The sequence below is a fragment of the Chroicocephalus ridibundus genome, chromosome 17 (genome assembly GCF_963924245.1).
Source record: "Chroicocephalus ridibundus chromosome 17, bChrRid1.1, whole genome shotgun sequence".
NCBI classification, from domain to species: Eukaryota; Metazoa; Chordata; class Aves; order Charadriiformes; family Laridae; genus Chroicocephalus; species Chroicocephalus ridibundus.
Window position 1 is genome coordinate 6191876 of NC_086300.1, and position 130250 is coordinate 6322125.

Genomic DNA, 130250 nt, shown 5'->3' on the forward strand with positions numbered 1-130250 from the left:
CTCAAAAAACCACTTCAGTTCGATGGATGGGGTCTCAAACACTTGGGCCATTGATGGTCATGAGCAGGGATGGGTTGCACCAAGCAGATGATGGCCAGGAAACAAACCCTGTGTTCCAGGATCTGCAACTCCAGCATTTTATTGCTGGAAATATCCAGGTGAAATGGGGTTTTGCTCCCCACGGCCACGACCTGGCTTCCCAGGTTGCAACACGCACTACGCGAACCCACTTCTGACCCACCAAGACCCCAAACCCCTTCACTGGGGCTCCCCGTCTTCGCCTTCATGGCCACTTACACCACTATAAGTTGCCTTATCCTTCTGGTGGGACCATCTTTCTCACACCACGTCTCTGCTAATGATCTTACAGGTGTACTGCTGTCTGCAGAGAGCCATTAGCAAACCGCCCTAATAACAGCACAGATGCCACATGCCACCTGGGGCTAGCTACCAAAAAAAAATAAATAAAAAAAAAAAACACCAAACCAACCCAGCAGCAGCCAAAGCAGGCAGGGCACACTCCAAAGACAGGCAAGTTTTTGCAAGTAGGAGGCTATGACCAGGATTGTGTTTAATCCCCAAAATTGGGCCAAAAGCATGCAGCACTCTGGGGAAAACTGTTCTTTGCCAGGCTAGGGGGAAAAGTCAGAAAAAGAATTTATAGAATGGTTTGGGTTGGAAGGGACCTTAAAGACCAGGTAGTTCCACCCCTTGCCCTGGGCAGGGACACCTCCCACCAGCCCAGGTTGCTCCAAGCCCCGTCCAACCTGGCCTTGAACCCCTCCAGGGATGGGGCAGCCACAGCTTCTCTGGGCAACCTGGGCCAGGGGCTCACCACCCTCGCAGCAAAGAATTTCTACCTCAGATCTCATCCAAATCTCCCCTCTTCCAGTTTAAAACCATCCCTCCTCATCCTATCACTACATACCCATGTAGAAAGTCCCTCCCCATCTTTCCTGTAGGCCCCCTTCAGATACTGGAAGGGGCTCCAAGGTCCTCTCGGAGCCTTCTCTTCTCCAGGGCTCCCGCAGAGAAACAGCTCCCAGGGGGTTTGGAGGCTCAGGCCCGGGACTACCTTCCTCTGCCTGCCCGAACGGTAGAAGCAACCGCTCCTTCCCTACTCCCATCACCAAAACCCCTCTCCCCATCAAAAATCCCACCCTTTCCCCAAGACACTGCTCCAGTTCCCCCTCAGTTCCCCATGGGGACCCTGGTCCGTTCATTGAGGCCACCTCCATCCCCCACCCAAGCAGTGACGGTCACCCGCCCATCACCCTCTCCCTACGCAACCGTCTTCCCTTAACACCCCACTTTCCCTCTAAGCCTCATCTACGCCGCGCCTGCGTTTATGGATTTATTGCCTTTTTCCACCTCCTGCTTGCCAACTTCAGCCCAAACTTTAAGCCCGTCCAAATTTAAGCAGTGCTGTGCCTCTCGTTATCATTAGCCGCAGTGTTTCTTTGCTTTATAGCGACACAAATAAAGCCTCTTATCTCATTTGCAGCTACGCTCGTACCCTGATGCAGAGCCAGCCCTGCCTGCAGCACACACCCCCCCCTCCCCGCCTTGGATTAATCTTCATCTGTCTATTGACAAATATACATATTTCATTTGCTCTGTATCACTCTCCCATCTGTTGTTTGATGACAACCTGCGGGTTAAGTAGTCGGAGCTCTGTGCCTGTAGGCACAAGCAGATGCGCCTCCACGCAAGCAAGGAACAGCAGGACACCGTGCAAGCGCCCCTCGGTCCGCGTCCTTCACGCTCAGAAACCCCCCCCCTCCCTTGAGGAATTCCTCTGGGAGAGCATCACGGCTGTTTTTCCCTGGTGGGACACCATATCTGAGCTACAAATCCGCATTAAATAGCTCCTCGGAACCTTGCTAAGAGCTTGGAGTAGCACCTAAGCCTCTTGGGAAACGCTTCCTCCTGAGAAAGCCCACCAGCCGTGGACGGCTGCAGGACGGTGTCCGCTGCTGGGACGGTGTCATGTTCTTGCACCTTATCATCTTTTAGGAGAACCAGGAAAGTTCAGGTAGAAGGTTTTTTTTACTTCTTAAGTGTTTTTTGCTTTCCTAACCCATTCCCCCCCCCAAAAAAAATCAAGATCTTCTCTAGAAGCCCAGTTTTTCCAGGGGGAAAAAAAAAAAAACAAACCCCAAAACAAAAAGATCATCAGGATCTCCACACAGCCCTGACCCCAAGCTCTTGTTGGTGTTCTCTACTGCAAGTGCCAAATAAACCAAATCTTGCCTCAGCCAGATGATATGCTGGACGTCATCTTGCCTAACCTGCTGTTGCCACGGCCGATAATCGATAGCCGCGTAAAACATCAGCCTTTTTGAGAAAGGTCTTACCATCCCCTTGTGCTAGAAAAACCTGAGCTTTCGGGTCTATTTTTCATCATCTGCTGCACGGCTAACAAATATTGGATTTTCATAAAGTCAGAATCCTGCAACAAACGACTGTCCTAAAGTCCAAGGTTTGTCCTCAAAGGCCTAGAAACAAAACGCGTCGGTGAGCTGGCCTCGCTGGAGACATCTGCGTTATTCAGAAAGCCTTGGGGGGGGGGGGGGAGTTATGGAGGTGCTACAGCTGAATCCACGATACCGGGTGAATTTGCCGCTCTTCAATCTCTATATAAAGAGAAGCGCCTGGATTTACACTTCCAGTTATGAGAAGTCATCTTAAAAAACCAGCTTCTGGCGTTTTAGTAGTCTGGGGCTTTTCAATCTTCCGGCAAAACATCAAATAGATACTTTCTAGGGGGGGAAAAGAAAAAAAAAAAAATATATATATATTTAATGGAAAATTGGGGCTTTTCATTAAGAAATATTTCGGGGAAGTTCTGCCTGCTTTAACCGGCAGTCGCTTAACCTGAGTTCCGACCGAAGCCACGCGCCCAGGCAAGTTCTTGCTTTTGAGAAGACTCACTGCCAGACTCGGACCTGTAATACCACACCACCACACACCTCCTTGCTGCCTCCTCCACAAAGCAGGTTATTCCAACCCTTAAGGGAAAGCGCTCCAAAAAGCGCTCCTAAAAGGAAAAAAAAAAAAAAAAAACCACCACAAAAAGAAGCGCTCCTTTCATAATATTTTCATCCCTCTATTTGTCTCCTTTTTATTCGCACGGTAGGAAAAAAGCAAAAAAAAAATAGAGAGCTGAGTTGTATTATTTGTTTTTATCAAACAAGACATCCAGCCTATGCATTCGTATCGCTGCTTTTTTCATCAAGCTAACACGAAGAGCTCGCAAACCTGCTGGCAGCCCGCCTTGGGTTCAGTCAGGAGAAATTTGTTGGAGACAAAGGGAAGATTAACATGACAAAGGCAGGTAAATTTTCTTTGAAAAATCATAGGCTGAGCGAGAAGCGCGGGGAACGGAGAGACTCACGCAGAGTCCCCGAACAGAAAATCTCTAACAGAACTGGGCTGGTTTTTAACAATCTATCTGCTCCATTTTGTCTTTTTTTTTTTTTTTTTTTTTAAATGAGAAAGAAGAAAAAAAAGAGGCGTCTGTTTTATTTAAAGATCCTACAACACAGGGCAAGCAACATTTGCGCCCTCCACTGCTAATCCCGTGCCCAGGCCCTCAAAGTGCTTCGAGACCCAAAGTTACGCTTCCAACACATGCTACGAAGCAAATTATTCCAGAAAATTCAGCAGCTCCCTGCCTTACTCCTCGGTGTACGCTCTGCTTGAGGCTCTTGTGTGTTTTCAGTGCGGAGGAATAAAAGCGAGGAGCAAAGGGCGGTCTACGTTCACGGGATGAAGCCGAACCCTGGGAAATGTTTTACCTTGCTTTCATCCACCGGTTCAGCTCTTAATATCAGGCTTCCCTCGCAATCAATCTCACCTAACGGAGCCGCTGAAGCCGGAGGTACAGAGCGCCGGGGAACTTATTGGGAGCTGTAACATTAACTGACTACGGGAGAAACCAGCTCAGCTGGAGATAAATCCCCCGCCAGCCCGGAGGAAGGGTCTGCCTGGCAACCCGTGAGGGATGAGCCCCGGGGGCGTGGGAAAAGGACGGTGCGACGATCACGCTGCTCTTCGCGGGGCCAGGCACAAGCCCAAGGGGTACAACCAACCTTCTGGGGAAGGGAGGAAAGACCTGGCGAAACAACGGAAGAATCCGAGGATGGTTCCCTAGGTTTTACTTGTGATGGAGGAGAACAGCAAGGGGTAGAAACAGAAAAAGAGTTTGTAAAGATTTAAAAGACAGCCAGACCTATGAATACAGGTTTTACAAGACGCTTTATCGAAGACCAGAATGCCTTGAGATGGAAGCAGTAAAAAAAACTTCACACAACCTTCAAGTGGTTTCTTGGGGAGAGGATTATGGTGCCAGGAAAAAGTAATACGTCTACGCCAAGTGCTAAAAATCCCAGAAAGATAAATAAAAACCTCAGAGGAAGACCCAGGGATAGCTGATGAGCTGAAAAGAAGCAGAGTTTTGGTTCATCCATGCCCTGCTGTGAATTCTGACACTGGGCCCTTGCAGTTGCCTGTGCCCTGGAGAGGAAACCCATGGCAGATTTTGGGGCGCTCCTGGACACCCCCCCCCCCCAGCACACTTCGTCATCCAGGCACCTGCCTCCAGCGCTGGCATGGGACATCTTCCTCCACCAGGCAGGGGTTGAGCCCATGGGGCTCTTCTCCGGAGGGTATTTCAGGGGGGTCAGGAGATGTGCTCCCTTTCCTCTGCTGCTGCTCTACTTCGCAAAAAGCACTTACACATCCACCTGAAGAGAGAGCAGTCCTTGCCCTGGCTCCCCGAGGAGCATTCTCACCCCTGCACTACAAACACCCACCCAATTTCTGCCCCCCCTTGCCCACATTGAGCCAAGGAATCCCAGAATGGTAGGGCTGGCAGGGCCCTCTGGAGATCATCCCCTCCAACCCCCGGCCAGAGCAGGGTCACCCAGAGCAGGTGGCACAGGAACGCAGCCAGGCGGGGTTGGAATGTCTCCAGAGACGGAGACTCCCCCACCTCTCTGGGCAGCCTGTGCCAGGGCTCTGCCACCCTCACAGCAAAGAAGTTCCTCCTCCTGTTGAGATGGAACTTCCCAGGGGCAAGTTTGTGCCCGTTACCCCTTGTCCCGTCCCCGGGCACCACTGAGAAGAGCCTGGCCCCGTCCTCCTGACACCCCCCCTTTCAGTATTTATCAGCGTTGATAAGATCCCCCCTCAGCCGTCTTTTTTCCAGACTGAAGAGACCCAAATCCCTCAGCCTTTCAAGGAGAGACACTTAAAAAAAGCTCCACCCAACAAAAGCCCAAGGACCACCCCCACCAAGTGGAGACCACCCAGCCCAAGGCTTATAAACCCTTTGGGGAGTGACCAAAAAGGATGGGGCTCATTAGAAACACATGGGATTGACCAGTGCTGGTCCTTCCACAGCCAGAGGGCATCTCCCTGCTCAAGGCCACGTAGCCCAAAGGCAGTGGGAAAGTTTCAGGTGAACCCTGAACCACGGCTGCGGTTGGACCCAGAACCTCCTGCAGGACCTTGCGCCTCCTGGCTCCCAAACAGCAACCGAGAAGTTTCTCTTCTGCCCAAAATAATTAATTCCTTTCAGCACGGGGAAAATAAACAAATGCATCCTCATTCGGATTCAACCAGGGGGTCTCCCCAGATATTTTAGTTAGGAAAGCAATTGTTCTTGCAGAACAACGTAATTGTTTACGGCTTCCCGCCCCACCAGGCCGGCAAAGGGGAACCGCAGAGCCAAAGGAGCAAGGGAGGGGGGGTGACAGAAATAAAAGGGTGGCAGCAGACAGCATCAAGTCAGCAGGTGCCCGGCTTTCAGACAAGTATTCGGAAGCTCTCATAACGCTGGGCATTGCGAGGAAAAGCCGATAGTGCTTATATTAAGAGCAGGAAAGGTTTCTTGGAGTGGCATGGGAGAGCTGTTTCGCAATTTGGGAATGGCTTTATGAAAGCTGGAGAGATGGTGTAACCAAAATGCACCCTGACGGCTTGGACGTGGTCTGTCTGGTACCACTGAACCTCGGGTAGAGACACAAACTGCCAGGGGCCGATGAGCAGCATGCAGAAAAGCGGTGGGAGGATGGGCAGGAATACCAAGGAGCAAGGGAAGTGGGGCCACAAGAGCTTGCGGCCACACGAAGAAGTGAAAAAATCAGTTTTATCCATTCACCCAAGACAGGTTTCCTCTTGGAGCCATTCAGCCTTGTCCTCTTGGAAATCCAGCCTCGTCAACAATGCAGCCACAGCTGGATGGGACATCGTCCCTGGAAAGCAGGCAGAGGAGCTGGGCTCCTCCGTGTGCTCAAGAAGCTTAAACCCTCGCTGAATTCACAGGGGAGAGATGGGCACCCTCTGGGGGAACAGGACTTTGCTCCCCGAGGAGCACAGAAAGGGAGACCAGGTCTCCCTTCAAGGCACCAGAAGGTCCAAGGGACTAGAAGGTCCAAGATTTTGGTTTCATCTTCAATGAGACAAGTCAGCTCCACCAAGAATTGGGATGTACAAACACATTTCAGGGAACAGACGGGAGAAAAACCTGGTGAACGGAGTGTAAGACACCCTTCAAGCTACCTGAGAGCCTGGAGAGACGAGCAAAGGGAGAACGGAGAAGCAGGATAAAAACAGTTCACAGATTTATCCCGTTATGGATATGGAGAGTCACTGGGCACTGATATGGCAATGCAGGGATTGCTGTCTGTCCCCAAGAACCGGAGGAGCAATGTAGATATATCACGGTCTATGAAAGCAGTCTCCAGAGTAAGGGAAGGATTGGGTTTTTTAGAGTTTTTCTATTTAATTATCAGCGTTTCACTTGTGCTCTGAAGTCCTCTGGGAAGTGCAGGAGGGACCCAGCTCCCTGCACAGGGTATTTTCTTGGCGCTAAATACGGGAGAAAGGAGCATGGGGCAGAGCAAGCCACCGCTGCCGGAGGAAGGGTATAAAATGTGCTGCCTCCTCTTCAGTTACTAAAGCAACGGCTTTTTGATACCGATCTCCATCACCAGAAAGCCACGCGCGCGGTAGGAGAAGACAAAGTCTTTCGCAGATAAATAGGCAGAAGTCACCTGACGCATGCTCCGGCAGAGACACTGGGGGCTGCTTCAGACTCACGGTGTAATATTTAAGCTCGATTCGGGCATTTTTCATGTCTGTCCCAACCCTTTGTTGCTCCACCACAACAGCAAAACTACTGGACCCTTTTTTGAGAGTAACAACTTACACCCTCCACCCCGCGGGAGGAGGAGGATCCTGCGACACTGCTGTGGGTACAGCACCATCAGACCACCCCAGCAGCCACCTCCCACCCTCCCAGGCCCGCTCTGTGCGTCACCAGCCTCCGGTTTTACTCCCAAAGCATGCTCCCAGGTGGAAAACGGCTCGTATATCCCCGCAGACACCGCTCACCCACGTCCTGAGACCGCGCGTGAGACCCTCGCCCCATGGGAGGATGCTCAGCCTCGCAGACTCCTTTTCCTTCCTGCTTTTTGGGGGATTTTAGGGGCGAGCAGAAGAAGAAGCAGCTCCGTTCATCTCCGCAGGTACCCCAGGGAAGAGAAGCGCTGCTGACCGGCTGCATTGATGCTGGGTATCAACTGGTCGCCAGCCAGCTTCGTTTACTCCTCTATCCAGTGATTTATCAAGTGACCAGGGGACGGTTCAGATGAAGCGAATGGATTTCATTAGCACGGTGCTAACAATTTGGCACTTTAATAGAAAGAAAGGAGTACAGGAAAATACAAGCGGTGAGTTCCCCATGAAGCTCGCGTCCCACCCGCTCACAGGGCCGACAGTGAAAGTCCGACGCCACTATGGAAGTCTGCGTCAGAAAGCGCTCATTGTTGAGAGAGCTGTTAGCACAGGAAAAGCCTTGAAATTTTGGTTAATTCCCTTGTTTGCATGAGCTTATGGTTCTCAGGAAGCCCTCAAGGATGTAATCATGAGAAGACAGCTGAGGTGGGGTGACCCTGGCTTACACCAGGTGTCCACCAAAGCCGGTCTATCGCTCCCCTCCTCAGCTGGACAGGGGAGAGAAAACATAGTGAAAGGCTCGTGGGTCAAGATAAGGATAAGAGATGCCTTGTTAGCTCAGCGCGATGGGATTTAGAAAGGCAGAATGAGGAAAAGAGATGACGGACTACACCTTGTTCTCTGTCTCCACACGCTCCTGCACTTGGTCTGTCCTTGTGGCCACTGAGACACCTCCAAGAAGCCACCAGGGTCCTAAAGCTTTCCTTGGCCAACTTAGCTTGGCATGAGCTCAGCCCCCAAATCAGCGCCGCAGGGACCAAAAGGCAGGTTTGACGAACCTCACCCACTGCATGCAGGGCTGGCCAACGTAGGGAAAGTAGAAAGAAAGGGGTGCACACGTGTGGGTGCACGCCGTGAAGGAGAAATATTTCTTCGGAGCGCTTCACCCAGTGCAAGCATCTTTAAATTGCAGCCCGGCTGACTGCGGCTGCCCAGCTCTCAGCAGCCTGACGCCCTCGCACCATTAAGGCAACCCTCCCTCCCCTGCCGTAAGGATGCTGGCGGCAGGTCCCCGCTCTCTCTTTATCTCCAGCAGCAGAGACAGGAGAGGGCACAACCCTGCCCTGCTCCCGGCAGGCTGTGACCGGTGTTTTGGCTGTCCTTTCCTGCAGGGCGCTGGTCCCCGCCGGTGAGGTTAGGACACTCATGAGGAGGAGATCAGCCGGTTCCCGTGTACCAATAAACCCTCCCTAGCATCCCCATCACTGCCATCCTGACCTTCGCAGCAGGGGTGGAAGAATAACACGGATGTGCTCAACCTCCCCCTCTCCCCGCTGTCTTCACCGTGGTGAGGAGCTCGTTAGCTTTAAAAGGACTTGGCCAAGGAAGTGCGAAGGACGGGAGAGACCCTGGGAAATGTTTTCCCAACTGATTGTAATAAACATAGAGAAATAAATGCTCAAACCTCTCCCCAGCTTGTGGGCTGGATCCCTTCTGGCTATGAAAGCTGAGGTGGTCCGTGCCTGGTTCAGCACAGGTGCGTGAAGGCCTGTTTCATTGTTTTTCTCCCTTTAACTCCCACCAATTAACAATAATTGCTAGAGCTAATGATGATTACCTCTAGAGTGAAGCCTGCTGAGTCCTGGTACTCTCCAAGCCCTTCTCTCATGAGCCAAGACCACAGGCTCCTCCCAGCCTCAGCTCACATGTTGTCCCCTGCTCTTTCCCAGAGCTGGACCAGCTTTTCCTCCTCTCCTTCTGCTCTGCCTGCCCCAACCAGCCCCAAAACTTCCATACCCTGTTACCCCACAAGTGGTTTATAGAAAGCACAGGCAGCACCATCAGCAGGAAACCCAGGGGCAGATGCATCACCCCCAGCGTGCTGCTTGGTACCCCGAGGGGAATTTGGCACCTCTCCACCCCCGTAGTGATAAATTCACCACAACGGGTGGGTTTGATCCTCTGGAAAGCCCGTTCGATAAGGCTTTTGGGAAATCCAGAGCAATAGCAAAGTCTTGGCTGTTATTGCTCGTTGTGTTCCCTCTTGAAGAGCCAACTAATGGCCACCTCTAGGGACCCGGTCACCGTAAGAGACTGTCTGTGTCCATGGATGGGTTTTAGCCATGGATTGCACCTCAGCACAGAGACGAGAGGAAAAGGAAGAGAAGACCAAGTCCAGGCTCTTAAAGTGCTGCAACAGGGAGCAGGTAAACCCAGGTTGTCCCATGGCAACATTGGAAGGGCAGCAATGGTCCTGCAGATGTGCAGTTTGAGGACAAGCCTTGCTCCTATAGCAATTTAGTGCTGGCTTAGTAGGAGTAGCTTTGTGTCTTAGTAGATACAAAGTTTAATTGTTTTCTGTTGTCTTCCAAAAGAAGTTGTTACTTTTCTGTTGTCTTCCAAAAGAAGTTGTTACTTTTCTGTTGTCTTCCAAAAGAAGTTGTTACTTTTCTGTTATGACCTAGCTACCAGCCCTCTGTGCTAAAGGTCTGTTCGTTTTTTTATTGTTTTCTCATCCCAGCGTGTATCTTCACATCCTCATGTGAGGCACAGATTCCTCGGAAGAGCTGACTCGGGTCACAGATTAGTTTCATTATTATTAATTTTATGAAATAGGGTTTATCGTGGATGGAAACTCAAACAGTCACGAGGGAGTTTTCATGCAATTAACTGGTTTTGCTGAGAAATTAATCAGTTTTGCTGCATAAACTGACTCCTGAGGTTAAACTTCTCCAGCTGGATCTATACAAATCTGCCTGGACTTATGAGACCCCCTTTGGAGGCCTTCAGGGGATTAGCGATGCATTTTAATTTATATAATGCCTTTTGAGCCTAGTTGGTAGCCCAAAGCAGGAGGAGTTAGTGGCCCACGGAGCTACTCTGAAGGCACCCTACACCCAGGGGATGCTCCTCCAGGCACAGAGGCATCTGCGATGGTGCCTAGAGCTTTCCTTCCTGCCACCACTGTGATTCTCTGTGGGGATGGTGTTTCCTCAATGGGAGTATCCGACTCCAGCTGTGGCCAGCTGTGATGTTCTGGCTGATGCTACTCAAGACGCGGAGGTTATGGTCTTCACCCGCCCCCCGATCAGTTGGTAGATCCAAAAGCTACTAGATAACATAATAAAATTTCCTTCTCACATCCCTGGGGACAGAAACATCCATCCCTGAAGGACATGCATGAAACCATCAGAAGACAGAGCTGTGATCCCATCTCTGGGATTCCATCTCTACAAAGCCAGGCTGTGACCGACCCACAAAATCTTTGTGTGTGAAACAGTGACGTCCAGCTGCCCAGCTATATGTCTCTTGTTTTGTTATTTATTTTTTTATTTTTTGGATTAACTTCATCTAGATATCCAGCAAAGTTGCAGTAATCGTGATGAATATCAGGGAAATTCAGTAAAGAAACACTCCATAAATCAAGACAATTTAAAAAACATCAGCATTCAAAGCATATATAACCCTGATTTCATACCATGTTACATTTTTTTGGTTGGTTGTTTGCATGCACCCTGAAGACAACAGCTATGCACCGAAGACATTAATTTTCGTTATAAAGCTCCAGGCAGTGAATCAATTTTACCTGGGTTACGTTCAGCTACAAAATAGGAGCCGCAGAGCAAAATCTAATGGCTGCACGGGCAGGTGGCACGGATCTACCCAGCTCTCTGGCATCACATCGCAAAGCCCCTCACACCATAAATGCTTTTCTCCCCTCAAAGGTGCAGGTATCTCAGGACCTGCTTTATACCCTTTTCTTCTGCTGCTTTCAGCTGCTTTGAGGCTTAAACCTCTGTTTTGCAAAGAGTTTTTTCCTTCTTTGGTTGCCGGTGTAAATCCAGCTGTGCACGGCCAGATTGCTTCTTCCAGGAGAGCGCAAGGGATGTTGGTGGCTTTGGCTGGAGCGTGTTGAGCTGGGAAGAGCCTGTGCCTTTTGCGTCTGTTTGGCCTGTCCCTTAACCCAGAGTTCAACCCTCTGAGCAGCAGAGGACTAACAACACCCAAAGGTAAATCAGAAATAAGCCAATTCCCGTATCCTAAGACATAAAAGGCACGAGCAGAGGTGAAATGAAGTTGTTTAGGCATGACCATGTTTTAAGATAGAATCATAGAATGGTAGGGTTGGAAGGGCCCTCTGGAGATCATCCCCTCCAACCCCCGGCCAGAGCAGGGTCACCCAGAGCAGGTGGCACAGGAACGCGGCCAGGCGGGGTTGGAATGTCTCCAGAGACGGAGACTCCCCCACCTCTCTGGGCAGCCTGTGCCAGGGCTCTGCCACCCTCACAGCAAAGAAGTTCCTCCTCCTGTTGAGATGGAACTTCCCAGGGGCAAGTTTGTGCCCGTTACCCCTTGTCCTGTCCCCGGGCACCACTGAGAAGAGCCTGGCCCCATCCTCCTGACACCCCCCCTTTCAGTATTTATCAGCGTTGATAAGATCCCCCCTCAGCTGTCTTTTTTCCAGGCTGAAGAGACCCAAATCCCTCAGCCTTTCTCCATCAGAGAGGGGTTCCAGTCCCCTCAGCATCTCGGTGGCCCTTTGCTGTCCCCTCTCCAGCAGTTCCCTGTCCTTCTTGACCCGGGGAGCCCAGCACTGGCCCCAGTGCTCCAGCTGTAGTCTCCCCAGGGCAGAGCAGAGGGGGAGGATGAACCTCCCTCCACCTGCCGGCAGGACAAAAGATGGACAAAATCGTCATAACAATGGACAAACAGAAGGTATTCTGGAGAAGAAATGGAGGGGAAAACCTATATGAGGTTGCACTTAAAGCTTGCGATTTTGCCCCATTTCCAGGACACCCAATACTTTCTTGAGATCCTGGTGATGACAGGAGGAGAGCAATGACCCGTTCCAGAAAGTCCCACAGTAGGAATTTTATTTAACTGTGCCACTAGGGAGAGGAAACCCCATGGAATGTCGGGCCTGGCACTGGAGCTGAATTTGCCCTTCCCATGGGGCTGCTGGTTCACAGCTTTGACCCGGTCCCAGGAAACAAGGCTGGCTCTTTGCAACCCCGCTTCCCAGGATCTCGTCATTTCTTGGCGACATCAGCACTCATTTTTACTATAGGCGGGTTCCTAGCTTTCCTGGAGTCAGAGAGAAAAAAAACACCCTGAAAGAACATCCAAAGGCTTAGATCTAATGAAGGAATGGCAGGAACCTGACATCCCCATTTGAAAATCTCATGCTTTTCAAGTACGTGTCCTGACCCAGGGGTCTGAGCTCCCGATCTCCGCGTGGCCGTGGACTCGGTGACCAGGGGAGTGGAGCAGCCCCAAGAGAGAAAGGATGGAGCTGGTCCTGCAGCCCGTGATGGATGGGGGCTACTCTCATTCCCAAGCACCAGCGCTATTCCCCTCTCTCGGCACAGGATGGGGAAAAAAAAAATAAAAATTAATGTCTGCATTTCTGTTCCTGGGAATTAAACATTTTCTCAAAAGGCGCTCAGCCCATGGCCTCAGTAATACAGCGTAAACACACAAATCCCGGGAAAAGCCTCCCCGTGCAGCACGCAAAGCTTTCATTCCCTCTTCAACCCAGCTGCTTTTTTAAGGAGAGCGCTGCCAAAGCGCAGGTGTCTATTGAACCCAGGGAACCGCCGCTCCGGGTGATCAAACGCGTCTCCTGGCCAGGAACAAAGCAAATCCCAGCAAACAGGACAAGTGCAGATGGCAGCTTCCTGATGGAGCTGAGAAGCCCACGATAAAGCAGCGAGGGCACAGCAAGGAGCATTGAACAAGCCCCCCCCACACCCCGGATGGTTCCCAGATATGCAGCATCTTGGGGTAGCTGCTGATCTAAGGAAGGGATGTTGCTGTCACCACACTCCTGGTGAACGTTCCTCTTCCCAAAGCACAGTCCGACTGCAGGGAAACAGCGTTTTCCATTTTTACCTGATCCAGGCCACGCAAAGCGACGATAGCTTTTGCAAGACTTTTGCCGGCATGGAAACGCCCCAGAAAGCACGGTGCCGCTGGTGCAGATTTGGTGGCTTGTCCCCATCTGCTGCTCCCTTGGCAGTCCCACCTGGGCGTACAACACCAAAGCAAGGGCAGGGGTGCTCCGACGCAGGTAGGAAGAGGCGAGGGAGTCGGGCGGGAGATGGGAGAGCCCAAAGTATACCATCTAATTGAGAAGGACCCCCTCTGATATCACCCCAACCTGCCTACGCAACCCCACCACCGTGAGCCCTCCCAGTGTCCCGTTTTCCGCTTCGCTCCAACATAAGGGACATGAGATGAGCTTGAGGCAGTGGAAAACCAACATAGAAAGCTGACGATTTATTCTGTCAATGTTCAAACCGATTACTGGAGAGAAAGGAGACCAAAAAAAAAAAACCAAAAACAACCAAAAAACCAGAGCTGGGATTATGGTTTTAATAAGGGCGGGCGCTTTTTGCGGTATCTCTTATTCTCTTTGTAACAGTTGTGCTGGTGGAGCTCTCGTGGAGTCATAGTGACATTAGCGTTACAGCGTCATCCCCCGCAGCAGCACCAGCAGTCCCAGTGGCTGTATTAAGTGAAAATCTCCCTTCCTGACGGTGGGGCTCGGCCACGTGCTGATCCCCGACTGCCGCAAGCTGCCCATGCAGGGGGTGAGGGGAAAAACGAGCCTGCTGCCAAGAAGGTACTGCATCCTTATAAATATCTTATTATTTTATAATATCTTATTAACGCTCTCTCCAGAGCTGGGCTCAACATCAGCAAACATATAGAGATTGACCCATCATGGAAAGGAGACAAAAGTGGTGCTTGTTTTCACTGTCTCTGGGAACTGCTTTCACTGCCCCAGTAATCTTTGAGCTAACACTCTCCCAGGGTAGGACTCAACATCAGCAAACATCTAGCGATTGCTCCCACACGGAAAGTGCCGGGAGGGAAAAGAAGGGCTTCTTCCCGCTGTCTCCAGAACTGTTTTCACTGCCCCAGTAACCTGAGTGCTAACACTCTGCGCAGCGCTAAGCTCAAAACCAGCATCCTTAGTAATTATCTTAACCGGGGTCTTCCCCTGCTTGCAGCTGATAGCGCTCGAGGAAGAGAAACTCCAGAGAGCTGCGGCGGGTGCTGGAGCTGCCAAGCATTGCACCCATCGCTGCAAAACTCCACCCAGCTGCGATACAGCCCTGGCACTATTCCCCTCTCGGGACCCATGTTCAGGCTCTGCAATTCTAGGGTAAATTAGGGTGGCAGGTGATGGAGCTGCTGGGACGGCTCTGCCTTCCACCAGCTCTGCCCCACTCCAGAATCACCCCGCCCAGCATCCCTTCTGCCCCACACCCACTAGTACACCACACTGGGGGCTTGTGACACACTGGTGGGTCGAAGGAGAAGCTCCCACCACAGGGGACAGCCCAGCTCACCCAGGCATCTCAGCACCAGGACAAACAGGCAGCTGTCAGTGGGCTGCAATCACAGAATCACAGAATGGTTCAGGTTGGAATGGATCTTAAAGGCCATCTAGTTCCACCCCCCTGCCCTGGGCAGGGACACCTCCCACCAGCCCACGTTGCTCCAAGCCCCGTCCAACCTGGCCTTGAACCCCTCCAGGGATGGGGCAGCCACAGCTTCTCTGGGCAACCTGGGCCAGGGGCTCACCACCCTCACAGCAAAGAATTTCCTCCTCAGATCTCATCTCAATCTCCCCTCTTTCAGTTTAAAACCCTTCCCCCTCGTCCCATGGCTCCCCTCCCTGCTCCAGAGTCCCTCCCCAGCTTTCCTGGAGCCCCTTTAGGGACTGGAAGGGGCTCCAAGGTCTCCCCGGAGCCTTCTCTTCCCCAGGCTGAACCCCCCCAGCTCTCTCAGCCTGTCCCCACAGCAGAGGGGCTCCAGCCCTCCCAGCATCTCCGGGGCCTCCTCTGGCCCCGCTCCAACAGCTCCGTGTCCTCCTTGTGCTGAGGGCTCCAGAGCTGGACACAGTGCTCCAGGAGCAGAGGGGCAGAATCCCCCCCTCGCCCTGCTGCCCACGCTTCTTTTGATGCAGCCCAGTCTGCGGGGGGTTTCTGGGCTGCAAGTTCGCGTTGCCTGCTCATGTTGAGCTTCTCATCCACCAGCACCCCCAAACCCTTCTCCTCAGGGCTGCTCCCCAGCCATTCTCCGCCCAACCTGGATTTGTGCCTGGGATTGCCATGACCCAAGTGCAGGACCTTGCACCCATCCCCTCCCATCAGCCTGGTCCTGCAGTGATCCCATTCTTTCCATGACAATAGTCGGCTCCCTGCCAGCTTATAAGATGTTTTCTAGCGATTCGCACTTGGCTGAGTTGAACGCTTTACTAAGAATCAAGATATATGAATGTCTACCACCTTCGCTTCATCCCCTAATTTAGCAATTCTATCAAAAATGTAATTAAGTTTGTCTAGCATGATTTGTTCTTAATAAACCTGAGCCGCTCGCAGTTCTGCTATCCTCTTGGTGTTTATAGCTATTAATATTTGCCCAGCAAATTTGCTGGGATTTAAAATGAGATTCATATGAACTTGTATATATTATCTAATTAATAAACAATACTGATACGGGAGTAGAAGCAAATGACCAGTGCCCAGCGCTCAGACTTTGCTGGCTAATTAATTCTGCCACTGCTCCACTGAGCGGAGATCAGCTCCCCAGCGCAGCCACGCGGATGCGGGCAGGGAGGCTCCGGCGTGGTCCCCAAGCCAAGAAGGTATGAAGAGTCCGAGGACTTCAGAGCTGCTTTGGTGCCTCCGATCCAAGTCCCCACGTCCCCTTGGGGTCCGTGGCAGCAGACATAGCCTGGGGAAGAGGAGAAAAGAGTGGATGTCCCAGCAACCTTCCTCCTGTCAGTGGTTTGGGGACTTCCCGAGCCACGGGCTACCTCCACACCATCACATCTGGTAGCCCCATCCGCCTCCTTTGAGACGGCACCTCTTGTCGAGACCACGTGCATTGCCTGCCCTGCCCTTCTCACCCCTTGTGTCTTCCCTGTGAAGATAGTTAAGCGCTGCAATGAAATTATTTCAGATCCTCTGTTTTTTTGAGACACCAAAGAGCCTTCACCCCAGGCACTTTTAGGAAGTGCCCCATGGAAGCTGGTTTCCCACGGATGTGCGTCTGGTTTCTGTCCCATATCCCACATGGGGACGTGATCCCATCCCCTGGGCTCCTGGGTCTTCTCCTGCACCATTGCATGCCCGTGACATCGGGTCCCTCCATCCGCTATCGTGCAAAAAAAAGTCTCCTTGAGCATCTTTGGAGCTGCAGCAGCCAACAGAAGGTCACTGGCTCCTTTAGAGACATATTTCTGGGGAATTCAAACACATTGATGGCTAAAAGGCTCTTTTCTATACAAATCATTAGCTCAATAATACATTAAAATAAATGTCAGTCTTAGGTCACTGCATATTGTGAGCGGAGATGAAACAAGCCATTTGCCCCCATCACCTCTGCGTGACTCTTATCACAACCTTTAAATACATCCAGAGAAGAGCTTAAAAAAAAGGTAGGGACGGCTGGAAAATTTAAATCAAACAGCTTTTTTGTTGTTGTTGTTGTTGATGGAAAGTTGGCATTGCAGCAGGATGAAAACATGCGCAGAAAACAAAGAGAAAAAAAAATTCCAACAACAAATTACAGGAGAAGGTTGGGGTTTCTCAGAAGGTCTTTCATTTTCTTTTCCTCTTAAAAGTCCACATTTTCTGCAGACACCCTCCACGTCCAGCCTGGTGCCTGCTGGAGGCTTTGGACATGCCCAGCCTGGGATGGGGAAGGGGGTGCTGAGACCAAGCCAAGAGGCAGTGGGTGACCCCAGTCGTAGCTGAGCAAGGGACAAAGTCCAGAGCCAAGGTTCAAGGACAAGAGGCAGGAACGGGATTACTCCTCTGCACCGAAAAACCAAGAGCGTCCATCTCTGTGAGCTTCTCCTTGAACAGAACAGGATTCACACGTTTTGATGATCTGCCCCCAAAACCCCCACAGAGCCGGTCCGCAGCCCCCCCCTTCCCCATCACCTGGAGCCGGTGACAGAGGACTCTGCTCCCTGCTCTCCTCCTGGCAGCCGCTTTGTGCCATTCCCCACTCCGATGCATTTAAAGGTGCATTTATAGCACAAAGTAGATGTTTACAATTTATAATGGTGTTCCAATTATGGGCTGGGAAAGCGCCTGGAATTGAGCCTGTCTCCGTTATTTATAGGCAGCGTAATCCTAACCCAATAGATACCTCTCACGAAGAAAGCTAACATTTTTCACCGGAGCACTGAAAGCCATACTTCATGCTAATAGAGTCTGTTATCGGAGGGAAATAAGCCTGCACAGGCAGCTCACCGGCTACCCAGAGAAGAGCACCTCAAAGCACAGGGATCCAGAGGTCTCGATCGAAAAGCAACCGGCTGCTAAAAACAGAGATCTGCTTTTGGGGTACACCCAAGAAAGCACAAGATGGGACTGGGAGGAAGAGCAGGGATGTCCACCTCCCACTGGGTGCAGGGATGAAGATGGAGGAGAACGGGGCAAGATCCCCACCTTTCCCATGCTAAAGGTATCCCTCTTCTTCCCTTGTGCCCTATGGGGCTCTGTTGGGAGCATCTGCGTTCGGAGAGTGTTTCAGGCCTCCGTGACACCCCAGTTTTATCCAGAGCTTGCCGCCTGTTTCTCCAAGAGGAGCTAGCCCTCCTGCAGCAGGGACAAGGGATGTTCAGACCAGTTGGACTAAGACACAGTGCCAGGTGGTTCCTGGGACACTTAGGACATCTGAAACGTGAGATACCGCCCGGTTGCCTGTTCCTGGCAGAAGGTCAATGCTCCTCACCTCAACGGGAGGACTTGCCTGCTGGACGGTGACACCAGGTCTCCCAACGCTTCTTTGCAGACTGGCAGGAGAGGAGCTCCAAAGCCAGCAGGTCTCAGACACGTTTTGGGGGGAGCAAACGTTGTCTTGGTCTGTGTCTGTCCATGGCAGATTCCTCTAAGCATCCTTGTCCAGGGTGCACAGGCTGAAGGGCCTCTAGTACGGTGAATAATGTATATATAAAATATGGTTTTGGCTCATTAAGGTCCACTAGGAGCTAGATTCTTGAATAAATCCTCTCCACTCTCCTCAAATATCTCCCCCCACTCTTCCCCCAAGGATGCTTGCTGGGCTGTGAGAAGAGCAGTGATAGTGGGGCAGTCATCTTCATCTCAATCTTGATGACCTTGATTTTGCATGACAAGCCGCATACTTAATTAATTAAAGAAAAAAACCCTCCGTTCCTTCTAAAAGGCCATTATTTTAATTTTGACAGGTAATTACAAGAGAAGAAATGATAAATCTTCCTGAACACTGTTTGTCTTTAGCAGAGGCATTAATTATGGATGTTTTAAAGCTGAGGCTGGATGTAGCTGAAGACATGTCAACGGATGAAGAAGTGCTCGAGACCACCTTGAGCTTCCCGATGGGTAGCCCCACCACTGCATTTCTGCCCACGCCGTAGGAAGGATGATGCTCTTCTGAAGCTCCATAGTGGGAGCGAGAGATTGAAACAGCTAAATGCAATTCACTGGAGAAACTCATAACGGCATGACACACTTGGCCTCTGGAACTCATTGCCATCATACATCATCTGGCAGCGTTTAAAAAAGGATCACCATTTTATGCAGATAATAAGAAAATCCGGAGTTATATCAGAGAAAAAAAATAAAAAGAGAACCAAGATATTCTGTGAACAGTGGAAATAAGAGAGCCTGATTTCTCATGCATTAGGGTGCTCACTCCCTTAAACGCGCATCCCTCAGTAGTATCAGATCCTCCCCGTGTCCTCCAGAGGAAAAGGAGACCACCATCTTGCTGGCTGGTGAACCATCACCATCTAATGGCCAAGTGCTCCCTGCCTTCCTCTTGGACAAGGCATTAATTTGGGCTGCTCACACCTGCTACAGCTCTAAAAGGTGACTAATTTTGGTAGGTGACAAACCCAAGTCATCAAAGCACCAGAGCTGGCCAGAAAAGTGCTTTCACTCAGACCTCGCGTGGAAATAGCAGCTTTGATGAGCCCAGGTTGGCCTTGTGTCTGGTCACGAACCAAACCAGCCGCTAACACGCAGGTAACGTGGAGGGGTCCAATTAAACAGTCGTTAGCCTTTTCTGAGGCACGAAAGCCATTCGCATCCCCCAGCCCAGGAGCTCTACAGGCAGCCGCTGTGTTGCTGGTGGGCAGGAGGTGGTGTGGTGGGGCTGGGAGAGGACGCCAAGGCTCTTGGTTACACCAGAAACACAGATGGCTCAGAAAGCATCCTCCCCTACCGCTGCCCCTTCCCGGCAACATATTAAATCGGTCGAGAGCAAATTCCCTCTCCTTGGTTTCTATTTCAGCTTTGCAATTATCACCCGGGCGGAAAACGGGCTCATCCCCTCCACGTGTTGCTCCGAGGAGCATCCCTGTGCCGGGACTCCCCGGGCCAGAGGAAAGTCCATGCTTTGCTCCCTCATCCTGCATCCCAGCCCGGCGAGGAGGTGCAGCGGGACGGAGCAGCAGCTGGTGGGATGCTGGGGACAGCCCCACGGAGAAGGGGTCCAGCCGAGCGGTTGCCAAGGAGATGATGCTCTCCCGTCCCGCTCTCACTCCTGACCTTTCGGCTTTAAATGATTTCCCGCCTGGCCATACGAATGAGGGAAGGCATTTAGTACATCTGTAAGTGTCATTAGCAGGGTAATCTGCACACGCTGTAGTTGTAACTGTCATTAAGAGGGCGATTTTCAAAGACCAGCAATAAGTCATTTCGATTTGATGGGATATTAAAACCAGCGCCCGTCCGCAGAGGGGAGCTGAGAGACGGGTCAGACCCCTCGATGGTGGCTACCTCCTGTTTTTTCCAACCTGCTCCTAAAATCCAGATTAAACAGAAGGATTTAGGTGGTGTCCAGCTGCCCAAGCTGGCAACCGCTCCGGTAATTAGTCAGCGCTAGATTAAAGCATGCGGCGGGGCCCTGAGTGCTCCGGGGGAGCGTTGGCATAGGGATAAAGGACCCAGCAGCATCCCATTTCCATCGACTTACTGAGAGGGGCTCGGCCGGGGGGATTTGGGGGGGCACACACAGGCAGGAGCCCGGGGCACGCTGCCACAGCGCATCTACACCAGCGTTCGCTCCAGCCGCACTTCAGGAGAGGATTTATCTCATCCTGGAAAAAAGCTGTGTTCAGCTGAGAGAAAAGTCAGCTTTTGCCGGCCGACAACACATTTGGGTACAGACCCAGGCAAATCGGGGCTGAGGGAAGGGGCAATGTGGCACCGTAACCTGGTGCTCACACCCCTTCGAGACCCTCCCCCTGGCCTGTAATCACGGCCCCTCTGCAGACTCACGTATCCCATTATTTCACAGGGTTCTTCCCCCGTTAGGAGCGATGGATTCTCTTTTTTCCTGGAAAGCTGAGCTCCCCATCACCCCACAGGAGCGGCTGCTGCCTTCCGCCCCCGCCCCAGCCTCCCTGCCCCTCCATGTGCCCCGCGGCGGGGCAGGTTTCCACGCTTTTCTTTCCAGGCTTTCCTTGCCAAAGGGCAGAGACAGCATTAAGACATCACGGGAGGTCCCAGAAGGCTGGGCCGGAGCCAGGCTCCCGCATTAAACACAAACCCTGTCCATGAATAACCTACGAGGTACGAAAGGCTCCGTAGCCCAGCTGTCAGGCATACGCGGCTCTTTCGCATTTGACTTCGCCCAAAGGAAAATCCCAAATTCGCTGCAAACCGCCGCGAAGGTTTTACACACGCCTAAAATGAGCCCATCCTCATATACCTAAAGATGTCCCTGTGGGGAGGCGTCCTGCCCTCGCAGATATTATCACACCAACAGACGCGCTGCCAAGGGGAGCGCGCCAAGGGGACGCTTGTACTAAGCCATAATCACGCTGGAGTCGCTTTATTGTCCTTCGAGCAGCCTCGGACAGAAGCAAAGAATAAATCCAAATTATTAAACTCCTTAATCACTTCTTGTCACCAAGCACGGAGAGAAGGGATGAGGTTGTAAGCACCATCAGTGGTGGAGCCAGATAAGAAAGCCTGCTATGGGGCTAAGCAAGGGTGAAGATGAGGAACCACCAATGGTCACCTCTGCCCTGGACATTTGTCCACCACCTGGGTGACCACACCAAGCTTTTGAGGCTTTGAGGGGCTTTTTGGTCCCCACCTCACTCGAGCTTTTCATCCTAGTGCTTCCCTCCACTGTATCGTGGGCACAACAGTGCTCCTCTCCTCCGCAGGGACGTTACAAGGATAAGCGCGCTGAAGACGGTGAGGCGGTGAGACACATTACTATGGTAACAGGAGTGCCACGTACCTGAGACAGACCTAGAGGAGAAGGCCTCAATAAAAAGAGCAGAGATGTGTAGAAGAACAGGAGATTATTCCAACCCTTGCCAGCTGGGAGCAGGCACCAGGCCATTACCCAAGCTGATGAGTGAGGACACTCCAGAACGGACCATGGAATCATAGACCCATAGAACCATAGAATGTGTTGGGTTGGAAGGGACCCCTAAAGGCCACCTAGTCCAACCCCCTGCAGTGAGCAGGGACGTCTTCAACTAGATCAGGTCGCTCAGAGCCTCATCCAGCCTGGCCTTGAATGTCTCCACGGATGGGGCCTCCACCTCCTCTCTGGGCAACCTGGGCCAGTGTCTCACCACCCTCAGTGGAAAGAACTTCTTCCTAATGGCTGACCTAAACCTGCCCTACTCCAGTTTAAGACCATAGATAAAGCAGATGAGATGGGGGAGGCAGATCAGCTCTGCTGGGAGTGTCCTCCCTGCTCAGGAGGGACAGATGGACACGGGACCACCCGCAGCACCCCCAGTGTGACTTCACTGGGTGGGAAACCAGCAGTAAAGCCAACAAGTTGGCCGACACTTAAGGAGATGATGTCCCCAAGCTCATCTACTGCAGAGCACTTTAAACTAGCCTGGCTACTGCGTCCACGGCAGGGAAGAAGAATTAGGCAACCGTGTGGTGAGGGAAGGATGGTTTGAGGCCCACGGGTACCCCGGAGGGTCTGGGGAAGATAAGGCTTGTCCCTGGCATAGGGACAACTGCAGACGCATGCTATGGCTTTGAAGTCTCCTGTTCCCCACCTTACCCCTCATTCCTCCTGCCAGAGATTCACAGGCCCATCCGATGTTCGGTCATTGAGACCGACCTTCTCAGCACCACCGGCCACTTCATCCCCCCCAGTGCCCCAGTACCTCATGTGGGAACGAAGCATCCCTCAAACCATCCGGTCTCCATGAAACCCCACCGCTTCCTCAAAGCTTCGCTCACGTGGTTAATCACACTGCCTGCTTGAAGCACCAGCCTCATTTCTCGTCCAACTCCCTCCCAGCTTCCCTCCGGTACCCTCATTCCACTGCGTGTTTTGCTCTTCCAGAGATGCTCACACCGGAATAAAACCACCTCACAGTCGTCTTTTTGAGGAGCTGAATAGCACAAACTCTTTTTTCCCCCCATCAGACGCTTTCCCCTGTTTGCCCATTGCTAAAAAAAATAACGTAAAAGGATCTATCCTGCATCCCTCCCAAAGGGTGATGCTTAATAAGTTGGGTTTATTCTCCTCACCTGCACAAAAATTGCCCACACGGGTGTTTTGGGGCTTGCAAAAGGGACATTTTTATCATTTAGTCGTTGAGGGTTTTCAAATCCCTTAATTATATGCAATTCTTAGCGGTTTGAAGAAGCCAAACAGCATCGGCAGCTTCTGTAACAATCGACACAAAAGCATCTTCCAAGCGTCTCTTTTATGTGGTTTTGCCCAAAATCATGGCAGAGAGATAAAGTTCTGTAATTTAGTCCCACTAATATAGTCAGGCAGCAATTGATGTTTTTTATGAGGGTGAATATGTCTGTGGGATGTACTAATGTTTATAGGCTGGTAAATTTGATTTATACGGAATAGTCGCCGTTGCTAGTGGTAAAGGCCCAGTGTTTCTAGGAGAGCTAATATGATTTGCGTTGATGAGATTAATATCAATTAAGCACTCCCAGGTCTGCAGAGTGCCGCTGATGCGATTTCCACCTGCTCTAACCCCAGCGGGTGAAGGGGCTGTTCGTTTCGAGGGCGGTGAGCGAGGGTTTGACCTCAATGAGCACAAACCTCCAGGGATTTCGTTGCCCTTGCTGGCCCCAGCCCCAGAAACACGGGTTCAGCTCACGCAGGAGGAGATTCTGGCTCCGCTCGGCTCCTGCTCCCCTTGTTTAAGGCGATGGAATTTAATGGGATGGGCACAGCACGGCCACGCACACGGCGGCGTAGGGCAGGAGCATCCTCTGGATGCGTCTGCTGGCCCCTCCGTGGCCAGTGGCCAGGGGGGAAGGTGCAGAAGGGACCTTCTGGCTCCAGCAGCTCCGTCTGGGCTCAGGGACACTCCGATCGCGGTGGTGTTTCAGTGCCCTCTTGTGCCCAAGCACAGAGGGGTGAGGGAGGGGCTGAGCCCGGAGAAGATGCTGATCCAAAGTTCTCCCCGGTGAAAATCTGGGAAGAGGGAAGAATGTTTTTCCGCCGGGATAAACCCCCTTAGCATGATCCTGCAACCCATGAAGAGATAAAACCACCTAAAAATGAGGCTTAACGCTTTTATGTGCCAGGTGCCTTGGATCGCAAGGGAGGTGTCCCGTAGCAGGGAAGGCAGGGGGGACTTGGGGTGGCTCCCTGGGAAGGTGGCACAGGGAGCAGCCCATCGCTGCCGGAGAAGCGTGGGAGGAAGGGATGGGGCTGGAAATGGTGCCGGGGATCTGTCGGGAGACCCGGCTCAGCTGCTAGCGTGGGTGCAGCTCCCCAGCTCGGTATATCCAGGATTTTCGGCATTAACAGGCCATCTTAAGCTGATTCTTCCGCTGCTGCCTTCCCCCTCAAAGCATCTTGGCTCACCTGGAAAACACGGGATTTGTCCCAGCTCTGTCCCACGGTACCAAAAGCCCTCTGAGCTCAGCCTTTGCCACCTGTCCCACGGGGACGGAGGGGACCGAGAGGGGTTGTCACCCACCTCCCGGCAACACAACCCATCCCCAGCCCACCACACAGCCTTTTAGCGGTGGATGGAGTTTGACAGGCTCCAGAGCCAGCCTGAAACCTTACAGCCGCCGAACGACAACGGAATGGTGAGAGGACAAACTCAACCCCATTACAGCTCAGAGAAGGTTAAACAGGAGCCGTGTTCCCAGCATCGCTTTAAATCCTCCTGACGGGGAAACCTTCCCTGCACAGGTAAATGATTTAAAACCTGAGTTATCATCTGGCCGATTACTCAAAGCTTCATCGTGTGCCTTACGTGAGGTTTTTAGGCAGAGCTGTGTCACAGGTTGGACCCAGATGGAGCTGGGATAGACTGGGGTAGGCGTGGGCTTGCAAAGACTCGTGGTTGGATGAAAATTTGGCAGCAGGCAGCCTGGGGATGACATGAAAAGCAGATCATTTTCTTCCCAAATGAGTTGAGAAACACATCTGCTGAGGCGAAGGGAGGGATGTCCATCTGCTCGTCCCCGGACCAGCATCCACACTGCTGGGAGTCTTCCACCAGCAATCAGCTCAGGCTGTGGAGCCCTGGGGTGTTGAAGGGCACCAAGAAGCCAGTGGTCCTACAGCTGGGAGGGGAAATTACAGAATCCCAGAAGCCCAGCCTGGCCGGGGTGGGAAGGGCCCTCTGGAGATCATCCCCTCCAACCCCCGGCCAGAGCAGGGTCACCCAGAGCAGGTGGCACAGGAACGCGGCCAGGCGGGGTTGGAATGTCTCCAGAGACGGAGACTCCCCCACCTCTCTGGGCAGCCTGTGCCAGGGCTCTGCCACCCTCACAGCAAAGAAGTTCCTCCTCCTGTTGAGATGGAACTTCCCAGGGGCAAGTTTGTGCCCGTTACCCCTTGTCCTGTCCCCGGGCACCACTGAGAAGAGCCTGTCCCCATCCTCCTGACACCCCCCCTTTCAGTATTTATCAGCGTTGATAAGATCCCCCCTCAGCCGTCTTTTTTCCAGGCTGAAGAGACCCAAATCCCTCAGCCTTTCTCCATCAGAGAGGTGTTCCAGTCCCCTCAGCATCTTTGTAGCCCTAAATTGTCCCCAGCGATGCCACCCTGCCAGGAAGAGAAAACCAGGGGCTGTCCTTGGATTCATGGGCCGAGGCTGCAGCTGCCCTGGGAGCAATGGGGCGATGGATGGCCCAGAGGCAGAGCAGACTCACATCCAACACATCTGCAAGACGCAATGTGGTCACAGCTGGAGGCTGCCGGTGGGATGAAGCACCGCAGGGTCGTATCTGGTGGTGGTGCAGTCCCACACGTGGTGGGAGCGGGCTTGAGATATCGAGCTCTCCGCTGTGAAATGTCCCTACCGCCCAAGCTTCTACATTAGTCATGAACCAAAGCCATCTTCATCTCACTATCTCCACTAACTTGCTGCTTCAACGCTCTCTTGGGAGCCACTGGCGCCTGGGACGGAGTCTAACACATAAACAGCATGTCCATGGCTTGCACCAGACCAACTACTTCAATCCCCGGAGAAATGAAACCTAACAATGGTGGAATCTACAAAATCCAGATTTCGGTTGGTGTTTCTCTAGTGGTTCCCCTCGGTCCTTCCTCTGGAGCACAACTTTTTTTGGAGATCTCTTCAGCCCTCTTGGCTCGGGGGCTCCGTGCCTTTCCTCGACATGGTCAAGGCTGTTCATCAAACAATATTTGGGCCTGCTGCCTTCCTCCGCTACCCGTGACTGTCCATCTGGAAGATCTTCCCATCTCCCAGGAGTGTTACTGTGACAAGCTAAATATCTCCCTTCCGTCCCCAAAGGATGAGTTGGCCACCGGCATGGATTTGCAATTTATATGTTAATTGCTTCTGCCTCCCGGGATTGTGCTGACCTAAAGAAGGGAAGGTTTAATTGAAAAATATGCAAAGGATGCTCCTGACTTTTCATCCAGAGAGGAAGCTTCCCCTGGTCTGTGCAGACAGCCGAGAACAAGGAGCCTTCCCAGAGAGGCACTGAGCCTCACCTGCGCTGACGAACGGGGTCTCGCTAATTAGGCTTCAGCCTGTGCCACATAATAGGAGCAGAAACCAGGGCAATCATGTTTGCTCCCAGCTGACAAAGAGAAGGTCCTTTAATCAGCGTCCTCTGGGCTTTGACCCCGTGCTAATGATCTGGCACCTGGTGGGATGCTGGAAAAGTTCGAAATTTGAAGAGGAACTCCAGCAAAGTAATCATTGAGGTCTCCGCGCTTCCGAAAAACGTCACAAGAGGCGATTAAAAACAGCACACGAGTAAATGGAGAAGACGCCTAGCGTTCCTGGGAGCTCCAGACTTTCTGCATGAAGGGGAAAAAGGGAAGCAGGATTTTTCCCAACCGCCTGCGTGATCCCTGGAGATGGACTGAAACAGAGGAACTGCTAAAGCTGCCAAAGCTCTCGGGCAACAAAACGATTGCAAAGATGCCCCCAGTAGGGACTGGCGACACCCACGGAGATGTTCCTGCACAGCCGGGCTCTGCTTTCCTGCTGGGAAACCGGTGCCGTGATTTATTGGCAACTTCTGCCCCGGGCAGGGGGAATCTCCTACCGGCAGCAGCAGGACCGGGTGAGTTGGGAGCCTTTCCCACTGCAACAGGGGTGGGAAAACTGGGGAAAAGGGAAAGGAAACAACTCGCTGAAGGTCATTCAGCAAACCAGGGATGGGAGGAGGACCCGGCGCCCTGGGTGCTGGCACATGCTTTGTCCCCAAGCCCTGGGGATTTCCGTGCGCTCACGGGAAGAGGGCGGGAAAAGAAAATGGAGCTGGAAAAGCAATAAAGCCCTAATCCTCACAATCCTTGTCTTCTTTCCCGAAAGCCCGTTGCTTCTGCAAGGGCCCTGCGGCGCCGCAGCAGGGTGCCTTGTACCTACCGACTGCATTGCAGAGCACGCGCAAATTAAATCGCTGTTGTGCCGGCGCTTCTTCATCTTAAGCCTTTTGTTTACCTGCCTTATTTCCAGAAGTTTATTCGGGTTTAGGAGCATCTCCTACATTTCAGCAAAAGGAAAAAAAAACCAAAAAAAACAAAAAAAAAAACCACAAAAGACCAAGAGGTGAGCGTTCTCTGGTTTAGATCCCGTTCCTATCTACGAGTAGGAGAAGCAGCCCTGCACCCCGGAGAAGGGTTTTCCTACGGGAAAGGGAACTGGCGCCCAGCACAGCCCAGTCCGAAACAAAGCAGGAAAATCCTCTCGGCGATTGCACAGATGGAGAGCGGAGCCACGCGTGTCCTCCCCGGGGATGAACACCCATCGTCGCTGCCGTCCCATTGGGCCGAGAAACCGCCAGGAACGAGACTGGGACGAAGACTTAAGCCCTGTAGGAGGGAAAGGGCTGAAAGGAGCCTTTTCTGACCCGTTAATAGTAGGAATTCTGCTCAGGGGAAGGTCTGGAGCGACAACCACGATGCAAAGAGGTTTCACCATCACTTTCAAACAGGTTTTGCCTGTCCCCGTTGCCTGGGACACTGCGGTGAAGCCACCAGAGGGGAAAGACATCATTTACTGCCCATCCTGCTGCCTTCACCGAACAGGCAGGGACCACAGAGCACCCAGATCGCCCAAAAAGTCCTACAAACTTCCCCAAAACCACTGGCAAATTTGCTGGGATGACAGACAGCGACTAAATCTGACGCCAGCCCAGAGAGATGGATTCATCAAGCAAATAACTCCCGGGCACGGAGCGCGGTCCCCGAGCATCGCTCACCGCCCCGTGCCGCCACCGAGCAGCTCCCGCGCTGGAGCAGTATTTCAACCTTTCCTGGCGTTTCATTAAGGGTTATTAGCGGCTCTGTAATCGCCACCGGAGCAGGGTTTCGTGTTCTGCTTAATGAAGTGTCAGCGCTTCTGAAGGGAAGCTCCGTGTTTTACTGATGGTTTACGGCTGCGGTGGAAGCGCGCAGGCAGGGAGGGAGAGCCGGAGGGTTTGGAAACCTGGGGGAGGGCGATCCCCCACACCGACTGCCCCAAAACCTCGTTTCTTCCCCATTTCATCCAGGGATGGGGGGGGTCCCCCGGCGGGATGGAGTCGAACAGCGGGGATGCGGGAGATGTTAATTTAACAGGAAAATTTGCTTTTTTTGGTGCTTTGCTCCACCTAGCGCCGACGGAGTGAGGCTCGAAGGGGACACGGGTGTCAGCGGTACCTTCTGGAGCGCTTTTGGGAAGACACTGGGGAAGTCACCTTGTTCCATGGACCTTCTCCCCCAGCACCACGTCCCCCCCCTGCTCTCCGTGGGGAGCAGCCCTGGCTTGGGGGCTGCTCTGGGGAGAAATGACCCCACTCCCAGCCCCACAGGATGAATAATAAATCAAAAATAAGCCCAGACACTGGTCCAGTTCCACTCTGCAACTGGAGTTCCAGCTCTGCTCTCGTCCTGGTCCCAGCATGGGCAGCCAGACTGGTTGAACTGGGCACAGCCAGGCATCCTGCTGCCCCCGGGCCGGCTGGGGCAGGTCACTGGGGGAACGGGGCTGAGCGCTTGTGTCCTACCTGGCCAGAAAGCGGTGGTGGCAAAGAGGGGAGGGGGCATGTGTCTGCCTGGTCAGGAGGGTCAGCGGCCACAAGATGACTGTTCTGGTGATGGAAATGGAGCAGCAAGGGCAGGGAGGGGGGGAAAAAAACGAGAGAAAAAGGATGCAAAGACCAAGAAAACGGAGCGGGTCAGCTGCAGCCGAGGGTCTTGGAGCCACAGCTGGGGGGAAAAGAAAGGAGAGGGGCTGAGCCAAGCCCCAGAGGGGTGACAAACCTCGTCCCACCTTAGGTGGGGGTCTACCTGAGCGGGTAGGAGCAGAGAAAGCCCAAAGCCCCCTGGGGCTGAGTGGTGGCCTTCACAGCCTGGAGTGTGCCCACATCAGGCCCTGCCCCACACCAGGCTCTATACTGAGCCCTGCTCCTGCCCTGCCCCACACCAGGCTCTATATTGGGGTCCTGCTCCTGCCCTGCCCCACATCAGGCCCTGCCCCATCCCAGGCTCTATATTGGGGTCCTGCTCCTGCCCTGCCCCACATCAGGCCCTGCCCCATCCCAGGCTCTATATTGGAGCCCTGCTCCTGCCCTGCCCCACATCAGGCCCTGCCCCATCCCAGGCTCTATATTGGAGCCCTGCTGCTGCCCTGCCCCACATCAGGCCCTGCCCCACACCAGGCTCTATATTGGGGCCCTGCTCCTGCCCTGCCCCACACCAGGCTCTATATTGGGGTCCTGCTCCTGCCCTGCCCCACACCAGGCCCTGCCCCACACCAGGCTCTATATTGGGGCCCTGCTCCTGCCCTGCCCCACATCAGGCCCTGCCCCACACCAGGCTCTATATTGAGCCCTGCTCCTGCCCTGCCCCACACCAGGCCCTGCCCCACACCAGGCTCTATATTGAGTCCTGCTCCTGCCCTGCCCCACACCAGGCCCTGCCCCACACCAGGCTCTATATTGAGCCCTGCTCCTGCCCTGCCCCACACCAGGCTCTATATTGGGGTCCTGCTCCTGCCCTGCCCCACACCAGGCCCTGCCCCACACCAGGCTCTATACTGGGCCCTGCTCCTGCCCTGCCCCACACCAGGCTCTATATTGGGGCCCTGCTCCTGCCCTGCCCCACACCAGGCCCTGCCCCACACCAGGCTCTATACTGGGCCCTGCTCCTGCCCTGCCCCACATCAGAGCCCTGCCCCACACCGGGCCCTGCTCCTCCCATGCCCCACGCTAAGCCCTGGTCCTGCTCCACCAGGACGCCAGGTCCCGCTCCACCTCGGCTCCCCCCGCGGGCAGAGTCCGGGAGGTCCCAGAACGGCCATCGGGGCCGGGCCCACCGCCCCGGGCTCTGCTGCCCCCCCGCCGCGGCAGCCTCCGGCCCCCCCCGGCTCCGCGGCGGAGCGAGCAGACGGGTCCGGCGCTGCGGCGCCCCCTGGCGGCCGCGCCGATGAGCAGCGCTGCCCCCGCGGGGCTCCCCCGGGTCCTACCGCCCACCGGCGCCCGCCCGTGCGCGCTGCCCTGCACACGCGTGTGCCAGCGGCCCCCGCCGACACGGGCACGACCAGGCCCGCACACACACACCCGCCCGCACACGCTGCACGCGTGAACGTACACGCCCTGACACCTGTGGCTGTGGATATTGTCTACCTAGGCTTTCAGAAAGCATTTGACACTGTTCCCCCTTGGAATTCTCATGGAAAAACTGGCGGCTCATGGCCTGGATGAGCGCACGATCTGCTGGATCAAGCACCGGCTGGATGGAGGGTCCCAAAGAGTGGTGGTCAATGGAGTTAAATCCAGCTGGCGGCCGGTCACAAGTGGTGTTCCTCAGGGCCCGGTGTTGGGACCATTTCTGTTGAACATCTTTATTGATGATCTTGATAAGGACATGGAGTGTATCATCAGCAAGTTTGCAGATGACACCAGGTTAAGCGGGAACGTTGATCTGCATGAGGATGGGGAGGCTCTACAGAGAGACTTGGATGGATTGGATTGATGGGCCAACGCTAACGGCATGAGCTTCAACAAGGCCAAGTGCCGGGTCCTGCACTTGGGCCACAACAACCCCATGCATCGCTACAGCCTTGGGGCAGTGTGGCTGGAGAGCTGCCCGGCAGAAAAGGACCTGGGGGTTCTAATTGACACGCGGCTGAACATGAGCCAGCAGCGTGCCCAGGTGGCCAAGAAAGCCAATGGCATCCTGGCTTGTGTTAGAAACAGTGTGACCAGCAGAAGGAGGGAGGTGATTGTCCCCCTGCACTCAGCACTGGTGAGGCCACACCTTGAGTATTGTGTCCAGTTTTGGGCACCTCAACACGAGAGAGATCTTGAGGTGCTGGAGTGAGGGCAGAGGAGGGCAACGAAGCTGGTGAAGGGCCTGGAGAATAAATCTGATGAGGAGCGATTGAAGGAGCTGGGACTGTTTAGAGGAAGAGGAGGCTGAGAGGAGACCTCACCACTCTCTACAACTACTTGAAAGGCCATTGCAGAGAGGTTGGTGCTGGTCTCTTCTCACAGGTCATTAGCGATAGAGCAAGAGGGAATGGGTTCAAGCTGCAGCAGGGTAGGTTTAGGCTGGACATTAGGAAAAAATTCTTCCCAGAAAGAGTGGTCAGACACTGGAATGGGCTGCCCAGGGAGGTGGTGGAGTCACCATCCCTGAATGTGTTTAAGACTCGTTTAGATGTGGTGTTGGGGGATATGGTGTAGGGGAGAACTTTGTAGAGTGGGGCTGATGGTTGGACTCGATGATCCCAAGGGTCTTTTTCAACCTGAATGATTCTGTGATTCTACCTGCGTGTCTCTGCACACATGCTCTTGCACCCATGTCTGCACATGCACGTGCTGCTCATGCAGGGCTCCGTGCCTGCACATGCACGCACCTCGTGTGCACACGCACACACACGTGTGCTTTCACACTCATGTCCGTAAACACACACGCCTTCACACACATGTCTGCAGGCACAACCACAGCTTCACACCCCCTTGTACACACACCCGTGTACCTGCACACCGTGCAAAGTCCTGCACGTGGGTCGGGGCAATGCCAAGCCCAAGTCCAGGCTGGGTGGAGAATGGCTGGAGAGCAGCCCCGAGGAGAAGGACTTGGGGGTGTTGGTGGGTGAGAAGCTCAACACGCCCCGGCACCGTGCGCTGGCAGCCCAGAAACCCCCCGCAGCCTGGGCTGCATCCCCAGCAGCGTGGGCAGCAGGGCGAGGGGGGGATTCTGCCCCTCTGCTCCCCTCGGGGGAGACCCCCCTGCAGCGCTGCCTCCAGCTCTGGGGCACCAACAGCAGAAGGACACGGAGCTGTCGGAGCGGGGCCAGAGGAGGCCCCGGAGATGCTGGGAGGGCTGGAGCCCCTCTGCTGTGGGGACAGGCTGAGAGAGCTGGGGGGGTTCAGCCTGGGGAAGAGAAGGCTCCGGGGAGACCTTGGAGCCCCTTCCAGTCCCTAAAGGGGCTCCAGGAAAGCTGGGGAGGGACTCTGGATCAGGGAGGGGAGCCATGGGACGAGGGGGAAGGGTTTGAAGCTGGAAGAGGGGAGATTTAGGTGAGATCTAAGGAAGAAATTATTCCCTCTGAGGGCAGTGAGCCCCTGGCCCAGGTTGCCCAGAGAAGCTGTGGCTGCCCCATCCCTGGAGGGGTTCAAGGCCAGGTTGGCCGGGGCTTGGAGCAACCTGGGCTGGTGGGAGGTGTCCCTGCCCAGGGCAGGGGGTGGCCCTGGGTGGTCTTCAAGGTCCCTTCCAACTCTAACCGTCCTGTGCCCGTTACTCGCCCCCGTGCCCGTTCACCCCCCCACGCCCACATGTGCGCATGCGCCGCAGCGGGGCCGTGCCCCCGCCTGGGGGCGGAGCCCTCGGGGCGGGGTTTGCATGGGAGGCGTGGTCACGACGCGGGGGGGCGTGGTCACGATACGGGGGCGTGGCGTGCGGGGGGGCGTGGCCAGCGGGCGCCGCGCGCTGCCTGCGTCTCCGGCCGCCGCCGCCGCCGCTTCCGAGTAAACACCGCGGGCGGGGGCTGCCCTCCGCCGCCCCCTCCCCCCCCCCCCCCCCCTCCCCGCCATGGCCGGCCGCGGCGCCTTCCCGCTCAGTCCGCTGCCTCCCGCCGCCGCCCCGCCGCCTCCGGGCCCCGGCCCCGCCATGCTGAGGGGGCCCAGCCCGGCTCCCGCCGCAGCCGCCGCCGCCGCCCCGGGCTACCGCCCCATGGGCCCGGCCGCCGCGCAGTACCAGGTGAGGCGGGGCGGGGAGGGGTGTGTGTGTGTGTGTAAGGGGGGGGGTGTGAGGGGAAGAGGGGGTGGCGGAGGCCCCCTCGGTGCCTCCCGGGGGTGGCGGGCGCTGGGCCGGCCGCTGGGGCCTTCCCCGCGCCTCAGGGCCTGAGGCAGCGGCGGCCGGGCCTCTGCCGGCTCCCGGAGCCGCCCCGCGGTGCCCCTCACCCGGGAGCCCGGCCTCTACCGGGGCTTAAATCCCCGGTAATGTGGTTTTCTTGCTGTTTTTTAGTTAGGATAGCTCCGTACCTTCACTTGCTCTCGCTTTCCCCGCCCCCCCCTCCACTTCCCCGGTAAAAGTTAGGGCAGCGCCGCCGAGCGCGTCCCCTCCGCCGCAGCCAGCCATGGCCGGTGGCTGCCTGGCAGCAGCCGGTGCCCGGCCCCGTTACCCGCTGGAGCGGAGGAATCCTGAGGCCGCAGACCCAGCTCCGGGCCCGCAGCCATTTCCCATTGCACCCAGCAGCCTCGAAACCCGGCCACCTGCGTCTCCGGCGAAGGCGGAGGTGACCCCACGGCGCGGCGGGTGCGTGTCTTCCACCCGCGGAGACGGTGAGGCGGTGGACAAGGCGAGCAGACGCTCGCTAATACTGGTGGAAACTATATCTACCCTCAAAAAGCAAGAGAAACCGCTCGTTTTCCAGCCGGAACATCTCTTGTGAGAAGTATATTCTGATATACACTCAAGTTTCCACCTCCCGCTTGCGCCCACAGCTTATCGATTCACTTTTACGCGCGGGGTGGTTATTTTTGGTTATTAGGTTTCTGGTGTAAAACACCAGTTTTCCAGGCGGGCTTGAAATGGAGGAGCCTGGTTGTGCAACATGTTCTCAGCCGCCGCTGATCGCCTCCTCCAGAGCTGCCGCCTTAATTTGCATGAATTAAAACTTGAGAAATAAATCAAGCCGAGGGAATTCCCAGCTTGTAAGCTTCATTAATACAAGATGAGGAAACAACTGCCCACCGTAGCCTTAAAAACGCCCTAAAGCCCGGCGCTGAAAACTGAGATGGCGCAGCCGAGGCTGATCTGAGCGTGAATCGAAGGCAACTCGACTCAGGAGGCGTTTTGGGCCGGGCAGATGCTGACCTTCCGTGCGGCAGGTTGCAAAATCCAGCCGGGAAGCTGAAGCCTGACGGGAGCAGCCGGGAGCCGCTCACCGCCGCGGGTAAACAAGCTGACATATGCTTGTTTTTTCCGCCCCTGTGCTCCGTTGCTGGCCGTAACGCTGTGATGGCAGCAGGTGTTGGGAGCGCAGGGCGATGTACATCCAGTGTACATCACTGTAGTGTCCTGGTGCAGGAGACGGCTGGGTCGGTGGGGCCGGTTGAGCCTCGGGGCTGGTGGCAAGCACCATGCCTCATGTCTGGCCACGAGCTGCATCTGGCTAGCAGCTTGCTGGCAGGGCTGCCTGCGCCTGGGAGGGGAGAGCGGGTGTGATCCAGAGGGTCTGTCCTTTGTTTTGCAATTCCCAGGCTGGGGAAAACAGCCCCTCCCCTCCCAGTGGCCATCCCTGCCATACCCGGAGGACTTCCCTGCTTCGTTATGCCCTGGCTTAATGAAGAACTTCATTATTTCAGCACTAGGAGACACAACAGGCCTCATCCACGCCAGCGAGTGCTTAAGGGCTCTTTAATCACTGGATTATTAAGCATATGCTCGTCCTTTTGACATCCTTGCGTGCCTGCTGGTTATTTACTGGTGGCTCAGGCAGGGAATTCAAGAGGGTGACTTCTTTGGGGAGTTCCTTTTGGGACTGATTTGGGACCCCTTTTGGGAGCTGACGTTTCCAGAGCAGTCAGGAGCCGGTGACGTGCCTGGAGCAGGAAGGAGAGGGGTTTTTTTTCCAGCGGAGGATGATCAGCTAAGCTCCATCAGGCTGCTTGGCAGCAGGTCTGCCCGCAGAGCCCCCGTCCTGGTCCCTGTGCTGGTGGCAGCGCGGCTGCCAAGGCCAAATCCCAGCCCCCAGCATCCAGGTTGTGCCAGCTGGTGTAAATGCAACGAGAAGGAGCGTTTCTTCTGTTTATTTAGGTGCTAGTTTCAGGCTTAGGAGAGGTTTTTCCTGAGTTATCAGGTTGACACTGTGGCGGGGAGCGGGCTTGGCACTGTGTAGTGGAGATGGGACTGTGCAAAGCAACGCTCCAGCCTCAAAGTTACCCCATGCTGATGCTTTGCTGGTGCACAGACATGGCAAAAAGGAGCATTAATTAGGTGATAAAAGAGTTTCATAGGCACTTGCTGGTGAGAAGGAGCCTGGTTTCCATGGGACAGGAGGGCTGCTGCAGTCCAAGCAGCTCCTAACCCTGACAGCAGCTGTGGCTCGGTGATCCTGTCCCCGGGCAGGCAGCAGAGTGAAGAAAAGTAAAGTTCAGGGAGACATTATAGTGGCCCCACACCAGGACCTTATAGCAGCTTTGCAGTATCAGAAGGGGCCTACAAGAAAGCTGGAGAGGGACTTTTTCAAGGGCGCATAGTGATAGGACGGGGGGGAATGGTTTTAAACTGAAAGAGGGGAGATTTAGATGAGATATCGGGAAGAAATTCTTTGCTGTGAGGGCGGTGAGCCCCTGGCCCAGGTTGCCCAGAGAAGCTGTGGCTGCCCCAGCCCTGGAGGGGTTCAAGGCCAGGTTGGCCGGGGCTTGGAGCAACCTGGGCTGGTGGGAGGTGTCACACCTCGTGTCACGCCACATGGAACGACATGATCTTTAAGGTCCCTTCCAACCCAAACCATTCTATGAAAGTCGTGCTTCGTGGAGAAACCTGTGCAGACAGCCGGGGTGGAGGAGCTGGAGAAGTGCAGGTCGCTGGTACAGAGCCAGGTGAAAGATTGGGGTGGCCCAGACATGTCGGAGAGGGTGTAGTGCAGCGTGAGAGAGTTCCACACGATCTTCTTGGGAGCGGAGGAAAATGGTTTTCCTGCTCGTCGGGTGATTGGGGTTGGCTCAAAGGGGGCCTGGAGGGAATGGCCAGGCTGGAGCTGCACCAGAAAGCTGTGATGCTGCTTGGGCTGGGTGATCCCACCCTTCCCAAGGGAGATGGTTTCCAAGGCAGGTTTCATCATAGACTGAGCCTTGAATTAATTTAAGCGATGATACAAAGCAGATGAATGCTGTCCTCTTGGAGCAAGAGGGAGGAAGGCAACATCGGAGACCAGAGCACCCTTTGTTTCTCCTGGGGAAACATGACAGTGAACTTCTAGGTGGACAACATCTCCAGAACTTGCTGTTGAAGGCCCTCACTCCATCTTCCTCTACAGGACCTTCTGGGGAGCTCTCGGAGCCGTTCCCTGGGCAGCTTAGCACTGCAGCAGCGCCAAAGGCAGTGTTTTATGCCAGGCACCTCTTCCCGTGTGTGCCTCCACGCTGTGTTAGCAGCTGCTGGAGTTTCAGGCGGGAACTCGACACCTTTGTTCCTTGTTCCTGCTTGTGTTAATGCCTGTGTTATGATTTGAATCCCCGTGACCTTTCCTTTCTCTGACCTGTAACATCTGCAGCTTCAGGTGCGAGGCAGCAGACGGGCAGGATTTTCTGGACCCAGACATCTCTGTTGGTGCTTGGAACGGTGACAGCACGTGCCCTAAATCTACTCGGTCTCTTTGCCCGTTGCATTGCCTTTTTTCCTTTAATTTACTACTTCCTCGTCTATGGTTTTTAGCTGAGAAGCAACCCAACCCCTGGAGCTTCTCCTGTACCAAAATACGGCGGGTCTTCCAAGCGTGACAAGCTGCGCTGGGGCAGTTTGGGGGTTTGCTGGGAGCAAGGTGCTGCATGAGAGGTTGCAGGCTGCAACCTCTCATCTCAACAACACCACCAGCTCCGGGATGGAGATCTCCACCGGCGCAAACCCTGGCTCTTCCTGATGCCCTCCCAAGAGGGGTTTGCTCACAGATAAGACTGGAAAAAAAAGAGGGGGGGAAAGCACCTTTTTGGGGTGTGCTGGGGGGGCTCAGTTGGTCCTTATCCATGCAAAGCCTTGGGCTGAGCGGTGGCTTTAAGCAGCCGACCTCTCCTTGAGACCAGCCTGGCACGGAGCTCAAATCCCGTTTGAACAGGCTTTGCTTTTAGCATTTGTCCTAATGGGAAGCGCCGCCGTCCGGGCGTGCGGGGAGGAACTTGCAGGAAGAGCCGTTGTCGCCTGGCGTCTGTCCAGGGCTTTGCTCCCAAAGCCCCGGGCAAGGATGCATGTGGGCTCTCGTTCCCTGACTGTTAGTATGTACAAAGTTGGATCGCGCCTTTCAGGACGGAGCAAAATGGGACGTGCGTCGGGAAGAGCCTTTCCCCCCTCGTTGTGAGCTGCAGGAAAAGAGCTGCGGTCTTGGAAGGAAGACGAAGAGAGGCTCTCGAGCTGTTTTCGGAAATGCTGCTTTTCTTCAGGCTCACTCTTCAGCTTGGCTGCTTCTTGCAGATCCATCCTGCGATTTATTGCTCCCCTTGTTTCTCCTTTCTGCTACCAGCCTCCGATTTCTGGCCTGCCCTTCCTCAAGAAGGGGCCTTTGGCAGGCGGGGAGGCTCCTGTCATGCCAACAAACATCCATCGGGAAGCCTTCCAGCCTCCCGTTGGATCCAACTGAAGTTGACTCTCAACAGAGCTCCCCAAACGCAAGCGGCCTGCGCGTTGACCTGGGATGAACCGCTAAACCACAGCCAGCCCTGTTCGTTCCTTCGCCTTTGGCAGGGAACAGAAACAAGCTGTTTTCTGTCCCGTTTCCAAACGGCTCCGCTCGCTCTCCGCGGGGAAGGCTGGACGAGGTCCAGCTTGTTCCTCGGAGCTGAGCTTGCGAGGTTTGCCCTTTGTCCGCCCCACTGGCAGGGGCGGTGGGGCAGGGAGGGGAGGACAAGGCAGGACCCAGAGGGGATGGGTGAAGAGGGGTGGATGGAGGGCTGGGGGGTGTTGTCAGCCGGGAAGGAGCTAGGGAAGGTCTCCTTGGTTTGAGCCGGTTTAATAAAACTTCCCTAATTTAAGCCCCCTTACATCCTGCTAATTTCCAGGGCTTCCGAAGGGGGCTGGAGGCAGATTTCACCCCGCCGGGGCTGTAATGCTGCTTCGTGGCTTAGCCAGAGATTTAAGGCCGTGCTTGTGTGAGTCGATTCTTAGAAGCCTGCAGCCTCCGGGGAGCTGAGGCTGCCCCGGACAGGGATGCAGGCGCTGGTTGAACACAAGGCAGAGCCTGGCCCTGCTTTGCCAAAAGGCTTCTCTGTTAGCAATTTGCAAATCTTGAGAGTAAACTGAGCGGGGGCGGGGGGGGAAACCCCATCCGTGTGGAGGATTCTGCCTTGCCTCTTTTTTGCTTGTCCAAGTGATCAAATGCAGGTCCCTGGTGGGCTGGAGCTCGCTCCCCCGGCAGCTTAACTGTGGCTGATGGTTCTCAGATGTTTGTGGAGGGAGGTGGCGTTAGAGTCTGAAGCGTGACAGATCTGTTCATCCTTGCACTGAACTCTCCCTGCCAACGGAATTTTCTCCTCTTCTCGCAACCAAGCAGTCTCTTGCCTTCCAAAGAGCAGATGGACACACGGGAGACCTTGGACAAGGTGCTCTCGCTTATGTGGAGGAGTCAAAGACTTTCTCAGCTGACTTCGGCCAGCCTCCAAATCTCTCCTTTCAGGGACAGATCAGAAATGTGACCTGTGGAGTGGCAGAAGGAGATAGGAGAGACCTTGGGGCATGGTGGTGGTGAGAGCTACCCTGGCCGAAGGACGGGAGCTGGTCGTGGCCACGTCACCTCTTAATCCAAGCAAGCTGCTGGCGGCTTTCGTCTGTCTGCGTGCTTTGGGAAGGAGTTGTGTTGTCATATGTTGTCACATGTTGTCACATAGGGAACCTGCCTGACCACAGACCAGTTTCCCCATGGCACTGATTGTGGTCTCCTGCGTGGGCTTGAGAAACACGCAGGGGTGAGGGTTTCCTTGAAAGCTGTCTGTCTTCTCCATGCTCCTGATGGCTGTAGGGAGCTGCAGGTGACTGTGTGCAGCTTCGGCACGATGCAGCTTTTCCTGGGGCTCTCCGATTCCTGATGAAAAGTTTCACAGCCTCTTCTCACGGCTTATCTGTTCTCCAGAAGCCCTCGTAGGTGAGTCAGCACGGTTATGAGACCGCAGTCCTCTTGTAGCCACGCTGCGCTGGCAAACAGTATTTACCCACTGCCTGTGTTTTATAATTTTGCAAAGGGTGTGGATCTCGGTGCTGCCTCCTCCACAGAGGATTTCTTGATAAACCCAGAGAAACGGTTCTCGCCTTGTGATTTTTGGCAATAAGAGGAGGTGCTGCTGGCCGCGGTTGGCTCTTGGCGATGCCGGTGCAGTCCCGCTTGTCATGGGGAGTTGCGCAAATGTGGCCGATCAAAAGGAGAGAAACATCTGGGGGCTGTTAGGAGGCAGGAACAGGCTCCTGCCCTATGGCAAGGGCAGGTTAGCGAGCCCAGGCTCTGGAAGCGCTTCTTTGAAGGAAGGCTGAGCAAAGGCAGAGACAGCATGAGGTTGGGAAACGTGCTCTGCTCGCGCTTTGTGTGCGTGTGTTTGAACTTCCGCGTGCGGCGCTAATCCTGTGCCCTGCTGCTGCTCGAATTCCCAGCTGCAATACGCTTCTCGATGCAGCGCTTGGTATGTTTTCAGCATCTCCTGCTTGCAGAGATACCTGTGGCCTCAGGCTCCGGAGGGGGAGCAGCTTGAGCTCTTGATTTTTGCATTTACCAGCATTTTGGGGACGATGTGAGTGTGTTTTGCTTCCAGCTGCCATCAAACCAACCCCCCCCAACACACACCCAGGTCTGAGCCTGCCCGTAAAAGCTGGGGAGGACAAACAGGCTGCAGCTGCTCCCAGCCCTCCCGTACCTGGGCTTAACACTGAAATTAATGCCCGTATGCAGATAAGCTCGTCAGCCCCACGGCATCGCCTTGCCAGGCTCCTTTGGGATAACGAGGCAGCTTTGTTAGCTTCCGCAGCACGGCCGTGTGCCCCAGCTCCATTGTCAGGGCTGTGGGAGGGGAGCCGTGGGGTATGTCCTGGCACGTCGAGGAGCCTGCGGCAGGGGAGAAATGTTGCTCTGCTGGCTTGGTGGCTCTCCCAGCCTCGCATCTTGGCAGTGCGGAGCTTGAGGATCAAAGGATCCTGGGAGGCTGTTGGCTCAGGCCGCCGGTGAGGCAGGCTGGAGCACGTAGGGGTGGCCAGTGGGTCATGGTGGGGTGCTGTGACCAATTGTTGGGGGTCCTGGGGGGCTGCATGGGGTGTAGACCTGATGGCACCTGCAAGCCACAAGTGCAGGTGCTGACTTGCCAAGCTGCTCTGCTCTAGGAGATGGGGAGGGGCTGTGAGTGCTGCCCTGGGTTGGGACCCCTCGCCGGAGGGAGTCGTTAGGTATCCTGTCATGGCTTGGAAGTGGCCTTTCTGGGTCCCTGGAAGGGGAAGGACGGGGGCTGGCATGCTGGCAGGGGGTGAGCTCTTGCCTCCATCCGTTGCACCCAGGAGCTAGGCTTCCTGCCTGCCGGCCTCGTGACCGATGCTGTTAGGAAGTGGGATTGCCCCGCTCCCCTCCCAGGCATTGCGTCTGCCAGCACTGGCGCTTTCCGGAGAGGAACCCACGGCACAACCCACGCCGCAGCCCCTAATGTCCCCAGGGTGGGACAGCTTTGCAGGCAGTGACCCTCGTGATTCTCCAGATCCAGTGTCTCCTGCTGCGTGGCGGTGCCTCGGGGCCACACATGGCTCGGCTCCGTGCCGGCTGGCAAGTTGGGCTTCCCCTGCGGTCAGCGGCTTCTGCTCATCCTAGTTCTGCTTTCCCATCGCTCTTCCTGCAGCAAGGAAGGCTGCAGCTCCTGACGTCCTGACGTGCCTCGTCCCTCACCCGCACCTCGGGGCAGGTTACAGCCTCGGAAATCTCTCCTGAGGAAGAAGCGAGAGGGCAGGTGGCATCCGCTGGTCCCCAGCAAAGGTCGGGCCCCCTCGCAGGGCAGTGTTTAACGTACACTCTTCCTCTTTTCTCTTCCCCGCTAGCGCCCCGGGATGCCGCCTGGCGGCCGGATGCCCATGGCAGGGCTGCAGGTGGGACCACCAGGAGCTCCCCCCTATGGAGCAGCCTCCCCGATGAGACCCGGCCTGCCCCAGTCGATGATGGACCCCTTCAGGAAACGCCTGCTGACCCCCCAGGCACAGCCGCCGCTGGCAACCCAGAGGAGAGGGTAAGGGGGCGGCGGCACCCTCCTGCTGCAGGACGGACACCCACGGCAGGCTGGAGGGGGGCGGTTTGACCCGCTGGGTCCCAGTTGGAACCCACAGCTCCCTGCCCTGCTGCAGAGGGGCGAGCTGCCCGTGGCGGGGTGGAAGCCGGCAAGGCTTTTCTGGAGCGTCCCCCCGGCTGGCAGCTGCCAGAGCTCGGGGCTGGGATGTTTTGTGATGATGGGGGCAAAGATCACTGGGCTCACAGTTTCCCTGCGCTCTGATCTCCACGCCAGTAACCGAAAAGCCTCACTGCGCGCGTTCGTGCTTGTCAGAAGCCCCAGCATCAGCTCCTTGAGGTCTTTCCTCTTGTCACAGGGGTTGCTGCTGGCTCTGGCAGGCACAGGCGTGGGTGGAAAGAGGGGTCGGGGGTGGCAGGTTGCGGAGACGCTTCCCGGAGCTGCCATCTCGGCAGGACTGTTTGTTGGCGCTGGTCTCGGTGAGCTGCAGGGCTCTGCCAGCAGCTCCTCACTTGTTTACAACACTGCTAATCCCTGTGCTCAGTTTCTGTTTTCCACGAGGGCTTCTTGATTACTGCAGGCTGTCTCTCAGGGCAGGGTCCCTTGGTCCTAATGGATACTCAGGTCCTCTTCCCTGCCCTGGATGTGTAGCGGGGCCGGCGGCTGACGGCTCGGTCGGCTCCATGATCCCTCTGCAGGGAGTCGCAGCCTCCGCACAGCGACTGTGCGTCACTTCGGTGCTCCAGAGCAAGCTGGGGATTAAGGACGAGGGGCAGCTCGCCACCGAGCAAGGACGTCAGCAACCAGATAAATCTGCGGCGTCATTCCCAGGGGCTGGCTGCCTGGGATCAGCCGTGCTCGGCTGGTCGAGCATCCTTGCTCCCGGCTGGCTGCGGATCAAGGGATCAGGAACTGCCAGCTGCTAATGGGGTGGCCAAACCCTGCAGGAAGCATTTAATGCAGTGACAAGAGCTCAAAGAAGTGCTGTGACTCCCCTTCTTACTAGGGCTGCCCTCCCGACCTGTCCTCCTGCGCCAGCAGCCGTGGGGCAGCCAGCGTACCTTGGACACCTCGTGATGGCGGCAACGAATGCCCGCCTTTGCTGCCCCACGGCTTCACGTGTTGCCCAAGGAAAGGGGCGTCCCTTTGCCCCCTGGAGTCTGCCCCGTCTCTCAGATGCGCAGCAGAATGGGAGGAGAGTGTTTCCCTGTGCATCCAGGCGTTGAGCATGAATTTAGTGGGGCATGGGGTGGGCTCGGCTGACGGGGCGCCTGCAGCCTGCGGGGTGGGAGGAGAGCCCCGGGCCCTGGGGTTTGACAAGGTACTAGAAGCTTGGGGAGAGCTAAAATGGCTCCGAGCAAGGCTGCAGCCGTTCTGTGGCTCTAGAAGCCGCTCTGCTTCCTCTCCCCGCGACGATTTTGGCCCTGCTGTGGCAAGGTTGATTTGTTTTAAGCTGTTTTTAAGTGAGTTCCTGGAACTGAGCTTTGGTTTGTAGCGCTGGGAGGATGTAATGGCCATTTCCAGAGAGGAAGCTCAGGAACGTTGTCCTGCAGACAGGAGCGTGCCTGCAGCCGCAGCTTGCGCCACCTTCTCCTTGCTCCTGTCCTGTTCTTCAGCAAGCAGCAGCAGCAGCACAAACTGAACCCAGGGACTGCATTTCCTTCCCTGGTGATGGGCTCTAGACGTCCAACACCTTCCCCCCCGGAGTCATCTTGGCTTGCCCACAGGGATATATTCTCTTACTCATTTGCTTTCCGGCACTGAGCCAAGGTCTTGTGCTTTAGGAGCTCTTACAGACCTTCTTTGTTCTTCTGCAAGTTCAAAGTCCCTGCCACCCAGAGCAGCTCCGAAAGGGGATCTGCACCCCCAGAGACCTGTTCGCTGCAGCGGGAGCCTCGACACCTGGCTCAGACCGAGCCATCCACGTGGCATACAGCTGGCATTGCCGCTGTGACTCCCTTCCCTGGAGCCCAGCCCCATTTGTGGCCCGGATGGGGCCAAAAGAGCCACCGGGTTCCTGGCGTACAAGCAGAGTTTGGTGTTGTCCCCTGAGACCTGCTGCTGCCGGAGCGCGGGCCATGCAGCAGCCTCCCACCGGGCAGGCAGCAAGATGTCATGCGAGAGGTGCAGTATAATATTATTTTTTTGCCTGTCTGTGTGCTTTTTGCAGGGTGAAGAGGAGGAAGATGGCTGACAAGGTCCTGCCACAGAGGGTGAGTGCTGCCTCGGTGCGTGGGGAAGGAGCCGAGCTGCTGGAGGGAGGTGGTGAATCCCTGCTGCCTTCCCAGGGCAGCCGGGGTGGTGAGGTCCCCACGAGGAGGAGGAGGATTTCACTGAGCTGCCTCCCACCTGCCGGGCACTTCTGCTCCGTCCCAAACCACCTTGGAAGATTTCCGTCTCTTCCGCTGGGGTGGCAGGAGAGGTTTGGGGCGCACACAAATTGGACAAGCGGGACTTTGGGCAAGCGAGGAGCGGCGGTGGCTTGGGATGGAGACCCCAGGAGGACCCTAAGCCTCTCCTGGGAATTCCCCGTAACAATCCGTTACCCGCCTGTGACACCGGGCGGGCTGCTGGGCACGGTGACAGGCTCCAAACTGAGGTCTGCAGTACAGCTCTGTGCTTTGAGGAGAGGTTTGCGAGGCTGTAGCCTTCATTTAAAATGAGAAATCGGTGCTGTCGTGCTACACTTGTCGCTTGGTGACTCCTTGCCGTGTCAGCCCAGCACCAGTAGCGTTGCTGGGCCTGGTGTGGGGGACGCAGCCCCATCCCAGCACGGAAGGGACTGATGGTTTCTGTTTGACAGATCCGGGAACTGGTCCCGGAATCCCAGGCCTACATGGACCTCCTCGCCTTTGAGCGCAAGCTGGACCAAACCATCGCTCGGAAGAGGATGGAGATTCAGGAGGCCATTAAGAAACCGCTGACGGTGCGTGGCAGCCCTCGCTGGCCGGGGCGGTGAGCAGCTGGGCGGAGTTGGGGGCGAACGAGGTGGGTGCTGCTGTGGGTGCTGCCCAGCCGCCCTCTCACTCCAAGCATCCCCCCCTCTCTGTTTTCCTATGCCACAGCAAAAGCGGAAGCTGAGGATTTACATCTCCAACACTTTCAGCCCAGCCAAAGAAGAAGGGGAGGGTGGTGAGCGAGTGGCCTCCTGGGAGCTCCGCGTGGAGGGCAAACTGCTGGAGGACGTAAGGAACGCGGGCAGGGATGAGCCGGCTGTGGGAGGAACACAGTGCTCTGTGCTGAGAGCTCGGCTGGATACGGCCTTCTGGGTGCTGAAGGCGGTGTTTGAGCTGGGGCCGCCTCTGTGGCTGGTGGTGTCAGGCCAAGCCTCTCCCGCTCTGTTTTGCAGCCGAGCAAGCAGAAGAGGAAGTTCTCCTCCTTTTTTAAGAGCCTCGTCATTGAGCTGGACAAAGAGCTGTACGGGCCGGACAACCATCTGGTGGAGGTGAGACGGGAGGCTCCCGGCCGCGCTGCGGGGCTGGCTCTGCACCCGGGGCAGGGTGGGGAGAGCTGTTATCCCCCGCGGGCGATGGGAGGTGGGGTCCTGCAGCGTAGCCTGTGGAACTCAGCTCCCAGTCCAGCGCCTGTCCCGCTGCCAGAGGGGCTTGAGCAAGGTGCTTTTGGGTGGTGGGGCTCGGTGCGGAGCCTTCCCAGGGGAACCACGCTGCCGGGATTTCCAGGCTCAAGTTTACAGCTGTGTTTTCCTCCCCGGTGCTGGCTGGTGGCCTGAGTGACTGGGCTCCAGCTGCTGCCCGCTCAGCTTTTAACCCCCACATGCCCACAAGTAGGCAGCTAGAGATGAGAAGTGTGGGGCTACAGCGAGGACATGGCTCCTGGAGGCGGCTCGGGCAGCTCCAGGCCCCACAGATCTGGAAATACGAGGCCCAACGCAGGTGATGATGCCACAGAAAGGCTCATCTGTGCCTCCCAGTGCCAAGTCGGGGGGGGAAGAGTCTCCCCTGTTGCCTCCCAGTCCCCATTGCCTGGCTGGAAGGTCCTCGGGGAGATAAAGCACTGCCTGCGAGTGGGGTCAGACCTTTTTTGGGGTGCTCCTGCCTGGAGCAGGCTTTCCCTGCACCCAGCTCATGCTTTTCACCCCGAGAACTGCTTGTTTCTGTGGTGGTGCCTGCTGCGGTGGGGGTCGATCCCCTTCATGCGTGGGGTGCTTTGTGAGAGCAGCTCAGATACCCAGCGCCTGCGCTGGCTGTGGCAGGATTGATCCCACATGGACTCCAGGAGCTGTTTTGAGCCCTTGACATCAAGTGCTGTAACTCCCCCGGCCCATTCAAAGTCCCCTCTGCCGCTGGGCTGGAGCACACCAGGCTGTATCTGTTGAGGACCGGGTGGGCTCTCGGCTGAAGCCCACTGGGGTCAGACCCCCAGGGGCGGGATCTGGGCTGCCTGCCTCTGCCTGACCCCTGCGCCGAGCCCGAGCACCGGCTCTCTCTGCCCCTGGCTGCAGACGCAAAGCCTGTTAGCGGGTGGCTTGTCACGGTCCTGGAGTTGAGCAGTGTCCCCTTGGTCTCTCGTAGTGGCACCGGCTGCCCACAACCCAGGAGACTGATGGCTTCCAAGTGAAGCGTCCCGGCGACGTCAATGTGAAATGCACTCTGCTGCTCATGCTGGATCACCAGGTAGGGGCCGCGGGGCTCTGCGGGCGCTGGTCGTGCCCTGCTGCCCTTCCTCCAGCACGGCTCGTCTGTGCGGGGAGGGCAAACGGGCCTGGGTTGGGGCAGAGCCTTAATAAGAGGCTATTTTGGGGGCTGCGGGGGCGGAAAGGGGCACAGAGAGCTCCTTGCAGCCTGCGGTGACACAAGTGTGTGACACGAGGGCTGCGTGGGGCAGGATGCCCCCAGGAGGGGCCCGATGCCCCCAGGAGGGGCCCTTCCTACTGCCAGACCCCCTTCATCCTGCCTGTCCCCGCAGCCACCACAGTACAAACTGGACCCTCGCCTGGCTCGCCTCCTCGGGGTGCACACCCAGACCCGCGCCAGCATCATGCAGGCGCTCTGGCTCTACATCAAGCACAACAAGCTGCAGGACAGTCACGAGAAGGAGTACATCAACTGCAACCGCTACTTCCGCCAGGTCAGCCCTCGCCCCGCGGCACCAGCACGCTTTGCTGGGAGGAGAGCACCCTTCCCCCCTCCAGTAAGGCCAGAAAAAGCACTTCTTTCTGGCTCCGGAACGGCCAGTCTCCCTTGATGCCTCTTCCCCAGGCTTTAGCTTGCACCCATCAGCTTGCCATGCACAAACCAGGGCTGGGCAAGTGCCCCCCGCCCCTCTCCTGCCTGACTTTCTGTGGCAGGTGGAAGGAGCCCCTGCCACGGACAGCAAACGCTCTGCTTTGCCCCTCCAGATCTTTAACTGCGTCCGCATGCGCTTCTCTGAGATCCCCATGAAGCTGGCGGGGCTCCTGCAGCACCCGGATCCCATCATCATCAACCACACCATCAGGTAGGGGCGAAGGGCGTGCTGGGCAGCGTTCCGCAGGGCTGGGGGATTTAGCGGGGGTAGAGGGGGCAGGGTTACCTCCCCGCAGGGTGCAGGAGGGGAGGGCAGTACCTGCAGGGGCTACAGGGCCTCTGACCCAAAGCAGGAGTGAGCACAAATCACTTGGGAGGGGAAGAATCAGCTGAACAAATTTGGGCGTTTCTTGAGGGTTGCTCGTGTTGCTGCCGGGGGAGTTGATCCTCTACATCAGGGTGAAGGCTGCAGAAGTGCCCCCCCTAATGTCCTGTTTCCTCCCAGCGTGGACCCCAATGACCAGAAGAAGACAGCCTGCTACGACATCGATGTGGAGGTGGATGATCCCCTGAAAGCTCAGATGAGCAATTTCCTGGCTTCCACCACCAACCAGCAGGAGATCGCCTCCCTGGATGCCAAGGTGCGGGGAGACCCGCGAGGGGGGCAGCCCTGCCTGGCAGCAGGGTGGCACTTCAAAGCTGCACCGCAGAGCTGGGGGGAGCTCGGTCTCCTGTTCCTGGGGGGGGACAGCTGCCTCTGACCCCTTGTTGTCATCTCCCTAGATCCACGAGACCATCGAATCCATCAACCAGCTGAAGACGCAGCGCGATTTCATGCTGAGCTTCAGCAACAACCCACAGGATTTCATCCAGGAATGGATCAAATCCCAGAGGAGGGACCTTAAGGTGAATCACAGAATGCTTTGGGTGGGAAGGGACCTTAAAGCCCACCCAGTGCCACCCCCTGCCCTGGGCAGGGACACCTCCCACCAGCCCAGGTTGCTCCAAGCCCCGTCCAACCTGGCCTTGAACCCCTCCAGGGATGGGGCAGCCACAGCTTCTCTGGGCAACCTGGGCCAGGGGCTCAGCGCCCTCACAGCGAGGAATTTCTTTCTCAGATCTCATCTAAATCTCCGCTTTTCTAGTTTGAGACCCTGAGGCTGGGAGCTGGGGGGGGAGGGTCTAAGCCCTGGCACTCACCCCGTGTTCCCCCCAACCCCATCCTTTGCTCAGATCATAACGGACGTGATCGGGAACCCGGAGGAGGAGCGGCGAGCCGAGTTCTACCAGCAGCCCTGGGCGCAGGAGGCTGTGGGCAGACACATCTTCGCCAAGGTGGGCTCCGTGCCATGCTGGTGGGGTGCTGCAGCGGGTTGGGGTGGCAGCAGGCGGGGGGGTTGCCTGGGGCAGTCCCTCTCCCTTCCTGACTGCTCCCATCTCCTCCAGGTCCAGCAGCGCCGGCAGGAACTGGAACAAGTGCTCGGGATCCGCCTCACCTAAGGGGCCAGCGGGGGCTCGGGAGCTCCTTCTCCTCTCCCTGCTGCCTGAGCCTGACGGTACTTCTTACTGGAATCAAAAATACAGCACTTGCACAAACCCTATGTGCCTGGAGGGATTTGGAGCCACTAGCCCCCCCTGGGCTCCCCTCGGCTGGGAAGCTCTAGCCATAAGGCAGAGCACACCGGAGGGGTCCCCTGGTTCCCCCCCCATAAAGTCCCGCTGCAGCTTTTCTGCTGCGTTAACGCCTCCTGCTTTTGCATCGTGCCGTTCGCCTCTTTCCCCGTAGCACCTACAAGCCCTCCTGCTCGTTCCCCTCCTGGAGATGCTGCCCAGCAGGGAAATGCTACCCGTGCCGAGCGGGAGGTGCTGCCTTGCTCCCGCCCGCGCTGCCAGCCCTCCCTGAGCCCAGCCGCCGCCGCCACGGCAGGCCCTGCCCTGCCCCTCTTCAACCAAAGTTGGTTTTTTTGGGGTTTGTTTTTTTTTTTTTTGTGTCATTCCAAACGCCAGCCAGCCCTTTCCCCCGCCGCTGGTGCCCGACGTTTTGCACTATTTTTGTGAACAGGTTTTATAAAAAAAAAAAAAAAAAAAAAGGAAAAAAAAAAAAAAGGAAGCGTTTTGTACAGTGGGTTTGTATTTGATTAATATATTGAGTTCCTCTTAACTGCACTCATTGCCTCAATCTATGCAGTGGTTCGTGGTGTTCTCAGAGGGGCTGGCTCGGCCCAAGCTGTTCTTTTTATACGTAACCAAGTTTTTTAGCGTTAAGTTTTTGACAATCAGTTGATTAATTCCCCCCACCCCCCCAACTCCTGCTGTTTTACGTAATTAGCGACTCATCTTGTGAGCGATAGGAGGTGTCAGGGCTGGGGGCTGGGGGGCAGCTCTGTCCCCGGGGAGCCTGCGGGCAGCCGGGGGTCAGCAGGGCTCTCAGAGAGAACTGGAGATACCGGGGAGGAGCGAGGGGACCATAGTGCTGGGCTGAGGGGACGGTGCCACCACCCGCCGGACCCACTGAAGTGCCTTAACCCCGCTGCCCCCCTGCCCGCAGGCTCCTCTGGCCCCGGGCGGTTGCAGGCAGAGGGGAGGGGGGGCGTTTACATATTCCCAGGGTGGACGGCTCAGGGGTGCCTGCTCTGCCTCTTGTGTAACCATTTTTTTGTCTATTTTGGATATTTTCTAATAAAACCAGTTAGCAGCAGCTCTGTGTGTGTGTGTGCTGGTGTTCTGCAGCTCCCCCCAGCCCCTTCCTTTCCCCACACGGGCGCACAGGCATGGCCATAGCAGCACTTTATTAGAGACAACGCAGCCCGAGGAGCAGCCCCAGCCTCACCGTTACTTCCACAGCTTCTTGATGGACATGTTCTTCTCGCTGTCCTTCTGCATCACCTGAGCGGGGAGGAGGAGACAGTTGGTTCCCAGCCCGCAGCCCCCATTTGGGTGCTAATAACCCCAAAAACCAGCCTGAAACTTCAGCCCTGCAGCCTCCATCTCCAAGCAGGATTGGGCTAGGAAAGGTCTCCACCACCTCCCCAGCCTCTTCCATGTCGCTCACATGGGGACAAACCCCTTCAACAGGGTTGGTTGTCCCTGGAGCCGACCCGCTTCGCAGCTCCCAGGTCCTGGCAGATGCTGCCCAGGACAGGTTACGCCCCCCCTGACAGCTCCCTGTTCTGCAAGCAGCCCACCAGCAGCCCCTCCTTCGCCTCCCCCCACGGCACTTACCTTGGCAACAGCCATTTCGAAGTCTTCTTGGGTGACGTGCACCCGCCTCTCCCTCAGCGCGTACATGCCAGCTTCTGTGCACACCCCCTGCAAGGGACAGGGATGTCACCCACTGTTCCCCCTCTGCCAACCCCGGCGCTGCCGCATTGGCCCCAGCTCACCTTCACTTCCGCGCCCGACGCCCCTGGCATCAGCTCCGCGATCTTCCGCAGGTTGATGCCCCGCGTCAGGTTCATTTTCCGGGAGTGGATCTTCAGGATGTCCAGGCGGGCCTGGAGGAGAGCAGCGAGAAGAGGGCTGGAGTCACAGCAATCGCTCCCAGAGAGGGCTGGGACCAGCGTGCTCCCCCCAGGGAGAGGAGCAGGACAGCGGGGGACCAAGGGAGAGACGGGGCTCGCCATGGGGCACCCCACCTACCTCCTCGTTGGGAGGGGGGAACTCAATCTTCCTGTCAATGCGGCCAGGGCGCAGCAGAGCCGAGTCCAGAATGTCGATCCGGTTCGTGGCCATGATCACCTGCATGAGGAGAACAATTGTCACCACTCCGGGCACCCCACTGCCACCATGGGGCTGGCAGGACACTGCCCTGTCCCCAGACAGGGACTGCACCCTCCTACCTTGATGTTCTTGGTGGCCTCAAAGCCATCGAGCTGGTTGAGGAGCTCCAGCATCGTGCGCTGCACCTCGCTGTCCCCGCCAGAGCCCCCCTCCAGGCGGGAGGAGCCGATGGAGTCGATCTCGTCCATGAAGATGATGGAGGGAGCATGTTCCCGGGCCATCACAAACAGCTCCCGCACCATGCGGGCGCCTGCGGGGAGCAGAGACGGCTGAGCCCTGGCACCGCGCACAGCTCGACACAGCCCCAGCACTGCCGTCTGCCCCCGATGCCACGTAAGAGGCCACTCCTGAGGCCACCCAGCACCGCGAAAGCCCTCGCTGGGGCTCTGGCACAAGCAGCCACCTCCCCCTACACCATTTTACCTTCGCCGATGAACTTCTGCACCAGCTCGGAGCCCGAGACGCGGATAAAGGTGCAGTCGGTGTGGTGGGCCACAGCCCTGGCCAGCAACGTCTTGCCTGTGCCGGGGGGTCCATAGAGCAGCACACCCTGCAACGGCCACGGGGAGACCTCAGCACTCCTGTCCCTCCCTGCATGGGCAGCCGCACCACGACAGGAGACACGGGGACACTCCCAGGGGTGACGGAAGCAGCATTACAGTGGCACCACAGCACCCCTGAATGCTGACCCCCACCCGCACACCCACAGCTGCAGCACTTGCCTTGGGCTGGGCGATCCCCAGCGCCTCAAAAAGCTCAGGGTGCTTGACCGGCAGCTCGATCACTTCCTTGATCTCCTTTATCTGCTTGTCCAAGCCCCCAATCATCTCGTAAGTGGAATCTGGAACCTTCTCCACCATCATCAGGGACACCAGAGGATCCACTTTGTTGGGCAGGATCTTGTGCAGCGTGTAGCTGTCGTTGCGCAGGGCCACGCGGCAGTTCGGGGTCACCTGCAGCAAGAGCAGAGGAGAGCTCAGCATCCCCGCAGCTGGGAAAGGGACTGGCAGCACCAGGCTGCCCGGAGGGAGCAGTCACATCCCCAGGACACTCACGTCATTAATGTCAATGTTCTTGTCCACGTCCACCACAAACTTTCCCTCGGGGTGCACCTGCAAAGCAGCAGTTGCCACCGTCAGAGTTATTTCTCTGACGAGTAACCTGTCATGCGCACGCGCGCGATATCCACACTGGCTGCTCCGAGCAGGAGGAAGGAGCCAGAGAGCTCAGCTACTGCCAAACACTCTGCGGCCTTCCCTGTCCCCAGGAAGCCCAAAGCCAGGTGCCTCCCACCAGCCTGGGGAAGGTTGGGGCCCAGGAGAGCTGCTGCGACCTGTTCCTCTGGAGAAAGAGCTCTCACTTCACATCTTTTAGTTGTTAAATCCTCCCAGAGCTTGTGCTCACGCTTGCTCCAACCCCCGTGGGGTCAAACGGAGGGTCTGTCCGCCCCACCTGGCTCTGCCCCAGCCCCAGTCACCCTCGGAACAGCTCAGCCTCGTACCTTGACAAGCACTTTCTTCTTGTCCATGGCTCTCACCACTTCTCCCACGTAGGAGCCCTGCTCCTGCAGCAGCTGCAGCTCCTCCCGCAGCAGGCGCACTGAAGGGAGGGAGACATCAGCGCCAGCCACAGGCACCCGTGCCCTGACCCACAACAGATGGGCAGAACTGGCCACAGCGGTTGGCAACTGAGCCAGGAGCCACCAGCCCAGCAGGTAAGACCAGCCCCACAGCCCTGGGCGAGGAAGATGAGAGGAGCTGAACCGTACCTTTAGCGTTCAACTCATTTCTCTGCGCTTGCAGGCGCCTCAGATTCTGGCTCTTCTCGTTCACGATGAGCTGTTGGGAGAAAAGCTTTGCTGGGTCCTCAGCATCCCGTGGAGCGCTCACATCAACTGAGCGTGGGCACTAGCACAATGGCCTTTGTCTTCGGACAGGGCCCTGAAGGGGGGCAGCCCTTCCCAGCAGGACGTGGCCAGCCAAACCGCACTGCCAAGGGCTGGGCAACACCTCACACACACGCGGCAGTGCTGTCAGCTCATAGGATTGAGACTCATCTCATACACCCCCACCACCCAAAGGTTGGGTCCTGCTTGTAGATCCCACCCCGGGGCACTGCTTGCTCCTTGCGCCCCAGAACAAGGACACCTGCAGCACAGAAAAGGCTGCGGACACTCTCAAGGCAAGCGCAGGGACGCGGCCACACAGCCCCGGCTGGAACCGTGGCGATGCCGTGCTGGGGAAGGCCGGCTGAGCATCTCCCGCGCAGCTAGGACTGGCTCACCTGCAGCTCCTCGATCTTGGACAGGTAGTACTGCCGGAGCCCTGTGCCTCCTTTCCCATCGTCCATCTCCATCTGTGAGAGAGCAGAGCTCAGCAGCACCGGCCTTACGTCCAGGGGCCACCCACTCTACCTGAGGCCTCGAAAACAATCTGTACCCTCAGTCAGTCTCCGTGCTGCCCCTCTAGTCCCCATGTCCCGCCCCGATCCCCCCGCGTCAGGCCCTGGGTCACCGTTTTCGCTCCCACCCACCTTCTGCCTCCCTGGAGCCGGTGCCCAACAACAGCCCCCAAGCGCCGGTTCCCCCGCGGGTCCCACCATCCCCACCTCCCCCCTAACCCCCTCCCGGAGCCTCGTCCCGCACTCCCCAAGCCTTGCCCCAAACCCCGGTCGGCCCCTGCCCTCTCGGCGAGACCCGCCGAGTCACGGCGACCGCCAGGCCGCGACCAGATCCAGGCCCAGCAGAGCCCCGCGGCAGCACGGCGCGAACCGAGCACCCCGCAGCCGGCGGCTGCACCCCGCTCCGGCCCGCCCGTACCTGCTCGGGCCCGTCCACCGCCATCTTCTCCGCCGGCATCGGGACCCCGGCGCCGCTCCTGCCGGCACTAAAGATGGCCGCCGCCCTCTTTCCGCTGCCCGCCCCCCCTCTGCGCGCCGGGCGTGATGGCGTCACTTCCTCTCTCCGCCGCGACAACAGACCCGAACACCCTGCGCCGCGCAGCGCCGGGGCGAAAGGCGCATGCGCGAGGGTAGCTGCCTGGGGTCGGGGCCGTGCTGCCATCTTGGTACGGTCAGAGCTGATTTCTCCGCATTACGGAGCCTCACAAGCGCAAGGGCAGGCCGAAGACGCGCCTCCGGGGAGGGTTCGGTACCGTTCCGCCTTCTTCCGCCGCCGCATCACCCCGGTCCCACCTGGCTGCGGCGGCGGGGACGCGCCACTCCCAAGATGGCGCCCAGGCGAGCGGAAGCGGAAGTCTAGTTTCTCGCGCAAGGCACGCCGGGAAGGCGGCGCCGGGCACGCGGCGGTGTCGGGAGCGGGTCGGTATCGCCGTCGTGTCTGTGCGTGTGGCGGCGGCGGTGGCGGCGGCGGCGGAGGCGGCCCCGGCCTGGGCGGGGGGGACCGGGGTGTCAGGGCTGAGGGGACCCCGGGGCGGGGGGGGGCGGGGTCGGCCGGGGCAGCAGGGGAGCCCTGAGGGGACGCTGGGGTTTGCCTCTGCGGGTTGTGGGGGGACACCGGGCCCGTCCCTCCCCTCCTCCCCGAGCTCACGCCGACTGTTTTCCCCCCTCAGGGCCGTGCCGGCGGCTGACAGCAGGGCCCGACCCCGCGGAGGGGCCCGACCCCCGCCACCATGGGCAAGAAAAGCAAACTGGGCAAGAGTCGGAGGGACAAGTTCTACCACTTGGCCAAGGAGACGGGTGAGGGGCCTGTCCGCTCGCTGCGGGACAGGGGGGGCTGCAGCCCCACGAACCCCTGACCCCGGAGATCCATAACCCTCAGCTCTCCCTCCGCAGGCTTTCGCTCCCGCTCCTCCTTCAAGCTTCTCCAGCTCAATAGGAAGTTCCAGTTCCTGCAGAAGGCCCGGGCGCTGCTGGACCTGTGTGCAGCCCCCGGCGGGTGGTGAGTGGTGTCAGGGACCCAAGTCGCAGCCTGGTGCCACCAGCTGTCCTGGGACATCGTTGTGAAGTGGTTTTTGTGTTCTGTCTTGTGGTGACTTATCTCAGACTCTGTCCTCGATGCCAAACCTGTTCCCAGCCCCCTGTCAGCACAGTCCAAGGCTGGGGGCTCTGCCGGGATCCTGCTGTAGCTTTGTTCCTCTCTGTTCTTTCTAGGCTGCAGGTGGCTTCCAAATTCATGCCGGTTTCCAGCTTGATCATTGGTGAGTGGTGGGACAGGAGCAGGCTGGGGACAGGGACCTCCACCACGGTCCCTGGTTATGGCCAAAGAAAGGGGATCGTGGACTGGGGATCCTGGTGGGAGGAGAGGGCGGATGGGGAAGCCACGTCGGATGGGCTGGGCTGGTGCCTGTTTTTGAAGGGTTGTGGTGTTTATATCTCCTCTTTGTGCCAGGAGTGGACTTGGTCCCTATCAAGCCTATTCCCAACGTGGTGACACTGCAGGAAGACATCACCACTGAGAAGTGCCGCCAGGTACGAACCTGTCTCCCCTGCTCCGAGCGTCGTGCACCGGTCTGGTAGGACCGTGGCAGGGGACTGAGCTAAGCTGCCTGTTGATTCTTGCAGCGGGGTTAGTAGGACTAACGTCTGCGTCCATCCCTCAGGCCCTGCGGAAGGAGCTGCAGACATGGAAGGTGGACGTGGTGCTGAACGATGGAGCACCCAACGTGGGAGCCAGCTGGGTGCATGATGCCTATTCCCAAGGTGGGGCTTGCCCGTGGCCTGGCACAGTCTGGGAGGGTACAAGGGCAGGCACATCTCATACCCTGTCAGGGCAGGGTGGCAGTATGCTGTGGGATGGGGAACTGGGCGGTGGGGACGGTGACAACCGCTGACTGCACTTCTCTCTCCCTTCAGCCAACCTGACCCTCATGGCCCTGAAACTGGCCTGCGAATTTCTCTGCAAAGGCGGCTGGTTCATCACCAAGGTTTTCCGTTCCCGGGACTACCAGCCACTTCTCTGGATCTTCCAGCAGTTCTTCAACAAGGTCCAGGCCACCAAGCCCCAAGCCTCCCGCAACGAGTCTGCTGAGATCTTTGTGGTGTGCCAGGGTGAGCAGCCAGGGGGGACCTGCAGCCGCTGGGATGGGTCTGGAAAAAACCTGCTCATAGCTCTGATTCCTCTATCCCAGGTTATCAGGCTCCAGACAAAATCGACAACAAGTTCTTTGACCCAAAATACGCCTTCAAGGAAGTGGAGGTTCAGACTAAGTCCGTTAGTGAGCTGGTCAGCAAAAAGAAACCAAAGGTATGAGTTTGCTTCACTGGGCAGCAAGACCAAACACACACTAAAGGGGCTGCGGATTGGGGACAAAGAGATAATAAGCAAAGTTGCGCAGGAAAATTAAAGGTGTGGGGATGCAGAGTGGTGGAAGAGCTAGTTTTGGGGAGGCTTACAGCCTTAGAAGGCTATGCAGCAATGGGGAAACAGTGATACAAGTTGTGAAGCTGGGGATGGATCGGTAAAACCCTCCCTGCAATCGTTGGCCACTAGGTTTGTGTCTTTGTGACGCGTCTTTAGGGCACAGGGCAGTAAAGGCTGCATCAAGTGGCCTCAGCTGGGCATGGAGCTGACACAAACCTCTGTCACTGTCACCTCTCCGAGTCTGAGGTGGGACTGGGAGACGCTGTGGAGCGGGTTGGGGCTGGTAACTTGCCCTCATCCCAAAGTCTTGTGGGTGTGTTTATGGGCTGCAGTGGGACATGAGTTATGTGACATCGTTCATCACTTAGGGATGGTTGAAGCTGCTTTTGCACCCTGCTGCAGCTCACGTAGCTCCTTCCTTCTGTAGGCAGAAGGCTACGCAGATGGCGACACAACTCTCTACCACCGCTTCACCCTGATGGACTTCCTCAAGGCTCCCAACCCCGTGGACTTCCTCTCCAAGGCCAACGAGGTGAGAGTGCCTGAGTGAAGGGGTCCTTGGTGGCCTCCGAGATGTCCCCAGGAGCACAGAGCCATGAAAAGAGGGAGCTGGGTGCCCCAGCGATGGCCCTTATCCTGTTCTCGTGGGAGGTGAGGCAGGGCAGGAGCCTGCCTGGAGTTTACCTGGTCGTTGTCCTTCTATTTTATAGGTTGGTTATCCTTACCAAAGAAAGGAATTTAGTATACGTGCTTAATTAATTTGCCTCTCTTCTATCTAGATCACACTGGGGGATGGTGAGCTGGAGAATCACAGTTCCACCACGGAAGAGCTGCGTCAGTGCTGCAAAGACATCCGTGTGCTGGGACGCAAAGAGCTCAGGTACTGGGTGGGACTGGGACAGGGCGTTATGCTGGGCCTGATGGGTGCGTCTAACAGTCTGCCTTCCCGCACAGAGCCCTGCTGAACTGGAGGACGAAGTTACGGCGTTTCTTGGCCAAAAAGCTGAAAGAGCAGGCAAAGGAGCTGGATATCAAGTAGGAACAACAGGGCTGCCCCAGAGCGCCAGTGCGGTGGGATGGGCCTGCCACTGGGAGAGATGGTCTGAGCTCCTTCCTTTTGGCAGCCTGAGCTCCGGTGAAGAGGAGGAAGGCAAAGAGGAGGAGAAGGAGGAGAAGAAAGCGTCACTGAGCGCTGCACCTGATGAGGTGGTGAAAGAGGAAGAGGAGGAGGTAGAGCTGGCGTTGGCGGAGATGAAGGCCAAGGAGCTGGCAGAGTTGAAGAGGTAAAAAGATCTCACCTGAGGAGAGATGAGGGAGCACCAGGCCAGCAGAGCACAAGGCGGGCTCCAGCCATGGGGACAAAGGCTGGTAGTGTCAGAGCCTGTCCCGCTGTTGACAGTGGGTGAGGGTTGTGGGTCTGGAGTCCTTGGGGTTGTCTGCTCATCTGAGCAGGTGAAGCAGCTGTTCCAATCTGGCACGGGCCTGCTTCGTCTCAGGGTTGGTGGCCCCTCATAGGGCGGTGATAGTGCTGCTGAGGGAGATCTGGCACCAATGTGGCAGTGGAAGAGCCACTGGGCTCTGTGTGGGTGTGTGTGGAGGGAGCCAGTGTGGCCTCATCCCTTTGCCTCCTTCTCCAGAAAGAAGAAGAAGATCCTGAAGGAGCAGCGGAAGCAGCGTGAGCGCGTGGAGCTGAAGATGGACCTCCCTGGTGTCTCCATCGCTGATGATGGTGACACCAGCATGTTCTCCCTCCGAACTATCCACAGGACCCCGGTGTGTGGGGCAGGGGGAGGCCAGGCTCCCAGAGCCATCACGACTGGGACAGTGGTGGGCCCATGGCTGATGGGCCGTAGCCAGTGACTCGTCTCACTTGCGTTGTAGCTGCTAAACGAGGTGACCCGGGGAGACATGGCATCCGCAGATGCCCTTCTGGAGATAGGACCTGGAGACGATGACATTTATATCTCGGATAATGAGGAAGAGGATGATGTGTCCCTGGCTAGCGATCTGGACCCAGAGGAATTGCTTGAGATAGAAGCCCGTCAGCGCCGGCTGGAGCGGGAAAAGCGAGAGAAAGGTGCAAAGAGGTGAGAGCCGGGAGAGATCTCCCTGAGGTTGGGTCTTCCTTTGGAGCAGCTCCGGAGTCCCGCAGTGGGCACACCCCGTCCTGGTTGGGGGACGCTGATCCTGCTGCTGTTTGTCACAGGGCGAAGTTTAAGCAGAAGGAAGAGGAGGAGGAAGGGGAGGAAGTGGAGAATCCCCTGCTGGTACCCCTGGAGGAGAAGTCGGTGCTGGAGGAACGGCAGACCAGCCTGTGGTTTGGGAAGGTGAGTCCCACAGGGCCAGAAATGACAGGGCGGCCTTGGCCCCAGCAGCTGCTCAGGTCTGCCCTGTGTCCCCTGACCTGCTGCTCCCTGTCCCCAGGATGCCTTCGCTGGCATCGAGGACGATGCGGACGAGGACCTGGAGCTGGGGCAGTCGCAGATGTTGGCTGAGAAACAGCGCGAGTCTCAGAGAGGTTAGTGGGGGGCTGTATCGCTGCGGGGGGCACAGAGGGACAGCCCCATGGCCCAGACTGGGGTGCTGGATCAAACCACGATGGGGGTGCTGCTCTGAGCAGGACTGGAGATCTCCAGAGGCTGCTTCCAGCCTGTATCATTTAATGAGCTGGTGTGAGTGTAGTGTTAACGAGCTGGATCTCTAGAGTAACGCTGTGCAGTGGGGTCTGCCTTGACCCTTTCTCACCCAGTGGTTCCTGTTCCCCAGACAAAGCAACAAGGAAAGGGCAGAAGAAGGAGGTACCCCCGGAGGAAGCTCCAGCTGAGCCCCCACCTGCCACAGACGCAGGACCCGACGCTGATAAAGCACAGGATGAGCAGAGCAGCGACGATGACAGCAGCAGTGACGAGGAGAGGTGAGGGCTGAGAGGGGAGGCAGCCTGGATGTTCTCCACAGTCCTGGAGAGCGGGGAGGTGAGGACCCCGGCCCTGATCAATCTCTCCGCAGGCCACTGACACCAGTGGGGAGGAAGCGGGGCCGTGTCGAGCCGTGTGGCTTCGAGGTGGTGCCCATTGAGAACCCAGGTGAGTGGGGGGTGCTGTTTGCACCCATGTGTGCCCGGTGATACCATGCGAGTCCCTCTTTAGGGTGAGGAGGCAGGGTCAGACGTGGGCTGGCAGGGCTCCGTGCTGCTCCCTGGGTCTCAGGCTGCTTGCAGATAAGCCAAGCTTTAATCTGTCCATATGCTGCAGTGAAAAAAGCCCGTGTCCTGGACGCAGAGGGCCTGGCGCTCGGCTCTGTCATTGCCACCTCCAAAAAGGCAAGACGGGACCTCATTGACGACTCCTTCAACAGGTATGTGCAGCTGCGGTTGCTGGAGGGGGAGCAGCGCTCGGTCTCGCAACAGGAGACAGGCCATGGGGGTGGCAGATGTATTGGTGTGGGGACTCCATGTCCCCCTCACAACCGTGTCCCCCTCCCCAGGTATTCTTTCAACGAGGACGAGGGAGAGCTGCCGGAGTGGTTCACAGAGGAGGAGAAGCAGCACCGGCGCAAGCAGATACCTGTGGACCGGCAGACGGTGGAGGCCTATCGGCAGCGCTGGCGTGAAATCAACGCCCGCCCCATCAAGAAGGTGGCGGAGGCCAAGGCCCGCAAGAAGAGGCGGGTGAGTGGGGCTGTGGTCCTGCATGGGTGCTCTGTTCCCCCTCCCAGGTGCTCCGTCCCTCCTCTGATCCCCCTTGTCCCTCACCCTCGCTGTCCCCGCAGATGCTGAAGAAGATGGAGCAGATGAAGAAGAAAGCAGAGGCCGTGGTGAGCACGGTGGATATTTCGGAGAGGGAGAAGGTGGCCCAGCTGCGGCGGTGAGTGGCGGAGCTGAGATCCGGATCCTTCGTGTCATGCTGGGCTGGTTCGCGATGCCTTGTCCCTGCAGCCACAGCGTGGGGACAGCTGCTGTGTGTAACCCAGCAGGGCTGGCAAAGGCCGGGCTGGATCCGGGTGCAGGCTGAGGGGTGGCAGAGCAAGCAAGGGAGCCCCGTCTTGGGACACGGAGGCCCAGAGGAGTGGTGTCACCCAGTAGAGTGGTGTCACCCAGTATTGGTCTTTGGATACATCCTAAAGCCAAACTGCTGGAGCCGGGCCACGGTGCTGGGGTCTCGGTCTCACCTTTTGCCATTCTCCTGCAGCATCTACAAGAAGGCTGGGCTGGCCAAGGAGAAGCGGCAGGTCACCTACTTGGTGGCTAAGAAAGGCGTAGGACCCCGGGTGCGTCGTCCTCCTGGCGTCAAGGGCCAGTTCAAGGTCGTCGACAGCCGCCTGAAGAAAGACGTGAGGGCTCAGAAGCGCAAAGAACAGAAGAAAAAACGCCATAAGTGATGTGGGACTGGCTCCGTCCTCGGCAAGGGACTTGGCTCGGCGCACGGGGCAGCGCTGGCTCCTGTCCTCCCACCGCGGCCTCGGGAGCAGATGTCTCGTCCTGCCTCTCCCCCGTCACGGGGACAGGGCTCCACACGTTCCTGTTAGTCAGTGCCTTGATGTGACATTGCCTGCTGTCCTCCGGTGGGGCAGGGAAGGTTTATTTGACCTCAGCACTGTAGCATCGACCCCCTTCCCGTGCTGGATGGATGGCCCCATCTCCAGGTCTCTCACCGTTGCCGGCTCTGCTGGAAGACTCTTGCCCTGGATCCACGCCAGCCCTCGCTGTCCCCAGAGGGGTTGTGGCTCACGGTGACAGCTCCCTGGGCCGTATTTGCCACCGAGCTCACAGGACCGTGGGTGCTGAGCCCTGAGGCAGGCGGGGGGCGGGGGTCCGCGCAAAGCGGCTCCTCGGTTACAGCAGAATTAAAGCCAGGTCTGAGGCTGCACCGGGACGTGTCCTGCATCGTCAGGAGATGAGGGGCCTGTGCTGGGAGCTGCCACGTCCCTTCGGGCGATATAGAAAGAGGAGCACAGGGTTGGTGGGGTCCGTGCACCTCTGCCAATGCTGTTGGGGAGCCCACCCACCTCGGCCCACCTCGTTTTATCTCTGGCAAAGGAGCCGAGGAGCGGCTGGCCTGCCCTGCAGCAGCGGGGCTGATGTCCACCCCCCCTGCCCCGACCAGCAAAGTCCCCAGCAGCCACCCCGTCCCCGCCAGCGCAACCCCCTACTGGGGTGGGACCCGGCCAGCAAAAGAAAGACCAAGAGAAAACCCCTCCGTGAGCAAATGTCTTTATTTAGACTTGGCGGGGGGGGGACGGACTGGGGCTTCTCCAACAAGTGCTTGAATCTGTTTTGGTGGGACCGGGGAGGTGTTGCCAGGTCCCTTTTGGTGACGGGGGCACTATGTTAGTGTCAGGGAGGGGGCTGGGGTAGCACCATGTTTCGCAGGGAGAGCACGCCGGGGCGAGCGGTGGTGGGGACCTGCTGGGGAAGGGACAGTTGGTCTGGGAGGAGGGAGGAGGACTTGGTCCCGTTCAAGCGCTGTGGGGAGGGGAGAGGCCAGTCCTGGTGCCCCAGAGCTCCTCGGGATGGCACGGGGGCCGTGCACAGGGGTGTCCCTGTAAAGCCACCGCTTGGCTGCTCAACCAAAGTCAAATATCTGCGGCTGGGGCTCTGTTGGGTCCTGGTGGGGTGGGAGCTACGCTCTGGGGAGAAGTGGCTGAGTCCAGAGCGAGCCGTGCCCTGCTGCGAGCACCTCGGGGCCACCTTCTGTCCCCGGGGAGGGTCGGGGCCGTGGCCAGGGTGGGAGCAGAGACCGTGGGCTGTCCCAGTCCTCGGTGGCTGAGGGAATCGGGGCGAGCGGAGGGGGCCGGCTGCCAGGCTTCAGCCCGTGCTAGAAGTTTTCCTGCTGCTCACCGTCGGCCTCTTCAAAGTGAAATGCAGGCGTGCTGTGAGAGGGGAGCCCCGCTGTGCCCCCCCACCAGCCACCCGTGGCTGTCCCTGTCCCTCCAGCTGAGCTCCAGCCCTGGGAGCTCGGTGTCTCACCCCCTCTGTGACCCCAAAGGCGCGGAGGGGAGCTCTGCAGGGGGCACAGGAGGCAGGCCAGGTCTCATGGGGGTCTGAGCCTCCTTGAAGAAGCACAGCTCCTCTCTGCACCCCACAACCCGGACACCCGGCTCCTCCCTGACCTCTAGCCCCCCACGCTCTGGCCAGCAAGTCCCCATCAGTCACTCCAGGGCTCTTCCCTCCCCACTCGCTGCCCTCCGTCCCCTGGGTCCATGGGCTCAGCACAGCCCAGGTGGGCCCTTCAGGGCCGGTGGGTCCCCATGAGGGTCCCGATGGCAGGGTGACTCCTCTGTCCCTACCTGAGCTGCAGGGCGCACTGTAGGCAGCGTCCGTGCGGTCACCTGCAACGGCAAGGACGGTGACCGACGGGCTCAGGGTGAGCTGCTCCCGCTAACGAGCAAACGCTCATCAACGCGAACTGACAGCTCAGCCAGACCTACGTATGAACCACCAGGGTCACAAGGGGTGGCAGTGGGGCCAGGCACCCCCATGGCCACGTCCCCGGTGGGGCTCACCTGTCTCGTAGTAGTCGTACAGCGTCACGGCGGCCGGCTGGAGGTTCCTCACCGGGAAGTCCTGCGTGGCGGTGAAGGCGAAGGTCTTCTCCTCCTTGGTCAGCTGCGGAGACAGCTCAAGGGTGAGGCGCGACCGTCGGCCATGGGGAAGCATCCCCACGCCCCGGCACAGAGGGCTCCGCTGTCCCCGTGCCACATCTCACCTGGTCCAGGTAAATCGTCACCTGGTCGGGCTGCACCTCCACCTTCTTCACCAGCTCCTGCCTCTTCAGCTGGAGGGACACGGCTCAGGTTGGGCACCAGCTGCTCGGTGGGTGCCCCAACCACAGCCAGCACCCCCGGCCTGGGTGTCCCGGTGGGGCAGGGGGGGTCCCGGGGGCAGCGGGGGCTTCTCACCTCCACCACAGAGCTCTTCTCCGGGATGTAGCCAGATGGCAGCTTGGCCTCGATTACAACCATGTTGGTGGTGGGACGTTCCCCCGTGTACCTGCAAGGGCAGAGCCCCGGGGTGGGGTTGGGGTCTGCCCTCCCTCCTCGGCTGCTCCCGCACCCTCCAAACCTGGGGGGCAGCCCCGACCCCTACCGTGCCCGGAGGAGGAGGCGGAAACGGGTGCTGGCGTCGCCCCTGCACTCCCTGGGCTCCGTCTCCACGTGGAGGTCGAAAGTCCCCGTGCTCGGAGGGGGTGGCACGTTATAGCGCAGGGTCGCCTGGGGTGACACGGGGCGGGGGGTTAGAGCCACTGAGCGGGCACCGCACGGGGATAGAGACCCCAGGATGGACCCACCTGCACCAGGGCGCAGCCCTGCCCGCGGGCTTGCACCCGGTACGTCCCCGGCAGCTCCTGCAGGGCCGCCCGCTGCAGCACCAGCCGGGTGCTGTTGAGCAGCACAAAGTCCTGCGCGGTGCCCGCCGGGGACGTCACCGTCACTGTGAAGTCCCCGTTGCTGCTGTACGTCAGGGCGGCATACTTGGCCAGGGCTTGCAGGGCCACCACGGTGTCCTGGGCATGGAGAAAGCACCGAGCCGGTGTCACCCCTAATTACGGGGGCTGTAGAGGGGGGATGCTTGGAGGAACCCATGCCCCCCGGTGCCGGTACCTGCGTGGAGGCGAAGCCCCCGTAGGGGTTTTGCTGCCTGCTGAGCCAGCGGACGATTTGGGATGCGGTCCCCAGGTTGTCAGAGGACACTTGGGGCTGGGAGAGGTAGGCCAGCAGGACGTAGGCGGTCATCTCCACCTCCGCCGGCGCGGCGGCGGCCCAGGAGGGCTGCGAGGAGGGCAGAGCCTTCCCCTGCCTCCGCCAGGAGAGCTGCCCCTCTGGGAGAGAAGGGGATGGGAGCTCAGCCCCCTGCTCCGGGGGGGACTGGGGGTGGCATGGGGTGACCCAGGCAGAGGGTGGCGCTGCCCGGAGGTGCCCCTGCCCACGCCGGGTGGTACCTGCGCTGACGCTGTGCTGGGCCAGGCTCTGCAGCTGGGCTTGCTGCTGCTCCCCGCGCCCCGCCAGCCCGAAAACGTAGGCGAGGAGCGCCTGCGTGTAGGGGTCATCCGCGGCCGAAACCTCCAGGCACCGCAGGGCTGAGCTCACCATTGGGTCCTGGCACGGGAGCAGAGTCAGGAACGAGCCCACAGCCGTGGGCATCGCTCACGACTCCAGTTCTTGCCCAGTGTGACCAGTTGCACCCAGGTTGGGCTGGGAGGTGGCCTGGAACAACTGGACTCCCTCCACCAGCCTCTTCGGGGAAGATGGGGTCATCCTCACCGTTGGGGACAGCCCCAGCTCCAGCATCGCAGCCGTGACATAAGCCGAGAGCGAGAGCTCATCTGAGATGCCACCCTGCAAAGGCGACAGCGGGAGACGAGTCCGGCCATGCCGTGCCACCGGCACGGGGACTCCCCCGCTGCCTAGAGCGCAGGCTGGGGACACGCTGGGGCCAGCCTGGCTCTGGCCGCGTGTCACCATGTCCCACCCGAGCCCACCAACCCACCTGCAGGGCGTTGTTGAAGAGCTTCCCCACGCTGCGGAAACAGCCCGTCTTCTGCTGCTGCTTCTGCAGCCAGCGCAGCGCGTCCGTGATGTGCCGCTCCTCAATGGCCACGTAGGCTCGGGCTTGCCCAAAGGACTTGAGGACAAACGCCGTCAGCCTGCGAGCCAGAGGGATGTTGGAGGGATGGGAAACCGGGACCGGGGCATGCTTGGTGGCAGGAGGAGCCCTGGGATGTCTGTTCCCTGGAGGAATGCTGCTGCACAACCTGCCTGAGCCCCATCTGGTCCCTCACCAGGTATTGCCGCTGGAATCGCTCTTCCCGAAAGCGCTGTAAGAGCCGTCGTCATGTTTGTAGAGCAGCTCTCGCTGGTACCCTGTGGGGAGGGGATGGGGATGAGTCTTCACATGAAGGTCTTTACATCCCCGGGGGATCGTAGAGGCAGGATGCAGCCCAGACCCACCCCGGGATGCCAGTAGAGAATGGAGAGGGGGGAGATGGGGCGGTGGTGTCCCTGGGCAGCAAGGCAGGGCGTGAGGACGAGAGAGGGGACCGGGGACGCTCACCGCTCTGCAGGAAGCCCTGCGCCTTGGCGCGGATGTCGGGGCGCAGCTGCCCGCTCTTCTCCAGGTACTGCTGGATGTAGATGTTGGGGGCGAAGCGGACCATGTTCTGCTCCCCGCAGCCGTAGGGCATGGCCAGGAGGCTGTCCAGGTTCTGCAGAGCGTTGCCCAAGATGTCACCTGTCCCAGGGGGATACGAGGAGCGCCGTCATTGGCTGTGTCCCCCGTATCCCCTCCCATCTCAGCCCCAGGTGGTCCCACCTCCTGCTGAGCTTGGGCCACGGAGCTCTGCACCCTCCCTGCCCCACGTAGTGCCTCGTTCCCCACCTGTCCCTTACCCATCACGGTGACGTGGGCTCGCTGGGAGCCCTCCAAGATGTTTGCAGGAATCTCCAGGGAGATTTCTTCATCGGCTGCAGGGATGGAGGGCAACAACAGTGGGAATGCCCAGCTTGTCCTGGCCTGGCCCTGTGGCACCCCTGCCCACCCCCTTCCTGCTCTGACCCTGCGTGGGCTCAGGGTTGGGTTGGGGCATCTCAGCCAGGAGCTCCTAGGGACCCTGGGTCCTTGGCTCCTCTGGTCTGGTGGCTCCTGTGACCAGCATCCAAGCGTCCCTGCCCCACATCCCCACGGCACTGCCACGACACCCCCGGCTGGTCCTACCTTCCTGGCAGAGCAGGGAGTTGTGCGCCTTCTCCACCAGGATCCCCCCGGGCTGTGGGGAAGCAGTACCAGAGTCGGTCAGGAGAAGGGACCAGCCGCGTCCTTCTGTCCCCCAGGGTCATGTCTGCAGCCTGGGCTGGGGGCCGGGTGCTGTCCCACTCCCGGCCCTCCCTCTGCACCCCAAGGGCTGCTCGGACCCTGTCCCCAAATCCATCCCACTTTCCTCCTCCTCAACCCGTCTGACCTGCACCAGCAAGGGCTTTATCACGGTGTCCACACGCCCCTGGGCTGGCACCACGGGCATCTCGTTGCCACAGAGCTCCTTGGAGCTCAGGGCCTCGGTGCTGACAGTGATGTTCACCTGCCCTGCAGATGCAAGCGAGGTACTCAGTCCCCATGGAAACCCCCCAGCCCACATTGCAGCCCCACGGGCTTGCATCAGCCCTGGCGCTTTGTGTGGGGCTGGCTGGATTGGGAAGGGGGCCACCAGGTTGAGGAGCAGTGCTGGGAGGCAGGGGGGAGGGTGAAAGTGGAGCGGAGGGGAGCTTCCCAGGTGGCATTGCCTTTGCTCCTGTCCTCCCCACCCACCCCGTCCTCCGAGAAGGTCCCCAAGCTGCAGGACAGGGAGGCCCGCCATGGCCTTGGTGCTCCATACCCAGGTTGGTGGCTCGCACGCCCCATCGGAAGGTCCTCGCTTCATCTGCACAGATGCAACCGCTGTACACCTCGTCCGCGCTCGCCGACACCTCCAGCTCTGCTGACTCCGCCAGCGTCACCTGAACCTGCCGGACCACGGCCACAGCTCCATCAGCCCCCGCCGGACCCCAGCCCCAGGGCCCCCTCCCCAGCCCCACTCACCCGCAGGCACTGCCGCAGGTAGTTGAAGACGGTGGCCACGAGGGTGAAGACTTCGTGGCGGACCACGGCGTAGGGCAGTGCCAGCTCCACGAAGAAGGGTTTGAAGGCCGTGAGGGTGGTGGCAGGGGCCATCCCCAAGCCCAACGGGGACATGCAGAACATCCCGGCTTCCCACTTGGTAATGGCATCAGGCACCGTCACTGCCATCTCTGCGGAGCCTCCCTCCCTGCGGGATGGAGAACACCATGAGGCCATCCCACCACCTTCACCCGCAGCTGGCGTCATCCCCGGCTGGGCTGCCTCTCTCCATGTTGGAGAAGGAGCCGTCCTGAGGTCCCCAACCTCCCTCCATGCAGGAGGGGAGGTGGGGAGAGGACCAGCCCTATGGGAACCGTTCTCACTCACCCCACAGGGACCAGGTCCCACAGCCACGTCTCTGGGAAGTACGTCCGGGGTGCCGGTTGCTCTTCCTGGACAGGGACTGGGATACCACTATGGCCCGTTACTTCTCTGGCATGAGTTTCTATCCGTAAATGGTGGTCTTGGGAATGAAGGGCAACTGGAAAAGGCAGAGCAGAAATTAGGATCCACAGGTCTCTGCATCTCAGCTGAACCTCACCAGCAGGCAGCCTGAAGGGTGCCAAAATCCCTTTGAATACTCTTCAAACCCTTTGATGCCGAGTGTATTTTCAGGATGGCTCCGAGTCCCCCTGAGGACACGGGAGCCAGGACTGGGCACCAGCTCTTTGGTCTTTTCTCCTGAGAGGGCTCAGTGGAGCAAGCAAGCTGAGGGCTGTGCTGACCTCTGGGACCTTGGAGACCCACTATCCCAGGCATGCCGAACGTCTTTTTGCAAACATCACTGGTGTTGGCATTGGTGAAAAGTTTCAGTGCTGCATTCTGTGAAAAAGAAAAGAGGTTGTCCATGTCCGAAACGCAGCAGGAGGAGTATCCCCATCCCAGAAGTAAATAGTCACAGGGCTGCAGAAGAAGCCAAGCGGAGAAGGACCGGAGCCTGGGGTCCGGGGGAAAGACCTTGGCCACGAGCGTGGCTTTCATGGGATGTTGCTGTGCTCTCCCGGCACCCCGGGCAAACCACAGCCAGCTCCTGGATGAAGAGGAGCCAGGAGGCACAGGCAGGCAGGGCTTTTACCTGAAATAACTTGTAGGTGTCCATCTGGGAATTCCTCCAAGAAGGGGGAGGTAAGGGACGCCTCCTTGCGTGGTGAAGGAATTGTCGCGTTCTCGGTACAAATGGGCTGAAGGGAATGAGAAAGTTGGGATGGTTCCAGAAAAAGGTTGAACAGGGTGGTGGGTCTTTAATGCTTCCAGGGTAGTTGAATTCGGGGAGTACTTTGTAGACCTAGGAATAAACATGTGTGCTAGGAACAAAACCAGGCGGGCACGTACCCCCAGCCCAGGAGTAGGACTGCCCTGGAGCCACCAGGACTCCCCGTAGGGGAGGTCCAGGCCAATGTCATCTCTTCCCCCCTCCTGTCCCACATCCCCAGCTGGTCCCTGGGGCTGCAGAAGGAGCCCTGGGCAGTGCCACCACTTACCACCTCTGTGTTGAGCTCAGCCTCGGGTTTCAAGAGCAGCACACTGCGGTCCACGGCACGGACGGCACACAGGGACCCCGGGGCAGCCACCATCTCCAGCCGCAGCGCTGAGCCGGGCAGAGCCCTGTCCTCCGAAAAAGCCATCTTCACCTGGGGAGGGACAGGGACATCAGGGGGCAAGGGCAGGAGGGGGAGCCACCTCCGATGGAGGAGCAGGACCAAGCCATGGACATGGAGGTCTCTTCTAGACAAGGATAAAAATCAGGCTTGAGGGTTTGGGGATCAGGTTAAAGAGACTGTGATGCTGTGACGCAACTGGAGCAAATGGACATCAGGGCATGCAGCTATGGGCAAGCCATGGAGTGATTCCTCCATCCCTAGCAGCCTTTCCTCACCTTGTTGGGGAAGCACTTGGCCACGTTGAGCTCGATGCTGTGAGCCACCATCTCACCATTGGGCAGCACCGTGTAGCCCAGCACCTTGGCCTTGGGTGCCAGCTCGGGGCCGATGGGCAGCTCCAGGGAGAAGGAGCCTCTCAGCCCTGGGTGGTGGGAAAGGAGGGAAGGTGAGGACCAGGCATGGAGAGCAGAGCCCTGCACAGCCCGTCCATGCCTCGGGACGTACCAGCCCCTGCAGGCAGCTCCTTCCTGAGGATGGTGACAATGGTCCCCTTGGCCAGGACCTACAGAGGAGGAGACGGGAACAATGAAACCGATGCTGAGTGTGGAACTGAAATGCCTTGATGGAGAATGGACCAAGGGGTGAGAGTGTTGGGATGATTTTTGACCTTGCCCAATCTCCAGTTCCCCCAACATCTCCTGTTGGAATGCAGATCCAACAGTGCCAGCAGACACCTCTACTAACAAGCGTAGGTCCCTCAGTCTAGCCAGGACAGATTGTTTATTGTCTTGTCCTCAGGGACACGACCATGAACGTGTGTGTAGATGTGGACCTTAACACACAACCTCCCTAATGCCTGCTGCCCCCCATCCCTGGGCCAGGGCTCACCAGGAAGACCACGTCCAGGTTCTCTGTCTCAGTCCCCAAGGCCTTCTTGATGAAGATGTAGTCCACCCAGAGCTGCTGGGGCTGGCCGCAGGGCAGCTCGCTCTCCAGCCGGTGGATCTGCAGGAAGCTCCTGCTCGCTGAAAAGAAGGGGCTGAGGTATGCGTAGGCATCTTGGTAGGTGCCATCGTTCTGGCTGTGAGCTGTCTCGTTGACTTGAGCCTGAGCGATGGAGGTAGAAATCAGGGTGGTGAAGCCATCCAGCAGCCCACGAGGTGCTGGTCCCAGTGCCAGGCATCAGATGTTGGCTTGGAGAGTTGCCCAGCCCTGTACTACTGCAGAAAGCACCCTGAGTGGTGGGAGATGGGTCACTTACATGCAGGGTGACCATGCCGCTCCAACCAGAGGTCTCCAGCTCGAAGAAGACTCTCCCCGATCTGTCTGTCAGGAAAGTCTGACTCTTATCTTTTCCTTGCTGGTGAACGATGAGCAAGAGCTGCTTCTGCGGCATCACGGCGCCATCGGCTCTAGTCAGCAGCATCTGAAGATGGAAGGGGAGATGCCCCAGGTTGGGCTGCAGGCGTGGGGCAGAGGGCAAGGGTGGGAGAACAGGGCTGGGGGGGTCAGCAGGAGCTGACTGGGTGCAGCAGGATGTAGGGGAACCCTGCAGGGTGCAGGAACCACTCCCCATTACCGTCCCAGTGTAGGGGATGCCGGGCTTGTAGAAATCGTCGTTGTTTTCAAAGGTGACAGTAAAGATTTCGGGTAAAATCTCGCAGCTTTTAGTGTTTTTTTGCTCCAGCCCTGTCGAGAGGGAGTGGGGAGCTGAGGATGTTACAGGGACACAGGGCACAGGTTCCAGTGCTGCCTGTTCCCCCACCACGTTGCAGAAAAGGTCCCTGGATATTTTAGGCTTTCCCTCTGCAGCCGGCAGCTTTGAGCACAGTTTGTACCTCCTACGGGAGGAGCAAAACCTCTACGGCACGTTTTAGACCTACAACCAGGGTGCAGCTGGCTGCAGAGACTTCAGAAAAGGCTCTCCATCAAAGCACCGTGATGCAGGGCCACCTCGAGACCAGTGGGCCTGGGGACAACCCCTGTTTGTCTTTTTTTTCCCCGAAGCCAAGCTGCTGGCAGTCATTTCTGGTGTGACCGAGGTGGTGGGTGAGGGATTAGCTCGAAGAACGAAGCCACACCACTGGACTGGGCGAAACCACTGCTTTGCATTGCAAGGACTCAACTCAGTGCTAGCCATAGAGTTGGGAGAGTTGTTGGATCTTGGAAAGGCGTTTTTGCCTCCTGACCATTTCTCTGGTGGGAATTAGAAGTATTGCCTGGCTGACTTGGCTTACATCCCCACCTGGACCCCCTCCCTGCACACATGCGCCCCTAAATCACTGTGTTGCTTTGGGGCTTCTCTGGAGAAGACCAATACCCCCGTGCCATGCCACGTCCATTTGGGTGCAAAACCATGCACCCGCAGCAATGCCCATTCCCAAGCAGAAGAACACCTCCATCCCTACCTGTCCCATCTTCCACCAGCGATGCCTGGACTTGGAATTTCTTCCCATACATGAAGCTGGTCAGGTTGAAGGCAGCCAACAAAACCTCTGTTGAAAAGCAGCCATTCTTCTCAGTCTGGAGGGAGATAGTCGACCCCGTTAGCAGCAGTCCCGGGATGGGGCTGTCCCAGTGGCACCCGCGCTCCCCGGCTGTGCTCACCTGCCCGCTAACCTCGATGCAGCTCTGGGTCTGTACGAAAGGACTGTACCAGATCCCGATGTGCTGGCACAAGCTGGCCTGGACCTTGCCCTGGACAGGCTTCCCGTAGGTGTACCTGTTGGGTGGAGGGTGGTGAGGGTGTTCCTGATGGACCACGTCATGTTGGATCCGTCCCCTCCCTCTTCCCAGTGCTGTTTTGGGCTCACCGTCCGCAAATCTCCACCTGGATCTTCTTATCCTTCTCCAGCACCACGGTGGGGAGATCAATGGTCACCTCAAACTTGGGCAGCACTGATGGAGAGGCAAAGAGAGAGAGGCCTGTCACTCCCAGGACAAGGACAATGGTGCCTGCGTGGCCAGGGGGGCCAAGACATGCTGCCCACAAGGACATGCCGAAGTGGGGCTCCCACCCCCTGTGCACCTCCCGGTCCCCGTGTACCATATTCCTCCACGCTGAAGTAGTGTCTCTTCCCCTCCACCTCGATGATATACGTGCCCAGGGCCGGCTCTGCCGCCAGCGGGAGGGACAGGTCCACGATGCCCTGCCGCGGGCTCACCTTCCGCCACTGCGCGATGCGGTTCTGGCTGGGATCCTGCACACGGGGACACGCGGCGTCAGCACCCCAGGGAGCCCAGCACCCGGCGATAAAACAGCCCATGGCTGCCTTACGCATTTTCCTTCCCAGCCATGCTGCCTTCCCAAGCCCACACCACCCAGGAGCCTCCCTCCATCTCTCAGACTGACCTTCAGGATCACAAGGGGCAGCTGCAAGGCAAAGAGAAGATGGTTAGAGGAGAAATTCAAAGCCTTCCTTGGGGTCTTATGAGGGTGGGAACATCTACGGAGCCGTGGGTGGAGCAGAGAGAGGGTTATTTGTGGGGTGCTGTGAAGTTCCAACCCTTCAATTTGCTTTGGGGTTGATTTTGAGCGCAAGCTGGGATGAGCCAAGGGCACTGCCAGCATGGCAAGGAGAGGTGGAATCTCCTAGCGCCTTCGCAAGAAGCCAGCAATCATTTCATCTGGGAACGTCCTGCAGTTCCAGAGACCCAGATGGTTGCTCGGGGGTGCCAGAGACTGAACTCGCCTGTAATCCTGGTGTCTGATGACTTGATGGATACCGATAGTGCTTCCCCCGCTTCCGACTCACCATCGCTACCTCCCTAACCATAAGTTTAAGTGGGTGCGTTCCCACGTCACACATACGGTTCTGCTTTCTCTTTCCTTAGCCTGCTAAAGCCTGTGTGAGCGACACAGGGCATCCCTGCCCCTGGGGAGCGCAGCCACCCAGGCCAAGCTGGCTGGGGCAGGATTCCCAAGGGGAAAGGCGCTGGATGACTCCCACACCTCTCTCACAGTTCGCCAAGACTGTAGGAGGGCAGTGCAGAGGAGCCCCGTCACCTCCCCCCTTCCCCAGCCCTTCTCTCACCTTCTTATCGCTGGGAGCGAAGTCTTTATCCAAAGAGACAATTCGAAACTTCACTGGAAAGAGCAAACAGGGATGCAGGAGTGAGCGGTGGGTGCATCGGCAGGGGAGGGGCGTTCCCCATGGGGAAGGTGGATGGAAATCCACCCCGAGCCCTGCAGTGGGGCACTGCCCCCCAAGCAGCACAGCCTCCAGCGCTGCCATCGCATCCCAGCATTGCCCTGGGACAGCGCTGGGGGTCCCAGTACATCCCAGGATGAGCTCTTCTATTTCCATGCAGTGTACGAGCAAGGCTGAGCCTCCTGAACCCCTTTGCCACTAGGTGCTTCAGCCCAGAGCAGGATGGTCCACCCTGCCACCCTCACCTTGCTGTCCAGGCTTGTAGACAGCCTTGTCTGTCTGTATGAAGATCCCAGGCTCCAGGGCTCTCAGCATCACCTTCTTCTTCTCGGAGACATCCAAGGAATCTCCCTGGATTGAGACGTGCAGGTCTACGATTTCCTCCTTCCCTTTGGCGGGGGCTGGAGCCTGCCAGGGGGAACACCAGACACCAAGTGAGGACAGGGGATATGCCATGTCCAGGATGTTCTGCTCACTCTGGGTGACCCAGAGCGCTCCTCACCCACAGGGACACCTTCCCCAAGCCAGGGGCTGGGAAGAGATGTCCACCCAACACCCTACTCTAGTCTACAGGTCTGCTACCAGTTGACCATTTCAGCCACCGAATAACTGGGCTGAGCCTAGAGTCGTTTTGCCTTCATGGGGGGGCGAGAAGATGGGGAAGTCACACCTGCTCCCATCCTCCTCCAGCTGCAGAGGCTCAGGGCTGTGCAGCAGCATGGGGACCACAGCCCCATGATCCGGGGAGCTGGTGGAAACTGCCTGGGGACAGCGGCGTGTCCAGGGCATCCCCCTCCACGCTTATGGCTGTGCGTTGGGTGACACTCACAGGGAAGGTGACGTTCAGGTACAGATGAGGCTCCTGGACCTTCCTCTCCAGCAGGGTGATGTTATGGGTCCCATCTGCTCTCTGCAACTGGATGGTCACCTGGACGGGCTCATGGAGGCCACTGAGATGCACCCACAGCATCGCTGTGTGTGGGTGGTAGAACACAGCTGGGGACGTGACCACATAATTCCTGGCGAGGAGAAGTGCTGAGGCATGAGGATGAGGCACATCCCAGTACAGACCCCCATGGAAGTCTTGAAGAGCTCTTGGGCACACAGAAACCCGTGCTGGGGTGCGGGACCACTACCCCCAGCCTCCCCGTTCTGTTTCTGAGCTCCCCTTGACGTCACGGCTCAGGAAGGCAAAGCCTCTGCTCACACGTGGGCTGCAAGTGAGGCAGCACCTACAATAAACCACCCCAGAGCCACCAGCCCCAGCAGCCCCCGGGGTGCAAAGTCCTCAATGCACATGGGCAGGGACAACCCACCACCCCAAGCATTTCCACCCTGGCCAACGATCACACGCGTGGGAAGGATTAGCTCCCCACACATCCTGCCAAGGAGCCAAGACTATACGCCTCCCCAGCAGGCAGGGACAGACAGACAGACAGACACAGAGGGCTTACGGTGCTGCAGATGCCCCAGCTGCGAGGTGCAGGATGAGGAGCAGCAGGACGGGCAGGAGAGCCGGGGACCTCATGTCTCCAGCTGCAAGAAGGAGCTGGGGATGGCCACAGCCTCCTTTCTCCAGGTGCTGGATTGCTGTAGACCCGCGTCTGCTCCGCTGCAGGCTCTGGAGTGAGATCTTTGCTTTCCACCCAGAGAGCAAACAAGGGTTGGCAGAGGGATCCAGCGTGGACCTGCAGTTATAGCCAAGGCAATGTTTACCATCTGCCCACAACCTCCTGGGTTCAAGGCTCTGATGGATTTTTGCAGTTGGAGGCAAAGTTCCCATAGGCTACAGAGGTTCAAAACCAGGGGGCAGGACCCACCTACACACTGGTTTGCTGGGAAATGATGGCAGGAGGGAGTGGGAACGAGTTCCCCAAACGAAAGTAGACAGCACCGTCATGAGAACAGCCTGTGAGCTGGTGGTGATTTCTCAGAAGGGCTTGTTTCCAGGTGTTTCAAATTTAGCCAAACAGTATCTATTTGGGCTGATAGCAGGTCTCAGGCTGTGTTTTTGCCCAGTTTCTTCTGATTTCATCAAACCAGCTGCGGGCACAGGAGCAGGATGGCATTGAGCTGCCGTGCCATGTCTACCCCCTCTCATTCCTCCGTGCACTGTGCCTGGGAGCCGGACACCGACCAGGATGTGGGCTGAGCTGCCTCCTTCTGTCCTGGTGGGAATTTGGGAAAGTTGAGGCAGTTCCACAACAGCCACACGGCGTCCTGAGTCCGTCCCCTGCTGTGGGGGTTTGCGGTCCCCTTCCTTTTGGGGACGCGAGGGGAGGCAGAGGCAGCGCTGCAGGAAGCCACAAATGGGGCTGACCCCTTTCCCGTGGGCTCTGGGATGACCACGGCTGCTGTCCCCATGCCTGCCCCGCTCAAGTATTGCTGGATACAGCCCTGTGCTCACCTCCCTGCCCTTCGGGAGCAGTCCCACACGGTGTCGGTGTCCAGCAGAGACTGGTCCCCACCACCGCGCTGGACACAAGGTGGGAGCACGGCCCTGAGCCCATCCTGCCACCCTGGGACGTGGGTCAGTGCCCCACTGGGCATCCTGGGGGTGGTTCAACACCGAGCATGGGGCAGGATGCAGCGTGGCCAAGGGGAGATCGATTTGGGAGCGGGGTGGACCTCTGCCTCTCCGATCGGTGCCCTGTGGGGCTGCCAAGGGGAAATATTGCACGGAGGATTTGTCATTCGGTGCTGCAGGTGACTTCGGAGCAGGAGCCAGAGTGCGTTGACCCCCAGGCACCGCTGACCCCCCGTTGTGCTGTTTCTTCTGCTGCCTTGGTGCCCATGCAACAAATGCTCCCCCTGCTTTGGTCTCAGTTTTTTATTCGGCAAAGCAAAGCGAAGGTACGGCCCCTCTGACACATCATTAAGGGGGAAAGGAACGCTGAGCTCCTAACATAAAGTCTGTTTTGGGACACAGGGCTGCCTTTGGTCAGGGATAGTGGAAAAAAGCCTGAAGAATGGGAGATTTCTTGCAAGAAAACACATTTTGCCACTTCCACTTGCATTTTTCTTTATTTTTGACCCCGGCTGAGCAGGCGCAGGTGCAGGGCTGTGCTCGGGGCAGCTCTGAGCATCCTCTCCGTGCCCAGCCATCAGTCTTGCACTGATCTCCCAAGGCTTTGCGTTAGCCCCGGGTCAGCTCATCTGCCCTGCTCCCCTCTCCGAGGGATCACACTGGCCTCAGCTCAAGGGAAACCACGACTCCATGGTGGGCAGTAAAGCGGCTGCTCCCCAGGCAGTCCCGGATCTGCATGGGATGGCTGCTGGGGAGCAGGGCTGGGTTTCGGAGTCCTCATCTCAACCGTGTTGCTGCAGGCTCCTGCCAGGTCAGGCAAAAGGGATGAAGGGATGGGAAGAGGTTGCCAGCCCTCGGGATCGTGGCTGTCTGGTGGGGCGCGATGGGTCAGGAGCAGAGGGACAGCCAGGCAGCTGCAATTTCCCTTCACATCAGTTCTGGAGGCTTTAAAACCAGGAATACAGCATGTGTGAGACCAGGATCAGAGTCAGCCTGCCCTTCTCTGTCCCTGAAATGCCACCCTCCCTCAACAGAGACCCCGCCTGGACCCTGTCCCCACCAGCAGCCCAGCAGCCCTGACACGCCAGCAGAGCACAGGGCCACCCGGGCCAAGCTGGGCTGTCCTCGGAGCAGCCCCGTGCACCGAGGGGATGCTCGATGCCCGATGAGGGGGGCACACTGAACATCACACAGCAGCCTCAAATCTACCAATCTCACCCCAAAAGGGAAGGGAAGGCACCATCCTACTGATGGTACCTAAGCACGGACATACTTCCCCCTCGCTCCAGGTGCCAACGCTCTCCCCACACCTCGCAGCACCCACAGGCACCGTCCAGCCTGGCTGAGAGATGAGGAGATGCTCCGCTCTGGGGGTGACTGCTCTGGGTGCAGCTCTGCTCCCGGCGAGAGGACGGCGCAAGCCCAACGCCTGGCTCTGCTCACCTGCACCCTCAGGAGTTTTGTCTCAGTGTCCACGTGCCCCTGGGCTGGCACCACGGGCACCTCGGTGCCGCAGAGCTTCTTGGTGTGCAGGGCCTTGGCGACGACGGTGACGTTCACCTCCCCTGCGGAGGCAGAGGGGGGACATTGCTGTGACACTGCCTCAGCTCAGAGCCATGGTGGGGAGCCAGGGAAGGAGGAGGGTGCAATGGGTGCAGTGGGACCGGGAAATGGAGGGAGACCTTATCACTCTCTACAACTCCCTGAAAGGAGGTCGTAGCAAGGGGGGGGTCAGTCTCTTCTCCCAAGGAACAGGCGATGGGACAAGGGGAAATGGCCTCAAGTTGCACCAGGGGAGGTTTAGGATGGATATTAGGAAAAATTTCTTCACCAAAAGAGTTGCCAAGCATTGAAAGAGGGTGCCCAGGGCAGTGGTGGAGTAGCCATCCCTGGAGGGATTTAAAAGCCGGGCAGACATGGGGCTGAGGGACATGGGGTAGTGGTGGGTTTGGGCAGTGTTGGGTTGATGGTTGGACTCCATGATCTGAAGGGTCCCTTCCAACCTGGGCACTTGTATGATTCAGTTCTATGAGTCTCACCCACTGGGCTTGTCTCCCCCCTCCCCAGCGCTGTGCCGTCCCCTCCATACCCAGACTAGTGGCTCGCACGCTCCACTGGAAGGTCCTCTCTTCATCTGCGCAGACACAGCCTCTGTACGCCCCCTTGCCCATGTCCGCCAACACCTCCAGCTCTGCTGACTCTGCCAGCATCACCTGAACCTGCCGGACCACGGCCACAGCTCCATCAGCCCCCACCGGACCCCAGCCCCAGGGCCCCCTCCCCAGCCCCACTCACCTGCAGGCACTGCCGCAGGTAGTTGACGACGGTGGCCACGAGGGTGAAGGCTTCATGGTGGACCACGCCGTAGGGCAGTGCCAGCTCCACGAGAAAGGGCTTGAAGGCCGTGAGGGTGGTGGCAGGGGCCATCCCCAAGCCCAACGGGGACATGCAGAACATCCTGGCTTCCCACTTGGTAATGGCATCAGGCACCGTCACTGCCATCTCTGCGGAGCCTCCCTCCCTGCAGGGCAGTAGAAGATGGACAGACCTTGCAGGCTGGGTCTGATGGGCAGAGCTAGCAGGAGCATGCCAACACCCTTCCTCTAGGTCCATCCCTTCCTGTAGGATCATCAGTGGCTTTCACATGCTTGGGGAGGGGCAGAGGTACCATCAGTACTCTTATCTCTTACTGTATCCCCTGCCTACAGGACTCCGAAGGCTGTACTGCTGCACAGAGAGGCCTCGACAGGTTGGAAATTTGGGCAAAGAGGAACCGTATGAAATTCAACAAGGGCGAGCGTAGGGTGCTGCACCCGGAGAGGAACAACCCCCTGCACCAGGACAGGCTGGGGGTGACCTCAGCGCTCGTGGGCCAGTGTGCCAGTATTTCTGAAAGCCAGAAGGCACACCACATCTCAAGGGTCAAAACTACACACACAACTCCCTCTCTGAAATGCTTATACACCAATGCACGCAGCATGGGGAATAAGCAGGAAGAGCTGGAGGTCTGTGTGCGGTTGCGGGGCCATGATCTCATTGCAATTACTGAGACGTGGTAGGACAACTCGCATGACTGGAATGCTGTCATGGATGGCTACGTCCTTTTCAGGAAAGACAGACCAGCGAGGCGTGGTGGTGGAATTGCACTCTATGTGAGAGAGCATTTGGAATGCATCGAGCTCTCACTAGGGGCGGATGAAGAGCGGGTTGAGAGCTTATGGGTGAGGATTAAGGGACAGGCAAATATGAGGGACACTGTTGTGGGTGTTTATTACAGGCCACCTGATCAGGATGGGGAGACTGATGAGGCTTTCTACAGACAACTGAAGGTAGCCTCGCAAGCGCAGGCCCTGGTTCTCATGGGGGACTTCAATCACCCCGATATCTGCTGGGAAGACCACACAGCCAGGCATGCACAGTCCAGGAGGCTCCTCCAGTGCATTGATGACAACTTTTTGACACAGGTGGTACAGGAGCCAACAAGGAGAGGAGCACTTCTAGACCTGGTACTGACAAACACAGAGGGATTGGTGGAGGACATTAAGGTTGGGGGCACCCTAGGTTGTAGTGATCATGAAATGATTGAGTTCAGGATCATGGGTACTATCCACAAAACAACAACAAGAAGTAAAATTACAGCCTTGGATTTCAGGAGGGCTAACTTCGACCTCTTCAAGAAACTGCTTGGAGAGATCCCGTGGGCTAGGGCTCTGGAAGGCAAAGGGGCTCAAGAAAGCTGGTTGATATTCAAAGACCACTTCCTCCAAGCTCAGGATCGGTGCATCCCTAAGAGAAAGAAATCGGCCAAGGGACGCAGGAGACCTGCATGGTTGAGCAGGGAGCTTCAGAAAAAGCTCAAGTGGAAGAAGGAAGTTTATAATAAGTGGAAGAAGGGACTGACCCCTTGGGAGGATTACAAGAATGCCACCAGAGCGTGCAGGGATGAAACAAGGAAAGCCAAGGCCGCCTTGGAATTAGACCTGGCTAGGGACATCAAGCGCAACAAAAAGAGCTTCTACAAGTATATTGGAAGCAAAAGGAAGACCAGAGAAGTTGTAGGCCCACTGCTGAATGAGGCAGGAGTCATGGTGACGGAGGATGTGGAGAAGGCAGAGTTACTGAATGCCTTCTTTGCTTCGGTCTTTTCTGCTCGGCCCAGCCCTCAGGAGTCCCAGGCATTGGAGAAAGTAACAGGGAAAGAAGACGACTTCCCTTGGGTTGAGGAGGAGCGAGTGAGGGACCAATTAGACCATCTAGATATTCACAAGTCCATGGGCCCTGATGGGATGCACCCGAGAGTGCTGAGGGAGCTGGCAGAAGTCATTGCTGGGCCGCTCTCCGTCATCTTTGAAAAGTCCTGGAGAACAGGCGAGGTGCCTGCGGACTGGAGGAAAGCCAATGTCACTCCAGTCTTCAAGAAAGGCAAGAAGGAGGAGCCGGGGAACTACAGGCCGGTCAGCCTCACCTCCATCCCTGGAAAGATGATGGAACAGCTCGTTCTGGGTGTCATCTCAAGGCACGTAGAGGAAAAGAAAGCTATCAGAAGTACTCAGCATGGATTCACCAAGGGGAAATCATGTCTGACTAACCTGATAGCCTTCTACGATGGCATGACTAGATGGATAGATGAGGGGAGGGCGGTAGATGTGGTCTACCTTGACTTAAGCAAGGCGTTTGACACGGTCTCCCACAGCATCCTCATAGGGAAGCTTAGGAAGTGTGGGTTAGATGAATGGACAGTGGGGTGGATAGAAAACTGGTTGAAAGATAGAGCTCAGAGGGTTGTGATTAGGGGCACAGAGTCTAGTTGGAGACCAGTGACGAGTGGTGTTCCCCAGGGGTCAGTACTGGGTCCAGTCCTGTTCAACATATTCATCAATGACCTGGATGAGGGGATAGAGTGCACCCTCAGCAAGTTTGCTGATGACACCAAGCTGGGTGGGGTGGCTGACACACTGGAAGGCTGTGCCGCCATACAGAGAGACCTGGACAGGTTGGAGATCTGGGCAGAGAGAAACCTTATGAAGTTCAACAAGGGCAAGTGTAGGGTGCTGCACCTGGGGAGGAACAACCCCATGCAGCAGTACAGGTTGGGTGCTGACCTGCTGGAGAGCAGCTCAGCAGAAAGAGACCTGGGAGTCCTGGTGGACAACAGGATGACCATGAGCCAGCAATGTGCCCTTGTGGCCAAGAAGGCCAATGGCATCCTGGGGTGCATCAAGAGGAGCGTGGCCAGCAGGTCAAGGGAGGTCATCCTCCCCCTCTACTCTGCCTTGGTGAGGCCGCACCTGGAGTACTGTGTCCAGTTCTGGGCTCCCCGGTTCAAGAGGGACGGGGAACTGCTGGAAAGGGTGCAGCGGAGGGCTACGAGGATGATTAGGGGACTGGAACACCTCTCTTATGAGGAAAGGCTGAGGGATTTGGGTCTCTTCAGTCTGGAAAAAAGACGTCTGAGGGGTGACCTTATCAACGCTTATAAATACTTAAAGGGTGGGTGTCAGGAGAATGGGGCGAGGCTCTTTTCAGTGGTGCCCAGGGACAGGACAAGAGGCAATGGGCACAAACTGGAACATAGGAAGTTCCACCTAAACATAAGGAGGAACTTCTTTACCCTGAGGGTGGCAGAGCACTGGAACAGGCTGCCCAGAGAGGTGGTGGAGTCTCCATCTCTGGAGACATTCAAAACCCACCTGGACGTGTTCCTGTGTAACCTGCTCTAGGTGACCCTGCTCTGGCAGGGGGGTTGGACTAGATGATCTCCAGAGGTCCCTTCCAACCCTATGATTCTATGACTCTATGACTCTATGACCTGCTGGAGAGCAGCTCTGGGGAAAGAGACCTGGGAGTCCTGGGGGGCAACAGGGTGACCATGAGCCAGCGATGGGACCTTGTGGCCAAAGAGGCCAATGGCATCCTGGGGGGCATCGAGAAGAGCGTGGCCAGCAGGTGGAGGGAGGTTCGTCCTCCCCCTCTTCTCTGCCCTGGGGAGGCCACGGCTGGAGCTCTGGGGCCAGTGCTGGGCTCCCCGGTTCCAGAAGGACAGGGAACTGCTGGAGAGGGGGCAGCAAAGGGCCACCGAGATGCTGAGGGGACTGGAACACCTCTCTGATGGAGAAAGGCTGAGGGATTTGGGTCTCTTCAGCCTGGAAAAAAGACAGCTGAGGGGGGACCTTATCAACGCTGATAAATACTGAAAGGGGGGGTGTCAGGAGGATGGGGCCAGGCTCTTCTCAGTGGTGCCCGGGGACAGGACAAGGGGTAACGGGCACAAACTTGAGCACATGAAGTTCCACCTAAACATGAGGAGGAACTTCTTTGCTGTGAGGGTGGCAGAGCCCTGGCACAGGCTGCCCAGAGAGGTGGGGGAGTCTCCGTCTCTGGAGACATTCCAACCCCGCCTGGCCGCGTTCCTGTGCCACCTGCTCTGGGTGACCCTGCTCTGGCCGGGGGTTGGAGGGGATGATCTCCAGAGGGCCCTTCCAACCTTACGATTCTGTGATTCTGTGACTCAGCCTGCCCAGATCTCTCCTGGGGTTGGTGCTGAGGTCTGAGGGAAGGGGCTGGACATGTCTCAGTGTCACTCCTGGATACACGGACATTTCAGCAGAGGTGTGGGTGCTGCACCCAGAGGTGAAGCTGATGCAATAAGGGCAGTCGCCTGGCTGGAGGTCTGTTGGGGCTCCTCACTCACCCCACAGGGACCAGCTCCCACAGCCATGTCGCGAAGAAATCCATCTGCATCCCTGTGTCTTCCTCCATGACATCCTTCTCCGTTCCTGCTCCTGCAAACAGGGGCACAACTTGAAAGTGCTGCCAGAAAGGATAGAAAGAGGCAGGCTGTCCCCACCCGTCCTTCTGCAGCCACCGTGGGGGCCATTACAGACTCTCTCCACTCGCCTTGGGAGTATGAAAATCTTTGTGACTGGATGCTCGGTGCAGACCCCAGCTGGGTGTTGGTGACAGTTTTCAAATCTGCATTCTGAAACATGACACATGAGAGAGAACAGCACCATGCTGAAGGCCAAAAATACCGAAACGCCTTCCCATCCCTCTCTGAAGCAAGGAATCGACGTGCACGAAGACAGAACAGAGCTCCCAACGTGCCAGAAGGGAGCTCCCGAAGATCAGGACCCCCCGCAGTGCTGCAAAGGGAGAGCAGGAGAGGAATATCTGTGCCAGGAGAAGCTGCTGCATCAGGGATGGTTGGAAAAGGTCTGGTGGATCTGGTCTGCCCGCTCCATTCCCAAACAGCCCCAACCCCTGGGTTTGCTGCCAGTGGGAGACACGCACCCCCAAAAAAAGCAGGGGAATGCCAGGCCAAACCATGCTGTTCACTCCAAGCCCAGATTTGTGATGGGAAGAGCAGAGCTTAACCCCATCCCTGTGAAACGCTACTGTGCCTGGACTGATGGATGCCTTTCCCGTGTCTGTCCCAGGCTGGCAAAGCGAGGGTCAGGGCATGTTATTTGGGCGATAGAAGAGCACGATTCGTGAGTGCAGACGTGGGCTGAGTGAGGGACTGGGAGACCCCAGCACCTTCCTTCTGGGAGGAAGGGGAGGGGAGGTAGGGCTGGAGGTCTCGTACCTGCACCAGGCTGTCAGAGTCCGGCTGGATGACAGGCTCCAGTACCTCCCTGCGCCACAGGATGCGGAAGCAATCTTTCAATCTACTCCCTGGCGCATCATAACAGTTAATGGGTGGAGCCATTGCTACCTCGTCTTTGAACCTGTTTATCCAACAGCGAGGTGAATTGGATTTTTCAACTTCAAAAGGATATCTGTCTTCAGAAAACACCGGGAATAAGTTAAAGACCTAAACAAAACACATGAACTTTGGGTGAGAAAGATGTGAAACGCTCCTGGCCCAGCTCCAACCCCTAGCATCGCCCTGTAGCTTCTGCACCTCCCTGGGCATCACAGTGCTGCTGCCCTGCCTCCAGCCCCTCTGCTCGGACCCCTCACCACCCCATCTCTCTTGAGCTTGGGATGCTTCTCACCGTCCGCGCCGTGTTCGCAAGATTTCCACCCCAGGAGGCACCACAGAGCAATTCTGTGGCTCAGCTGCCCCCAGTCAGCGATGCACAATGTCCCCTGCAAAGCCCCAGAGCCATGGGTGGTGGCAGGGGCTCACGGGGGGCTCACACGGCATTCATCCTGCAGGGGCAGGTCCCCCAAGGTCCCTACCATCCTCCCCTAAAATGGATAACGGTGGAAAGAAACTGCTGGCCTCATGCCCCGGCAGCAAGCCCAGTCCAGCCCAGCCCAGGACCGAGGTTACTCAACACTCACCGTGCTGGGCTTGAGCTTGTCCTTGAGACCAGAGGACCACATGCGTTGATCCACGGTGTAGATGGCGCACAGTGACCCCGGGGCAGCCTGCACCTTCAGACGGAGCCGTGAGCCCACCAGAGCCCTCTGCTCCGAAAAGGACAGATTCACCTGGAGAGGGGAAGCCTTTGGGTTAGCCGAGAGGGGAGCTGGTGGCAGGAAGGAGCTCTGTACCACAGCCTGACCCCAAACACCAGCAGAGGATGGAGAGTGAGGACTGCGTTCAAAACCAGGAGATGGTTTGCAAGCAGCAACAGGAATGGGAGAGGAAAGAAAACCCTCCCTGAAAGGAGAGCTTGGGACCAGCCAGTTGCAGGGCAAGAGGAAAGGCTCTGCTGAAGAGCGAGGGTCAGTGCCCACATCTCCCCACACCAGGCCCGGCAGCAGCTCCACCAACTCCAGCAGCCTGCGCGTACCTTGTTGGGGAAGCACTTGGCCACGTTGAGCTCGATGCTGTGAGCCACCATCTCACCATTGGGCAGCACCGCGTAGCCCAGCACCTTGGCCTTGGGTGCCAGCTCGGGGCCGATGGGCAGCTCCAGGGAGAAGGAGCCTCTCAGCCCTGGGTGGTGGGAAAGGAGGGAAGGTGAGGACCAGGCATGGAGAGCAGAGCCCTGCACAGCCCGTCCATGCCTCGGGACGTACCAGCCCCTGCAGGCAGCTCCTTCCTGAGGACGGTGACAATGGTCCCCTTGGCCAGGACCTACAGAGGAGGAGACGGGAACAATGAAACCGATGCTGAGCACGGAACCGACACGAGCAAACAAGGGGAGGCCATGGAGGATGCTCAAGGAGAGACTATTAGGGACACATCCCACAGGAGGGACGGAAATAGTGCCCCAAGACCTGACAGCTCCAGGGTCCATCCCTGAGTCCTGAATCCAAGAGTACCAGAGAAATGGCTTCTGCTGGAAGGGAAGGCTTAACCCCACACCCCAGACAGCCTCATTCTCCTCCCCTGAGCTCTGCCCTTCGTGCAGGCTCCCATCTCTTCCCAGGTGAAGGCTCACCAGGAAGACCACGTCCGTGCTCTGCAGCTTGATCCCCACGGCCTTCTCATCAAACATGTAATCCACCCAGAGCGTCTGGGGCTGGCTGCAGTGCAGCTTCTTTTCCACCTTGCGGATCCTCAGGAGACTTTCGCAGTTCGACGAGAGGGAAAAAGGGTAGAGACTGGCCATGGGGTGTTCGAGATACTTCTTGCCTTTGTGCTCCAAGGCTGGAGGGTCATCCTTGAGCTCACCCTGAGGGATGGAAATTGAGGCTTTCATTGGCAAAGACCAGCTCAGCGGCAGAGCACTGTAGGGGTGGAAAGCAACTCTGCAGCTGCGACTGCCCCGTGCTTTGCTGTGACATCCCTGCAGGAACATGCCAAGAAACGCAACCCAGCTGCCCTCAACACCAAAAAATTGAGCTGCATGTCATCACGGGCTTTGCCCAAAGGACAGTCAAAGGGGTAGCCAGTGGATGGCAGGAGGGCGGCATGGCTAAGCAGCAAGCGTTGGGCAGACAGTAGGAACTGAAAAAGCACCCCACAAGCATCTAATCTTGTGCCTGGATGGTGAAAGTAGAAAGGATCCTGAAATTCAGCAGTGAATGATGAAAACAGTAAGGCAGGGGCAAGGCATTAGCGGAAGAACTCGCAGAATGCATCAAAAGTGAGCGTAGCCCCTTTTCCCAGCGCAGGAGGAGCAGGAAGGGTGCCGGGGTCGGTAGGGTCCGACAGGCAATTGAGGTACCCAACAGGGCTAATAAACGTCTGAAACTCTTGACCATGGGATGCTGTGGGTGCCAAAGAGCAAGTGGGGTCAAGGGGAGGCTGGAAGAGTCCGTGTAAGAAAAATCTCAGTCATCTTTACTAAATCCAAAGTGCCTGAGTGGTGTGGGACACGGGTCACTTACGCGCAGGAAGACCCCTTCAGTCCAACCAGAGGTGTCCAGCTGGAAGGAGGCTCTCCCCGACCCATCCATGCGCAAGGTTTTTCTCTGCGTTCCTCTTCCAGTGTTAACCACAAGCAAGAACTCCTTCCCCATCAGGGCAGAGATGTTGGTTCCCTTCAGCAGCATCTGCGGCAGAAGGGAAGGGGAGATGCTCTGGGCTGGGGGTGGGATTGCAGGGTTGGGGGTCAGAGGGAGCAGGATTGGGTGCAGCAGGAGCCCTGCAGGGCGCGGGGACCCCCCCATTACCGTCCCGGTGTAGGGAATCCCAGACTTGTAGAATTCATCGTTGTTTTCGAAGGTGATTTTGGCCGTTTCGCTCACAAACATACAGCTTTTATTGGCTAAACGCCACATCCCTGTGGAGGGGGAGATGAGAGGGGCACTCGGCAATTTGTCCTGGAGATTCCCCCCAGGGCAGCGCTGGGTCCGGTGTCTGCTCTCCTGTCCCCTCCCTGACCAGCGACCAGACCACGCTGGTGTGGAGACCCAGTCTGGAGAGCATGAGGAAAGTCCGCACAGCACAACACGCTTGTGGGGCTACAAATGCAAAAAAAAGTGGTCCTCGGGCATGACAGGAGCTGTATTGCGAGCAGGACCACGCTCAGCCAAGAGCTGTGTGCTACCGAAATACCCAGCTTTACCCCAAAATGCCCCTCTTAATGGCCACAAGCAAATCGGAGAGGCCGAGGATCTGCCACTCACAGCTGGGTTGGGCTGAAATTGGGCTTTTCACGCTAAGGATGTGTCTAACGAGCCTCCACCCCCGGCAGATACTGACTATTTATAACTAGATTCAAAGTTAGAAAGACCCGATAAGAAAAACATGATCACCGTGGTAGCTCTCCAGGCACTAACCGAGCACACTAACTAGGCTCAGAGTGGCAGAGAGTGGGGAAGGAGAGGTGGACGATGGAGGGATATCTGGGGGGGGGGATGCTGGAAGGGGGAGAAACTCCTGATTGGCCTTCAGAACCCAAGGGATTGCTCCAGCAGTCAGGAGTAGAGGAAAAATGACACCAAAGCAAGTGAGGGCACAGAGCGGCTGATGCTTGTGGATGGGAAGGGCAGAGACCCTGGAGACACCCGAGCGGAGCAGCTGTGCCACGTCCTCCAGGTGCCACCCCCCCAGGACATCACCAGGCGGCTGACGGCATGGCTGTGCTCACCGGTCCCTTCCTCCAGCAGCAACGCATGAGCGTAGAGCTGAGCCTGGTAGAAGCTGGTCAGGTTGAAGGAAGCCAGCGGCACCTTGGTGGAGAAGCAGCCATTCCTCCTCGTCTGAAGGAGAGAGTCGCCTGTGTTAGCAGCAGCCCCACAGACAGGCCCTTGAGTGTCATCTTGAGTGTCATCTGCTGTCACCCCTGGCCTCCTGCTCCTGTTGCCTCCCTCCATCACATCCTGCAACCCTTGGATCCCGCAAACTTGCCCCCCTGGGGCTGGTCCCACACGCTGCCATGAATCTGGCTGTCCCGTTCCTGCCCATCCTGGCCCAAGAACCACCCCAAGAGTCCCCGCTCGGCTCCTCAGCCCTCTTTGGGATGACTTCAGGTTTGCAGCACTCTCACATGAGAGCTGGATCACCTGGCAATGCCCGAATGATGCACCCGGCCATCATCAGCCCAAGCACCCCAAGATGGGGACACATTTCCTCACCTGGCCCTTGAACTCAGCACAGATCCTCTCAGATCCCTCCTGGAAAATATAGTCGTAGTCGTGGCACAGCATGCCCTCAGCCCTTCCCCGGAAAGTTCTCCCGGATGGGTACCTGTCGGGAGGGAGCAGGATGGGGACCGGATGGGGAGGCTGCGGCGGGAGCATCGCCCTGGGGGCAGCCAGCCTTGCTGCTGGGGGCTGCTCTCCGACTCACCGCCCGCAGACGTGCAGCGGGATCTTCTCATCCTTCACCGTCACGACACGGGGCAGCCGGATCAGCCCTTCAAAGTGGGGCGCTCCTGGGGGAAAACCAGCGGGGAATGGGACTGTGCCCATTTCTTCCTTCGGGAGTTCCTTACCATCCCATGTGATGGCTCCCAAACACCCCTGTGGAGCCCAGCCTTCATCCCCACGCACCGTAGTCCTTCACGCTGAAGTAGTGTCTCTTCCCTTCCACCTCGATGATGTACGTGCCCAGGGCCGTCTCTGCCACCAGCGGGAAGGACAGATCCACGATGCCCTGCCGCGGGCTCACCTCCCGCCACTCCGCCACCCTGTTCCCGCTGGGATCCTGCACACGGGGACGTGGGGCATCAGCCCTCACTTGTGGGGCTGGAGATGGAGCGTACGGTGGTGGTTCTGGGTTGACAACCTCAAGGACTCAAGTTACCCTGCGTAGCCTCGCAAAAAGCAGAGGTTTTGCCCTGCCATCATGCTCAGAGCAGCCCCGAGGGTTCTCCAGAAGGAAAATTTCCCCCTGGGGACTCTATTAGCCTGGCTACAGAAGCTGGAGCTGGCAGGGGGATGCTCCAGCATGGAGCGGGAGCTTAGGGGGCTCTCCAGTTTGGGTCAAAGTCTCCGTAGCAATAGCCACTGCCGTCTTCATCCGTGCAACCTGCCCCTTAGCAGCATCTCCCCAGAGGAGCCCCATCTCGCTGGCAGACAGCGAGCTGACCCCCCGTGGGCTGGAAACGTGGATGAGGAACCCAAGCCCTTCTCCCCATTCCTTGTAACCTCTCTCAGCACCCGCAGCAGGGATGTCCCTGTCCGTCCCCCCCAGCTCCTTGTCCCCAGCACCACCCTTGTGCTGGGGCCCTTTTCTCCTGCTGGGGAAGCTGGCAGGCTGGCACAGGGGGACAACTCACCTGCACGGCCACCAAGGGAAGCTGCAAAGAAAGAGAGAGGAAGGATTTAGCAGGATCAAAGCACAGAGGGCTGAGCTGAGGGCTGAGGCGTCTGGATTGGCCCCTACAGGGCCAGTTGGTGGCCTGGGGGGCTCAGAGCCGCTGTCATTGCCCAGCTCCCGCCGCCACATCCACAGCCATCGCGAGCAGCCGCGCGGCGCAAACAGCATTAGCTGTGCGATGCACGACACCAGGGGGCTAAAAGCGGTGGGTGTTATAACGGTGCATGAAAGCTACATGCAAAAGACAGGCAAAGGGACGGTGCAAATAATTCATCTCCTGCGCCAGCGCCAAAAGGGGCTGCCCCCTGGGCGCCCAGGCTGGGAGTGACGGGAAGAGCTGCGTGTGTCCCCCATCCCACAGCCCTGCGGCGTTTGGGGGATCCCCTCCCCGCACCCGTCCCCTCCACGCTCGTGGGGACGCTGAAGGCTGTGCCAGCGCCGCCGAGACCGATCGCGTCCTCCCTGTGCCCCGACCCCGTCTCACCTCCCTGTTGTTAGGAATGAAGTTTTGATCCAAACGGACAATTCGAAACTTCACTGGAGAGAGCAAAGGCAGGAGCAGGAGTGAGCGCTAGGGCCTGGGAACGAAACCTGGAGGTCCCATTCCAAGAGCCCGTGAGCTCTTCCAGCACCTCCTGCCCCTCACCAGTTTGTCCAGGTTTATAGACATTCTTGTCTGTCTGCACGAAGGTCCCCAGCTCCGGAGCTTTCACCAGTACTTCCTTCTCCTCAGAGACCTGCAGGGAACCTCCCTGGATGGAGACGTGAAGATGCGCAACCTCGTGGATTTCTGCAGGAGGGGTAGAAATCTGCCCCCGGGGAAAGAGCAGAAATGGTTGCAAAGCCTTGATGTTGGATGCCAGTGAGTCGTCATACCTGTCCCCCATTGTCACCACCACGTTGCGCCATGAAAGCATCAGGAAACTGGTGTGCGTGGGAAGAGGATGCGGATACAACCCACAAGGTGTCCTTATGTGCCCCACGTCCCTCCACTCTTCAGCTCACTCGTTGCCCATCCAGGACCCACGTCCCCTCCCAGTTCCCCCAGCCCTGCTCTGGCAGTGGGTAGGGGATGGATACCCCTTCCCAAGGTCCCCAGCCTTGCCGCGGGGCCATGACTCACATTGGAGAAGCGGGGCCAGTTCAGCTGGAGGATATCGCTGCCCTGCGCCTCCAGGGTGATGTTGGGGATGCTGTGGCTGCTCGCCAGGTGGAGGGTCACCCGCACGGGCTCATCCAGGTCCATGAGGTGGATGTGCACTTTGCCCGGGTACGGGTAGTAGAGCACGGAGGGGAAGAGCACCACGTAGCGCCTGGGGAGGGGATGCCTGGCTAGAGGAGGAGAGCAGGGACCTCCCCACCAAATCCCAGTGCTCCCCTCCACTCCAGACTCTCAAGGCGGGGGGGACTTGTGTTTTTTCCAGCCCTGGATGCTCTCTGCAGGGCTACGCCACCCAGCCTTCCTCCCATCCACCCGGAGAGGCTGACCAGTGCACAGACTGGAGCAGAGCCCCCTTTGCCTAAAAACCTCGGGAAACATCCGCGGGGTTGATCTGCAGGTGGAGGAAAGGCTCTGCTCTTGTGTGTAAGGTTGCACCTACGCCAAAGCAGCCCAGAGACACCAACCCCAGGTGCAAAGTCCTCTGTGGGGACAACCCACCACCCCAACCAGCAACCACAGTCAACGGCAGGGATTGTCACACCACTTGAGACCAACCACCATCCCGGCAGGCATGGACAGGCAGACACAGAGAGGGCTTACGGCTTTGCAGGTGCTCCAGCTGTGAGGTGTAGGGTGCAAAGCAGCAGGCAAAGCAGGGCAGCTGCGGACTCCATAATTGGGGGACCACGTGGAAGCAAGGTGGTCCCAGAGCCCCCGTGCTGGGTCTTCTTCCTCTCCTCAAGCTTTCACCTCCCCGCTGGCAGCAAGCAAAAGCCAGCGAGGTCTCTGGCTGGGACCCAGCTAGGACAATGTTTAACCACCCGACCCAAGCTTTGCTGGGTTCAAGGCTCCGGGCAGCCAAACCGCACCCATGGTGGCGGGCACGTGGTGGGACCACCGAGCCAGCTCAGAGCTGACAGACTAAACGCCACGTAGGGAGCCCTGGTGGGAGGGAAGGGAATAATGGAGTTTCCTAGGAAATTAAATCCCTCACTTGCATGCTGCCCTGCTTGCGAGTGTGTCCAGTTCTGGGCTCCCCGGTTCCAGAAGGACAGGGAAGTGCTGGAGAGGGGACAGCAAAGGGCTACCAAGAGGATGAGGGGAATGGAACACCTCTGGAACACCTGATGAAGAAAGGCTGAGGGATTTGGGTCTCTTCAGTCTGGAAAAAAGACGGCTGATGGGGGGACCTTATCAATGCTGATAAATACTGAAAGGGGGGTGTCAGGAGGATGGGGCCAGGCTCTTCTCAGTGGTGCCCGGGGACAGGACAAGGGGTAATGGGCACAAACTTGCCCCTGGGAAGTTCCATCTCAACAGGAGGAGGAACTTCTTTGCTGTGAGGGTGGCAGAGCCCTGGCACAGGCTGCCCAGAGCGGTGGGGGAGTCTCCGTCTCTGGAGCCATTCCAACCCCGCCTGGCCGCGTTCCTGTGCCACCTGCTCTGGGTGACCCTGCTCTGGCCGGGGGTTGGAGGGGATGATCTCCAGAGGGCCCTGCCAGCCTCTATCATTCTGTGATTCTGTGACCACCTCCATGTGACGGTTCCCAAGCTGGTGAGTTGTCACTCAAGGGAAGTTTCTTTTCTGTTGCTGATATTTTTGCCCAGTGGTATCCATTTTGGTCCATGATTTCCACGGTTTTGCAGAATTTCCTCCAGAATGAGCCAGCCGCTCCCACGAGCGGGAACAATGCCACACTGGAGCGCTGCACCCTTGTTTGGCCACGGTTTGCACTTCTTATTAGAAGATGGGAGGTGAAGCCTGCCCACCCTGCTCCCAGCACTAGGGGCAGCCACGCACTCTGCTTCTCCCTGCCCTACTGTCACCCCAGGGGGGCTGAGGCAGGAGCTGCTGGTCTGGCAAGGAGCCAGCAGATGCCCAAAGCCCTGCCCGGCTGCAGGGAAGAGGCCAGGGGACATGGTATCTGGCACATCGGTCTGGTTGTGCCATGGTCCAGAGGCCATGGAGAGGTTCCTCTGGCTCCAGGTGGGCATAATCCTCTGCCCTCTGAGGTTTCTGGGCTTTATTGGTGCTCCTTCTGCACACTTACTGCTTGTCCCTATGGCAGGGAGAGGTCCACGCTGGCGTAACTCACACCATCCGGCACTATACCCCATGGAGAAGCTGTGGTGTCCATATTGATGCTCTACACGCAGCAATCCGTGCATCCCACATGGCCATAAGGAGATGGATCCCCATCCCCACGCTCCCCTCGGCACCCAAGGCTCAGGCAAGACGCCATACACACACACACACACGCTACTAGGTATGGACCCTTTAATCTCGCACCCTCTTCTCATAGTTCAGCATCGAGGATGCTCTTCCCACGCGGCAAAATCCCCTGGACCTCCTGCCACCCCCCCGGCCCCAGCCACACGCTGTGCTCTGGACCCCTCCCCAGAGGCGGCTGCATCTCAGCAGCATTGCCAGCTTGCAGGAGCCTCTGGAAGAAGGAACCCAGCAAGTCTGTGGGTGAACCCCGCTGCGAGTCACGTTGTCAGGGCTGGAAAATGGTGTGGTGAAGCCCCAGCCCAGCCTGGCACCTCTCTCCCCGCACCCCGAGCGCAGGCAGGAGCCATCCTGCCGGGCAGAGCTGGCAGACCGGGTTTGATACCCCGGGGCCAAACACAGCGCCAAGTTTGGGGGAGACGGGCAATGCCCCAGGGGAGGGGACGCACAGCCATAGCGAGGGGTTTCTGGGGGCACCTTGCACTGATTTCAGGCTGCTGCCCAGTCCCTGTCCCTCTGCTTCCCCTTGCCAAGGAGGTGGCAGGTCTGGTGGACACACCTGCAGGGGACAGGGTAGACCAGCCTCTGGCCGTGCCACCTCCTTAATGTCCCCGAGGGTTTCTGCCTAATATCTGGTCCCGGTTTTGTCCCCCTCACGCTCCAGGCTGCCCGTCCCCCTGCCAGCACCGGCCCCAGGGCAGCGCGGGAGCGGAGGCTGCTCAGCGCCCTGGTCCCCACGGTGATTTGTAGACATCTCAGCAAGGGCATCAGCCATGGTCTGGCGGACAGTCTCTGTCAGTTCAGGGACATCCTTTGGGCTCAGGCCCTGAGTTTCTACCTTGGGGAGGACTCGGATGGTGCACGTCCCTGGAGAGAGAAGGGGAAGGCCGGGGAGGCTGTTAGAGGAACCCACCAAGAACCAGGTCTTCCCACCAGCATCCTCCACCACCAGCTGCCCCCCCACACCTCGGTGTCCCACAAAGGGACCCCCCCAAGCCCTACGTGCTTCATCCCCCCCACCAGCCCTGCCTTCTGGCAACGGGGCTTTTTGTCCATCGCTTACCAGAGGTGAATTTCTTATCTTTGGAGCTGAAGAATTCCCGGTATGGGGAGATCACGATGGGGAAAATGGGAACCTGTAGGAGATGGAGGGTCAGGGGTATCCTCCTTACAGACCCCCTCCCATGTGGGACTTCAGTTCCTGCCATGCCCCAGGCTTCAGCAGGTCCCCATCTCCTCCCTGGGTCCTGCACAGCAGGGTGTGTGTCCCTGGGGACTGCAGACACCAAAAGACCTTAATGTCCCCCATACCACTGCCCCAGGGTGCCCACCCACCCCACTCCATCAAGGGCAAGGGGAGGGGAAGGACAGCCTTACCTGAGCCTGCACGGCCAAGTGGAAAGCCCCGCGCTTGAAGGGCAGCATGGATTTGTCCTGGTTCCTGGTGCCTTCAGGGAAAATCAACACTCGGAGCTACACGGGACAGGGAGAGAGGTGAGCATGGACCCTGACCAGAGCGCCCTGGGACCTGCTGTCAGTCCCCTTGCCCCATCGGTGTTTGCTCCCCGACTCCCCCCAGCTGCCAGCCCCCACCCCCCCTCACTTTTTCACGCTGCATGGTCCTGGCCGTCTGGGAGATGACGTTGATTGCATCTTCTCTTTTGTGGCGGTCGATGAAGATCATGCCACTGAGCCAGCAGGCCCACCCCACGGTACCCATGTACAGGAGCTCCTTCTTGACGATGGGCACACAGTGGTCGGGAATGATCTCCACTATGCCTGGAGGATGGGTGGGAGAGGAAAGGATCCGTCCCTGCCCAATGGCACTCAGAACCAGCCAGCCCGGGTGCTGTAGTGACCTGGCATCATCTTCCATTGTCCCAGCATACCCATAGCCCTGAGCTCCTGTCCCACCAGCTCTTCTGGCCCGCCCCTTCCACGCTGCCCTGTACAAATCCTGGTGCTGACCTCGCTGGGAACCCCCAGGGAGAGCCTGGTCCACCCCTGCAGCACCCCAAAGGCTGCCCGCCCATGCAGATGAGCCCCCCCTCTCTCTTGCACATACCTAGGAGGTCAAGGGAAGCTTGGTGGTTGCAAACTATCACATAGGGCCCCTTGATGTTCAGATGCTCAGAGCCCCACACCTGTATCTTGATGCCATAGAAGTATTTGAGGGGCCGGATCGCAGCACGCAGGAGCCTAGGGCAGAGGAACACACGCAGGGAGCAGATCGACACAGCCCTTCACAATCGCTCAGGGAGCAAAGGGCGAGATTGGCCAGGCCAGACCTGCTCTACATGAGCAAATAGTGGGTCCCAGGGTGGATCTGCCTTCAGTCTCAGCGATGCTTTGCTTTTCTAAAGCGCATTTGTAGCCTGCACAGCTCAGAGCTAACCCTGTAACCATCCCCAGGGTGGGACCGGCTGCTGCCTTAGTAGTAGAAAGTCTGTATTGGAGCTGCTGCTGAAGAAGAGCAGCCAGTGCAAGCTGGTGGGAAGAAAAAAAACCCCAAACCACAGACTTTTTGATGTCTAGGGACGATGGGGAAGCAAGACGAGAAAGGATGGGATGCCTGCCTGCAGCCAAGGTGCAAATCATCATATCCCAAAGAGGAGAACTACCTCTGGCCAGGTAAGCATCACCCGTAGGCTCACACACACACACACACACACACAAAGATGGATCTGGGTGTGCAGGCTGGAAACCCAGACACCAGAATCACAGTCTGGATCGCAGCCGAGAGGTGCTGAGCAGTGAAGATGGACATGCAGAGGAACAGTCTTGAGACAGACGGGGGTCTACAAGGCTGCAGGCGTCTCCAAGGGACTGTCCCTGCAGAGCAGGCAAAGGGCAGGGCTGCAGGCACCAAGCTCCATGCTGCAGGGGGAGGGGGAAGAGAGCGGGGAAGGGAAAACCAACTCAGCTTCATTCGCTAGAGGAAATCACAAAGAATAGCTTCACCAGACCTGCAGTGTTGGGAAGAGATGGAGGTTTCGTCTGTGCGGATGGAAGGGGGAAGAAGGAAGAGCGGCGTCACCATCCAGGAAGGGTTGGACAGGAAGGGTGACATTAGGATGGCGGTATGATGAAGGGTGATGCTCAGTATGAGAATAATGAGAGGAATGGAGGGAGGATGGAGCAACAGGGATTGCAGCACCCACAGTGCAGATAAAAAGCCGGAATGCTTTCGGTGTTGAAATGGGCCACGCTCAAACCCACAGCGTGAGGAGCACCCATGCCAGGGTCCACACGCCTGGCAGCCATTGGTCCCAGGGAGCCCACAGGGGACAGGGCAGGGGACAGGGCACCAGGTAGGGATGAGAAGCACTTTGGGAGGAGGCAGCAGAGGCAGGCACAGAGGGAGAAGGAGGCACGATGCTTAGAGGGCCTGTTGCATCAGAAGGCCACCACATCCCTTGGGAGATGAAGGCTCAGAGATCCTTGTGTCTGCAGAGAAGCAAAACACTTGTGGCAATGGCCCAAAGCCAGGGCTAATGACAGGAACATGCTCCAAGCCCGAGGCTTTGGGATTTGGAGGCTGAGGAAGAGATGGGACCGGCAGGCGTGCTGCGGGGGCAGAGGACGGCTGCGAGGTGTCGGTGGGATGCGATAAGGCAGCGTGAGTCACCTTATTTCCACAAAGGGTATTTCCACTAAGCCGGAAGCGTTTGCACCAGGGCTCGCAGCACCTCCGGATGCGTGCGTGTGCGCGCAGCATTTCTGCACAGAAAGGACGAGGGAGAGAGGCTGCACCATGGCCTGATAACATCAAACCTCTGACCACGCTCCTACTGAGGGCCCGAAATCCATCAGCGGAAATATGTGGTGGCTCGAGCTCAGCAAACACCACAGGCTCAGACATTTTTCACTCTGACATAATTACATCCCTTGCGGTATGCTATCATGCCCAGGAATCCAGCAACAGGATTGCAACACCCTTGAAAGCAACCAGACCTTCCTCTCGTGTTGCACAGCGATGTTATCTCGGCTGCCACCACCCCTGAACAAGCTGACAGCACCAGTGCATGACTCGCCGGGACGTGACTGCGCCAGGCCCGACAGCTGATGGCATCAAGACATCCCCAAATCCCTCTGCCAAAGCGCAATCCCCGCTGAGCAAGAGCTGGTTGCACTGCCACGGAGACTGCAATGGGTGTGCATTGCCATCCTGCTTATGATCGTACCTCCAACCTTTGCCAAAACCCCCCTATTGCCCACCCGACTGATGACCCCAGCATTGCGATGGCCAAGGATGATCCCTTTCATGCCACATCCTCCAGAGACCACTAGTCCCGACCCAGCTGGCCATCTCCATTATGGCGTAACCCTGCCTGGGCATGGCCAGCACCTTTTCACCACCATCACCACCTTTCCAAGATGCAGAGGCATCCTTCGTTGCCACATGGACATGACCACAACCTTTTCTGTGGCCCCAGGGCTCAACCACCAGCCATAAGATGGCTGTGGGTATGCCCAGAGCAGGAGAGAGCGTGTGTCCACGAGACCACATGAGCTCCTCCACCACAGTCAAGCCCCAGCCATCTCCACATCAGAAGTACATCCCCAGGCCGTACTCACTTCATGTTCTCCACAGAGCGTCCCCAAAGAGCCGCAAAGGGGGACAGGAGGGTGGAGACGGCCACAATCCAGCAGTTGAAGAAGGCCACCTTGCAGAAGTAGTGGAAGGTGGCATTGTACCGGTAAAGCAGCAGGGCTGCCAAGGGGAGGAGGAGCAGCAGCCCGTGGAGCAGGACCACCTCCATCCCGCTGCCCCGGCGGCAGGATGCTGTGGAGCTCAGCCCGTGTCACCGGGAGCAGGGCGAGTGGAGCCAGGGATGCCGAGGATCGTGGCAGGTGACTCAGGTGTATCAGCAGAGAAGCGCGTGGGCGTTTGGGGCTGGTCCAGGGGAAGGTGCTGTGCGTATCTCACCCTGTTGAGGATGGACTGGCTCAGACAGGAGTCAGGCTACCCCACCAAGGGTGGAGAGTGGTGGTGAGTCAACGGCGGGGACCCCAGCTCATCAAAGGTGTCACCGCTGATAAGTGCCCTCCTGGGCTGTTAAAAGTGTCCCTGACTTGATGCAATCTAAAGTGTCCATTCTCTGGGCACCTCTCCCGGCCACAGGGAGGTGTGGGAAAGGGGGATCTCAGCTGGTGGGACAGCGGGAGCTGGTTCTGGTCCCTGCCCACCACCCCAGCGAAGTTTAGCACCGTTCCCTGTTGGCCTCATGGCTAATCCCCACACCTCACCCTGCAGAGTACCAGATTATTGGAAGGTATCTCCCTGCCCGCGTCTGCAGCAGGCACTTGGCGCCAGGGCTCCCCGTCTCCCTGCTCGCCCCAGTCTGGGCTGCAGGAGCTCCTCTGTCCTTCCCCTCTCAAGGTCCAGCATCTGGCACCGAGGTCCAGGTGATGCCACAGTGGTCTGCGCCCTGCCACCACCCCCTGCTCCCACCCCAAGCTGAAGGAGATGCCAGCCCTCGCCCCACTTGGCAGCCAGGGGCCACATTGCGTTAGGTGTTTACCTAGGTGTAATTAAGACGCACAGGGCTGTAATTAGCCTCTCTTTCCGCTCTGTTTCTTTCGCACTGGGCATGCAGGATCCAAGCCAACTCTGGGTTGCCACGTGGAAACTTGCTGTTAAAAAGCAAGCGCTCGTCATTGAGGAGGTAACTCTGGCCTGGTCTCAGCCACCAGCAACATCTCCCAGCCTGGCTGTTCCGTGTCCCAAGCCCTGCCAGGAACATCCAAATGCTGCTGCTCAGCCCCATCGATTCCTCTCTGCCCCTCGGGGAGGGAGCCTGCGAGCAGAGAGCTCCGCTTGTGCCTTCCCGTAACAACCCGACCAGGGCTCTGGGGCAAACAGTCCCATCGCACCACACTGGGGAGGGACATCACATCACCCAGCAGCCCTGTCCCTCGTCTGACACAACCTACCTTCAGCAAAACCACTCTGCGTCTCCTCTGCTCCGTTCCCCTCCATGCCCATGGCTGCTCTTTCCACCCACACCTTCCCCCTGTCCCTGCCAACGTGGGTGCGAGCAGATGCCGGTGGGCTCCTGGCCATGCGATGCTCTCCGTGCTGCCAGCTGAAGGGTGCCCCAGTTCAACCAGTGTGACCCAGAGAGAGCTCCAGGGTTTACTTCCACCATGGGTGTTGCAATCCCCATTGCTTCATCCTCCCCTTCCTCTCATTATCCTCATATTCAAGCTAAAATTGGGACATATCTTGAGCCCAGCCTTCCTGTCCACCCCATCCCCAGGTGACTCCTCTCCTCCTTCTTCCCTTTCTGTCTATACAGATGTGGAAACCTTTGTGCACCAGCCTGGTTTCCCATCGAACTCAGCTTTGCTTTTGGATCGTCTCCTTCCCTTTGCTCTTACTGCTCTGCCCAGCCAGTCTCGCAGCCTGCCAGGGTGCTCCCAGCTGGAGGAGATGTGTCTTCATGCTACAACCCAACATGACTCTTTTGCTCCACACCTGGGAAGCTTCTCCTCCAGCTTCAGCAGGAGCCAGGAGGAGCTTAGCTGGAGGGGCAGATCTGCCTGTGCCAGAGCACAGCTCAGTCCTGGGCTTGGAGAAGATAAACCCTGCTTTCCGTAGGGAGCCCAGAAGAAAGTCAGGGCAATCCTCATGCCCAGTTGGGGCAAAAGGAGGGGCTTTAAGGTGCAACTGCCTGAGCGCCATCTCCCTGATTACTCTGAGCTCCAGGTGACCACCAGCCCTGAGGTCTCCTGCTAAGAGCTCTGCTCTTAAGGCAAAGCCTCCTGACAACTGGCTTGGAACCCCACTGGGGTCAGAGCAGGGCTGTCACCCCTAAGTGGCATTGTGGAAGGTAGCAGAGGTGGGGGGACAGCTTCCAGCACCCAAAAATGCATCTGCCCCCACTTCCCAATGGGCAGAGGGGACACTAAATCCTGAGGAACTCCATGATCACCCCTTTTCACCCCCACCCACCCACCCCTCCTCACCCCCACAGCTTGGAGGGATCCCTGCATTCAGGCACGGAGCCAGCAGTCTGTGTAATTACAGATGCTTAATTAGTGACAGCAGGGCACTTCCTTAACAAAGCAAATTAATTACAGGCAATGTGCTGCATTGAGATCTGAAGGCACTAATGAAGACCAGGACCACCTGGGCTGGCATCACCCGCCTCCTCCCACCCATGGGGAGGTGGCTCAGCTCCTGCCACAAAGTCCTCAGGGCTTGGAAGAGACGTGTTGTCCAGCCAGGATTGGGATGTCACCACCCATCTGCTGGGGATGAGCCCTGTGCAGAGCGTGGAGATAAAGACTGTCCCTGTTTGGGGTCATGCTGTCACCTGGCTTTTGGTGACAGGCTTCGTGACACCCTCTGCCTTCAGGGGTGGCTTGCGGGGAGGAAGCCCCGAAACGAGGTGTATCATGGAGCACCCATGCTCAGAACCTGCAGGATCTTCTGGGGTTGAGGGCTGGGACGTGCAGGAGAAACCACCTTGGGATGGATGGAGCTCACAGCCTCTCCTCCACCACATCATAGTACTCTGCGGAGAGAAAAGGGCAGCTGGAAGATGCGCAATGGCCACCCCCAGGATCCCACGGATGGAGGGAGTGGGGAGGGCTCAGCTTTGACCGGGTGCTGCCCGTTTCATCCACATGTGAGGGCAAGACGTCCCTCGTTGAAGGACATGGGGAGAACGTGTCCTTACCCGAAGCTGGTGGGACGTTGGCTCCCACGGTCCCCGTGGCGCTGGGGGGTGGAGGCGGGGGCACCGCACGGCTGGAGGGGAGCAAGGACAGGAGTAAGTGCCACCTCGGCATCGCCCCTTGTGTCCCAGCTTGGGCTGGAAGTCTTGTTACACCAGGAGCCCCGGGGACATGCACACGACCCTGTGCTGGGTGCCACCAAGCAGCACCCTCGTTACTCACACCTCCTCATCCTCGGCTAACGAGCCTGCGCCCAGGTACCGTACAGCCGCCGGTCCCCGATCCCGCGTCGGGACCGGCCACGCCAGGACGGGAGCGGGACCAGGGCAGGGGATGTAGTGATGGTGGAACACCACAGCCTCCTCTTCCTCTCCGGTCTGCAAAGGTACCGCCATCACCTGCGGGGAGGAACAAAAGGCAGGGCTGTGCCCGGCCCCTTTCGGCAGCCTGGGGCACCGCTCCCCAAAGCACCGGCGAGAGAGTTCCCACGGAGCCGCTCTTGGCTGCGATGCCGCCGGCACGGCACGGCACGGCTCTCCCAGGGTCCGGCTGGGTGGGCTCGCTCCCACACAAAGCCCCGCGGTCGGCCAGCATGGGAACCAGGCTGCTGGGGACACGGGGAGGTGGCAGCTCCGCAGCCGGGACCTCAAAACGCTGTTGGGAAGATTCTGTTTGATCCGGCCGCTGGGATGCGACAGGCAGGGACCGGTCTTGGGTGAAGTGGTGGGCACTGGGCAGGCAGCAGGGGAGGGGACGTGCCTCGAGATGCCAGCTGGCAGCGAGCAAGGCAGCTGCCCGCAGCCCAGCCCTCGCCCCCGCCGAGAAAGCAGCATTTGTTTCCCCCCAAGGAGATGAAATGTTTCATATGATTTAGGTTCGAGATGGACTTTTAAATGAACGCCCTTGCAGAGCCATTCTGCCTAATGAATAGCGCTCAGTCTTGTTGCTCGGCCGCCGCAGCCCCGCGCTGCACCCTGCCCGGACCGCAGCACGCAGGGAGGGTCCTGGCCCTTCCCCACTGGGCTGAATCGCCTCCAGGAAGCCTGGATGCGATCTGTGCTGGCAGAGATGGGGGTCAAACCAGCACAAAGAGCCCCAAAACCCCAAGGGGCTGCAGAGCCTGGACTGAGATGGGCTGAGACCACCCAGCTTCTGCGCCCGGAGGGATCCTACGCTGTGCTGAAGCAGGAGACGGGCATCCTGCTCTCCTGAGCAGCTCTGGAAAGGTCCCTTTGCCCACCTCTTTGGTCCTTTTGGTCCTCTTTGATCCCATTGTCCCTTTGCTCATCCAGCATCCCTGACCCTTACCTGGGCAGCAGCTGGGGATGGCCCGAACCCAAAGGATGTCAGTGCCGACATAGCCAGGTTGTTCATCACCACCTGGTGCATTTGGGAGTTTTGAATCATCATCAACTCGATTAAATCTGCCGGAGAGTAAGGGGCTCTGCGTCAGAGAGAGATCGGAGCAAGGGCACAAGAAACACGGCCATGGGATGAGTGCCTGGGATGGGATGGGGCGGCACCACGGTTTGTCCCTGTGCCCAAGCGGCGGGAGCTAAGCCAGACTCCCCCCACCCCAATTTGGAAGGCCCATGTGGCATTTAAAAATTATTTTGCTTGGATAAAGCTTTAAAATAGCCATATTCCAGCCTATTCTTATTTGCAAATGTGATTAAACATCTGGTCTGGCTTGCTGAGGGCTGCTCACAAAAGGTGATTAGTGGTGCTGGAGGCATCAGACTTTCCGCCCATTCGGAGGAGAATTGCTGTGGTCCTGGCAGCGCTCAGCGGCTTGGCAAGGCTCTGCCTTGGCACCAGGCGGCAGAGCCGGTGTCCTGGGGGTGGCACCGCATGGGGACCACGCCAGGGTCAGCTCTGCTTGGCACCACGTCATGCAGGGGGGGCTCAGACACCCTCCCGAGGAGGCAGGAGCTGGGGCTGGACCCACCTCCATCCCCAGGAGCAAGCACCTACGGAGCTGGGTCCGGGAGAGGAGCGGATTGGGGAAGCTCGGTGCCTCGCCAGCCCCTTCCCTGGCTCCGCATGAGGAGCTGGGACACGGAGCAGCCAGGCACGTACAAGTCCCAGTCCCCTTGGCTGGAAGCCCAAGCCACGAGGTGGCCGCTGAGGGCAATCAGGCTGCGGGGGAAGCGCAGCGTCTGGCTCCACATCCCCATCGAAACATCCCCATTTGCCGCAGGCGTGAAGTTCCCCTGCAAAATGCCTGCAAACCTGCTGGAGGGGCTGCCCCCGAGATCCCACTGGCTTTCTGCACCAGACCCACGATCCACTTTTAGCTGGAATCCTGGGAAAAAAAGGGGTTTGGGCACCCCTGTGTCCCACATGCCCGATCCCAAAATGCTTTCACGCCCTGGGATGGGCTCCCAGGGCACCCATGGGGCAACTGACCCTCCAGCAAGGAGCATTACAGCACAACCCGGGAGGTGGCCGGAGCCGGAGCCACGAGGGGAAAGCGGGCCAGCAGCCAGGCATTGAACCGGGAGGAGAAAGCAGGCGAAGGGCTGGCGGCTCTTAATGGATCCCACCCGTCCCGCTGGAAAGGCAGCCGGCTGCGAGGGGCCGGGCTGGGCTCTCCTTTCTCTTCCCACACCAATTTTGAGCATGCCCTTTCCTCCGTGTCTTTCTAAAGACGGCCTAACCTTCCCCCCTCCCCGAAACGCTGCGTGGCTTCCCCCGCAGAGTGTCCCGGGGACCACAAGCTCCCCCGTCTCTGCTCTCTGCTCCCCCAGCCCAGATTGCTGGATCCTGGGTTGCACAAGGTTGGGTGAAGCCCCTGTAGACAGTCGGTCTTTGCTCCCACCTGCACGTCCCATGGGCTCTGGGGCTGGCACGTGTCCCACTCCGGTCCCACCTAGGAGCCCGTGTCACCCTGACTTTCCCTGGTGATGCTCCCTAGACCCACGTGAAATGGGGGTTTTGGAGGAATAAAGAGAGGTGGATTTACAAAATCAGCCCAAAACCATCCCCTGGAAGCGTCCCGATGTGGCCAAAGCCTGCCCAGATTTCAAGGTTGCTAAAACCATCAAAAATCATATCCCATGGGGCAAAGCAGCCGTCAAAGCACGGGGTACGGCTGTAAAGGGTGGGCACAGCCCCCCTGCCTGCCCCTCATCCTGAAAAGGCTGGGCAAAAGAAGAAGAGGATGAAGTTAAGCTGGTTTTAACGCTGACCTCTACAACATCTACCATCACGCACCTCCCCGGACGTCTGAAGGTCCCGTGGGGGGAACCGGGGCAGCCACCATCCCGGGAAGCTGCTGGAGGATCACCACTGGCTGCTGGGGCACCGGCACGGCCCCACCGGATCGCCCAGGTTGGAGCTGAAAGGCAGGAGGGGAAGGAAAACCCCAGGAATCTCCCGCTCTAATTTAGTGCCCCATTAGCGGGACAGCAGCCGGGGAGGAGAGGGGAGAGGAGCTGGTGGTGGGGAGGAGAGCAATGCTGGCCCCGGGAGGAGCAGGGGTGAGAGCCTCAGAGCCGGGGGTGGCTTGCACCAGCCCCCATCTTTCCAGGGGTGCAGCCCTGCAAGCCCAGATGAATTGCATGCCTGGCAAGTCCCAACCCCCGGGGACATGTCCCCGTGCAGAAGTGGCCTTCCCGGTGACCTGCAGGGAGCAGGGAGGGATTTTGCAAGGAGCAGCTTTGCTGCCCCGGATCCCAGTGCCCACCCGAAACCAGCCCCTCTCTCCTCCCACCCCATCCCGTTTTCCCCACCCGACCCTCGTGAGCCCTGACTGTCCCATAAATCCAGAGACAGAGCTGCTCTCCAGGGCTTACCCTGTGGGGTAGGATGTAGGTCCCTGCCGGCGTGCCCCCCCAGGCCCCATGGGGTGCCCCCACCTCCATGGCTGGGGCGGGCGATGGGGCGAGCAGGGCTGCTGCAGGCAGCAGGGCTCGTTGCTATAGCTGCTGGGGCTAAACAAACCCTTCCCCGCAGGTTTGGCCGGCGGAGGAACCTCCCCGGGCTGGTTTTCCCTGCGGTATATTCCCAGGATAACCCCCCGACACTGCGACAGGCTGTGGGGCAGGGATGGCTTGTGCCCCCCTGATGGCGTTTCTGAGCCTGCAGGACAGCCTGCCCGGCAGGGAAGCGAGCTGGGAGTAGGGGGCTGCAGGTTTTTCCAAGCCCTGCTACTGGTCCCCGTAGCAGGGGAGACCTGGTCCCAGTGCTGGGGCCGCTGAGCCCCGGTGGCGGCATCTCACAGCTTGTGGCTTTGGGAGCTTTCCTAAAATCCCAGGCCCCAGCACCCTGTGGTCTCCACTGGTCCCATCCATCGTGGCCGGTGGGAGACGGGGCTGCTCCTGCCCTGTGGCTCGTGCTCTCGGTGCCTCTGTTTCCCACTCTCGGGGGCTGCAGGAGATATTTGGGGACACCGAGCCCAAACGCAGCCACCCCAGGCCAGAGCAAAGGTCACTCAGCTGCGGGATAAAAGGGAAAACCTGCGATGACAGTTCCCTGCTACCTTCTCCTGGGCTTCAGCAATGTGGGGCTCTGGGACATCCCGAGCCGGAGATGATCCCGTCTTTAACAGCCTTTTCTTTCCAGTTTAGGGCCGTTGCCCTGTGTTGGCTCCGAGCCCGCTGCCAGGTCACCTCCCCGGGGCAGAAGGCAGAGAAACAGGAAAACAAGGATGGGGTGGGATGTGCTTTCCTGTCGGAGCGGCTCGCTCCTCGCCGCACCGCCTCTTTTATTGGGACTTGTTGAAAGGTCCTTTCAAGCACCGGCGGAAAGCACGGGGAGGCAGTGGCAGCGCGTCCCTGTGGGGCTGAGACGTGTCACCTGTGCCTGGGGGGTGCTCCGGGACGTCGGAGCAAACCTGGTGATGAAAGGCAGGGAGCACTGGGAGATGGGTCTTGGCGAGAGTCTGGGATGGCTTTGGATGTCTGGGATCGGACCTACAAGGCTCTGCGGTGCCCGCCGTGGGATGGAAGCATCCCTGCCTGTGCACCACGGGTTTGGGGTCTCAGTTGGTGGAGCGAGAAAGTCCTTCTACCCCATGGGATGTCCCCTTGCAGGTCCTCAGAGACAGCGTCCCCCTGTGCACAACCAAGGCACAGTGGCCGGGGATGTCGCTCAGCCCTGCCAGTGCCACCTGAGTTCTGGTCCCCAGGGTGCCCATGGCACAGCGCCGGGCCCCCTGAGTCTGGCTCCCAGCCTCCTGGACCACTTCCCTGGAGATGCGATGACCATCCACTGTATCCCGCCATGGAAACCAGGCAGGAATCAATTGCACCAGAGCCTGGCTCCAACCCCCAGCTCTTCCCGACCACGAGTCCTTCCCAGGATGCTCACAAGGGGTTTTGTGTCCAGCAGACCAAAACCAGCTCATATTTTCCCTTTATCTCCCCTTGGCCAGAGAGCTCTGCGTGTCCAAGCTCATCTCAGGCAAACACTGCATAAAATATTTAAGCCCTAGCAACCCCATTGCCATGAAAAACCACTTTCTCCCCCAAAACAGCCCAACTTCCCACTGGTCTCAGGTATCCTTCCTCCACCTCCACCAGCTGCGTTTCCCCCCGACTCCTCTTCTGGGTGATTATTTCCACCAATATTACATCCAAAATCCGCCGTCCGCCGATAGCGCAGATCTGGGAACTTTTCCCAGAAACCCAGCCCGCAGCCAGTCCTGTTCACTGAGCAGGAACAGATCTCTCCAAAAACTCTTGTTCTGCCCCAAAATGTCACTGGAGACACCCCCAGAAGCCAGGGGAGGAGCGCTCCGAGGCCGGCTGCCTTAGCCCCCAGCCGTTGGCTCCAGTCAGGCTATTTTCTGCTTGATTAGATTTCGCTCCGAGTTCCTAATTTCTCCAAGCCCCTCCGGATTATTCCTCTGCCTTTTGTTATAGCTCCCAAATTCCCATTATTTGCACATTTAATTACCGTGCTGATTACCCCCTGCTTCTGGCAGAGCCTGCCTTGCTCTGAACAGAGCCCGGGTATCCGCCTCGCTGACGCTAATATTGTTCTCATCTGTGGGAAAGATTCAAGCTCCGGGGCGAAGGCAGAGGGTAGAGCTGTGCTCACCGTGGCACGTCCCTTTGGAAGTCCCCCAGCACGTCTGTCACACAGAGGGAAGGTCTGAGCATCCGTGGGAGAGAGGGAGCAGGGGATGCAGGCACCGCGCACCCGCCCCTGCGTGTCAGCCCCGCTCTCAGTCTTCTTTAAATCACGGCGTCATTGAATTCGGGCGGCGGATATCAGAGCGGGGGCAACCCCTGCCCAGCCCCCTCGGGCAGGAGCACTCAGGGCCTTGTGGGTGGTTGGGCTGCTGGGTGATGGATGGATGTCGGGTGGCATCACAAGTGCTGGCCAGGAAAGCGTGGGCTGGGCACAGGGTCCAGAGGAGGCCCCGGAGATGCTGGGAGGGCTGGAGCCCCTCTGCTGTGGGGACAGGCTGAGAGAGCTGGGGGGGTTCAGCCTGGGGAAGAGAAGGCTCCGGGGAGACCTTGGAGCCCCTTCCAGTACCTAAAGGGGCTCCAGGAAAGCTGGGGAGGGACTCTGGAGCAGGGAGGGGAGCCATGGGACGAGGGGGAAGGGTTTTAAACTGAAAGAGGGGAGATTTGGATGAGATCTGAGGAAGAAATTCTTTGCTGTGAGGGTGGTGAGCCCCTGGCCCAGGTTGCCCAGAGAAGCTGTGGCTGCCCCATCCCTGGAGGGGTTCAAGGCCAGGTTGGACGGGGCTTGGAGCAACCTGGGCTGGTGGGAGGTGTCCCTGCCCAGGGCAGGGGGTGGCACTGGGTGGGCTTTAAGGTCCCTTCCAACCCAAACCATTCCGTGATTCTATGATTCTATGAAATGCAAATGTTAAGGCACATAGGATGGGCACAGAGGAAGGCAGCCATGGCTGTGCTGTCCCCAGGACACAGCCCGGAGACACCTTTCACAGGTAGAAATGACCCTCCAGCTGGAGGTACCACCTCTTATCACAAAGGAGGGGTGAGGTGGGGTGGGGACCCCCATCAACCGACTCACCAACACTGGGGAGGAGGTGACAGCCCAGGACCAGTTTATGCTCCCCATCTTGACATGCTTGGTGATGGCCCATAAGCCATCCACACGTGCATCACAGAAAACCAGGGCTCAGGAGGGATCAGAGGATTACAACATTCCGGTGGGCATGGACCCTGCCGTCCCCAGTAAGAGCCACCTTGCCAAACCCAACCCCCAGACTGAGGTGTGTGCTGAGACACCCTGAGGATGCTCAGCAGCTAATTTTACTAGCAGCCCTCACTTTGGAAGCTCTCCGGCCTCTCTCTTAAGTCTGGAATTTCTTGTTCTGGAAACCCTCACCTAAATCTTCTCCCGAAATCAAACCCAGGGCCGGGAACTCTGGTTAGGCAGAGGGTGGGCTCCACCAGAAGCTTTGCTTTGGGCCATGGTCAGGACCAAGGCAGCGGTCCCGAAACAGGGTCAATCACCCGGGGACCAGGAGGGACGGGCACCCTCTGCCACCCCCTCGGGCATGAACCCAACATGGGCACCACGCAGGTGCAAGCAGGCGCCACAGCACAAGCTGGGAGCAGAGGGTCGACGCTCCACCGGGCATCTGGAGCGGGATCAACGTGGTCCAGCCCCTCGGAGGGAAGCTGTGCTCTCTCTTGTGCAGGTCTCCGCTTGCAATGCAAGCAAAGAAAGCTCAGCATCAACGAGCTTTGGCAAAATTAGCCGAGGAGCAGAGCAGGGGCACCCTGGGCATGGTGGCCGGCCGGCCGACCGGGAACTCCGGGATGGTGATGCATCGGATGAGCTGTGCTGCGGTACGGCAGCACTGAGTCACTGAGCTGCCCTCCGATAACTGGGGGAGGGGGGGGCGAGGTGACGGCGCATCCCTTGTGCCACCCCCCTTCCCCGGAGACAACTTGGAGCCGGAGCGATTCCCCAAATGAGGAAACACGGGCAGGAGGCAGCAACCTTGCCTCAGACTCGTGGAAGATGAAGTAAACGCAACTGAGGCAATACACCCCCCCCATAATCCCTAATCCCTTCTGGCTCTTAAGGGGCATAAAAAAAAACCAGTCCAAAAACCAGTTTGTCATTGCACATGAAGACAAATCCCGGATCCGGAGCGGCAGACTGGCAGCCACTTGTCCCCTGAGCTCTGCATCGCGCTGTCACACACAGCCGCTCGGGCACACACCTCTCGGGGATGCTCTGTGGGTCCAGGAGCGGGAGCGGGTGAAAGCATCTCCCTTTCAAAGCTAATTACAACCAAAAAATGCCACTTTCCAGGCGGTCTCACGCTGCTGGTGCTTTGAGCCCCATCTTCCCCGAGCCGTCATCCAGCCACCGTGGTCTCCTCTTGCTCCGAATCGCCCTTCGCAGGCTGTTTCCTTCCCCGGCGCCTAAAATTAAGCAAGAGGTTGTTGGCGAGGGCTGGGGACACCCCGCTGCTCTGCTGTAAGGTGGGATGGAGGTAACCCAATTAGTAATTACCAGCCCTGGGTAAACGAGCGCTTGCCGCTTGCAAAAAGATTACTGCCAGTGACTTCATTTGCTTTGGAAACGGCTGAGTCATTTGTAATTAGCGACAAGCACCAGCAGCGATCTCAGCGCTGGAGGTGGATTAATGGGAGTGCCCGTGGCTGGAGGGCAGCCTCCGGGAGCTTCCCGGGGCTTCGGAATGGTCACGGAGCCCCACGGTCACCATTCCCCCCGCCCCCCCGCCCCGGCCATGCATGACCAAAGTGATGTGCCTGAGGCAAATCCTCCTCTCCTGTCCCCTCCAGTCAGCCACCACCGTTCCCCATCACCACCACCATTGCGTGCCCCTGTGCTGGTCCAGGCGGGGAGCCCGGAGGGGGCTTGGAGGGTCCCAGGCTGGCCAGGGATTGCAGTGCCGTGAGTTTAACCTCATTTCATAGAATCACAGACTGGTTTGGGTGGGAAGGGACCTTGAAGCCCACCCAGTGCCACCCCCTGCCCTGGGCAGGGACACCTCCCACCAGCCCAGGTTGCTCCAAGCCCCGGCCAACCTGGCCTTGAACCCCTCCAGGGATGGGGCAGCCACAGCTTCTCTGGGCAACCTGGGCCAGGGGCTCACCACCCTCAGAGGGAAATATTTCTTCCTAATCTCTAACCTAAATCTCTCCTCTTTCAGTTTAAAACCCTTCCCCCTCGTCCCATGGCTCCCCTCCCTGCTCCAGAGTCCCTCCCCAGCTTTCCTGGAGCCCCTCTAGGGACTGGAAGGGGCTCCAAGGTCTCCCCGGAGCCTTCTCTTCCCCAGGCTGAACCCCCCCAGCTCTCTCAGCCTGTCCCCACAGCAGAGGGGCTCCAGCCCTCCCAGCATCTTCCACTTGCTGCTGCAAAATAGAGCAATGCCCCTAACGCCGGCAGGGCTGGGCAGGTCACCCAGGAAGGACGTCAAGCCACCATCATCTGTCCCAGCTCATCCTCAGTGGAGGAAGGGCAGGACCAGCTCGGGAAGGCCGTGGTGGTCCGGCATCACCTGAAGGGTCCCCACCGCTCCCCTTCACATGGGGTTCTTGCTGGGGAAGGGAAGAGCAGGGCGCATCCTCCCGCCATGGCGATGCTTCTCAAACCTCCTCTGGCCTTTCCCACCGCGGGGACGGGACCCGGCCACCTCCAAACCGGGCTGCTCCCCTCCCGCGACCAGCTGGGGACGGGACCCTCGGGTCCATTTGCCACCAGATGGCACCACGGCCTTGTGGGGACTCGTTGGGTTGCTGAGGGCCACCGCCACCCCCAAACCAAACCACGTCCCCCATCACCGCCTTCCTCTGCCCTTCAGCGGGAGCTGCCGGGCGTGGGGCGACGCGGGGGGGCACGGGGTTGTTTGCATCGGGTATGGTTTGGTTTGGGTTTAGCAGCGCCTGATAAGGCACCCTCCCTCTGCATTGTTTATATGCTGTCGGGAAATGAAGTGATTAAAAACGGGGTTTTTTTTGCATTTCAGTGGAAACTATTAGACGGTAATGAGTCTGGCCGGGTCTCAGCAGCCTTTTGCGTTGACGCAACCGCGGGCTCAGCCTTCGGCGGCGGCGGTCACTCCTAAGAATGTCAAACGAACGAGTGCTTTTAAATATTAAGGAGGCAGTTCTTTTATTTGCCTTTTTTTTTTCGTTAGGAGTATTTCATTTACGTAGCGGTTCTTACTGAGGTCTTTGAACGGTGCGGGGCGGCAGCGGCGCTTCCTTCCTTGGCTTCGCGTCTCGTCGTGAGAAGTTACGGAAGGAGCAGCTAATGCGGTCCGCTGCCTCGTTAAGAAATGGTAATGACGCAGGATTACCAAAATTAGCGACAGAAACGGTTCGCCCTCCTCCCACCCCCATACCAAGCGGGGTGCAGCCCCCCCCCCCAGCCCTCTCGCCTCCACAAAAGGCCCTTGGGGCCATTTTCAGCCCCGACTTTCACCACGGCCCACACCTGAGTTGTTTCGGTGAGGAGGATTTCGGGGGGCGTCCGGGGATGCGAGGCTGGACCCTTAATCCCAAAAGATTCCCGGGGCCGCCTTCCCCGCGCTCCCGGGTTTCCTTCGCCCCTCCTGCCCTCTCTGCTTCGTCAATAAAAGCATTAAAATGGTGAAGTTTGGGTCAAAACTCCCCTTGCTAAAGGGGCTGGGGCTTTGCAGCGTGGAGAATTATATCTATTTATATATTTTTATATTTGTATATTTATGTAATTATATGTTCGTATATTTGTATATTTATCTATTTATACATTTATATATTTGTATATTTATACGTTTATATATTTGGTTTTTATATATATTCATAACATATATGGTTTTATATATATTATATATATTTTTTTATCTATATATATAAGGAGGAGACCTCAGGTGAGGGTCTGGGGTGCGTAGGTGGCCCCGAGGGCAGCCCCATCCCTGGGCACGCCTGGGGGGGACCCTGCTGGGGGGGGTTCGTGGTGTGTGTCCGTCACGGGTTGCTCCGACACCCGGGGTGCACCAGCACCCCCTCTGCTCCGCTCCGCTCCGCTTCCGTACCGGTAGGTTACAGCACCCACCGCCCTGGTAGCAGCAAACCACCAAGATCACGAGCTCAGCCGAGACCGAAAACCTCATTTTGGGGTAGAATTAAGGTTATTTCGCCGAGCCGGCCGGACACCCGGTGCCCACCCAGGGCCTTTCTGGCCAGGGGGGGCGTTTGGGAAAGGGGGTCTGGGGTGTCGGCGGGAGGCGAGCAGGGAGGATGGAGCTGGGGACGGGGATGTGCCAGGGCCGGCAGGGCTTGAAGGAGCATCACTGCCCCCCACCCCATGTGCCGGCGTGTGGCCAGGCATGCACACACGTGTCAGGGCATGCGTGTCCCGGCATCGCGGCATCTCCTTTGAGCTCTCTGCCTTCCTCTAGCCCTGCCTGGAGTCGGCTGGGGAGCGTCAGCACCCTCGGCATGCCCCCCGCGCCCCATCCCGACGGCACCCCCACTTCCCACAGCCTTTACCCGGCGGTTTTCCGGCTCAGCAGCATCCAAGGAGCAGGTGAGAGGGCTCCGTGCCCTCCGCTGCGCGTCCCCCTGAGCCCAACTGGGGGTCCCCGTGTCCCTGACGGGAGCAGAGAAGGGGATGCTGGCAGCCCGGGGGTGGCCAGGCTGGGGTGTCATGTCCCCCCCCCCGCCCCTGTGCTGCTGCTCCTCGCATCCAGCCCTCTGCGTGGGGAGGGGGAGCGGAGGGTGGAGCCTGCCATATTACCAGATCCAGGAGCTGTGACATTCATTTTCGCAGAGAGACGGAGCCCGTCGGTGCTGGGCAAGGGTGGGGGGGACAGACGGAGTCGGGTGGGCACAGGGAGCGGGGTCAGGGTCACCTGAGTGGGACCAAGCATCCTCCACGGGAAAAGATCCCGGAGGGAGGCGGCAGCAGGACAGGGCTGGGAAGGAGCAGCGGAAGCGGGGTGAGGGGGAGCAGGGTGCTGGGTCGCCCCCCTGGGAGCCGGGGTGCCGATGTGGCCCCCCCACCCGCAGGGCCATGCAGGAGGAGCCGGGCTGTCCCCAACCCCTCGGGGACTGAGCTGGGACACACGCGGACGGGGCAGCGCAGGGTTGGCTCCAGCCATGGGGGGCCCACGGCGGCTCCCCGGTGCCTGCACGCTGCTGGTTCTGCTGCTCGCGCTCCCCATGCTCCGGGTAAGTGTCCCCAGGGACGACGGGATGGGGAGAGGGTGGGCGGTGGTGTGGCTGTCCCTTGCCTGTGACAGTCACTTCGGGGGCCGGCCGGCCCTGGGGAGCGGCATGCCCGCGGTCCTGGTTAGGGGTCAGGTCTCCCCCAGCACGTCCCCATCCCCGTCCCCATCCCTCGAGCTGCCCAACCCCTGGGTGACACCGAGCCACAGCCCTGCGAGCTGCCGGCACCGCTGCACCCGCTCGGGTGCTTTCACAGCAGCTTCTGGGGGAGGATTTGCGGGCGTGCAACGCGGGGAGGGAGGTGGGCGATGCCGGGACCCCACTGCACATCCCGGGGCTGGGACAGCACTCGGGGTCCAGCCAGGGTCAGCCGGCAAAGCTCCGGTGGGGTTCAGCTCCAGGGGTTGCTCCAGAGCATCCCCAGGGAGGGTGACCCCCTCTGCCCTGCCCAGGGGACGGTCCCCTCCATCCTGACGTGGGTCCTGGAGGAGGGGGCTTCGCTCACACCATCCTCCAAGGCTGGAAGGAGCCCCAGACCCCAAGGGCTTGGGGGAGCACCCGCAGGCGCGAAGGTTGGGATGGCTGGAGGGCGCAGGGGGCAGGGACCACGCATTGGGTGCTCCCCATCGCTGGGCAGACCCAGGGGCAGCGGGTGCCCGCTGAAACGGGGGTGACACAGGGGGGGCCGTGCTGCCGGAGCAATGCGCCGTGAGCCTGGCAGCCATGCGGCAAAGCCACCCTGGACTTGTCAGATTGCTCCGGCTGCAAATGCCAGGGGGTGGAGGGCTCCGGAGGGAGGGGGTTTCAGCTCAGTGTTTCTCTGCAAAGCCTTCGGGATTGCTCCCGGCGCTGCCTCGCTCCGCAAGTTCTTTAGCTAACATGGAGGCTTTGGATAATGGGAAGGAAAAGAAAATGAAAAGAAAGGGAAGGGGGGAAAAGGAAAGGAAAAAGAAAGGAAAAGGAGAGGAAAGAAAAAAGAAAGAAAAAAGGCAAAGGGAAGGAAAAGGAAAGGAAAAAGAAAGGAAAGAAAAAAGAAAAGAGAAAAAAGGGGAAGGGAAGGGAAGGGAAGGGAAGGGAAGGGAAGGGAAGGGAAGGGAAGGGAAGGGAAGGGAAGGGAAGGGAAGGAAAGGAAAGGAAAGGAAAGGAAAGGAAAGGAAAGGAAAGGAAAGGAAAGGAAAGGAAAGGAAAGGAAAGGAAAGGAAAGGAAAGGAAAGGAAAGGAAAGGAAAGGAAAGGAAAGGAAAGGAAAGGAAAGGAAAGGAAAGGAAAGGAAAGGAAAGGAAAGGAAAGGAAAGGAAAGGAAAGGAAAGGAAAGGAAAGGAAAGGAAAGGGAAAGGAAGAAAAAAAAAGAGGGAAAGGGGAAAGAGCAGGGAATGCAAGCAGGACCAGGGGAGTACCAGAGGCTTTGAGGGCTTTCTAAGGAGAGCGATGGCATCAGGCCCCTTCACAGATGGGGAAACTGAGGCACAGCAAGGAGTTGCCTGCCCTGAAGCAAGCTCCAAAGGGAGCACTGCACATTACCCGCTCCGCTGCTCCAGCAGCCATGCTGCGCGGCCATAAATAATAAAAACCAGCAGCTTTACAGCTAAAAGGGGCTGCGGCACCTCTGCCCAGTCCACGTCCTTCCTCACTGCGATGAAGCAGTGCGCTTCCTCCGTGCTGTGCCCAGCAGCCATCCCCAAAATGTATTTTGCAGACCCGAAATTTCCTTGTAAATCTTGTGTTCGGCAGGAAAAGAAAACTAAATCTCCTGGGAAAGGTGAAGGAGCCCCAGGGGAGTGGCCGCACGGTGGCCAGGCCAGGGCAGGGGAGGACAGGACTCAGCCAAGCGATGCTTTAATGTCCCAGACTTTCCTCCAGCCCTTGAGTCCGCTTGCCCACCCTCATCCCTCTGTTTTTCCAGCTTTTCGCTCTCTGTCCTCACACTGAAAACCATCAGCAACCCAATCCCGTCTGCTTGGCCCCACACATGCCCCAACTCCGGATGCTGCAGCCCCGACTGCATCCCCTCATGGGCATGGATGGATGGGAATGGGCATGGATGCTTGGGAATGGGCATGGATGGGTGGGAATGGGCATGGATGCTTGGGAATGGGCATGGGTGCATGGGAACGGGCATGGATGGGTGGGAATGGGCATGGGTGGGAATGGCCACGAATGGGAATGGGCATGAATGCTTGGGAATGGGCATGGGGGCATGGGAATTGGCATGGATGGATGGGAAAGGGCATCGATGGGAATGGGCATGAATGGGAATGGGCATGGATGGGAATGGGCATGGATGCTTGGGAATGAGCATGGATGGGAACGGGCATGAGTGCATGGGAATAGGCATGGATGGATGGGAAAGGGCATCGATGGGAATGGGCATGAATGGGAATGGGCATGGATGGGAATGGGCATGGATGGGAATGGGCATGGGTGCATGGGAACGGGCATGGATGGATGGGAATGGGCATGGGTGGGAATGGGCATGAATGGGAATGAGCATGGATGGGTGGGAATGGGCATGGGTGGGAATGGGCATGAATGGGAATGAGCATGGATGAGTGGGAATGGGCATGGATGGGAATGAGCATGGATGGATGGGAATGGGCATGGGTGGGAATGGGCATGAATGGGAATGAGCATGGATGAGTGGGAATGGGCATGGGTGGGAATGGGCATGAATGGGAATGAGCATGGATGAGTGGGAATGGGCATGGATGGGAACGGGCATGGATGGGAATGGCCACGAATGGGAATGGGCATGGGTGCATGAGAATGGGCATGGATGGATGGGAATGGGCATGGATGCTTGGGAATGGGCATGCAAAATCCAGCCTCAATCTCCCAGCTCTCCAGCTGGAAACCAAGGGGGTAAACCCCAAATGCAGGGAATTCCGGGCAGATTCTATCCCAGGGCTCTGAGCCACCACATCCCTTGCTTTTTTGGGAGCTGCGGGGTCGGGACATGCTCCTTGGTGTTTCAGCACTTCTGCTAGCAAACCCCGGAGATTTAATGAGGTCATTGCGCCCATTTTGCAGCATTGCCCCAAAAAGCTGGGGAACGGGAGAAAGGGTGAACTCCAACAGCCATAACCGACGCCTCTGATGAAAATACACCAGCCTGAACGGGAACAAAACCCCTGTGAGCAAAACCCAGCCGGAAAGGGAAGGATTAGACCTGCCCAAATAGGTGTTTGGTTTTTTGTTTTGCTTTTGGTTTTTTTTTTTTTTTTCAAATCTCTAATTACGTGGTTTCCTTCCTCAGGCTTTGAACGTGCTCGCCTCTGCCCCGCTGATGGGGTCGGCCCCTCCGTCTTTAAGCTCAGCTCCTCCGCGTGGAGCTTGAGTCTTGGCGGAGCGGTGCCCTTAAGCATCGCAGGCTTTCAGAGGGAATTAGAAATAATCGCCGCGGTTCTTTTATGGTGTTTACAAGGCAAACAGTAGAAAGCTAAGGAAATGTCAGGGTCCAAAAGCACCGTTACGTAGGTAGGCTCTCCTGGGGCCGGCTGCAGCAGAAATAGTGAATATTGGCTGGTACCCCGCCTGCTCAGGTCTTTTAATGCCCGGCATCCCACCCTCTGCCCTTTCCTCCCTCCCAAGGTGCGAGCGACACATCCCGACTGCTCCGTCGTCCTCTATTTCCAAGAGCGAGAAGCTGAATGTCTGGAGATGATCAGGAGCGAAAGGCAAACGTCAGCCCCCCCGGGATCCCCCCAGCAGCGGGGTGAGTGCGAGCCGCCCGCCGCGCACGGGGCTCGTCTCCCTCGGGAGGAGGGGGGGGATCTGCTGAGGGGGGTCTTTGGAGGATGATCCGTGGCGGGGGGAGGCGGGGGGGATGCAGAAAAGCAGGTATTTTCAGGAAAATGGAGAGCGGCGCCGAGGTGAAGGCTAAGGACAAGAGGAAACGGCCTCAAGTCGAGCCAGGGGAGGTTTAGGATGGATATTAGGAAAAATTTCTTCACCAAAAGGGTTGTCGAGCATCGGAAGAGGCTGCCCAGGGCAGTGGTGGTGTCGCCATCCCTGGAGGGATTTAAAAGCCGGGCAGACGCGGTGCTGAGGGACGTGGGTCAGTGGTGGGTTGGGCAGTGGTGGGTCGATGGTGGGACTCCATGATCTTAAAGGTCTCTTCCAACCAAAACGATTCTATGATTCTAAACGTTCCCGGAGAGCCCCGAAATTGCTGCTGCAGGGAGAGGTGGGGGCTGAGATTTCACCGGGGAGGTACAGGGGGGCTGAAGGATGCAAATAACCGCAGGGGCTGAGTCCGCCCCCCCCCGATCTAAGACAATGAAACGATGGAGAGGGCCGTGGCCCAAGCAGAGCCTCCTGCCCCGCTCCCATCCCCCCACAGACCGACGCTCCGGGGCCGGGCAGGACAACGCAGAGCCTTGGCCGCCAGCACGAGCGTCGCGCGGCGCGTGTCACCGCTTCACCCCTTCTTAACTCAGTCACTTTTAATGCTAAACAGTTTTCGAGCCACTTAGTTTTTACACATCCAGGACGTTTAAACCAATTATCTAACTGAAAACCAGTTTTAAAGTGCTGCTTTTGTACTTTTTTGGGGGTTTTGTTGGTTTTTTGGGGGGGGGGGGGGATTGTTGATTTTTCTGTTTTGTTTTGTTTTTTTTTTTTAATTGCATTTCAACTTCCATCCAAAAGCAGCGTGGCTTAAATTCTGGGTAAAAATGATCACCTAGTGAATACGAAGTGCGTCATTCAACGGATTTCATCTACTACAAATGTAAAGACGAAGCATCTCAATAGATGCCCGTTAAGGTGCATAATTGCTTAAGTAACTGCGCGGAGATATAACGTATCATCCAGCTTAGCAGAGAAAAGCCAAGTTGATTGGAAAACATCCATTTCGCAGCCCGGATCGTGCCAGCCAGGGGGAAGGAATCTCACTGTGGGAAAATAAGCAAGAGGCATCAATGCGTAATTAAAATCAGTATTTAAGCCCAGGTTTCCTGCTCGCCTGCCGCCTCCGCTGCCCACCTGAACCGAATTTATCCCTTCCCCCGTGCTCTCTTGTGCCAGCGCGGGGAGGGTCCTGCGGGGGGTGACGCTGGAGGGGATGGCTCAGGTGCCCTGAGCGGTGGCAGTATAGGGTGAAGGAGCAGGACAGGGACCTCAGGCTTCAGCATCCTGCCGGGGAACCCGCCGCGGGGCCCTAAAACCGGTTAGAGCTCACGTTGGCGACGCTTTCGCTTCAAAGTCTTGCTCCGGCGCTCGCAGCATTTACTGCTCCGAAATAGCCGGGAAGAAATAACCTGCTGGTGAGGTGAGGCTCGGCCGATCTCTTTTGGAGGTCTCCAGATACCAGTTCGAGCAGCAAGAAATAGGGAGGCGACCCCGGCAGGTCTGCACGTAATCAACCAGCAGAAACGCTGAGCAGGAATTTCCCATCAAACTGTCTTTTGAGGGGAAAAAAAAAAAATGGCCTTTTCGGCCACGTGAAGGAGAACATGACGAGGGTGATGTAGATCTCCGGGATGTTTCAGCCCTCCACCGGGGAAACGGGAATCCAGCAGGTTGCTTTGGGTCAGCCCAAACCAAACACCTCGGGCTACGCCAGTTGGGAGCTCGGGGACAGGGGACAGTGAGAGGACGGGGCGGCCCCTGGGGACCGACAACGCGGGGACGCTGAAGGCACAGCTCCCGCCTGCGAGGTGGGCAATGAGACACTTGGCAGTTCCTTTGCTTGCGGATTTTTTTGCCCTTTCCCCCCAGATGTTGCCTCCATCACCTCTCCTCCATGGCAGAGTTGTCCCCATTTTGCACGCTGCTAAGAAATGTTTTGGTTTTTTTGGTTTTTTTTTGGATGCCGCAGTAGCCCAGGAGAGGGAAACAGAGGGGGAAGGGAGATTTAAACCTTCCCTCCCCATCCGAACGGAGCGGTGGCTCTATTCCCTGGGATTGCACCGCAGAGCTGCGTGAATCCCAGCTCGATCCCGGGCGCCACGGGTGGCTCCTCTGGCTCCCAACCAAGCGGTCCCGCAGCACCCACTGTGCTGGAAGAGCTCGCTGACACAGCGAGAGATGCGTTTATATATAAGGGGATGGCTCCGTCAGGCAGACCCATCCAGATATTTCGCTCAGCCTCCAAGAAATGAAGCAACCGCTCTCAGCACCGGTCCCAGCAGCTGTGCTGGGTTCGCCTGTCCTCCGGAGCAAAAATGAAGACGTACCTTGATGTTGTAATGACAGCCCTGCAAATCCCTCCCAGCCCGGCCGCATACCTACAGACGGCTTTGCTGAAAATCAGAGAAAACTAATTAGACTTGTCTGAGTCCACGTTCCCTGGCTGGGAATAGACGTGGCTCCAGGTTAATAATGTATATCTACAAGGTTAATAATGTACATGTGCAAGCAGGAGAGCTGTCCTGGGAGCGTGATGTCTGTGTCTCATCCCGGTGTGCTGCAGCACTAATTCTCGCTTTTTCGGCCGTTCTCATTTCCAAGGCAATTGGAGAGGCATTTAAAGATGAACTTGGTGCTAGAGAGAGAAGCAAAACATGTTTAAGCTGATTGTTCTTCAGCAAGTCTGAATTATAGAATAACAGAATCACGGAATCACAGAAAACAGAATGGTTTGGGTGGGAAGGGACCTTAAAGATAATCCCTTTCCACCCCCTGCCCTGGGCAGGGACATCTCCCACCGGACCAGGTTGCTCCAAGCCCCGTCCAACGTGGCCTTGAACACTTGCTTTCTCCCATCCTCCTCCTTCGGGCTGGCGAGATGTCCCGAGCTGGGCCACCACGGCTGCTGGGTGCAGAAATCCAGCATAAACCCACATTATTTTAGATGCCACCAGGAAAAATCCCAGCCCTTCCCACACCTTCGTCCCCCGGCGTCTCCCCGCAGGAGCTCTGGCTCTGATGTAGCCCCAGGAAATACCAGGTCCCATCTCGCCGCCGGGCTAAAAGGAGATCTCAGTGGGGGGGGGAGGCCGTTCCCAGAACTGGAGCCGGGATGCTCCTAATTCCTGAGGGGGTACAGCACGGCCCCGTAGATCGGGTGACGGCCGGCCGCTCTCAGCTCTCCCGTTACACCCACGCAGCCGTGCCTGCTGCGGGCTGTGCCGGGCACCGGGGGGGCTGCGTGTGTGTGTGTGCGTGTCCCCAGCACGTCCCTTCCCGGCAGCACTAACCCTCCCTTCCCTCCCTCCCTCCTTCCCCAGGCTGCCTGACGGAGTGGGATGGAGTGAGCTGCTGGTCGGCCGTGCCCGTCGGCCAGTCCCGAGCCGTCGCCTGCCCCGACATCCTCCACGTCTTCAAGAAGTCCAAAGGTGCCGTGCTCTCAATCCAGCCCGGATCGCTCATCCCCTGGGACCCAGGGCTGAGCTGCACCCACCCCTGCCCGCCAGGGGTCCTTGTGCCACCCCAGCCCTTCCCCTCCGGTCCCACAGCTCCTGCCCCGTCCAAAAGCTTGGCATATATTACAACCAAAGCAGGGGACGGGCAAAAGCAGAGATGCAGGGTTCTGTCACGCCAGGGAAGTCCTCAAACCCTTTCATCACCCAGTAGCAAGCATCCCCTGTGGGCAGAGCACTTGGGGACCTCATCCTCCAAGCGGGTGACACCAGGAGAGTCCCCTAACTGCTCGGCGCCCTCCTATCCCCATCCACACACCAGCCTTACGCTCCTGACCTGCTCGGTACCACTCCAAGCCCCGCGGATGAAAAACGCGGTGTAAGATCATGATTATTTCAAGGCCGCGCACTCTCCCGGGTCCCGATGCTGCTGCCGGGGGAGCCGCTGCCTCCATCCATCTCGGAGGCAGCAGAGTGTGAAGGAGAGCACCCAACCAGCCCCCACGGCATCCCAGCGCTGCCTCGGCTGGGCAGAGGCGATGGGGGGTTGGTAAATGCTTGCTTTAGGGCGGAAACAGCTCAGGAGAGGCTTGATGAAGCCCTTGCAGGATGAAAAAAACCCCTTTTTTAGCCTTAATTCCCTCCCGCTGTTGAGGATTCATGTTTGCTTTCACATCCTGCCTTAAGATGGCCTGGCACCTCCGGCACCGGAGGACAGAGATGTGATGTGGATGGGAGGGACGGGGCAGCCAGGCCATTCGGGTGCCACGCTGCTGTCACAGCCAGGGTGCTGGTGGTGGGGTCTGGGCTCCGTCCCGGAGAGCAGGGTGCCATCCCCAGACGTTTTGGGGGTGCCCGTGCAGAGGCGATGCCCGTGGCTCTCGTGAGGTCCCTTCTTGTCGCTGCAGCGCTGATCCAGAGGAACTGCACCGAGTCGGGATGGAGCTTCCCCAGCCCTCCCTACTACAATGCCTGCGAGCTGGAGGCCATTGGCAGCAACAACGACACCGAAGCCAAGGCAAGTGGGTCCCCCGGGGGGGTGGCCATGGGGCACCCTCCCTAGCATCACCCTACCCCACGTTGCCCCATGCCGTTGGGCAATGAAACATGAAGATGAAGATGTCTTGTTGACCTCATCCTTGTTGCTGGGATGCCTGGAGGGATCTCAGCTTGGCTGGGCACAAGCCAAGGGCTGGGGCGTCACCCTGCCACCACCCTGCCCGTCGCAGACCAGCTCCTCCCAGCCCGTGCTGCCTCATTCCGCTGGTGCTTTCCCTTCCAGAAAGGCTATTTTGTCACCATGAAGGTGCTTTACACCTGCGGCTACTCCACCTCCCTGGCAGCCCTCTTCCTGGCCATCGGCATCTTCTCCTGCTTCAGGTAGGGCTCCAGCGCTGGCTGCTCCGTGGGCTGGAGGAAAGCGAACAGGGGATGGCTGCTCTCAGTCTCTCCCCTCCCAGAGCAGCCAGGCTCCATCCCTGCCAACACGGATAACCAGGGAGGCATGAGACGAACTGCAGCGTTGTCCTTTCCTGCTGACACAAAGACTTTAAACCCTCAGGTTGCCCTTTCAAGCTTTGTTTTCGCAGACCTCGCTGTGCTGCAGAAGGATGCTCTCAGGAGGTGGCTGGAGGATGTGCCCCAGCACACCTCGTCCCCGGGCAGCAGCTTCAAGCACAGCACAACCCCGTCCTTCGTGATTTCGGAGGAGGAAAACCTTCTCCAGGGCTTTGCGCTTGACCACCACCAAGACATGGCCCCCTGGGCTGGGGTCCAGCCAGGGAAGTGGCTCCCAAAGGAGAAGCTTCTCCTGCCATCTGCTTTCTGTGCTCCGCCCTGGGCACAGCACATCTCTTCCTCCCATAGGAAGCTTCATTGCACCAGGAATTCCATCCACATCCACTTCTTCACCTCCTTCATACTGCGTGGGGCTGCCGTGTTCATCAAGGACGCCGTCCTCTTCTCGGACGAGTCTGTCGACCACTGCACGATGTCGACGGTAAGACGCCGAGTCCCAACCCTGACGTGGTGGAGGAGAGGGCACCATGAGCTGAACTGGAGGGGTCTCGGTGGGTTTGTGGTGGATTTAGCATTGCAAAGAGGAGAAACAGAGAGGCCGTGAACCTGGGGAGGGGGGAAGGCTGGTTTGGATGGACTTCAGGAGGTTCACGACAGCATCTTTGCATGGGCCCTGTCTGCAGCAAACACATTCTGCCCTCAAAGCTCTCCCTGGTCTCGGAGAGTGTCCCAGCAGGGCTGAAGCTCTGCACAGCCCCGGCAGCACCGTGTACATGAAAACAGACCTGGCGCCTCCGGATGCGCGGATTCGGGGTTGTCAGTAGAAACGGAAACCCCTGCGCGCAGCCCAGATACAACGCTGCGGACACCACAGACACAGGTTTCTAAAGGTCCTCCGGTAACAGCCTGCGGCCGCCTTGCCCGTGCTGCGCAGGCAGAGCGGAAAATGCCGCAGGTGACGTGCGGCGCCGGCGCAGCATCCCTGGGGCTGCGCTGAAAGGCCATCGCAGGTCTCCTCGATGGATGGATGGAGAGGCTGCCCACCCCCTGTGCCCCCAGGACAAGGTCTGACACCAGCCCGCCCTCCTGAGCCTTTCCCCCTCCTCTTCCTCACAGGCGAACTGCAAAGCAGCCATCGCCTTCTTCCAGTACTCAGTCCTGGCCAACTTCTACTGGCTGCTGGTGGAGGGCATGTACCTGCAGACCCTGCTGCTGCTCACCTTCACCTCCGACAAGAGGTACATCTGGTGGTACATCCTCATCGGCTGGGGTGAGTGCAGGGGCCCCTGGGCAGATCCACCCCCCTCTGGTGAGGTCCCGTTGACACAGACTGGGGTCTGCGCCGCCTTCGGGGATTACCTGCTTTGTGGCCCACCTGGACAGAGGTCCACAGAGGTCCCCATGGCTGCTCTCCGTGTGGCCCCCCACCCCAGCATCTCTCTGCATGGCCTCGTGCTCGATCAGGCAGCACGGCTTGATCCTTGCCCTCGTGGCATGTGTGCAAAATCCCTCCAAGTGGAAAATGTTTGCTAATGCCGATCAAAGAGCCTTTGTAGCAGCATCTGATGACCTTTAAAGGTCCCTTCCAACCCAACACATTCTATGATTCTATGATCTGCTGCCCACCCATCCTGAATGTGGTCAGGATGGGACAGAGATGGGTGCTTCCTTCTTCCCTCATCCATCTGGGGCTGGAAACGCCCGTCCCAGGTGCCCGGGTTAGATGCAAGAGCCCAGAGAGGGGCAGGATGGTGGCCAGGAGGTGGCTTGCAGACAGGCACATCACCATCAGTGGGCGCCATCTCCTCTTAAAACCTGGAGAAAGGGGAAAGGTTGTCACTTTCCTGCCACCTCCAGGGCCTCATAGCTGACATAGACACGTGTTTTTGGGGACAAGGGATAGGGGGGAGGTACGGGGGCTCCCCAGAGCCCCAGGGTGACTCCGTACCCTCGCCTGTCCTTGCAGGCATCCCCATGCTGACGGTCTGCGTCTGGGTGGTCACCAGGCTGCAGTACGACGACCACGGGTAAGAGCAGCCACCCCTCTTCTTGCTGCAGGCCAGCTCGGCCACATGTCCCCCATGCAGGTCGTGGGGGGTGCGGGGGCGACGAGCCTCATGCATGGGAGGCTCAGGAGGGGAGAAGTGGGGCAGCACTTTATTTTAAAGCTATTTCTATTTTCCGGTGGGGCCCATGCTGCGGCGGGGCCCCGTTGCAAGAGGTGCTGTGCAACCGGGGCAGGGGGCTGGGAGGGGGGAAGCGGGGTAAAACCTGGGCTAAAAGGGCGCGAGTGGGTGGCAGAGCCGTTTCTCCTCTCCCCCAGGTGCTGGGATGACTACACCAGCCTGTACTGGTGGGTGATCAAGGCTCCCATCCTCCTGGCCATATTTGTGAGTACGTCCCCGGAGCATCCCAGCCCCAGAGCCGGGGGGGTCCCATAAGAACAGGGGGACCCAATCAGGGGTCTGTGCAGAGCCTGAGACATGGCTTCTCGTGGCAGGTGAACTTCCTCATCTTCCTCAATGTCACCAGGATGTTAGCGCAGAAGATCCGGTCCCCGGACATCAGCAAAAATTACAAGCAGCAGTACATGTAAGGGCTGGCTCGGGCAAGGGGGAGCTCCCCTCACCCCGGTTTCTGGGCAGACCCAGGGCAGCAGGGACCCTTCCCTGGCAGAACACAGAGGAGGAGGAGCATCCTTGGAGCCTCCAAGACCTCCTTTCGTGGAAAATCTATTTTGGGTTAAGACCAAGGTCTTGGGAAGGGCTTGTCTCGCAGGGCAGGAGGACCACCGCTGGCACCCAGGCCACCGCTCATGCCACCACTCTCCACAGGAGGCTGACGAAGTCCACGCTGCTCCTTATCCCTCTCTTCGGGGTGCACTACGTGGTGTTCGCGCTCTTCCCCGAGCACATCGGTGTGGATGCTCGTCTGTACTTTGAGCTGGTTCTCGGCTCCTACCAGGTACAGGCCGGGGCAGATGGGTAGACAAAAGCCCCATGAACCCATCCTGTCCCATCCCAAGATCCCACCAGGGGACCCTGGGATGGGCTGCGGGGGCTTTGCACGCTTTTGGGAGGGGACAACATCCCAGGCACCCCTCAAACACCAGGGATAAGGCACAAGGGTTGGGGTCTCGTGCACGTGCACTGATGCCATACACCTACCACCCGTAGGATGGGGTAAGAGGTGTGGGAGGATGCTACAAGCAGGCAGCGGATGAACACAGAGGGGTCCAACCCTTATTCCTTGGGTGAAATTCTCTCTTTCTGCCCTTTCCAGGGGTTCCTGGTGGCTCTGCTGTACTGCTTCCTGAACGGAGAGGTGCGTGTCCCCCCCATCACCAACCCCCTGGGCACCACAGCCACACACGTGGGTGCACAGACACCCCCAAGGGTGCACCCCAATGAGCGCGGCATGCACGCAACCCCGCACGTGTGCACACCGGGGCACGCAGACATGCATGGGGGTCCCCATCCTCTGGTACCCCAGATCCCTTGTCGAGCCCCGGGTGCAGCTCCTGCCCCTCCGTTGGGTGCTGGAGGGTGGCCCTGGGTGCCAGCACCCATCCGTGGTGTCACTTCAGGTCCAGGCTGAGATCAAGAGGAACTGGGGCAAGTGGCAGTCCTCCATGGAGAGCAACGTCTTCAACCTGGCGACCCAAGACTTCACAGCGTGACGAGGACTGCGTTCCGGGTGGGGATGGGGGGGGAAATACCTCCCCGAGGATGGTGGTGGTGGTGCTGCCGCAAGGCTGCGGTCCCAGAAACGCAATAAAAAGGATTTTGTAGGTCCTGGGTCTGGCAGATTTGGGTGGTGCGAACGGCCGTTGGGAAAAGCTCTGCCTGCTCAGGTGCTGGTGGCTCTTGAGGACCCCAGAGGCGGTGTCCTGCTCGCCCAAAGCTCTCCCCACATTTTCGTCGGTGTTTTAGGCGAAGGGAAGAGAGCTTCTCGCCCTCTTCTGCCCCGGGCAAGGGTAGGAAACACAAATATCATTTCTCAAAGGGCACCTGGCATTTTTCCTTTGGCACTGGAATGAAAACTGAAGCAGCCCCAACGCTGATGGGATTTACTGCTGGTTATTTTCCCCTCCTTCCTTGGTTTACAAAATTATGGGAAGATGCCTAGACACAACACCCAGGAGCCATTCTGGGAGGAGGAGAAACAAATACAGAGACGGACCAAGCCCCACAGCTCCCTAGGTGAGACCCCCGACGGTCTCATGCCTCGGATCCCCCCTTGATTTCCACAAAGGAAATCCCCCTTGATTTTCATTTGCCTGGGGCTAGTGAGGATTTTGCCCATAAAATATTGTTCTGAAATCCAGCATTGCTTTTGAGAGGTTTGGTTTGCTCTACAAAGGCAGATAACTTGGTACCAGGCTTCCTAGAGGGTGGAAACCCTGCCGGTGTCTGTAATGCCTGGAAATATTCCCCAGGGGGGAGAAATAATCTGCTTTTTCTCTGCCTGGTGAAGCAGCCAGGCTCTGGGCACGGCCACGGAGAGGAGATGGAGGAGGAAGGCGAGGAAAAGCCCAAGATGGGTGTATCACGGGCTGTCCCAGAGGTGCTGGGACACTGTGTCCCCTCCGGCTTGGAGCTGCCACCACCACGCCACCCTGTTTGTCCCCAAGAGCATCCTTCGCCCTCCCTGGGCTGAGCTCCTGCCTTGGAAAACGCTGCCTCCAGGAGCGAGAAAGGCCTCGAATGCCCTTTCCCCAAACCTCCTGGCGTCTCCCGTGTCCCCAAGACCCCAGCCACCCGATCTCGGCGGAGCTTCTCGCAATTCCCGGGTTGTAATTTCTCCGTGTAGCCACATGTCCTTCCTTAAATAAAACCCACTTGTTGGCCCCTTTCCAGACTGCGGGATCTCCAGAGATCCCGCCCGGTCTCAGGAAGAGGCGTTGAGGGAAGGAAACCGAGCCCCAGACTTGATTTGAGGTGAGATGGAAGATGCTTCATTAAACAACACCCCCTCGGGCCAGCAACACCCTGCGTTGCCGGCCAGAAAACCTCCAGAGGAGCCCGGGAGCTGTCAAATAAATGCCTGCCTGCAGCCGTGAAGAGACCACAGGTGAATAAATATCTGTCTCCATCATTAGCGAGGAAGATGCTGTTTCGGCAGGGCTGGGAGGCAGACAGCAGCAGCGGATCGCGCCAGGGCTGGGGGTGCTGGGTGGGAACCTCGCGGCTGCCACAAAGCTTTGAAAAGCACTGGGTTTTGCATGTAGTTTCAGCTGCGAACGGGCCTTTCTGGGTGCTAAACCTGCCCCCAAAAATGACCCGCTGGGTTTCGACCCCGTAGTTTCCGCGGCGGGGCAGAGCCTGGGAAGGCAGGAGGCCACCGTGGGCGCAGGAGGGGTGATGTGCCACCCCCACGGGGACTGCGCGTCGCCTTCAGGCTGCAGGAAATGCTTTCCAAAGGGTTTGCTGCGTCTCTAGCATGGCCCATGCCCTACAGACACGTATCTGGGGTGGCTGAGCCTAGGCAGAGCCGGGGCAGGTTTTCCCCATCTCCCCTCCAGCAGGGTCTGCGCAACGCAGGACTCATTTCTTTTCTAACGCTTGGCAAAACGGGACTTTTAGAAGACTCTGAATCTGTGAAAATATTGACTTTATAGCCAGCTACGGGATATGGGTTTCAAGGTCTCAGTGTCTTCAAGCTCACCAGGTGCGGGGATGAGGAGGAGCGAGACCCGGGCACTTAACCCAAGCTGCCGACAGGATTATTTCATACCATGAACGTCACGTTCAATATAAATCAGAAAGTTTGCTGGGGAGTTCTGTCTCTCTCTCCCTTGACGGAGGTGGGCCGGAGGACTCCTTGCCCCGGTGCCGGAGCCCTGAGCCCTTCCCTTCCTCCCGAATCTGCAGCGCTCGCAGTGTCCCACATTGGCTGTCCCTGCGGGTAGTACACGGCTTCCTATGACGGAACGGGCCGAATCCTCCTACATTTATATTGGTATCAGGACCAATACTGGTTCTTTAGTATTGTTAGTGTTCATTATTTATTCTTATCCTATTAAATCTGTTTATATTTCAACCCTCGGGTTTCCTTGTTTTCCCCGATTCCCCTTCCCGGGTGGGGAGGGCTCATCAGGTGATAGAATAATTGCCTAAAGGAGGATAAATTGTGAGTTTCTCCAAGTATAACATTTGCGGGCCGGGGGAACGCAGTAGCCTGGGGTCCCGGGGGGGGACCAGTAGCTGGGGGGGGGGGGGGGCTCGTCCTGCCCCGGGGGCAGTGGGGTGTGCGGGGAAGTGCGTGTGTGCGTGTGTGCGTGTGTGTGTGTGTGTGTGTGTGTGTGGTGGGGGGGGTGTTTTGCCGGTGGGTGGCACTGCGGCCCCGCCACACCGCCGCGGGCACTGACATCGGATCCAGGGTGTCAGCCCCGCGGCGCGCAGCGTCCCCGCAACAAGGCGCCGGGACACGGGCTCGGCCGGCGCGGAGGGACCCCAGAGCACCCCGGGGGCTACCGCCTGCTGGCCCTGGGTGCCGGCACCCAATGGTTCTGCCCTGAGAGCACCCAGGGAGTAAGGTAAGGGGCCACGCCGCTGCGGGGGGAGAGTTGCACCCGGCCCCGCGCGTCCCCTCAAGGCTCCGGCAAAAGCCGGGGAACCCCCAGGATCCCCCTCTGCAGCCTTGGACAGGGGAGGGTTAACCAGAGATGGGGATGGGGATAAGGCTGAGGGCTGGGAGAGCTGTGCTTTTGCCTCTTGCTTCTTTCCCTGCCCGCATCCCCTGCTCCTCCCCGGGGCTGCCAGGCCGCCCCCCTTGGGTGCCCAGGGTGCCCCGATGCCTGTGCTCGCACCCGCTCCTTCGTCCCTGCTCCGGGATGTGCCCGGATCTGCGGTTGGGGGTCTTCACCCTGCAAATGCCCCTTCCCCGTGCTTGTTTCCACCCTGCTGCGTGCGGGCAGCTCCGTCTCTGCCCAGTCCTGCCTGCACGGAGACCAGCCAGGGCTCAGCCCCACAGAGGCCCCATGGATGCAGCCAGTCGTCCCCAGCAGGGCGAGGGGCAGGATGCGCCCAGCGCCGGCAGTTTCGGGGGAAGGTGCCAACCAAAGCACCTGGAACACCTCGGCGTCCCTCAGGCTGTGCCAGGCATTGCCTTTAGCCCGCCCTGTCACCCCAAGGACACAGTTTTTCTCCCAAATTAGTGTTGTGAGTACCCCTGGGTACCCCAAGCTCCCATTCCAGTTGGGATTTAGCTGGTTTTGCAGGCAGAACTGTGCCCTTGTGCCTGCCCAGTTGCCCAGCTGGACACCCAGGGTTGCTCCAGCTTCCCAAAGGGCAGAAGCCCCATCCCGGGGTTTCCACCCTCACATTCCTCACCCCAGGTTTGCTCCAGGCTAGAAGCAAAGCAAAAAAAGACCAGTGCAGCTTGCACAGGCTTCCCGGCGGTGCCGAGGCTGGGTTTGGGGCAGCTGGCAGCTGACGGGACCCGGCGAACATCCCCTGAATTTCCTGCTGTGACCAACGGAGCAAGCGGAAAGTCCCCAGAGCCACAGGGGGGGGAAGTCCCTGTCCCTGCCCTCCCAACCCGCTGAAACCACCAGCCGCTGGGTGCACGGGGAATGCTCTTTGCCCGTGGGTACAGGCTGCTGCTTTGCTGCTGAGCTCCCGACGGGCTCCGGGTGCTCTCTGCCCTGGATGTAGCAATCCCTTGGGAGTTCCTCACTCCCTCCTTCCCTTGGCTTTAGCTGCTCTGAGCCCGGCCTGGCCTCCAAGCCAGCAAAAAAGAGCCCTGGGGTCAGTTTTTAATTGAAGAAATCAAAAGTTACGCTTCCCAAAGCACACCTTCAGCATCTCCCACAGGGAGCTAATCCTCCGTCCCACGCTGCACGACCTCTCCCGCGAGAGCTAAACCCGGTCTCCTGCGCTGCTGTATTTCCATGGTCTTGGACAGAAAAGGAAAATTATTGAGCAAAAAGCAGAATCGAGCCAAGGAACTCCACTTCCCACCTCCCTGGGTGCTCAGGTTCGCAACCTTGGCCCTGTTTTTATTGATTACATGGGACACCAGCGAGCAAAGGACCCCCGCGGGCGAGAGGCTGGAGGCAGGGAAAGGGGAATTGTCATGGGAACACGACAGCGAGGGATGCCCGGCTGGGCAGGGCAGGTGCTTCAGCTCCAGTAAAGCCCATGCCAGCAGGGGAAAGTGGCTACAGCGTATTTTGTGACCGGACGAGCAGCAGAAGAGTTGCACAGAGTTGGAGAGATGACGGGGAGGGACTCTGTATCAGGGAGGGGAGCGATAGGACGAGGGGGGGACTGTTCTAAACTGGAAGAGGGGAGATTGAGATGAGATGTTGGGAAGGAATCCTTTGCTGTGAGGGTGGTGAGCCCCTGGCCCAGGTTTGCCCAGAGAAGCTGTGGCTGCCCCATCCCTGGAGGGGTTCAAGGCCAGGTTGGACGGGGCTTGGAGCAACCTGGGCTGGTGGGAGGTGTCCCTGCCCAGGGCAGGGGGGTGGCACTGGGTGGTCTCTAAGGTCCCTTCCAACTCAAACCAGTCTAAGATTCTATGATGAGTCTCCTCTGACCAGGCTGGGTGCTGAGGTGGTAGGTCCACCCCCAACGCAGCTCTGTGCACCCCAAAAGGGCTGACCCTGCAAGCTGGTCACCCCGCCACCTTCTCCTCCCAATCCTGGGTGCCCCCTGAGCACCCTACACACCAGACCAACTACCTGGGCACGCAAAGAGCACCCAAAGGCCCTGTCAGGAAGGACACGAGGGGGGACAACCATGCAGCAAGCCGTCCTTTTGCACCACCCTGTGCCACCCTGGTCCGGCTCAGATCCACGGAGGTCTCCCCGGGCAGGGTGTGCATCAAGGGACACGGGTGTCAAAGCACCCTGCTGTCCAACCAGGGTGACCCCGCAGGGCTACTGGCCATTCTGGCCACTGGATGCTCCTGGTGTGCAAAGAAACATGGTTCTGGTGCAACTTTCAGCAGCGGCGGAGGGTGGGCACGGGGGCAACAAAGCAGAAAGGACAGATGCCCCCCACTTGCAAGCAAGAGGAGGAGCTACGGCCGGCGCTGGGTGCTGCACGACCAAGTAACGCTCCCAGAGAGCCACCGACTCGGAGGCGACGTTGGCAGCAGGGTTGGCACCGAACTCCCCCCCCACCCCGGCCCCGCCGCCCTTGCAGTTGTCCCGCTGCTCTTTCCAATCAGATGTCACTTCTGGGAGAGATAGATGGGGAGGTGCCGGCCGGGGTCCCTTCCCGCCTCCCCTCCCGCCTCCCCACGGCACATTTGGTGCCAAAGCCAGTCCGAAGCCACCTCAACATCTGGGACACCCTGCTGCGCTACCGTGACCGCCCCAGGTGGCCGCGTCCCCCGGCTGGGCGCGTGGCCGGGGTGGCCGCGGTGCAAGGCGGGGGGGTCCGGCCATGCAGGACCCCGGCAGCACCGGGCGATGCGGCCGCGGGGGGTTTGCAGGCGCCGCCAGCCCCATGATTGGCACGGCGGGGGACGAATGCCACAGCTGAGACGGGGCCGAGGCTACCTGAAGGATCCTGTGTCCTCAGGTTTCACACATGACCATCTGACAGCAGCAGCAGCTGCTCTGCCAACAGCCACTTGCTGAGCTAAAAGCCTCCCGGAGTCGAAGGAGAGGGAAATTCTGGCCCTAAAAGGTCTCTCCTTGGGATTTCACTCTCTCTACCCAACAGTAAGTACCGGGTTCAGCCCTGGGTTGATGCCAGGGCACCGGGAAGGGTCTACAGGGTCTTGGATGTCACCGGGTTTGTCATAGTCGCGGTGCCCGGAGCGGTGCAGGCAACATCAGGGGCTTCGCAGTCGGAGAGCTGGAGGTGGACGGGAGCAGGACAGCCCCTGCCATCGCCGGGGTGGTGTTTAGGGCTGTAGGCACCCACCTGATCCCCCTGCGTGGAAAACAGGCCGGGACGGGGGGAGAAAGTCCCCGCAAAGGTGCAGGCAGGGTGCAGGGACAGCAGTGCCAGCAGCCACCGGACCCCTCAGTGGCCACGGACCTGCCGCCGGGACGAGAGGGGACGGTGGGGGATGTGACGGGCAACCGGTTTCTGAGCCACCTTCCCACCGGGAGGAAGGGAGCTACAGGCAGAGCTTAAAAGTCACAAGTCGCCTTTCTCCTCGCTTCTCCTGGAGGTCTAAATATAAACCTCAGCTTGGCCAAGGCAAGGTTGCAAGAAAGGTCTGGGGCGGGGGGGTGGTGCGTCGCAGTGTCTCCTTTCGGGAAGGCGTCTGTCCCCGCAGAGCCCCTGTCCCCCGTGGGGCAGTAGGGAAGGACCCCCGTGGGGGCGGCGGGAGGAGGTGGGACCCCCTCTGCCATTCCGAAAGAGCGGTGACAGGGTGACGGGGAGGCGGGAGGCCGTCAGTCCCCGATCCGTGCGTGGGGGCTGGGGGGCGCGCACGCAGAGCCAACAGCTCTGGGGTGCCGGGGGGGGCAGGGTGAGCCCAATGTGGGGTTCAGGGCTCAGAGACCCCCATGGGCAGTGGAGAAACAGGCAGTGCCAGGGTGGGATTCGGCTCAGTTTTTGGGTGCTG

General features: G+C 58.3%; 8 protein-coding genes across 10 annotated transcripts; 3 read left to right on the plus strand and 5 right to left on the minus strand.

Moving 5' to 3' along the window:
* The first annotated feature begins 32844 nt into the window (after positions 1–32844).
* On the plus strand, positions 32845–49268 carry SMARCD2 (SWI/SNF related, matrix associated, actin dependent regulator of chromatin, subfamily d, member 2). Its single transcript, XM_063354579.1, has 13 exons — positions 32845–33126; positions 41143–41327; positions 43495–43537; positions 44128–44250; positions 44390–44509; positions 44674–44769; positions 45857–45958; positions 46251–46412; positions 46684–46781; positions 47076–47211; positions 47354–47476; positions 47804–47905; positions 48017–49268. The coding sequence occupies exons 1-13, from the start codon at positions 32959–32961 to the stop codon at positions 48068–48070; spliced, it is 1512 nt and encodes a 503-aa protein (XP_063210649.1). The 5' UTR covers positions 32845–32958; the 3' UTR covers positions 48071–49268.
* A 74-nt stretch (positions 49269–49342) lies between these two features.
* On the minus strand, positions 49343–53325 carry PSMC5 (proteasome 26S subunit, ATPase 5). Its single transcript, XM_063354581.1, has 12 exons — positions 53169–53325; positions 52634–52705; positions 52119–52188; positions 51852–51949; positions 51406–51462; positions 51073–51303; positions 50774–50900; positions 50410–50600; positions 50210–50308; positions 49954–50064; positions 49793–49879; positions 49343–49456 (listed from the first exon to the last, which is right to left on the minus strand). The coding sequence occupies exons 1-12, from the start codon at positions 53205–53207 to the stop codon at positions 49403–49405; spliced, it is 1236 nt and encodes a 411-aa protein (XP_063210651.1). The 5' UTR covers positions 53208–53325; the 3' UTR covers positions 49343–49402.
* Positions 53326–53464: 139 nt separating this feature from the next.
* Positions 53465–60535, plus strand: FTSJ3 (FtsJ RNA 2'-O-methyltransferase 3). 2 transcript variants are annotated; one of them, XM_063354576.1, is made up of 22 exons: positions 53465–53668; positions 53920–54046; positions 54143–54248; positions 54461–54507; positions 54699–54778; positions 54910–55009; positions 55163–55357; positions 55438–55553; positions 56098–56202; positions 56450–56550; positions 56625–56705; positions 56795–56953; positions 57308–57443; positions 57552–57757; positions 57877–57997; positions 58095–58188; positions 58437–58584; positions 58677–58753; positions 58922–59024; positions 59154–59337; positions 59439–59533; positions 59858–60535. In XM_063354576.1, the coding sequence occupies exons 2-22, from the start codon at positions 53980–53982 to the stop codon at positions 60045–60047; spliced, it is 2511 nt and encodes an 836-aa protein (XP_063210646.1). In that variant the 5' UTR covers positions 53465–53668; positions 53920–53979; the 3' UTR covers positions 60048–60535. The 2 variants fall into 2 exon arrangements, with proteins under 2 accessions (XP_063210646.1, XP_063210647.1); XM_063354577.1 differs by lacking the exon at positions 53465–53668 and adding an exon at positions 53671–53689.
* A 133-nt stretch (positions 60536–60668) lies between these two features.
* Positions 60669–89637, minus strand: LOC134524677 (alpha-2-macroglobulin-like protein 1). The gene is made up of 56 exons (XM_063354874.1): positions 89465–89637; positions 88826–89015; positions 88349–88511; positions 88187–88239; positions 87662–87682; positions 86934–87087; positions 86731–86815; positions 86517–86628; positions 86030–86141; positions 85110–85219; positions 84825–84989; positions 83933–84166; positions 83568–83625; positions 83339–83484; positions 82884–83033; positions 82180–82407; positions 81492–81573; positions 81286–81376; positions 76890–77115; positions 76684–76813; positions 76038–76159; positions 75526–75539; positions 72897–73086; positions 72313–72475; positions 71951–72003; positions 71269–71289; positions 70963–71116; positions 70730–70814; positions 70524–70638; positions 70325–70439; positions 69496–69605; positions 69178–69375; positions 68805–69023; positions 68421–68478; positions 68192–68337; positions 67797–67946; positions 67041–67218; positions 66643–66796; positions 66238–66463; positions 66035–66161; positions 65624–65745; positions 65380–65431; positions 65055–65129; positions 64720–64896; positions 64448–64529; positions 64156–64312; positions 63930–64004; positions 63608–63764; positions 63270–63487; positions 62957–63172; positions 62755–62879; positions 62568–62658; positions 62375–62443; positions 62172–62274; positions 61956–61997; positions 60669–61515 (listed from the first exon to the last, which is right to left on the minus strand). The coding sequence occupies exons 1-56, from the start codon at positions 89536–89538 to the stop codon at positions 61484–61486; spliced, it is 6975 nt and encodes a 2324-aa protein (XP_063210944.1). The 5' UTR covers positions 89539–89637; the 3' UTR covers positions 60669–61483.
* LOC134524490 (alpha-2-macroglobulin-like protein 1) lies at positions 67196–73744 on the minus strand. The gene is made up of 16 exons (XM_063354578.1): positions 73522–73744; positions 72897–73086; positions 72313–72475; positions 71951–72003; positions 71269–71289; positions 70963–71116; positions 70730–70814; positions 70524–70638; positions 70325–70439; positions 69496–69605; positions 69178–69342; positions 68805–69023; positions 68421–68478; positions 68192–68337; positions 67797–67946; positions 67196–67600 (listed from the first exon to the last, which is right to left on the minus strand). The coding sequence occupies exons 1-16, from the start codon at positions 73593–73595 to the stop codon at positions 67211–67213; spliced, it is 2208 nt and encodes a 735-aa protein (XP_063210648.1). The 5' UTR covers positions 73596–73744; the 3' UTR covers positions 67196–67210.
* Positions 89638–91719: 2082 nt separating the features above from the next.
* On the minus strand, positions 91720–95857 carry LOC134524678 (1-acyl-sn-glycerol-3-phosphate acyltransferase alpha-like). The gene is made up of 6 exons (XM_063354875.1): positions 95673–95857; positions 93160–93293; positions 92698–92873; positions 92472–92567; positions 92158–92230; positions 91720–91961 (listed from the first exon to the last, which is right to left on the minus strand). The coding sequence occupies exons 1-6, from the start codon at positions 95855–95857 to the stop codon at positions 91720–91722; spliced, it is 906 nt and encodes a 301-aa protein (XP_063210945.1).
* A 2525-nt stretch (positions 95858–98382) lies between these two features.
* Positions 98383–102683, minus strand: PRR29 (proline rich 29). The gene is made up of 6 exons (XM_063354745.1): positions 102578–102683; positions 101997–102120; positions 100089–100222; positions 99003–99178; positions 98783–98853; positions 98383–98617 (listed from the first exon to the last, which is right to left on the minus strand). The coding sequence occupies exons 1-6, from the start codon at positions 102644–102646 to the stop codon at positions 98586–98588; spliced, it is 606 nt and encodes a 201-aa protein (XP_063210815.1). The 5' UTR covers positions 102647–102683; the 3' UTR covers positions 98383–98585.
* Positions 102684–110655: 7972 nt separating this feature from the next.
* Positions 110656–123406, plus strand: LOC134524417 (vasoactive intestinal polypeptide receptor 1-like). 2 transcript variants are annotated; one of them, XM_063354445.1, is made up of 13 exons: positions 110656–110902; positions 114487–114610; positions 118068–118175; positions 119108–119217; positions 119482–119579; positions 120066–120198; positions 120834–120987; positions 121684–121744; positions 122041–122107; positions 122218–122309; positions 122552–122681; positions 123000–123041; positions 123304–123406. In XM_063354445.1, exons 1-13 carry the CDS (start codon positions 110720–110722, stop codon positions 123394–123396), a joined length of 1395 nt encoding a protein of 464 aa, XP_063210515.1. In that variant the 5' UTR covers positions 110656–110719; the 3' UTR covers positions 123397–123406. The 2 variants fall into 2 exon arrangements, with proteins under 2 accessions (XP_063210515.1, XP_063210514.1); XM_063354444.1 differs by lacking the exons at positions 110656–110902; positions 114487–114610; positions 118068–118175; positions 119108–119217 and having other exon boundaries at positions 119482–120198; positions 122501–122681.
* The last annotated feature ends 6844 nt before the right edge of the window (positions 123407–130250 follow it).

Coding starts and splice junctions, on each gene's coding strand:
- SMARCD2 (XM_063354579.1), top strand. CDS start 32,959: ATGGCCGGCCGCGGCGCCTTCCCGCTCAGTCCGCTGCCTCCCGCCGCC. Junction 33,127..41,142: donor CGGCCGCCGCGCAGTACCAG/GTGAGGCGGGGC, acceptor CTTCCCCGCTAG/CGCCCCGGGATGCCGCCTGG. Junction 47,212..47,353: donor TCGCCTCCCTGGATGCCAAG/GTGCGGGGAGAC, acceptor TCATCTCCCTAG/ATCCACGAGACCATCGAATC.
- PSMC5 (XM_063354581.1), bottom strand. CDS start 53,207: ATGCCGGCGGAGAAGATGGCGGTGGACGGGCCCGAGCAG. Junction 51,950..52,118: donor AAATGAGTTGAACGCTAAAG/GTACGGTTCAGC, acceptor CCCTCCCTTCAG/TGCGCCTGCTGCGGGAGGAG. Junction 49,457..49,792: donor TCGAAATGGCTGTTGCCAAG/GTAAGTGCCGTG, acceptor CTCCCCGCTCAG/GTGATGCAGAAGGACAGCGA.
- FTSJ3 (XM_063354576.1), top strand. CDS start 53,980: ATGGGCAAGAAAAGCAAACTGGGCAAGAGTCGGAGGGACAAGTTCTAC. Junction 56,551..56,624: donor CTGGGACGCAAAGAGCTCAG/GTACTGGGTGGG, acceptor CTTCCCGCACAG/AGCCCTGCTGAACTGGAGGA. Junction 57,758..57,876: donor CGAGAGAAAGGTGCAAAGAG/GTGAGAGCCGGG, acceptor TGTTTGTCACAG/GGCGAAGTTTAAGCAGAAGG.
- LOC134524490 (XM_063354578.1), bottom strand. CDS start 73,595: ATGAGGTCCCCGGCTCTCCTGCCCGTCCTGCTGCTCCTCATCCTGCAC. Junction 70,440..70,523: donor GCATCGAGGTTAGCGGGCAG/GTGAGCACAGCC, acceptor ATCTCCCTCCAG/ACTGAGAAGAATGGCTGCTT. Junction 68,338..68,420: donor GGAGCTGCCTGCAGGGGCTG/GTACGTCCCGAG, acceptor CCCACCACCCAG/GGCTGAGAGGCTCCTTCTCC.
- LOC134524677 (XM_063354874.1), bottom strand. CDS start 89,538: ATGGAGTCCGCAGCTGCCCTGCTTTGCCTGCTGCTTTGCACCCTACAC. Junction 71,117..71,268: donor TGCCCCTTGTGATCCTGAAG/GTCAGTCTGAGA, acceptor CCCCGTGTGCAG/GATCCCAGCCAGAACCGCAT. Junction 62,659..62,754: donor CGCCTCCTCCTCCGGGCACG/GTAGGGGTCGGG, acceptor CTGCCCTTGCAG/GTACACGGGGGAACGTCCCA.
- LOC134524678 (XM_063354875.1), bottom strand. CDS start 95,857: ATGGAGGTGGTCCTGCTCCACGGGCTGCTGCTCCTCCTCCCCTTGGCA. Junction 92,231..92,471: donor ACTTGGCCGTGCAGGCTCAG/GTAAGGCTGTCC, acceptor CATCTCCTACAG/GTTCCCATTTTCCCCATCGT. Junction 91,962..92,157: donor AGATAAGAAATTCACCTCTG/GTAAGCGATGGA, acceptor TTCTCTCTCCAG/GGACGTGCACCATCCGAGTC.
- PRR29 (XM_063354745.1), bottom strand. CDS start 102,646: ATGGAGGTGGGGGCACCCCATGGGGCCTGGGGGGGCACGCCGGCAGGG. Junction 102,121..102,577: donor CCTACATCCTACCCCACAGG/GTAAGCCCTGGA, acceptor CCTGCCTTTCAG/CTCCAACCTGGGCGATCCGG. Junction 98,618..98,782: donor CAACGTCCCACCAGCTTCGG/GTAAGGACACGT, acceptor TTCTCTCCGCAG/AGTACTATGATGTGGTGGAG.
- LOC134524417 (XM_063354445.1), top strand. CDS start 110,720: ATGTGGCCCCCCCACCCGCAGGGCCATGCAGGAGGAGCCGGGCTGTCC. Junction 118,176..119,107: donor CGTCTTCAAGAAGTCCAAAG/GTGCCGTGCTCT, acceptor TTGTCGCTGCAG/CGCTGATCCAGAGGAACTGC. Junction 120,199..120,833: donor ACCACTGCACGATGTCGACG/GTAAGACGCCGA, acceptor TCTTCCTCACAG/GCGAACTGCAAAGCAGCCAT.